At 40.9% G+C, this 144,179-nt stretch overlaps 3 protein-coding genes across 4 annotated transcripts; 2 read left to right on the top strand and 1 right to left on the bottom strand.

Annotated features, from left to right (window-relative positions):
* Positions 1-50,829: 50,829 nt before the first annotated feature.
* On the top strand, positions 50,830-64,340 carry PCNX4 (pecanex 4). The gene is made up of 10 exons (XM_054286781.1): positions 50,830-52,370; positions 54,002-54,181; positions 54,270-54,784; positions 55,587-55,687; positions 55,836-55,958; positions 57,290-57,653; positions 60,992-61,095; positions 61,518-62,554; positions 63,053-63,239; positions 64,043-64,340. Exons 1-10 carry the CDS (start codon positions 51,619-51,621, stop codon positions 64,292-64,294), a joined length of 3,615 nt encoding a protein of 1,204 aa, XP_054142756.1. The 5' UTR covers positions 50,830-51,618; the 3' UTR covers positions 64,295-64,340.
* Positions 64,341-66,961: 2,621 nt separating this feature from the next.
* Positions 66,962-86,592, bottom strand: DHRS7 (dehydrogenase/reductase 7). Its single transcript, XM_054286786.1, has 7 exons — positions 86,409-86,592; positions 80,930-81,082; positions 75,011-75,117; positions 74,475-74,714; positions 69,318-69,440; positions 67,678-67,893; positions 66,962-67,156 (listed from the first exon to the last, which is right to left on the bottom strand). Exons 1-7 carry the CDS (start codon positions 86,542-86,544, stop codon positions 67,121-67,123), a joined length of 1,011 nt encoding a protein of 336 aa, XP_054142761.1. The 5' UTR covers positions 86,545-86,592; the 3' UTR covers positions 66,962-67,120.
* Positions 86,593-106,257: 19,665 nt separating this feature from the next.
* Positions 106,258-141,061, top strand: PPM1A (protein phosphatase, Mg2+/Mn2+ dependent 1A). Of its 2 annotated transcripts, none has more exons than XM_054286967.1 (6): positions 106,258-106,471; positions 120,364-121,215; positions 122,946-123,063; positions 128,028-128,136; positions 130,805-130,862; positions 133,199-141,061. In XM_054286967.1, the coding sequence occupies exons 2-6, from the start codon at positions 120,382-120,384 to the stop codon at positions 133,226-133,228; spliced, it is 1,149 nt and encodes a 382-aa protein (XP_054142942.1). In that variant the 5' UTR covers positions 106,258-106,471; positions 120,364-120,381; the 3' UTR covers positions 133,229-141,061. The 2 variants fall into 2 exon arrangements, with proteins under 2 accessions (XP_054142942.1, XP_054142941.1); XM_054286966.1 differs by having other exon boundaries at positions 133,127-133,210.
* The last annotated feature ends 3,118 nt before the right edge of the window (positions 141,062-144,179 follow it).

The raw sequence follows: 144,179 nt of genomic DNA, 5'->3' as shown, positions 1-144,179 counted from the left end.
AGACACCAATTAGTTGTGTGACTGTCACTGCAGTGGCTTAGGACTGGTCAGTTTTCAACGAAATTTTAAAAAAAAAAGTAAGGAAGTCTTAAAGGTGATGAAGTATTTATGACACAAATCCAAAGGATACCTGGCCTCACAGGTTCCAGTCCTTATGAAATTATTTGTATTTTGAATTTCACTGGTTTTAAATATTAGCCAGCTACAAATGTCAGATATCACAGTCCAATCACTCTTTTTTTGTTCCTGCCAAAGTATATTTTTTTCATTAATAAATCAATAAACCCAGAATCATGATATAGATAAAATACTTGTTTTTATTAATATGCACTACATCTATATTAGAATATTCATTTGCCAGACCAAGATGCAGCCTGCCTGTTATTGCACTGACATCATGTTGTGTTATCCTATCTGCACTCTCAAGCTGGAATTACAACCATTAACTGGCTTTTCTCCCTCACAAAGGTAAAGTGATAATTGCAAAATCTTTCCTTGGCCACAGCTCTCCAGCTTGTGCAATGAATCAAACCCATCAAGCCAAATACCCAGGAGCTGATTCAGTATTCAGGCCATGGAAATGCCAAGAAAGCGATGTATCTACTTCTGGCAATGGTGGGTATTTGTAGGCTCTCATCAGCATAAAGTTAAGGTTAAATTAACATTTGTATTCTAAACTCATCTTTGACTCTGGGCTGTGTCAGGGTTTTCATTCCTCAGAACACAATCTCTGGCCTGGAGAGAACTGAACAATTGACATAATGACATGAAGCCACATATTTCATAAAATCCAAAGGACAGGCTGATAGTTTAGGTTGTGTCCTATTTTCAGATACATTCCTTTAAAAATAATTTTTCTTTGAAATTTTTGTGCTGAAGTGCATTTTTTCCAAGACAATAACAAGCAAGAAGATTCCTCCTTGAATGTTCTCCGAAAGGTTTGTGCCTGTTTAGCTGACAGAGTGGATGTGAGAGGGGCCACGCTGCTCTTTAGCCATGGGTTAAAAAAAGCAGCTTCACACCTTCACCCTTAAAAACCCACAGTCTTTGAGCAAATAACAGTGAGAAATAGAGTTATAATTAACCAGATTCAATCACTGTCATATTTATCCTCTGATACATTCTGCTTTACCTTATTTTTTGCAAGAAAACAGAGTTCAAGTCAGAAATAATTTTAAATAATTTTAATATCTGCTCTGATACACCCTCCAAATTTTTAATTGCTAACAGGGAGCAGCATCTCTCTCTCTCTCTGAAGGAACTGGGATTGTTGCTGGGTTCTCAGAAGGGGGGAAATTAAAGCTTGAAATTGGAAGGTGATCACACCAGAGTATGTGTTGAAATCCAAAATGCAGGGAACTCTCAGAACTTTGGTTCTGTTCAGCCAAAGTTTAGAATTAAACACAGGATTTGATCTGAGGCCTTGCAAGAGGCTTCCAAACTTAGGTGCTAGAAATGAGAATGTGGATTTGTAGTTTAAAGCAGAGACACCTTAAGTTAAAAAGTGGAAAGTTTAGAGTTTTAGAATTTAAGATATAGAAAAAATAAAAGCAGTTACAAAGGTAAACAAGGAGTTTAGAATGCAGCACTGTAGGTTTGTGTGCCATAACATGATTGGCTCAAGAAAGCTCACACTGTAGCATGAGTCCTTAAGACAAAATATTTAAGGATTAAGTCAAAAATAAAAATATCCTTGTTTGCAGTGTTTTATTGGTCAATAAATCCTTAAAAGGTCTCATAACTAGAAGTCTTGTGACCTTCTAAACCATGCAGTGGAGATGTGAGCCAAACTCACCCTTCCTGTCTGTGTAAAAGATAAGAAAAACAAATTGCATCATCTAAAAAACTCAGAGGTCCCATCTCTAACTCATTCAGAATTCCTTCTCAAATCCTCCCAAGTATGGAGCAGTTTTGGACAGAGGAGGAAGGGAAGCACTGCAGGAGAGTTGTCCTTGCTGTCAGGATCTCAGCCAGACTTTGCCAGGCTGAGATCTTCATGCTGGAGTCTGACAGATGTTTATTCTGCACAGGGCATCAGCCAAGTTAAACTCCTTTATTGTTGCAGTGTTGTGGGTCCCCAGGACAAGGTGAGAGATGAGAAATGACTGCAAGTTCTCAGAAGGCTGATATATTATATTATATTATATTATATTATATTATATTATATTATATTATATTATATTATATTATATTATATTATATTACTATACTAAAGGAAGAGAAAGGAGACATCAGAAGGCTAGAAAAGAATGATGATAAAAACCTGTGACAGACACAGAGAGTCTGACACAACTGGCTGTGATTGGTCATTAATTAAAAACAATTCACATGGAACCAATCAAAGATGCACCTGTTGGTGAGCAACCTCCAGACCCCCTTCCCAAGCAATCAGATAATTATTATTTACATTTCTTTTCTGGGGTTTCTCAGCTTCTCAGGAAAAAAATCGTGGCAAAGGGATTTTTCATAAAATATCACAGTGACGCTTTATCAGCCTGTGTGAGTGAGTCTGTATGGCAAAGAACTCCAATGGTGGAAAGGAATTAAACTGATGGATCTTCACCGAAAAACATACCTTTAACTCAACATTCTGAAATTATCAGATTTAGTTTAAAAATCTCAATATATTTACCCTGTTTTGCCCATTTTGGAAATGTGGGCTCCCTTGGGATAGGGGAATTGGCACTGCAGCCACAGACATTGTGAGAGGTTTGTGTTTGACCAAGAGCTGGTCCTGCAGAGCACACTGCTGGATTTTAGCGTCTTACTCTGGTACACTTTGAATATGAGAAATGAAACCCAGTTTCTAGAAGATCAGTATTATAGAAAGATGATTTCCTGACTTCATTTCTATTCATTTCCTAATCAAACTCCTCTCATCTTACACTGAGCATTACATTTATAATTCAATTAAAAAGCAGAAAGTTTGCAGATTTCAAATGCCTTTAATTTTATATAGCTCAAAAAACAGCATCTGTTTCCTATGTTCAGTATAATTGTGGAAGAAGAAAAGAAAAACACAGAAAGATTCATTCTGTCTCATGATGTGTAATCTGATTATGGTGTTTTGAACATGGAACTGCCAGTAAAGGTCAGGCCTCAGACTGCTGAAATGAAAAAAGCCCACAATATTTACAGTGTTTAAGGCCAATATTTAGTCAGGTACAAGTGAGATATTTTTGTCAAATTTTCAGTTCTGTGAATGCATTATATAACTGTTACTTTGTCATTCAGCTTGGCCCATGACCCAAACCAAACACAAAAGTTAAAAATTAACATTTGGGCTTGATTCTGATGCTACTTATATTTATTTAACATAACTAGAACTGGTATTTCTCTGCCTTTCAGTTATTATGCAATGTGAATTATGATTATTGGGCTGAATCCTAATTGCATTTCTTATTGTGTAAAGGGTAAAAAAATTCAAAGAAAAATATTTTAAAAGGAATGTATCTGAAAATAGGACACCTATTTTCACCTAAACTATCAGCCTGTCCTTTGGATTTTATGAAATACATGACTTCACGTCATTACGTCAGTTGTTCAGGAAAATATTTTCCTTTTTGTTAAATCTGACATCACCAGAATGCAGCCTGAGGAGAAAAAAAAACCAAGACATTTTGGAGGCAATGTTCAGGAAGAGGAGAAGGAGGTGAATAACAATTATTTTCCTGTTTTACCAAGATGCCACCTTTCTAGTGATTCTGTGTTTGCAGTGAGATAACAGGAATTCTCCTCTCTCTTTTCCTTTTCCTAAGGATCTGTTGCCTGTCTCTGCTTGGCTCCACTCTTCCCTTGCTGCTCTCTCATAATGGAAGAGTTGCCAGTTCCTTCCCGTCAGCAGCATCTGCTCCCTTCTCTCTGACTCCCCATCTTACCCAGGTCACTTTTATTTCAAGGAGAAGTTAGAGAAAAAATAGTCTTCAAATACCTGAAGAAGAGCCACCACAGCCTTTGTTGACTTTTCACCATTTCATTCAGTATATATTTCTATTTTTATAGTCTTTTTGTGGTTTAGCAGTAGGACAATATTTTATTAGCACTCCATCAGTTGAACTTTTCTCATTTTAAAGGCAGCAAGGGAGCATTAGAGAATTTGGCCGCATGTCTGGCAAAATTGTGATTTCTGATCTACTATTGGCCTGGGTTCTGAGTTTGAGTAGGAGCAGCCTGGGCACACTGTGGGACATCTCTAGACTTAAAAACACTCCTAAAGCTTCTCTTCAGCTATCTTGAATTTACTTCCTTAAATAATATGTATGATCTGGTGAGAAATTAAGCTCTAATTCCTTCATAGGGAACATTTAGGAGTAGAAATATTCTTGCTTTGTGAGGTGAGCCCTCAGGACAGGACTGGGCCAGGATGCACATGGGAAACAGAACCTGGATCATGAATTTGGGATATCAGCAGTTTGCCAAAAGCTCTGGTGCCTGTTTATATGGCCTCCAATTTGAATTACAGCATCAATGTGATATCAGTTTATCACCCATCTGACCTTGATGATGGTCATTTCATTGCAACAAATAAATAAATGCTCTTGGAGCACCCTGGGTCTCCCTCAACTCTAGACTCAGAGAAGTGTATTTCAGGATTAAATGTGTCTGATTGCTTTAACCAAATATTTTAATGTGAATCATAACCTTGTGATCACTTTTGAGGGCAACAGAGGCTTTAACAAAATACACTACCTCAACCTGAGCTGAACCTGTGACCGTACTCACAGGGGTCTGAGGATGAGGGAAGAGACGAGGATCTGACTCCATGTTTCAGAAGGCTGATTTATTATTTTATGATATATATTACATTAAAGCTATACTAAAAGAATAGAAGAAAGGATTTCATCAGAAGGCCAGCTAAGAATAGAATAGGAAAGAATGATAAAGGCTTGTGTCTTGGACAGAGTCCGAGCCAGCTGACTGTGATTGGCCATTAATTAGAAACAACCACATGAGACCAATCACAGATCCACCTGTTGCATTCCACAGCAGCAGATAACCATTGTTTACATTTTGCTCCTGAAGCCTTCCAGCTTCTCAGGAGGAAAAATCCTAAGTAAAGGATTTTCCATAAAAGATGTCTATGACACTGGACCCAGCTAAAAAGGCCCAGGGAAGACACAAACATTTAACAAAAACACAATACTAACATAGCCATAACACACAACCCATGGCACAAGGTGGGCAGCAGCGCCTGGAATTCCTGGGGAAGCATTTTAACATTTGTAAAGGTTTAAATCTGCTCCTCCACCTTGTTATTTCTGAGGCTCTGCTGGAATCACAGCAAAGCTCTGGCTCTTGTCACCAATGAGGTGACATTACACCAAACAGAAAGGAAATGCAAGTCTATTTCTTGTATTTAAGTTATATTAGAAATTTTAACATATTTTATTTCCAAGCCAGCCACATTTTCAACTGAGTGTCACTGGGAAGTTAAAGGCTCTCACTGTAAGTTTTGGTTTAGTTATGGCATTTTGTTCTCACAGGGCCTTCACTGCTTTTTGCAGTCCCAGCCTAACCAAGTGAGTAAAACACAGCATTTCTGCACAGAGACATCTCTGAGACATAATTCCTTTCTTCTTTTTTTTTCCCCTTAGGATTTAACCATACTGGTGGCCTGTGCCAGATATCAAAACCAAACCCTGGTGTTAACTCTGCTGCCTCGGCTGCCCTGAAGAAGGGGTGGGAGCAGAGGAATTCCCAGCCCTGGGAAGAGACATTGCCAGCCCTGGGGAGGTGTGTGCACACTGGGAGCCCCTGTTCTGCCTGGATGTGCCTGCAGCAGCCCAGCTGTGCTGGCCCCAGCTGCCCAAGCAGCTTCTGGAACAAATCTTTCTCTCTGTGCTTTATCCCCCTTGAATGAGTACATTTTAGCATTATTTAAAGGGTTCTGTCAGAATTGGCGGATTTAAACATTAAAAATTTGAGGCACTGAGACACTCTTTAAAAAGTTGAGGTTTTTTTAATGATCACTTAAATTTTATATTTTATACTACTCAGAGTCAGGCCAACTACTTGAACAGAATTACTGAAATAACTTGAACAACAAGCCAACAGAGGGAACAGAACTCCATTGGGGCACCTAGGAAACATCCAAAAAGATGCTGCCTTGTCTATTTGTCCTGTCAATTAAGTTCCAATTAATCTCTTCAACACACGCTAAGATATAAACAAAATAATAAGAGCTACCAGTTCCAGTCTCTGGTTCTTTATTGCTATTCCTTAAGTATTTATCATAATAAACTTCTAATTTTGCTGTGTTTATCACCACCTCTTTGTGTCAACAACTCTTGAATATTATAGAACACTAAACAGAAAGGAAATGCAAATCTGTTTCTTGTATTAATTTATATTAAACCTCATAACTGACCAGGGGACTGGAACTTGATGATCTTTAATGTCCCTTCCAACCCAAAACATTTTATGATTCTCTGTTTGCTTTTGGCTTATTTGGTTGTTAAAATATGCCTATGTTTCACTCACAAAGACATTTTTGCTCATGATGTGAGAAGTGTGTATTTCATGTATTATATGTTAAATATAACATGGGCAGTCCAACATATCCTGTATATATAACTCAGGTTTGCCGTGATGCTTTGAGGTTTCAGTGCCACATGTAAATCTTTTAAATATTTCTCATGTGTCCTATGATGCTTGCTTTGGTATTATTTTTAGGTCATAAATGAAATTCCTAGATTATAAAAACAAATACTAATACATCTTTTATATTAGTGTGCTGTGCAAGATGAGTCTGTTCTGAGTTAGCCCCTGTGATTCCAGGGCAGTTTATCACCATCAATGTCACAGAAAATGGGGACAAACAAAACTGGCTCAAAGGTTCCTTGTCCCATGTGATTTGAGCAAACAACACAAGCATGGATGGCACCGTGGCTCTGTTGGAATCAGAGCAAAGCTCAGGCTCTTGTCACCACAGAGATGACATTGCACCAAACAGAAAGGAAATGCAAGTCTATTTCTTGTATATAAGTTATATCAGAAATTTTAAACTATTTTATCTCCAAGCCAGCCACATTTTCAGTCAGTGGGAAGTTAAAGGCTCTCAGTGACCTGAATCAAGTCCTGATTTCTGATTAAGAAGTCACAGAAGCATCACAAAATATTGCAGGATCAAAGATGAACAAGGCTTAATGTTCTGTTTTGTTGCAACATATACCAGGTGCTGTTGAAAAGGAAATCTTCAGGAAAAGTTCTGCACCTGTTTTCACAATGCAAATTTCCTTTTCTGGGTTTTGTGAATGTAGAAGCTGTGTCCTTGCCTCTGGCAGTAGGTCAGAAATTAATTATTAAACACTGATCCTGCAAAGATCTTGGCTGGTATCAAATTCTTTATTCTAGCATGACCATGAACAGTCATGTTCAAATTCTGCTGAGTCCAGAATGCAAGAGTAACTATGTTTGACAACTAGAAACAATGGAGTGGAAAATCAGAGAATCATAAAATATTTTGGGTTGGAAGGAACTCTAAAGATCATCTTGTTTCAACCCTTGCCAACGGCAGGGACACCTTCAATCAGATCAGGTTGCTCCAAACTCCATCCAACCTGGCCTGGAACAATTCCAGGGATGGGGCAGCCACAGCTTCTCTGGGCAATCTGTGCCAGGACCTCACCAACCTCACAGTCAAGGGTTTTTTCCTAATTTCTAATCTAAACCTACTATCTTTCTGTTTAAAGACATTTATCCTCAATATTATTATCACTTTATATTGCTTATAACCTTCTACAAGTTCCCAAGCTTAACACCATTTGTAAAAAATGAACTGAAAGTTCTGCAACTGATTCATCAACATCCCTAATTGAGAAATGCCTGCTTTAAAAATATTAGCATGTTTAGATTCTTTTTGGTTGCAAATGAAATACAAAATGTTTTCTCTAACTCATGCAAATTATAAGGATCTCACCATCGTTCTTCCCAAAGGTGTAGAGAAACATTCACTTGAGCTATCTTTCCCTTCTGTATTCTGACTATTTTTAAATCCTTGGACAGGCTCAATCCTACAGCATTGCTTGAATTTCCTTAGGTCCTGACTGTGATCTCTATGAGCCATCAAATTTTCATTGGCATTTTTAGCTTCCTTTCTCAGCAATCTGTGTTTCTAACAACTGTCTAATTCTCACTGCTATCACTTTTCCTATTTTTCATTCACTTCTGCTATAGTGGAATAAAAGAGCCATGGCCTGACCCAGCAGGGCTCATAAATATTTGCTTTTATCCGTAAACTTGAGAGGGTGAAGATGTTTTTAAAGTAAATGAGTGTGTATTGATGAAGTATTTAGTGTTTCTGCATCTTTAAACATCTCCTAAACAGCCTTCACATTTTTTAGGTCAAGTTTCTGTGTCACTCGGGTGACATTTTGCTAGTGCCTGCTTGTATCACATGAAAAATTGCCTTTTTAGAGCATCAAGGCTGCACAATGGATGTGCTTCTGAGACACACTTGCTTGTTCTTTTAAAGCCAAGATCAAGTGCTTAATTTACTTGCTTCATTTAAGGATTCCAGGAATTCTGAATGCTCTGGAAGTATTTCAAAGGAGAGTGTCAGTGAAGCCTCAAGAATACTGAGCAATTTTTTAAAGAGAAAGGACACTGGTGGCAAAGGTAATGACAGAACCAGAGTGACTCAGGAAATTGCAGTCAGGTCCTTTGCATTCTCCCCCTGTTCTGTAGAAATTTGCCTTGAGAATTATTCATTAGAACATTCAGCAGCTGTGCTCAGTTTATTTATTCTGCCAGTTCTGAACCCAACCTTTTTCTGATGTCACAGAAGTATAATGTTGAAGCATTAATCCTCCTAGCAAACTCTATAAACATAAATTCTCTGCTACATATTTAGCAACACAGTTTTCTAATGCTGACCTTTCAAATTTACCCTGCCCTCAAATTTAGAGGCTTAGGAATATTTCATGTCTAAAGCCAAATGAGCTTTGCCATGTGCATGTTGAACCCTCCACACTAATCCATTTCTTGTGATCAGGGAGGATTAAAATTTCAGAGTTCTGCTGAATGCCATTATGAAAAGCAGATTGCAAGGAGAGAGCCAGTACACCTAATTTCAAACCAGCAAGCATTGAGAATAACCCTCTGAACATCATCTCTTACCTTGAAAGACCACTTAAAATTATAAACTAATTAAGTAGTTGGTGATGAGCAGCAGGACTATGGGAAACTGGTTTGCTTTGGGAGGGAACCTGGTGTTTGGGTTACCCAGTGCTTTATCAGGTGTGAATTCTCAGGGTTCTTCAGATCAATCACAACAGGTCTCTGCTGGATCCTCCAGCGCCAGGCATTGTATTTGAGCCAATATTTGAGCCAGGCATTGTATTTGAGCCAATATTGCAGCTGTTCCTTCGCATGGACCATAGGTTTATAACGCTCATTCAACTGCTCATTTTCACAGAATTTGTAGGAATGCAAGAAATGCTGGTCTGACAAATTGGCCCAAAACTCATCCATAGGTTCAAAAATTAGCAGTAAGGCCAGCAGATGGATACACAGATAGCATAATCCCATTAGCTTGTTTCCTCAGGAAAGTGACCTAGCAAAAAGCCACAAGACTCAGTGGAGGAAGATCCAAGGTCATCCTAACCTGTTCTGATCCATCAGCTGAAATCATGTTAATCTGCCCAGTATGAAAGGTTAAAAGCTGCTCTGTCAGTTCAATTTGTTATTAGAACATAGAATTGCTAGAGGAAAACACATTTCTGCTGATAACTGTAGCATTTCATTCCGTGTGCATTAGGGAATTCGTGTTTGGAAAAATTGCCAGGAAAATTAATGCTTTAGCATATGTCATGTATGGTTTGTGACATCAGAGAGAAGGGACTCATAAAGGGTACAATAAGTACTTAGGAAAAGAAAATAATACAGCCAAAAATGTTCTTTGGTGATTAAAAAGCAACCTAATACTGATTATCAAAGGGATTGTGTTACAGACTACCTAGATACAATAATTGATGATTTGGGCCCTGACAATATAATCTGAAATTTTTTGATTGAGACTCTGTGATCTTTTCTGTGTTGAACAATGATTGCTAACACACCATGGTAGATGGGAAGTGGGGAGCCCCCAGTCATACACAGTGATTATAGTCAGGGTCCCTGACTGCCTTACCTTTACAGAAAGCTTCCTTCCAGGTGTCCAAAGTCAGATCCTGTCTAGGAAACACATTTCACAACCAGGACAGCAAAATACATGTTTGGTATCAACATTTGTATTTTTTCTGCTCACGTTTGTCTTTTTTTGCTTAATTCAGAACTGTGGAGGTTGTGTTTGCAGATCAGTTTGGAAATGTCTGCAGTGTGAATTTATAGAACAACAATTTCATGTCTTTCATGTTTAATCTTCCTCCCTAATGCCAAGGGGGATTCATAACACAGTCTTGTCTATTTTTTTTTAATAATACCAATGATAAACTAATTTCCTTTGATTGAAAACAGTCTTTAATCTCCTTTATTATCCTGTTGTTTGTGGGTCTTGTAACAACAGCAATCACTCATCACCAAGCTGATTGCAACGACTCTTTCCCTTTTACAGTTCTGTTGCAGCAATCTGATCCAAGATCAGTGAATTGCACCAAACTTTCCTAAACTGACCAATCATCCCCCTAAAGATCAGATTCCCAAATCAGGAGAGTGTAACTGGCAGCTTTGCTAATGTGTTAGCAGAGGAACATTCTGTTTGATTAACTGTGTTTCCTTTTTACATGGATTATGGCTGAGCTACAGTCAGATTGAATCAATACTGGCTGGACAAAAGCTCCCAAATCAGGTAACAAAGAGGGAGCAGCTGTGCTCAGAGGTGCCCTTGTGACTATGGACAGCAAGGATGTGCCAAAAGAAGCAAGTGCCATCAGCTTTTAAAATATACTTTTATCTCTCCTGTACTCCATGGAGGAGGAAGGAGGTGCCTCCAGTGCCAGCAGCTTTGGATCTCCCTTTTTTACCTCTTCTGAGCTTGAAGAAATCCAGTGGATTGCTGGTTTTGTTTCTTTATTTTTCACACACATGGCATGTGGGGCATCACCTTGCTGTCTTTTCTTAGCTAAGTTCTTTGTGAACAGATTGTTAGGCCACTTCTTCATCCAACCAACTGTACCAGGCTGCCATCACCCGAATTCTGGATCCTTCTTTGCATAGAGGGCCAGGCATACATTCATTTTTCACCTTTCTGCAAAGGATTTCATTCTGAGCAAAGGAACCACCTGTCCCTCTGCTGCGTTGATCTGGAAGATTTTGTCCACATGTATCCAATCAGTTTGATCACTGATATTTTGTTTTCCTTCCTAAATTTGTAACACATCACACAACAAAATTTTAGAAATATATGTTGGGATGGTGAGAAATATATTGAGATAGTAATTCAGTCCCTTGAGCCCAACCTGTGAAAACTCAGCTGTCTTACACTGTGTGACGTTCTGATGGCAGTCACAACTCCTTGTTAGAATCAATGAGTCCAGTCAGTTCAGATTACTGCACCTTTCATGAGCACAGAGAAGGGTTTTTTTTTAGATTCATCCAAAGCTCTTCTGCAGCACTGTGTGCAGTCTGAGCAGTCCTTCATCCTGCCATTAACCCTCCTTCCCTCTGCTCATTCCATAAGTGAAATTCTTTTCGTCATCCTCCGAAGGAGTCGGCCGTACTCCCTTCGTCTTCTTTCTCCCATCAATGTTGGATCTGCCTGTGTCCTAAAAAGCATTTTCAAATCACCTTTCAGCTTGCATTTCTCATCTGGGCACTTTTTCAGGGCTGAAATTTCCGGGAGCTGTCAGGATTCATTGGCTCATTTCTGCACACACAAGGCAACATCCACCGCCCAGTTCAGCTTCATCGGCTCAGACAAACCTCGCAAAGTCACCACGCAGAATTCCCTCCATACATTGCTCAGTTTTATAGAAGTAAGAGAGGCAGAGCTTCAGAGAACCCCACAGAACCCAGCTGTTCTCTGCATCCTTCTCAGGACTTCATCCAGCTCCTCTTGCCTTCATTCTTTTAATATGTTCAGCAGCTGGAGGGTGGGAAAAACATGAATTTGTTTTCAGATTTTCTGGGGAAAAGGGACACGGACAGAAGCACCCATGGATATGGGCTGTCTGGCCATTCAATCACAAATTTCTGTGCTCATTTTGTGAGTCTGTTTCCTCATGGGAGATGAACATTTCTCACACAGACTGGTCTTGAAATAATTGTTCAGTAACTGTGGGAAGACCCCTCTTGTTGATGAAAAATATTTTTTTCACTCTAAGACCTTCCAGCTTCCTCTCCTTTCTTTTCTTAAATAATGAGAAAATGTACCTTTCTTAAATATGCCTGAAACCTGGCTGATGTTCCCAAATTTAGTGTAAGTCAACATAAATATTCCATGATTTTTCAGAATGTGACTTGCTCAGAGTCACTGATTAAAACAGCTTTTAGCTCAGTAGCTGCTATTTAAAAACATTTAAGTCAATACTGAAATGGAAATTATTTCATTATTACTGTATGACATATATAAAATTGACATTTTTTCCCCACAAAGGCAGCACAAAAATATTTAGTAAACACCTACACCTCATTTCAGATTTATTGATGCTTCTGCCATCTTCTGTTAGTAATAGCACAGTAATATTGTCCAGATTACTTCTAGTATAGATACACACTCAAATTGTTTCCTCCTTTCCCCTTTTCTACGTTTGTTCTTTCCAGCTTTTTCTTTTTATAAAGTTTTTACTTCTTACTATCTATTTATTTATTTTTCCATTTATTCTATCTGCTTTCAATTTCCCACTATGTGGATACTCTCCTCTTAATGACTGTTTCTTCTTTTCTTTCAAGTATGAGGTATTCTAGGGACAAAAAATGTGTTAAACACTCCCCAGATCCTCCTGGCACTTTCTCCAGAAATTGAATTAGCCCTTTATTTTGCAGCCTTGTTGAGATAGGCCTGTGTAGTAAAGTATGCATAGTACATATTCACACACCTTAACACTAATGAATATTGCCTATCAATGTACATTTTGGATATTGTTTTGTGTGTGATGTGTGAATGTCACCATCTCATGCCCTCTACCTGCTCTGCAATCACCAATATTTAGCAGTTTTGTGGAAATTGGGGTTACCCAGCCCATTGTTGCATTAGCTGGGTCATAAGGAAGAAGCAAAGGTAAAATGAGAACTCTTGTTTGTTTCTCTTTCTTATTAACCCATTAGCTCATGTGGCCTAATTACAGGTCAGACAGTACATAAAGGAAGCTTTCACAAGCAGGTGAGTGGAACACTGCATGTTGATTTATTTAGCCCTGCTGTCATTCTACTGTTGTGAGAATACACACAGGAGTCACCAAATAGGTCCCTTCCAACCCAAACTATCCTATGATTCTAGAAGTATTTTACTAAATTAAGCAGCAGTTTACAGCTCTTTTCATGTCCCCAGACTTCAATGACCAGAGGGGTGGGTTTATTTATTTGTTTGATTTTCATGGTCCAGATGCAGAAGATTTAACCTATCTTCCACAGACTGGAACTGCATATATGTAACATTTACACCTCCAAGTAATAGCTTTAATTTTTCAGCACATCTTTTATAATATACATATATAATTCCCACAAAATCTGTGCCAGTGATGAATCAAATTGCAGTCATCCATATGTACTCTTCACAATTACACATATAACGAATGCCAATCATAATGATTGACCTGAGCCTTGTTTCTCAGGATGCCCAGGTTTTATTTAGGAAGATATTTTGTTCTAAGTAGAGATGGCAGACAAATGAAATCAAACACATTGTCATCCACTGTCATTGAAGTGGTTCAAAGCAGCACACAAGCAATTCAGAAAGCTCATGAGTGGCTTTTGCTGAGGTAGAACCACTGATCATTGCCTGTGTTTTGACAGCCAGCAAATGTTCAAAAAAGGATGGGAGCTGCCTACCAGCCTCTTGAACAAGTAAAATAAGTGTTATTCAGATACCAAGGACAATATTAATGCAATCTATAATGGGTCCCTAATGCAGTTATCATAGCATTAAAATAGATTTTTCCCCCTTCTAGATAAAATTTCTATAGCAACCTCAAGGTTTGTAAAGTCATAAAAAATAAAAAGTTAATTTCTGAGGTTTCATTTTTGCTCTCTTTTTGTTGTCTCCCTTGTCATTAGAACTATTATAATTATATTATTATAACAATTTTTTTAAAATTTCAATTATTAAAGTGTTCTTACCTCAACTCGTAGATTTTACCTTTTTTCTCTTATTTCTCCTGGGAATGGGGTGAAACAATGAGTGGTGGCAACTTAATTGCTGACTGGGGTTAAACCAAAACACGATGCCATGCAACTACATCCACATGGAACAAGAGAAGGAGCAGAAATACCCACACTTTCACAGGGTATCTGTAGCTAATATTTATTTTAATGAAAGTTTTTCATAACTTTTCATGAAAGTTATGTCTTTTTTTCAGACATAACTTACTGTCTTGCCTCATAATGTTACTGCATAATGCAGTTTAGCAATTTTGCCTGAATGTTTGAAACTGTAATTTCAAGGTGCAATACTCACCCTTAAAACTTCCCTGACCACCTTTTCTCAGTAAGTGGGACTCCAGTTTATCTTCTTGATGATCATCACCTACATAGTTATTTCCAACTTTAATTTGGTAATGTAAGAACATATTGCCTTGTCTTGAAAGATGCTATTTTGTCCCATCTTCTTCCAGAAATAACACAGAAAATAATCTATATTTATTGCTTTGCCACAAGCCTGTTGGTTTGAGCCAGCTTTCATTGTTGCTCCTTCATTACTGTGATTCAGTCCTGCCTTTGCCCATCCTTCTTGTTGAAAGTGAGGTTGTGCCCTACCTCATGAGAATGACCACTGCTACCGGTCATCAACACCCCTTTTTGCCATATTTCAACCTTTTTGGTGACAAGGAGCTGCCTGGACCTTATTGCTCTCCTCCAGACCTTGCCCTGAAATTCTTACTGACTGTGAAGCTCAAAAGAAACTTCCCAACAGTTGGGCATCGGCTGATCACTGCCTGCCACGCTGACCAACTTCATTGCTCGTTATCTTCCTGTGCTCACCCATCCGCCAGTCTGTCTGCATTCACTGGGTGTGCCTCATCTCATTTTACAGTATAGATTCACTACAACAGAGACTTTTAGAGGGATTCACTGCTAGGTTTCCTAAATACAAGAATATCAGCAATGGAGAGGAGGCCAGCCCAGCACGCATCTGCTGAGAACAGAAGGGTTCATTGTCTCTCTAGTCCACCTTATCACTGAGACCCCACTCACTGAAACAGCTCATTGTCCCACAGCAGGCCTGTATTTTTTGTTTCACAGCATGAAACTTCACTGGAGATTTGTTTGATGAGTGGAATTCCTTCCTTCCAGCTCAAAAGCCTGCAGCAGTCATTTTAACATTGGTTTATCCATTGGTTGATCATTACCACTGAGTAATGAGGAGATGTGGAGTCTGTTCCCACTTTGTGTTCTGCAAGCCAATTCTCTCAGTTTGTCTCAGTTTTGTGTTTGTGAAGCACAGAAAGAGTTCTTTTACAGATCTGAAACACAAGTATTGAGGATGATGAGAAGCATCAGTACAATCAGTTTTATTTTCACATCCTCATCAAACTGTTCAACGTTTCCTAAAATGTTTAATGATGAAGCTGATATATCCATACCTGTATTCACAGATGTAAAGCTGAAAGAGGGCAGGTTTAGATGAGAGATAAGGAAGGAATTCTTCCCTGTGAGGGTGCTGAGGCCCTGGCACAGGGTATCCAGAGCAGCTGTGGCTGCCCCATCCCTGGCAGTGCTCCAGGCCAGGCTGGATGGGGCTTGGAGCAACCTGGGACAGTGGAAGATGTCCCTGCCCCTGGCAGGGAGTGAAACAAGATGATCTTTAAGGACCTTTTCAACCCAACCCATTCTTGGATTCCATGGTTCTATAACAAGAAGCTCTACCAGTATACACCTACAGCACAAAGATATTATATTTCCAATTGCCTCCTTAAATTTTTTACTGCTAGGGTGCTGTCCCCAGGCTCAACCACATCTAAACTGTTGCTGAGCTGCAGATGCTTCTTGATGCACTAAATCTCACTCCGTTGCTTCCCACACCTACATCTTCATTGTATAAATTTCCTTGTATAAATTTCTATAATATATAATAATATATAATACATAATGCAATATATTATATATGGTATATAATATATGGTATACAATATATGGTATATAATAAATAATAAATAATAAATAATAAATAATAAATAATAAATTATATAGTATATAGTATATAGTATATAGTATATAGTATATAGTATATGTAATATATTTTATATGTTATATAGTATATAATCTATAATATGTCATTATATCCTTGTATAAATTTCTGGCCATAAATATTTTACTGCATAAATAAAACCCTTTAGCAGGATGATATCTTCTAGCTCCTACCAGAACAAATACTGTGATTTGGCAACACTTCACTGCTTTGCCAAACCTCAGTTTTCACATTGGTAGGAGGTCACTACTGAAACCAGGTAGATTAAAATCCATGCACTCTCAGGCTCTGTCTCAGACCCTCATCTGTCAGAAATGTGCGAGCACAGATCTCTGTCTGGCTGCATCAATATCTCTGTTTGCAGACTCAGGGCCTTCAGGAGTCAGCAAACCCCATTTTCCCACTTGAAGCCACAATGCTTGTACACAGAGTTCAAAGCACTTTTGGATTGAGTCATTTCATGTGTAAATTTTCTGTTTCAAAACTGACCTGTGCTTTTATTCATTGGACATCACTTAAATAAAAACATGGCAGGATGAGTGAGTAAAGCAATAGAAGCATGTTCAGACAATATCTTCAGAGAAGTATCTGGTTTATATTCAGGTTCAGTGAAGATGTTATACCTCATTAGCTACAACAGAACTGAGCCATTTTCTCATTAGATCATCCAAGTGGAACAACACAAAAGATTTTTTGAGTTTGTCAGTTGCATTTTAGTTGTGCTTTTTAAAGTACTTGCTCAAAAGAAAGAATTGAAACCTTATGGTGTTGCTTAAGCTTAAAAAATGCTTTTGATCTTAAGCTTCAAAAGAGATTTTTCCCAGCAGAGTAGGCTGGCACTTTATTTAGTACCAGGTTAGGTAGACACCAGAACACCCTGTACATAATATTTTCTTTTTTCATGCTATTGATTAAATCTCTTTTAATGCTGTCACTGCCAAATTTGAGATGATTTACAGTTCTTTACCCACAAGAAGTTGATCTTTACTGTTTATATTACTGCAAAACCAAAAAGACTTTTCTATCCTAAAGACTATGATACAGAATCTTTAATATTTGAGGGGGAGTTTTTTTCTTTTCTTATGAATCATTTTTCAGTTGCAAACTCACCAGGGGATTCTGGATTTCCTGGAATGCCAGCAAACTTTACAAGACATAATCCTCTCAGAACAACAAATGGGAGCCTGAATGAAAACATTTACCATTTATTTGGCTCTGATCTTAAACTTGGCCATGAACATGAAGAGAGTCTCCTCAATAATTCAAATGAAAACAAACATAAATAAATAGGATTACAGATTCCGGAATACTTAACACAGTTACACTCTTTCAGGTTACACTTCTTTATTACACTCTCCCATCCCTGGAAGTTTTCCAGGCCATGTTGGACAGGGCTTGGAGCAACCTGGGATAGTGGAAGGTGTCCCAACCATAGCAGAGGGTTAGAATGAGATAATCTTTAAGATCCTTTCCAACCCAAACCATTCAGTGTTTCTGTGATATTCTGGATATTTAACACAGTTATACTCCTTCATGCTACATATTACATGGTCATATAGAGCATTTTTAAGAAGTTCAATTTTCTCTTTCCTGGGTATTTTGCAAAACTGTAACTTTTACACAACCTTCCCTGAGCTGGAAAATGTGTTTTCTGGAAAAATATGTATCTTTCTCAGTTCTTCACCCTTGGATGGACCTTCAGATAGAAGAATTAGCCTTTCAATGCTTTTGAAAGCTTAGTGTTTTTCTTGTTTTCTTTTTTCCTTTTCCTTTTAATTTATTAACCAATTTCAGACTGTAAATTATTTTTACTATCCTAGGAACTGTAAAGAAATTATGAAAGCGTTGTTCTTTGACGTGAGGAAAATTGAGAAGAAAATAAGAATGCACGCTGAACTTGGTGACTGGCAGCCGGGGAGGCCACGCAGGGATAATATCCACGTGCATTTTGTGTTGCAGATAAGCCTAAGAACCCAGGAATTACAACAAATAATCTTTGAAGCATCCATGTGGAAAGAGTTCTTGGGCACGCCAAAGGAGCAGCAAGTAATCTTCTAAACCATTTGGTGCATCACAGTGCTGCAGCTCGAACCAGCCAACTGCTGAGAAAATCCAGGCAGGTGAGGCTCCTACCAGCCCAAATATTCTGCTTTCTTCCCATTTTGGGCTTTTTTGGGATCGGGGGTACAGCCAGAGCACTTCTCTTCAAACATTACTTTCCTTCTGTTGGAGAATTTTGCTCAGAAATGGCTTATAGAGTTTTGTTCAGACATGCCATAATCATATACACCTGATGGAAAAGTAAAAGGCAGCTGTGAGGAGCAAATTCTCAAAGCCTGTTTCTGTAAACAACAAAAGTTCTCAGGCACGTTTATGTAAACAGCAGAAGTTCTCAGGTTGTTTTTTAATAACAAGTAAATATCTTGTCCTTGGATAAGTTTTGGGAAAGCAAAAGTGACAAACATGGAGGCCTTGAGAACCTTTCATATCAGGGTGAGAAAACAAATCTTGGTTTCAATATCCTTCCTCTATTTTCCTTATCTCATTTTCCAGAGCACCAAAACCATATTTACTCTCTTTCTCCTGATAAAACTTGCATCTAAGAATGCATTTAGACAACAATTAAAAATTTTGCAATTAGAACAATGAGTGTACTATAAAATGGAGCCAGCTGTTTAACTGAAATAAGCTGGTATCTCCCAAATCCATGCTTAATCCTTTTCTATCCCTAACTCAAGACTTTGCTTTTTTGTTTTCTGTTGCATGAAATCTAGTTTTGCTTAGCAATTAAAAATATTAAGTATGGAAGCAGAAATGCATGGATAGGGCTGTTACTGCGGTTAAATACTTATAGTTAAATATTTTATAGTTAAGATAGCTAAGTTAATATTATAGATATTATGTTAAAGAATATTACAAACAAAAATTATGATACAAACAGCAGTATTTTGCTATTACTGACTGTTAGAGGCTGGAACCAGCACATGATTGAATTTTACACCAAGATTTCTCATCATATCAAATGTTTCTTCACAACAGGGATGAGAACAAACTGGGAATTTGGACTTTTACATTTCCATCTTGATTATTAGTATTTATTACCTAGAAAGATTTCATCAAAATCAAGTGGGTAAGGCAGTGAGGTGATTCCTTCTGCAATCATTCTGCAAAGTTGCATTTCATGTAAGAGTAGTCCCAAACAAACATTTTTCGTAGGTATATTTCATGTACTATTATATTTATACATCACATAGAGGCTGTGATTTTTCTTTGCTAGACATTTTTAAATTGTATGTCATGTTTGCCAATGAAAAAGTGATAGTTAAGGTCTTGTTCTCAATGCTTCTCCACTACCAGCTGGTGTTTACATAAGCTCAGTGGTGATGGTGTGGTATTTTCTGGGGTCCCCTGTGGCAGGAAGGAATGAATCTGACTCCATGTTCTTAGAAGGCGAATTTATTATTTTATGATATTGTATTATATTAAAGAATGCTATACTAAAACTATATTGAATAATAGAGAATGGATACTTACAGAAGGCTGAGATAATAATGAAAAACTCATGACTCCTTCCAGAGTCCCAACACAGCCTGGCCATGACTGGTTATAAAGTTAAAATAATTCACATGAAACCAATCAAAGAATGGCCAGTTGGCAAACAATGTCCAAACCACATTCCAAAGCAGCAAAACACAGAGGAAGCAATCAGATAATTGTTGTTTTCATTTTTCTCTGAGCTTTCCCAGCTTCCCAGGAGAAGAAATCCTGGTGAAGGGATTTTTCAGAAAATATGACAATGATGGGAGCAGTTTCCACAGGAACGTGACTGACACCACCAAACCTCTGGAGGGGAAACACTTTAAATAAACCTCATTTAAACAAAGAGGGCCATGCTGACTCAGATGTGGCAGGTGAGAAGGCAGTGGCCAGAGGAAGTGACATTAATCAGCACGGCTGATTTATACAGAGCTCAACTGCCCCTGACCCCAGCTGGCTCCTCCACAGACAGGATCCTGTCACAGGTACTTCTCTCAGCTATTTATTTCTAGGCTTTTCTGGCCTAAAGCAGCATCTGTTAATTTTTCTCCATGTTTTAATTTATCCTCATACATTTTTTTTAAAAATCCAACACATGGAGACCACATATTTTGAAGCCTGTACATGAGCTGCTGCAGCAAGCATCCTCCGTCAGTAGTTTTGTTTGCATTTCCTCACATGCCACATCATCTGCTCTTGTATCTTTTCTCATTTCTCTTCTTTTCCCATATCTCTCAGCCTGTTGTAACTTTACAACTCCATGCTTAGTGTCTGGGGGTTTCCAATTTAACAGTGTTTTTATTAAATCCAACATGCTAAAATTAGAAGAACAACGCAAAGGCACCTGGACAGTAAAAAAAAGCCAAAAAAATGTTTGCCTTTCACTAAGCAACACAAGTCACATCATCTCAGACCAGACAAAGTGAAGGTTTAGGGCAATTGAGACCTTTTTTTTTTTCAAATCTTTAAAAAAATGGCATCGCTTTAGGGAAAAATAAAGCCATTCTGGTATCTTGACAGCCTAAATCTTACTTACTGTGATTAGATTGCTTAGAAATGTTATCTTCCCTAAATTTATTAATTTACATTATATTTGTAGCATCTTTTACATTTATTACTGATATTTACTTATTCATTTCTATTTACAATTGACTTTATTAAAAGGGAGAAATCTTGCACACAACCCTTAAATAAAAATGAAACAAAAATGCTGTTAGTCATCACAGTTCATTGTTTCTGCTTACTGGATCTGTTTTTAATCAGCATTTATTTTTTAAACTTCAAGGAAGATTCACTGATGCATCAAAGCAGGAAAACGAAAGTAATCATTTGAACTAATTTTTTTGTTGCATTCCAGCCCCAAAAACCATCTGAACTCATGCATTTCTCCCTTAGTCTTTGGTGCAGTTTACTGAATTTGTGTCCTCAGCTTGTGTGTTGCCTAAATAATCATAACACTTGTGCATGATTTTTAATTACAACTTAAATTTACTGCAAGATAATTAATGCAGGTGAATTATATGTATTATATATATATATATATATATATATATATATATATATATATAAAATATATTATATACATAGAATATGTATATTCCATGTATATTATACATACTTAGACTATATTCCATGTATAATATATATATTTATATATATAAACTTTCCCTTAAAAGTTTAAAGTGTTTTCCTTTGCTGTGATCAAAAGAAACAAACCACACAGGAAGGCAAAGCTCTTAAAAGACAGAATTTCACCTCACTGTTCCTCAAAAAGTAACAAATGCTTGAATTTTACCTTTCTATTGGAGAGATGATAATGAGCTCTTTAATATACAAACGCATGCGCTGTTTAATGTACAAAAGAAGGAATTTGCTTATTTAGTATAACAATTTTCTTTTAAAACTGGGGTCCCCACTACAGTCCCCAGCTTAAAAGGGAGCATCACATTTTTCTGCTTTTCTGAATATTAAGAATTTCCAGGCTTCATTTTGTTCTGTTTTAAATATTTGAGTTGTAAATTATATTTCAGTAGAGGGGAAATTCTAACCAAAAAAAAGAGGAATTTAAAAAGGATAATTTGGACTCAAATGGGATTTTATCCTTTGGTGGCATCAGGCAGGAGGTTTGCACTGAGTTACTCCATGTGCCCCAGTACAGCGCTGGTTTCATGTGTCACAACTAGAACAGGCTGAAAACTTTCTGATTAACCAGAGAAATCAACAATCTGGAGCTAAAAGATGCAAGAGGATGCTCAGGAACCACTAATGGCACATTTCTATACTCTTTATTCCTGTTTTAGGGAAGCAAATTCAGTATTTCATCTTGTTTGCAAATAATCTTTCTAAAACAAACAAAGTTCTAAAGATGCTTCAGAGGGATGTACTGAGGTGGATGGTGAAACCCTGGCTTGTCTGTATTGGCAGCAGAACTCCAAGTAAATTAACAAATTCCTGCTTTCATCCATGAACAGAACATATTAAAGTCATTGTCATGGGGGTACATGATAGGACTCACTGTGATGTTACTAATATATTAAAGAGGTATTGTTGTAATTATTATTTCACTAAATTAATAGATATTTTTAAAAACAAAGTCTCTGTGGTGCAATGTGGATTTTGTTTCTAGCCTCCCCACCTAAATCAAACCTAAGTGTCAAAAGAACTGCAAAAAATGAGAGAAATTCTGGGGAAAAAAAATTATTCTGAGCATTGTTCCACAGCCTTAAGTGGTGTTACCAAAGGGAGAGTTTGGGCATTTGTACTTTCATTTTAATACAGTGATCATGAATGCATAATGAATATGAAATATCAATTATGTAAAGAAATTATTTAATTCAGTGAAGCAACCATTTACACATATGCAGAATACCTGTGGGACTCAGAGATGCTGTTGGTTTGTTCTCTTTTCAGTCACCCTGGTAGAAATCGGCAATAAAATCTAATAATTTAGTTTACAATAAGTCTGATTTAATATTATTTCTTCAGATTTGCACTGGAAAAAAAATGGAGGGCAGAATCTGATCTCTCCCATTTTACTGCATAGTGAGTTGGTCTATTTTCCAAGAGCTTCATTATCTAACTTAATTGCCCTTCTTTTTTCCTGACCTGGTTATGATACAATGAATTTTCATGCAAAGGTGAGGAAGGAAATAAAACATCAGTCCACATCAGCTCAAGGTTTTATGCTGGTACATTCACTGTGCAACACTTTGTTTTGTTGTTAAGAAACGGTTTAATAAAAAAAATTTGCTACTTTGTTAAAATAAATGGCTTATTTTATCTGTAGAGCCTTTCTCACATATCTGTATGTGTGAGGTGATGTCAAGGATAACAATGAAACAACATCTGAATGTAATTATGGACTTTATTATTCCATCTATTTTTAAAAAATACATTTCACTTTTCATATTTTATTTTTTAAAGTACAGTGTTTTGGGGTAGAGTGTGTAGTGTTTTATAGGGGTTTAAAATACTTACTGGTGTACAGAACTGTAAACATGTACCCGCTGATTTCTAATAAAATTGCAAGTAGTTTAAAAGCAAATGTGGATAACTTAGTATGAAATTAAAATTCTTAGAAGACATTAGAGAACTATAATATAATACCTTACTTCTAGATTTGATAAATCTTTCATAGCATTCACTTTGCATATCAGATCTAATTCAATTATTTAATTGAATTTTAAGGGTTTTTTAAATCTAATAATTTGAGTTCCTAAGCTCAATTCAGAACCCAACATCCCATTTCTAACGAGTGCATTATTTATTCTTCACAATTAACATCATGTACTCAATTTATCAGTATCATTCCTTTTTTCTCCGAGGTGATTTGAAGGACAGGTTGGTATTAATTACACTTTTAAGTATCTATAGAATGTAGATGCTCCCGAGTTCTTTGTCTGTGTGTGGTTTGCAGGGCAGCCACGAGGTGTCTTTGTTGTACCACTGAATTTCCACTGATCAGGGATACCAGCACAGCCCTGGGGGACGAGGGCTGACCCACCTCAGCCGGGTTGGGGCAGATTTGTAACAGGATAAATCGAGTATTTAAATCCCATTCTTTACATTTTGGGTTGGTTTGGGTCCAGAACACTTGAATCACGCTGGTAACTGCCTGGCTGCCACCTGGCAGCAGATTCCAGGTGTTCCTCTGAGCCAGAAGGGTGGGAACACAGTTTGTACCCCCAAAGGGAGCCTGGAGGAGTGAGGTGCACAAATGTAGCTGAAGTAAGCAGAGAAACGGCACAAAACAATAGGAGACAGTCCCTTATGAGTGAGCTGGTTGTAAAAGTACTGTGTGGATTAAAAAGAGTAGAATTCCTCATTAATCATTAATTAATTAATCATTATGCATTCACAATCACTGTATTAAAATGAAAGTACAAATGCCCAAACTCTCCCTTTGGTAACACCACTTAAGTCTGTGGAACAATAGAATAATTTTTTTCCCCCAGAATTTGATGCCTGTAGCTTTGTGTTACTGATCTGTGCACAAGGGCAGTTCCAGCCCCACAGGGGTAAAACTGGATTTTAAGGCAAGACTTAACAATTGGCCTCAAGTGGGGTAAGGAGAGAGGAAAGGGCTGAGTGAGCTCAGTTCTCTGAGCAGCATTTTGCTCTTGTGCTCTCTGTGTAATTCTGAACCCTACAGAAAGACCCTTGTATCATCCTGAGTAGAATTATCCTAAAACAGCCAAAATTTCCCAAGGTCTTGGATTTTCACTGTCCTGCTGCCTCCTCCTGAGAGGGAGAGGACTGCCTGTTGCAGGGGAAGAGCTTCCATCTCCTTGGGCTGCAAAAGCACAGTGTGGTAAACACAGAATCAGAAAGATTCCTGTACTCCCTGCTTCTTTTTGATTCTCTGAATTTATCTATGCTTTCATTCTCTTGAACTTATCTATTGTGCATAACACTCTTTCAATTTTCCACCTCTGCCTATAGCCAGGGCTCCTCTAAGTGCAGAATTTTATAATGGAAACCTATTTTGCTTTTGGAGGCTAACTACACTCCATTAGAACACACTTTCTGTCTCTCTTGGTGTAGCAAAAAATTTCCTTTTTGAAAAACAGTGTCATTAAATAGAGTTAAATGCTGAAGTACCATAAATCTACAGGGCACTTGCATTACAAAGCTTTTAAAAGATATGTTTTTATGTCAAAAACACACAGTTACAGCACTTCATCTTGTATGTGTGTCCCAGGAAATATAGAACATGTGAGAACTTTCTTAGTACTTGGCTGTTGTCTCCCAAATGAAGTTGAAAGATTGAAAGGAGGGACATGGTGGGCTGGACAGAGCTGGGTTAACGGCTGGACTCAATGGTCTTAAAGGTCTTTTTAGCCTAAATGGTTGTATGGTTTTGTGTTGCAATAACTTTTGGTTGCTTTTGGTTCACACAAAGAAGAGCAGTGCAGCAAAAGGGGCTGCAGCAGGACACAGACAGAAATCTTGAGGCTGCGGTGCTGTCACAGACATCTTTTATGGAAAATCCTTTCCTTAGGATTTTTTCTCCTGAGAAGCTGAGAGAGGCCTCAGGAATAAAATGTGAACATTGATTATCTGTGGCTGTGGAATGCAACAGGTGCATCTGTGATTGGTCTCATGTGGTTGTTTCTAATTAATGGCCAATCACAGTCAGCTGGCTCAGACTCTGTCTGAGACACAAGCCTTTGTTATCATTCCTTCTTTCCTATTGTTAGCCAGCCTTCTGATGAAATCCTTTCTTCTGTTCCTTTATTATAGTTTTAATGTAATATATATAATAAAATAATAAATCAGCCTTCTGAAACATGGAGTCAGATCCTTGTCTCTTCCCTCATCCTCAGACCCCTGTGAACACCGTCACAGTGGTGCTGTTTCTGTGTTTCTGCCTTATCAAACACTGGCTTGCTGGTATAAAATCCAACAATTTTATAAGATTCTGTAATTGATGTTGGAGCACACAGGATGATGGATGTGTTCTCACCACCACAGGGTTTGTCTGTTCAGCACAGGCAGTTCCACCACCACTTTTGCAGAGTGCAGACATCAGTGGGGTACCACCACCACCACTGCCAAACCTGACTGTGCAGACGCAGACATAAGTGGCCAAACAGCCACAAACAGTTCAGCAGGAAAACCACCATGAGCTGACTGACAAGACAAAGGATAAACCTGCAAGTAAAACCCCAGACAAGGATTTAAAGGCTTGCCACAGAGGCACGATCAGTCCTTTGGCTGGATGCACCCAGGACTGTCTGCCTTTACTCACCAATCTCCTCTGTGGGAAGAATCTCTGAAAGAAGCAGGACTGAGTTTGGCCCTGTGAAGTGAAATGGGGATAACACAAAGTTTTGATCCAATATTTGCATTGAAACTAATGTTTTACCTGATAAAGGCAGAAATGTCCCTGGTTTTTTTTTTGTGACTCCTGATTAAAGGAGCAGTGAAGCCTCTCTTTAGTACAGACACACTGGCATCCAGGCTCTCTGCACAGATCTGTAAGACACAGAGAGTTTAGAGCCTGCAGAGCACAGACAGATCTGCTAGAGAGGCTTCACTTCTCTGTCCCCTGGGTTCTGCAGTCTGCGTCTATTCCCACTTTATTTAATTTTGTATAGAGCTGATTGTCAAAAAAAAAGCAAACAAAACTTTGCCTCCCCCTGTCTGTGCATGCATTTCAAGAGCCCTGCTACTGCACCATTTCAATAGCTTTTGCCCACAAAGTGTCAGCTTTTCATCTACCATTTAATTCTCCTAAATGGATGTTACTCCTCTCCCCATTATGAATCTCTATCGCTTCCATGAAACATTATTTGCATAAAAGGAACTGAATAATTGATGGAGGATGTGAGCAAGAGCCAGCAGACAGCTTGGGAGGGGTTTGTGGTAATCCCAGTGAGTCCAACACATAGCTCCTGGCTCGTTTAATGGGATGGAAGCTGACAGGGTTTCCTTGTAGCTCTGCAGCAGAACTCAGGGCTGCTGCATGAACTCCTTGTACTCAGCTACTTTGCTTGTTGATCTCACTGCTCTGCTCCTCCATTAAGGGGAGAATTCATAAAGCACAGGATACAGCCTGCAGTTTGTGCTCACATACACCTTCAAACACATCCACAGCTGAGGCCTGGCAGGCTGATTCCATTGCCTTCAGAAAATAAAAAGGATCAAAAGTCTTAAATTCATCATATTATTACTGGCAAAGTCTGGGAACAGCTGTCATTTACAACTTTGGTGATGAACTAAAAACTGAGTTTGATTTTAAGGCTCAAAAGATATAGGGTTTTTCCATACTGAGATTATTTTTTTAAGTCCATTAAAACTGTAAAACTCACTCTGTGCAGACTTTTTGCTCCTATTCTGCAATGTAAGTCTCATACTGGAATTCTTCTGCATTTTAGATGTCTCCACTTAGTGAGATGACTGTCAGAATGAATATCTACAATTCTGAAAAAGAGAAAATGCCATAGAAGCCATATATCTTGTAAATAAAATATGTTTGGCAGCTGTCTGGAAAAAAAAAATCTAAAAATAAACCAAAATCTAATGATTTTTCTTTTAGAGCTTTCCACATTTCTATAAAGTACACATTTTTTAATGATAAGCAGCAGTATTAGCAGAGCCTGCAAACAGCTGGAACGATTAGTATTTTGTTTGGTGAGGAGCTGCCTCAGCTGCTCTGACAAGCAAGCTGCCATTTTCAATGTAATCACTTTTGATTCTAAAGCACTTGCTTTGCTTTTAACTTTGTGCAAATCCCTCTTGATATTTCTCTTTTTAAAGCAGATGTCCATATGTCCATAAAAGTTTCCTTGACAATTCAGCGCGCTGCTCAGAATGACTTCCCTGATTCTTGGTGGGGGATTTGTGAAATGAGGCTGCTTTGTTCATTAAGGATATGTGTACATAATGTAAAACATACTTAATATCCTCAACTTCTGCACAGATGTTTTTGTTCTGAAAGGCACTCAAAGATTCACTGCTCTAATTAAACTTTTTTCCTCGTTTGTAAAGAAATTTATTAATAACTCTTCCAATTCCTGGTAAAATTGTTATTCCATGGTTCAAATGTTAAAGAGTTTTCAGTATTCTCTGAAGAGAAATACTTGAGAGTAAAAAATATCTTTTTGTAAAGGAAAACAATGAAAATAACTGATCCAGATACTTCTGTTCATTCTGATATTTTCTGTTCTCAGAACTGTGCCTGATGGTTTTTTGAGGAAAAGCTTTCTGCAACAACAAGCTACTGCATGGCACATTTTGTTAAACTCTTGGTATTTTATTCCTGAAAATGTTTTACACAGACTTTTTAAATTCTCATAAAAATAACCAGCAACCAAATACATATCAGTAGCATTTTTAAATTTCAGTTCTTATTCCTTCCCACCAATTTGGCTGAAAACAGGTATTTGCAAACACTGGTAGCCTAATTTCTTGTGGCCTTTCATTTTTTATGAAGTGTTTTCAAAAGACTTCAATCAACCTTAATGGTGCGTTTTTAGTTAAGGAAACAGAATGGAGAGAAGTCAATTTAAGCTCCCCGATGAACAAGTGTGTACAGAAAAAAAAAAAGCCATAAATGGGTTTAGAAAACAGAGCCAGTACAAGCAAAATGCAGTGAGCAGAGCGCTCAGGGAAGCCAAGATATAATGGAAAGAGTAAAATACTGCAGAGCTTTTTAAACTATATACAATTGGAACAATGGGCTGGACCCAGACATCCATGTTAAACTGTTAGGAGATAGGTGAAAAGCAAGCTGCAATTCTGTAACCAGGGCTAGAGGATATGAGAATGGAAGGGCTTAAAGCTGAAGCAAATGAATGTGGGGCAGTTTAGCAGCATAGAAATCGAGTCAAAATTGGCATATTTCACTGTTTAATGTACCATGTGAAGACTCATCTCCTGGCTTTCTGAATTAAAGGACTATTAGTACCAAGCTCCTTAATGAAGCTGCTTTTATGCCACCTGTGAAATAATAATACCTTTATTTGCACACCTACTTTTTACCAAAATACTGTAAAAGCACAGGGTAATTAAGTAGTGCAGCCTGTGTGAGAGTACAGTATAGACCTACAAAACACATAAAACAGGAATACACCTGGGAAACTATCACCCAGCGATCGTTTAATCGTCTCTCATTATTTAAACATGGCGTTAATAATGCATGGAACACATTTTTCCAAAGCATCACATCCTCCCTGGTAAAAGGGTAACTGCATCAATATTAACAACCCAAAGACTTAAAATAATTCAAAGCAGAGCCAGGCACTCTCCTGGCTGCGCGGGCCCCGGCGCTGCTTTCAAACAAACTCCTGTCCACGGTTGCGGCGATTATCGCCGCTTGTATCAGTTTATACGCGGCTTTTATGCCTGCTCACAGCTGAGTGCAGTTGTTTTTTCAGTGTCTGGCTCACGGTACGATTCAATCCATTTGGGTGGCTTAATGCAAAGATTTCGTAATGTACACAGGGATGAGCAGCGCTAAGGCAACGAACATCGTGCTCATTATTCTTTTAACGGGAATGTCAACAAGAAGAGGAATTAGAGAGGAAATCGTTGTAACTCCAAAAGAACATCTGACTAACCACTACAGATGACATGTTTTTTCCCTTTTTATCCTCTTCATGATCCATAAAGCAGGATTTTTCCAAAACAATTAATTTGGTTGCCAAACCCTTCTTAATTCTAAGGAGATTTAAAACTCATCTACTTGGAGTCTGTCTCATGGAGTTAGACCCACAACCGGATTACAAGCTATTCCATCATATGGCTGGTGTTAGCCCAGTTGCTGCTATGTGGTACATAATTGGACTGCTGGACTGTTTAAAAAAAAAGGGAAAGAAATATAAACCTCCAAGTCTTCTTTACACTAAGCCCACTGGCACATGACTTTTATTATTTGTGTTACTTTCTCCTCAAAATAAAAGCTCAGCAGCCTGAGAGAAAGAGTTTCTAAAAACTTCTTCTAAGTAACCTTGATATCCTTGATATACAGATTTCACAAGAAACACTAATGCTCTTTAAACAAGCCAATCAACAGCACTGGGCATCCCAATTCTACAGCAAAACAGAGGTTTAAGTGGTAAAAGGTTCTTCTTTGTGTCTAGTGTTGGAGAGCATATGGCAAATTTCCACTTAACAACAGTCTCTTGGTTTGCAACACAAACTAATTCCCGTGTTAATTCTTTTAATTATTAAGTGTGTATGTGTTTGTGTGGACACAAGTCTGCATGTTGTTTTGTTTCTCTAAAGAGAATCAGTGACCTTTAAAAAAATGAGGTGGACTTAAATCCTGATTCACTCCTTTGTGACATTGTCTTAGAGCTGGGGTCATGGTGGCAGCTTTGTCCTCTCTGCTGGTGGTGCACAATGGTCTGTGCTTGCTCTTTGCAGCCAAGATAAGGCCAACAATTAGATAATGTCTCTGCTGATAGCTGTGGGCTTGGGCCTCTGGTCACCCAAACATCCTGAGTATAACACAACCACCACCCAAGCCTTTGTGCATGTTACCTTTATGGGGGAGCTGCAGTGGCCAGGGAATATCAGGGAATATGGAAGAATGAACTGAGATGGCACGAGAAGTGCTGGCCCAAAGAGAGGAACCCAGCAGTAATTTAGTGATCTTACTTCATAATAGGTTTCTAATTTACCAAACCTAAACCAATTCCAAAAAGCTTTTGCCTTCCATCAACCTCTTCACTCATTCTGTCCCCTTCTAATTCTATGACTGAACACGATATTGACTGCAGTGGATGCATCATCTTTTTCTTTTCTATTTTTTTTTTTTTTGTGTTGGCCTTTTATGTCTGTTATTCTCAGGATTAAGCATAAACTGAGTTCACAAGAGTAACACAAACAAGTGCAACCTGGAATGACCTGATTGCCCAATATGCATTATGCTAGCACAGAGGCATGAGGCAACCCAGGAATTTGAAGTAAATAAGGACTCAATTACAGAAAATGGAGAACAGTTGTTCTGTTGTCAAACAGAACAACTGCTTGACATACTGTTTGGATTGATTATTCAAAAACATATTATGGTGCAGTCCAGATAAAGTATCTGCCTAGGAAAACTCTTCACCTTTTGCAAACAGAAGGGATGAAATATTCTAAGACAGAGACATGCTGATGCATGTGAGGACCATCCATTCACATCCCAATAAAGCAGCCTAATTTTTAGTCACATTTCAATTATTCAATTAAACTGTTTAAAGTTTGTTGTCCAAGGACATAGGCTGCTTAAAACTAAATATACAGATGAACTCCTCTAAACTATTTTATTTTGAAAAAAGAAATGCACTGGTATCTGATTTTCACCTTTGGATTTCAGTTTGTAATAAAAATTCAAGTTGTCTTTTGTCTATCCTTGTCCCAGGAAAGGAGTTGTCCCACTGGGCTTCTATCCTAACTCTTGGTCCTCTTGGGAGAGGAAGGCTGAAGTGTGAGTTTATGATTAATTCCAGCCTCTGAATCCAGGGTGAGATTTCTCCTCCCCATTTCCAATGTGCAGCTCTGACACTCCCTCCACTGCTCTGCCTGGAAGTGTGTGGAATCTCTTTTGCCCTGTCACAGAAAAACACAGGGAAATTCTATTCTCATTTCTCATCCTCACTCTCTCCAGGGCTCAGAGGGAATGCCCCTTTTCACATCCTTCTCTCTGTGCAGCTCAGGCCATATTCACCAGCATTAAATAACAACACCCCTCCCTATCTCCGGCTCGTTCAGCATGTAACATCACCCAGAACCAAACAAACTGCAGCATTTCCTAAAACATGAATTGTTTTTAAAAAATTCAGGCTGGCCAGCTGTTTGGAGTCTCCCAGCTAGGAATGCTGCTGCCTTCAGAACCCCCACTTGATGCTCCAGCACAGTCTCTGCTGCTCACCACTGTGTCCATCTGTCTGCGTGGCGCGTCGCCAGCTCTTAAGTTGGCCCCATCTTTACCCAGGGTACCAAAGCAGCACGGATCTGGACTGACAGCATCAGTAACTGCAAGTGTCACTTCTTCTGCTCCAAGTCCCTCTGCAGTGACAGCACTGCCTTCCTTGCTAGACTGCTATCTCAGGTTGGTATCTCGCTCCCGTTGGCCTTTCGGCTCTATTTCAGAAAATGACAGAGGGACATTGATGCAGAGCCATAGAGATAATAGTGAACAGAAAACAATAAATACTGAATGTTCATATACATCATTTTTAGGTACATAAATGTGTTTCTTACACTTAGGAGTTACATCTTTGAGGTACATGAATGTGTAACAAAAGGTAATTGTTGTACAGTTTGAAAACTCATTCACAAAAATCCCCTTGATCTTCTTGTGACAAAAACTCGCCCTAAATGTAGTTTTGCTAAAGCTGGATTAAAACAAGCAGGTTCGGACCCAAGTTTGCAAACATCATTTGAAGAGTACTGTGCTCCAAGGAAGTCCCACCAAAATAAATTAAATTCTGCTAGATATATTATCCATGCAGTTCTGGGGACTGGGATAAAGTTCTGAGTGCAGAGAATGTGGGTTTGCAATATTTTTCTTTCTTTTACATAGTTCCATATGCAAATGATCAGGCTGGAGGTTCTTTCTGACCCCACCCTGTGAAAATCTTCCTCTTGGGGCCATTACAATTAATAATTACTTCTAAAATCCCTGGTTTAGAAGCAGGCTATTTCCTTCATAAATTCCTCTTAATTTCAGTGGGCATATTTGCTCTACAACCATCACTAGGCAACAAAGCATTGCTTTTTTCTTTTCTGAGATATGAGTAGTTTATGTTCTGGACTGAGGACAGCAAGAGCCAGATTGTCACTGTAACCATAATTTATCTCTCAGACAATTTTTATAGAGTGAAACATAAAAGTTTGAATCTTTAATTTGGAAATAATTGATTTACATTCTTGTTTTCAATGATGACCTCATTTATGCAGAGTTGATTGTATCTGAGTGGAGGGATCTTGGGCTAACTTTCTATTAATTAGCATTATAAATGAACATTTCCATTTAAAGCTGTCCTAGTTTTTCTCACAGGTGATGAGAAGGAAGCACAGCCTGGAGCTCCAGGTGAAACTGAGTCGTTTCCGTGAGCAGCAAAATCAAAGACTTCAGTCTGCTGGCTCAGCCCTGGTGAAAGAGCAAAGAGTTCTGCTGAATGGAACAATTAAGTCAAACCCTTTGCTAACTTTGATGTAATGCTCAGTTTCCATCTCGTTCACCCCATCACATGGGGGTGCATTTTCACACACAGATCTGATGGCTTTGGCAGTTTAGCACCACTGTAACAGGACTGATAGATTACTGAGATGTGTGTGATGCCACGTGTCTGCACCACACAGGGCTGAAAAAATCTCCCTGTGCTGAAGAAACTCCCAGGCTGTGGAAATATCTGACATTTTGTCTTTGTCTCAGTGGCCACGTGGTACTGGAGCAACCTCTGTGTGTAAATCACCTTTTTGTACACTGTTTTTTAAATCTTGTTGTCATTACTGTTCGTTTCTTATCCCACGGCTGTTTGTTGTCAGCAAATTAGCTCAGAGCCTCTGCCTTTGTCCCTTTGTCATCAGAGGGAAACAGGGGAAGAGGAGCAGCTTATTTGAGTTTAAGCTAAAATCTTTGAAAGAAAAAAGTGCAAAGGAAACAGGAAGATGAGATTGACACAGATACTTCCATGGGAAAATTGCTCTAAGGCAAAGCTTGCATCACTTCTATGGATGCACCACAGCTCCTCCATGTCACAGCTTCCATGGCAGTGAGCAGAGGTGTCAGGGCTGGTTAAGGGAAGGTTTCTTGGGCACCACAAGGGCACTCAGAGGGATGTAAGGTCTCCTCCTGCTTCCCTCTGCCCTCCAACCTGTGCTGAAGCAGCAGCAGTGGCTGGACCAGCGCTGGCTCCCCCTGAGGAGCCAGGGATGAGGGCAGGGCTCATTCCTGGGCACCATCACTTATTGTGGCAAACCCAAACAGCTGTAACAGGATCATTGTACTCCCATCTGTAGTGGGGAGAAGGCTGCAAAAGTGGGACCACTTCAACACAGGAGGAAATTTCTGAATCATGTACAGGAAGACTTCTCATGCCTAACAAAAAGTTCTTTAAAAAGTACTCCTAGTGGGTTGTGCTTTCTGTATAGGGACAGGGTTATAATTAGACATGGATAACTATTTTCCAATTTCCCTATTTTAATTAATTCCATTTTTATGAAGGTTTTTTGAGCTTGTTTGTATGTTCTGTTGTATTGTTAACATGGGGTCTAACTGAGATTCTTCATCAGATTAAGCTTTAAGAGAAAACACGTGCACAGCATAGAGCATTTTCTCTGCTGTTTCTGCAGAGAACCAACACAAAATCTGCAGCAGCACAGAGCCATCCTCAGCTACCCTTGTACTCACTCTGGCATTCAGCCTCTGTCAGCCTTCTTCAGGGCAGTAATAACATTATAATGGGGCTGGGAGACAAAACTGTCAAATTCTTTCCAAGACAATCTTCCAGGCTCATCAGCATAGACAATCACTCCTTTTACTTCTGGAGTAATAGGAAGATTTTACGCAATATCTTTTGATTTGAGTTGGACTTGAAAAATGACATAGCTGGGGGCCTTATTTGAAAATGCAATGAGACTGAAATGTAAAGTGCAATTTCCCATGCAGTCTGCAGGGAGAATGAGGCACTTGTCCCAGCTCTCTTAATTGTCTCTGATTGCTGTTTGTGTAGCACAGTCACTTCCTCGTCTTCGAAATCACCTTCAAGGGCTCCAACATTTTTCACTTCACTGTTTTAAATCAAGAAGGGCTAAACACCCACCCATTCAACCATTATGGCTGTTTTATGTTATTTATGTGGTTTATGCTATTAAGCTTTAAAATTTTGTTTATTTAATGGGCCTTAACAAGTGCTTAAGTAACAGGTTTGAGGACACATCAGTGGGCCTTGGCACATGTTGATTAAGGTGTGCTTAACCTGACAGTTAATATTTTGTACCATTTTCCCAGCAGCCGTGACTGTTATGGAAGAAGTGCTAATTTTACAAAAATGGTTAGAGCTTGATTATTATGTTGGTTCTTTATTCACAAGGCTTCATTATTTTGTTGGCTCTGCTCTGTGAGAGATGAAGTAGTGCTATTATTTCTACTCCCAGCTCCTTTCAGTCTTTTGCAATCATTTAGGCACACGTGGGACATTACTCAGATAAGCAATTCTGTTTGCCTTCAGTGAGAGTGGGCAGCAAAAAGCAGTCCATAAAATGAGCTGCTCAGCTTCAGGAGTGACCATAGGATTTTCTGGCATGTACCTGGGGAGGCAAACAAGAAACTGGAAAAATCATGGTCATATATCCCATTAAATCTTTTTTTTGTCTACATAAAGTGTTTTCATTCACAAGGGACGTTCTATCAGCTGGAAGCCTCCAAAGCCTCTCTCATTTTTTGGGAAGCCCAAAGGAGCCTGGTTATGGTTGGGAAGGAGAGAAAGGTTAGATATTTGAACTAAGTGGAAACCAGAGAGGCCACTTTGTCCTCTAAAACTAGAAAATCTGTTTCTGTCTGTGGCTAGAATATTAGAAGCTGGCACTCCCAACTTATCCAACACAGCAGAAGTCCAACTTAGCTTTTTACATCAAATTATTCATGAAAGTCAGCAGGAGGTGGAGATAAACTATTCATTCTGTGCATATCTATGTGAAAGGAGCTCTCAGGAGAGATCCTCAAGATCCTGCCAAGAAAACAAGTGAAAACATTTTAAGAATGGGAGGGAACATTCATAATTGAAATCACCAACAGCGTAATTTGATTTGTTAATTCTACCAGAACAAAGATGCCACCTTTCCTTAGATGAGGGGGTGGCACAGAGCAGAGCAGAGAGTATGAGGGCAGGAGGGAATGTGATTGTCACCCCAACATATCCTGCCAGCCTGATTTTAAACACCATGGGACCAGTGTGACCCTGATGCTCCAGACATCTGTCCTGACCAGAGCACCCAGGCACACCTGACACCTCCCTCCTTCATTTCTGCCCTGTTCTCAAGTTAATTCAATAATGTCATCTGGAGATGCCCCTAAACCAACACCTCCTGCCACCTGACACTCACTCACAGGGTTTCCAAAACCATGGACTGAGTGGCCTCTGATTCCCTAACAGCACACTGAAAGGCAGGACTGCAGACAGAAAACAGCTCCTTTTTTTCCTTCTTTGCTGAAGAAATAAAAAGGGGAAATAATTATTTAATGTTTTATTTGTCCATGACTTTTTGTTGTTGCTATTTCAATTACCACAGCAATTCTGTCCAGTCCTGGGTCTGAATGTGCTGCTCATGGTTCCTGCTGATGACAACAGGGGGAGAAACCACAGATGGACAGAACCCAACAGACCAAAGAGAAGGAAATAACAAAACAAGCCAGGTTAGGATGTGTTTGGGGGGATTCAGATCACCTGAACTTTCACCTTAGAGAAAATAAAATTCCATTAACATTAAAGACAGTGCCAGTTTTAGACCACTTTTAGACCACTTAAGGTAAGGTTTTCTTTACCCACTAAAAGAAAGTAAATGCCACATAAAATGTGAATTGTCTTCAAAGCCCTTAGTCTACCAAAAGGGAAAGGAAATAAATGATGTTTTAAAAATGAAAGCTTTTGATTTAACTGCAGTATTTAAAATGAAGAGTATTAATTGTTTTTCATTCTTGATCTTTAATAAGATGTTAAGAGGTTTCTTAGTGGCATTTGTGGCAATGGGAATAAGTCAAATTGGCAGAAACCCCAAACCACATTTAGCTGTTCCCTACTGTAACATTGAACAAAGGTTTTATTAACATCTTACCCCTTGTTGGGCCCAAAAGTCCCTTTTCAACACAACCACAGCCTTGAGTCTTGAATTTGCTGCTCTGTGGAGAGGATTTATGCCTTCAGATCTAGCATGTTGTTCAGCATCTGTTTACATTCATCCCCATCAAAAGTTACCTATGAGTAGCAGAGATGGTTACAAAAAGATTATTTTTAATAAATCAGCACCATAATGTGCTCATCTCTCAAACTAAATGTCCTTGCCACAAACATTCAGCATCAACTCTGTCCCAGTCCAAACCAAAACTGATTAATTTCAAGACCCAATGTACTGCCAGCCCTTGCTCCTTGATGAATTTAAGATGAAGCATCCTTGGAAGGACAATCTGCTGTCACCTGGAGAGAGATATTTCAAGACCATGCATCTAATAGTCACAATTAAAGAGAAACCAACAGTTTGCAGTCCTTCACAGTGAGGTGGTGATGGCATCCAAGGCATTTAGCTTCCTCCAGCCTGGAGAGACCAGCATCTCACTCACACACCTCCCTCACAAGCACAGCCCCTTTGTTTGACTTGAGCCCTAAGGTCAGCCTTCCCCCTGTGTCAAATTTCCTAATCCACTTTAATATCCAAACACCTCAGCATTTCCTGATGCATTTTGTGCTTTGCCTCAAGGGCACAAGAGCACGTTGTGGGAAATGCATTCCCTTCCTTCATGGAAACAGCCTTTAACCTTGTATCATCTGTGGTTCATGCACCTTTGTGGCCTCAGGGCATTGCAAAGAAGAATTCCCTGTGCTCTTCGTGTCCTTTCACGTGCCGGGTCTCATGGAAAAGATGGAAACAAAGAGATTAGTGCGCTTTTATAAATGGGAATAACAAACCCCACTGATTTGGCATGAATTTCTAGCACCTTTAATTTGTTTTTTCACAGCAAACAGCAATTTCTCAGCTTCTTCACCAGCATCTGTGTTTCCAGTTCGTGTTGCAGCTGCAGCTGCAGAAAAGGGAATAAAAGGGGCTGCTCTCCTACCTCAAGAGGGCACCACGAGACAGCTGAAAAAAGGCACGGAAGCAAACAAGCTTTACCTCAGGCACCAAATATTCCTGTCATGAGGATGTTCAATTACAGTAATTAGCAATAATCACATAAGCAACAGGAGCTTCCTTTACCTCCCTTCACCCCTTGGAAGAATGGAGTCTGCTTCATTAAAGCCTCTGCTTCCTGTCTAATCCCAGGGACCCGTTCAGGGGTGTTTCCGTCGCAGACCGGGGGACCTGGATTCACCAGAGCTGCTGCCAACATGCCAGGACAATGTGTGAACTGCAGAAGGAAAAAAACATATTGTGGTGACTCATCTGACTCTGAAATGGAAGTTTTAAAAGGAGGGGAAAGTGTGAAGCATTAACAGGGACTATTAAACATTGTGTGACTGTGGCTACGCTTTCTGAAATGACTCTGACCTACTTATAAGAGATGAGCTGTGTCCATGAAGCAGGATTTGGGGTTTTATTATTAATAATTATGTTTTTCCTCCTACTACCTGGTATCCAACCAGCTTAGCTGGACAGGACCCGGTTTGCAGGGGCAAAGCTGAAGTTAGCAGATCTACAGAACGTCACAAGCAATCACATTTGTTTGAAGAAAACATTTTTTTACTATTTTTGTAGGGAGATGCAGTATGAGTAAATGAAGGTGGTATAGAATGTAATCTTATCCCCTAAAGAGTTGCAGCTGAACCAATTGCTAAAGATTAGGAGCAGGCCTGATGATAACAGGCCACACCTGCAGCCAATAAGGACAAGTGGTATAAAAGAGTGGATTGGTGGGAACAGGAGTCACATGGCTGCTGCATGGGCCAGGAACAGTCAGTGCTTAGAGGAGATGCCTGTGAGAAACTTTGAGGAGGCACAAAGCTCTGGTGGTATGGAATCGTTGCACTATAATTATAATAGAACTCTTGATAAATACGACAACATATTTTAGCCTTTTGGATGCATCTCAGTCCAGTATCTTAAACTCAAGGCCATTTTTCCACCCTTCAAATGAAGCATTCTGAAGGGAAGGCATGGGGAACTGCACTAGCAGGGAATGCAGGGAGCAAGGCAGCCCCGGGCAAAGCACTGGGCTCCATCCTGCCATGCAAGGAACAGAGCTGAGGGGTTAAAATGTGCTGCCTTGATTGTCAGGAACCCAAAGAGATTCATATGACCATGTCATGAAGACTCTCTGCCCTGAACTTCTCCAACAATCAAGTTAGGAGTGAGCAGATTAATTGTAAATATCATAAATTAATTTTAGCAACATTTCTACTTATTTTCTCTACTTCACTCCCTTTATAATGCTTTTCTAGTCCCACACCTTTTTGACAAATCTAACTTTTCATACTATTGATAAATTTTCAGGATAAAACCTGAAAGAAAATGAAGACATTTCAAACCAGAGAAGTAAAATAAAAAATCTAAACTATGTTAATGTTAAAAATTAGTCAGTAAGTTTGGGTAAAGAAAGGTAGACAGAGGGTTCTGAATGTGCTTAAATTTCTCAGTGTGGATGAAGGAACAGGCCTGGATTTTTCTGATCTCCAAATGCTTGGAAACACACCAAAATAAAGGCAGCACAAAAGCATCTTCCTTCCTGACTTTCCATAAACCAGGATTGTTCTCTCAATGTCTTCAGTGCATTGTCTGAGCCATCCAATAGAGACAGGAAAATCTGGATTCAAGGTAAAGCAGAAAGTAACAGATTTCACAGATATGTGTAAATCCATGTCATGAATCAATGATTGTCCCATGTGAATGTCAAACGAAAGCTGAAAAACAGGAATTCTCAAACAGCTCTATTAGGCTTTAGGTCCTTCTACCCCAAAATAGCATGCAACATTATAAAGGACAAGAACAAATTGGACGTATTCAGGACATTTAGCAATTCCAGTCAGTGACATTTCACAACCAGCATTTTTCTGTATCCTCTGTACCCAGGAAACCAGATGGACACTCTACATTCTCACCATTGGTAAGCTGAGGGTAAAGACAATGAGATCTTGCTGTTGGAAAGAGCAACCATGCAGAAAAAACCAACATACCATGGAAACTATGGATTTCAGTCACATAAACACACAGAAAATAAGTGGTTCATTTGTAACTAAGAGGATTCCATTAACACATATTTATTTTGGGGCAGGATTGCCATCATTAAAGCATAAATGCTACAAATGCAACATTTTGGGACTCAAATTACAGCACAGAGAATTAAATAACTGCGGTTTCTTGTTTCAGTACAGGTTTACACAGGTAATCTTTGTATGGATTGCCTTTGCCCTCTTTTCAGAGTTCTGACAGCCTCCAGAGCCCAGGATGATGAGGTCTTATAAGTGTGAGGGCCGTGAAGTAAAAGATGATGTGTGGGTTTTGTGGGAACCTCAGATACTTCCACCTCCATCTCTCTATCCCAAGCATTTATTTATAAACACTTCCAAATGGCAAATGGCAATATCATCAAAGTCAACTCAAAGAATTGCAAAGTCACAGAACCACAGACTAGTTTTGGTTGGAAGAGGCCTCTGGAAATCATCAAGTCCAACCCCTCTGCTGAGGCAGAGCCACCTGAAGCAGATGACACAGGAATGCATCCAAGTGGGTTTGGAATGTCTCCAGGGAGGGAGAATCCATTATCTTCCTGGGCAGCTTGTTCCAGTGCTCTGCCACCCTCAGTATAAAGTTCTTCCTCTCATTGAAATGAACCTTTTTGTGTTTTAATTTATGGCCACTGCTCCTCATCCTGTCACTGGGCATCACCAAAAAGAATCTGGTACCATCCTCGTGGCATCCACCTTGGAGATATTTGTACACATTGATGAGATCCTCTCTTTGTCTTCTCCTCCCTGGACTAAGCAGGCCCAGCTCCTTCATCTCTCCCCATAAGAGGGATGCTCCAGACTCCTGATCATCTTTGTGACCTCCACTGGACTCTCTCCAGTAGCTCCTTGTCCTGAATCCAGATATTAATAGCCCCAAGTACCAGAGCAGGATGAGCTTGGCAAAGAGCTTTGGAGGAAAGGCTCTGGGGGTCCTGGTGGACAGCAAGCTGACCATGAGCCAGCAAGGTGACCACTCAGCAGAGAGGCCAGCAGCCTCCTGGGGCTGCATTTGGGAAAGTACCTGCAGCAGGTCAAGGGAAGTGATCCTTCTCTCTTAGGCACTAGGGGGGGTCACATCTGCAGTGCTGGGTCCAGTCCTGGGCTTTCCAGCACAAAAGAGATGTGGACATAGTGGGATGAGCCCAGCAAAGGGCCAGGATGATGATGAAGGGACTGAGGAATCTGTTATATAAGGAGAAACTGAAGGAGCAATTCAGTCTGGAGAAGGTCAGAGAATTATATCAACGTATATAAATTCATGATGTGAAGGAATAAGAAGACAGAGACCAACTCTTCTCTGTGGTACCCAGTGAGCAGACAAGAGGCAATGCAATGGACATGCAGTGCAATAGAGGAAACTCCATTTAAATATGAGAAGTTTATACTGGGAAGGAAATCAAACACTGGGAAAGGTTGCCTAGAGTTGTTTTGGTGTCTCCATTCTTGGAGATACTGAAAATCTGAGAGGACACAGCCCTGAGAAACCTGCTGTAAGCAGACTCTGCTCTGAGCAGGGCTTGACCAGACAACCTCCAAAGGTCCCTTCCAACCTCAACACTTCTGTGATTCTGTGACTGCCGAGCCAGTTTTCTTTCCAAGTTACTGATGTGTTTGGAAACAGGAAGAGCCACAAGCTGTATCAACAAACTTTTGTGACTGGAAAAGCTGAATTAATTGCTAGAATCACACCAGTCAGCTGGAGAGGACACGAGTTTCTGTTCGATGGGCTGCCAATGTAAACATTATTGTTGCAGAATCTGAGCTCTAGCCGAGGGCTGGGTGCCAGATTTCTTGATGTGCCTCGAGAACATCGACTTTGTTAGCCACAGTAGCAGCAGTCTGATAAGAGCTGCATGTGATAACAGTGGGAAGGGCTGGCTGAAACAAGGACTGAGCCTGTGCCACTGGATCTGCTGCAGCAAAAGGGGTACAGATGCCTTGGCCCAGCCAGAAAATCACCCTGTGGCAAACAAGTGCCAGATATAGGAGAGAACCATGGAGATGGTTCCAGAGCAGCCAACCTGGCCTTCTCATACTCTGGGGGAAGCTATCAGCAACCCTCAGATCCCCCTGTTCATTTTTATCTGCCACCCAGCCCCTGGAGGAGAAGCATTTCAGGAACATTCATTTCAGCAGAAATACTGTGCTATTCCATGGCTGCAGGTGGAGTGGGAGGAATGGGCAGGCACCAGAGCAGGAAAAGGTAAGGGATAAGCAAAACTGAACACTGTGAAGGGGTGGGCTGGCAGCTGAGCCTCTTGGTGCAACCATCCAAGCCTCTACATGGATGGAAAACAGGAGTGGAGAAAAAATGGTCCCTCCCTTCCAATTTCAGGTTAAATGATGAGCTGTTTGATTGTGATAAGGGAGATTTTGTTTCCAGCTTCGCCTGTTTGGCAGAGGGCTCTTTTAAGCTCCAGTTCCTGAAATATATTTAAGCTTTCACCTTTTTTTCAGGATTAACAATTTCAGAAGAAGCAATGTAAACGTAATTCCTAAAGACACAAACTAAGAAGCAACACTCCTCACATCTCAAAATCCTTCAGCCTAGTTTTTAAGTCCATCATGTAAGTTAGGGAAGAAGGTCTACCTAATTATTTCATCTGCAAAGACAGACGAAAATACTATTTTAATGTACATCAAGTGTATTCCACAGACCATTTTTAGATCTAATAGTGTGGTCTGCTGCATCAATCATCATATGGTTGTAGGTTTCATAGATTCAATTTCATTGCTTGCCTGCCTCCTTGTATACAGATGACATGAAATGAAACAAACTGGAGCTAGATGCTATGGAATTATTTATTTTGAAAAATGATTGCATGTTTTTAATCATGTTTGGCATGGTTAATTAAGTAGACCTGCTCAGGAAAAAAATTAATCTTTAGGCTGGCTTTATTTTTCATGTTGTAAAATACCATGTCTCTACATGTTGAACTATCATTTATTCCCAACAACACTGGTGTTTGTGTAGCACACTCAATAAACATCCAACAAAGGACGTCCTCTGCATTTTGTTACTGCTCAAGCAATTTTCACTTCAAACCATGTTATTTTTTACTCTTTGCTCTCTTGTCCAGTTCTGCACATCAGATGTATATAATTGCCATCCTCCAAACTGCATACACAGCCAGTTTATTTCTCACATCCAAAACAGAAGCACAAGAATAAAGGCTGACTAAGACAAGTATAATTGCTGTTCATAGAACAATCCTCTGAGATCCAAAACTAGAAAAGTTTGTGAGCATGTATTTAATTTAAAACATGCTTGTATTTCCATTGCCTTTGAGAGAATCTGTTTTATGTTAAGGCTTCTACAGAAATTCTCACACTTGAATTACATACAAGCTAAAGAACTTCACTAGACAAAGATCTGAGCACCTCACAAACTGAGCAGATTTATTTCAGTAAATGAACCTTCTTTGTCTTTCAGAAACTAAATTCCTTCATTGTCTTTGCACTGCAATAGATTCCCACTTCAGATCTAAAATGGAGAATAGAAATATGACATACATATTAAGTGAAATTTCAGATATGAGAGTTTCTAATCCGCAAAAAAGCTTCACTGGAAGTTGTTCATTCTTAGCAAATTACCTGTGACAAGTCAGAATTTCCCTGATCAGCCTCTCAAATACTCAGTGTCTGTTCAGAGGAGTATCTAAAAACTCATCCTGCCCAGTCCTTGACGAGGAACAAGAATTCAATTCAAATTGAAAAGAGGCAGTGCTGGGAGAGGTTCTGACATTCAGAAAGGGTAGCAGGATAAAAGAGAGAAAAATGACAGACTCAGTCTGTACCATTACTAAAATTAGATCACTTCTTTTGTTCTCCTGAACCTTCTGCTCTATTTGCCAGGAATCATATTAGCAACAGAAACTGTGAGAATCTGTCTAACCTTATTAGAGAAGCTGGACACAAAGAAATTATGAAAATCTCCCCTAAATGTACTTGCACATAAAAAGAGAAAAAGGAGAGTTTCAGAATTCTTTAAGATCAGATCAGAACCCATGTCAGAAAAACTGGACATCAAAATAACAGAGATTAATTAACAGTATTGCAGTGTGCTGCACATCAGCACAGATCAGAACTTTACCATTTCTGTCTTTTTATATTTTTTTTATTTATTTATATAGGTTTTACTACTTGGGACAGACCCAGACAGGCTCTTCATAATAGCAACCAGTTTACCCAAAATTCTTCTCTACTGTCCAAGATACAGTTCAATATTGCCACCCAAAAGAGCTGTGAAGGTCCAGCTTTGCTCCTGGGGAGGATTTGGATGGTTGGCTGGGAATCCTTCTCCATGTGGAACCTAATAGTTTATAATGCTGTAGGGGTAAGAGATGGTTCTGGTGCATACCAAGGAATCATGGCTGAACTTCTCAATATTGTGGGAATTTCACAGGAGAGTCTTCACAATCAGACCTTCCCTGCCTGGGCTGCTGTTCTGAAGACACAATTAGAAACAACAGGTAATGAGTAATTAATACTTTAAAAGGAAATGTGATTGAGTGATGGGATCAGGCTCCTTCTCTAGTCTGATTTCACTAGAATAGCTGCTGGTGGCTCTTCCACAGCCCTGTCCACAGCTTTGTGGCTAGGACATCTTTCAGGAGTGGCACAGTGAGCCAAGAAGGTCCTTGGCCTCCTTCCTCTTGGGGTGGGATAGTTGCGCCCCTCAACAAGGCAGTTCCTGACACCACTTTTTTTGTGGTGTCAAAAAAAACAGACCACTGCTTTTTTTCCTCCTTAAGAAGGTACCAGCCCCACCAGGGACATCCGAGTTCTGAGTGAATCAAGGCACTTTTTGCACCAGCTCAGACCTGCTTCTGGAGAGATGTTTCCTAATGACCACTGCAGCAGCTCTCCCCTTAACGAGCATCCAACTCCCTCCAGAGACACCTCCTTCATTCTCAATATCCCACAGAGCCCAAATGTTGTTGCACTGAGATCTCTGAATTTTCTTGCTCAGGAATATTTTTTTAAGTCTTTGAGAAATTGGATGCTGGACAGTGGTGACCTGAGCCAAATTTTATCAAGCAGCAAGTGTGTATATGATAATTTTTAATTGGGTGAAGTGGTCAAGGACACAGGACACACTACTTTGTTGATGATTCAAACATTCCTACTCCTCTGGAAGCTACAAAGTGTCCTAGAGCTCCAGCTGTAAGAGCTTGTGTGTCCCTGGAGCGGAGAGTGTCCCACATGATTGTCGCCATTATATTTTGTGAAAAATTTTCTTTGCCCAGGATTTTTCTCCTGAGAAGCTGAGGACCCTCAGAAAAGAAATGTAAACAATAATTATCTGATTGCTTTGGAAGGTGGTCTGGAGGTTGCTTACCAACAGGTGCATCTTTGATTGGTTCCATGTGAATTGTGTTGACTTAATGACCAATCCCAGTCCAGCTGTGTCGGGACTCTGGTCAGTCACGGGTTTTTATTATTTTTTCCTTTCTAGCCTTTTGATGTATCCCTTCTCTTTCTTTAGTATGGTGTTACTATAGAATAGAATAGAACAATAAATATATATTATTTATTATTATATTCTTATTATAGAAGAATATGGAGTCAGATTCATCTCTTCCCTCGTCCTGGGACCCTCACAACCACCACACATGATCTGTCTCTGTTTATATCCACACACTGGGGTATAAATGACAACTGTGAAGGCTGCATGGCCACAGGACTCTTGCACCCTGTCAAACTAAAGATGCAGAATATCCCATAGTCAATCCTGGGCTGTCACTTACGATTCCAGTAGTACAAAAATTTGCTGTTTGTAATTCTCTCTCTGTCCCTTTCTCCTTGGATCAGTGACAGATTCTCAAAATACAGCAATTGAAAGAGACTTCCAAGAGAAGTGAGTCTTTCCCAAAACATACAATATTTAACTAGATTGCTTCCATAATCAAGATGTTTTCAACATGAAATGCAAAGAGGAGAAAAAAAAGGAAAACCTACCATGATAAACAACAAAAAGAATTCAGGTCAAAGCTGCTGATTTTAAGATTGTCCTACACAAATTAAACAGAAATCTGCAAATTCAGTATTTTAGCCTTCATCTTTAGAATATAGTTCTTATAAAATCCAAATCACTTTATACACAAAGTTAAATTGATGAGAAACACTCTCATGTTTTAATATTGTAAAAAACAGCTAGGTAGGAATACTGAAATGACTTGAAGCATATGCTCAGCTGCCATGCAGGAAGGGCACCTGAAAGGGAGCTGCTACTTCACTTACTAAAACTTATTACACGGATGTTACCCTGAAACTCTTAATGGTTGCCCAAAAATGTCAACAAAAGCCTTTCCCTTTGGGAAAACATGGGTATCTTCCACACGTAGGAATGGGGAACCTTTTCCTCAAGTTTATTTTAAAGGGATAAAGTCACCCAGAAAGGAGTGAGCTCCTCTGCCAGCCTATGGCCACGCTGTCAAATGGCATTACTGCCAAGGGAGCCACAGGAAAGAAGTCATGGATAACACACATAGAGCATACACAGACCTCCAGAAACCTACACAGATACAGGATGGGTCCCCTGCAGGATGCAGGACAGATTGAGTAAAACAAGGAGTCAGATTTTACTCTGATATCCTCCCTTTGGGAATGCCAGCCTGCAGATTGCAATAAAACAACAATTAACTTTGGGCATCTGGAAAAAGTTCCATAATCTAATCTGATAGTAAACTTATTTTTTCCTCTAGCAGTAAATGTCTTTAAAAAAAAAAATCCTGCAACCTTTCTTTCTTAATAATCAATAACTGCAAGAAAGCATCTGTTTTCCCTACCCTTATAGCAGCACACAAAGATGCATTTCCAAACAGAAAACACTTTTTTGGTTTATCTCTGAAGAGAAGAAAGCTCAGTAAGAAAAATATTTGTACCTGTACTACTACAAACAAAGTCAACATTAAAAATATGGAAATGTTCATATTCAGGGAGTTAGGACTGACAAACTTTTCACAAACTGAATAGGCAAGCCAAAAACCAAGTTCAAAATCTGGAAATAGTTTATGTGTATCATAATTTTAAGAGGATCAGGAGTCCTGTTAAATTCAGTGAGATAGTTCATGTTTCCATCTATATATTGTGTGATATCCAGAAAAAGACAGCTGGAGGTCAGCAGAATTTACCTTGAACAGTTTATTCTGTTGGCAAGTTCTATCTTATTTTATATGAACAAGAAAATTCTTACAACTCTTAAGAGAAATAAATTACTATGCTGCCTTTGCCAGTAGTCAGTTTGCACTGACTGAAATTCTGATTTATTCTTTTTGAGCAAGAGTGAAAATATAGGAAATGATTCCTCAGAGTTTTGAAGGAGCTTTATGTGAGTTTTGAAACACAAGCAGCAGAGCTTGCAAAGAAATAAATCCAGTGTCTGCTTCCCTCACTCCACTGCTGTTATTTAGGATTTAAAATTCCAGAAGAGAATTGTCATCTTTACAAAGTTGTAACTGAATTGGGAAACTGGGACAAGATGAAACTTGACAACCAAACAGTAAATACCTGCTACCAACCTTTAGGGAATTGCAAAGAAATGGTATTTACCTTGGAATACCTATGCGATATAAATAATTTTAATAGGATTGCAACAGATGCATTTGAAAGAGGGGATGAAAAAAATATTAGATCAAGGATAGTGAAAAAAACATTTTTTTTAATTGATTGTGCAAGAGGATGGAATTATCTGTGCTACTGAAGTACATGTAAAGGAAATTCAATAAAGACAAATGATCATTGTCCTCTGGTGATATTTCCAAGGTTTTACACTGGATTCCCCAGTCCAACTGCCTTTTTATTATCTCTGAAGAATAAAGATTAACAGACCTACAAAAATGTTATGATGCTTCTGATGAGAACTGCTCCCAGTCAATCCATTGTCTAAAATTCCAAGCACATGCTTGTGTGTTAAATTACATATTCAGATTTAAATGGATATAACTGTTCCTAACTATCTACATGGTGATTGTTCTAACAGGGATTAAGGTAGATGTGTGCCCTGGTGTTAATACACTGAATTATACATTTTAGTATTATTAGATATTAATTATATTATGCGTGCTGACTCTGTTAAATATTCTCGGTGTTTAGCGGGTGTAATTTGAAGGGGTACTGCAGCATTTGGATTTATATTTCAGTTTGCCACTGAATGCTGGAAGAAAACAGAATTAATTTGGTTCTGAGGCTAAAACCAGTGTTCATATCTTGAATTAGTTAATACATAAATGCCATTAATATTCAAGATTTAGGGAACTTTTGGGAGTATTCTTATGATGTCAGAATGCGGGGGAACCTCCTTGCCCTCTTTTTAACTCCCTGACAGGAGGGTGAAGGCAGGCGGGGATCGGGATCTGCTTCCAAGGAACAAGGGGCAGGATGAGAGGACATAGTCTGAAGATGTACCAGGGGAGGCAAACTGGACATTAGAGGAATTTTTTCCAGGAAGAAAGATCAGACATTGGAATGGGCCGGCCAGGGAAGCGGCGGAGCCACGGCCGGGCTCTTAGAGACTGGCCGGGCACTCAGTGCAGTGGTCTGGCCATGGACTGGGCTCGATGATGCCAGAGGTCTTTTCCACCCGGATCCATTCTGGGATGCTGCGGGCCCTGCCCGCCGAGAGGGAGCGGGAGCACCGCAGCCCCTCAGCGCTCCGGTACCGACCCCGCCGGGAGCAGTACCGGGAGCGGGGACGGGGCTGGCCGGAGCCATTTCCCGCAAGCAGCGCGTCCCCACCGCCTCCCTCAGGCGGGCAAAATGGCGGCGGCCGCTGAGGGGCGGGAAAAAGGGGCGGGCAGAGAACGGCAGCGCTCCGCCATCCTCCTCTTCCTCTATCTCCCAGCGCCGGCTCGGCCCCGTGCCCTGCAGCCCCCTGCCCGCTCCGAGCCCGGGCCACAGGTAGGTGCCATCCCCGCCGTGGGTTTGCCCCCCGGCCCTTCCCCTCCGCAGACCGCAGAGGTGTTTTTTGTACTCGCTGGGTGTTGGGTGTTTTTATTCAGAGCCTGCAGAGGAGGTGAGGGGAGCTGGGTGGGTGGGGAAGCGTGGTGGCCCCGGTGGGAGCCCCTCTGGTCAGGGGCAGCGGTGCCGCGGGGGGAAGAGGCCAGCGACCCTTCCCGAAGGTGATCCCGGGATGCGCATCCCATAACTGATGGGATGTGCGGTCCTAAATGCTGTGGGGAATGGAGTCAGCATCCTCCTGGCTGGAAGCTGGCCTGCAGCACACTGGGATCTTCAGCCATGGATGTTTCCCCGGGGAATCCTTAACCCGATGTGTAGGAGCATCTGGATTTTGTGGGATGCCACAGCCGCCCCTCCACCTCCTACCTCCCTTATCATCTCCAGCTTGGCTAGCAGGTGCTTTGTAACCCCTACCCTTAAACACCTGTAAGACCACTGAGATAAGGATTTTTAAGCCCTATGTGTTTCAGCTGCTTAGGTGGCAGACAGCTGTACACATACTCTGTAATCTGCTAAAAATAAAAGCAGACCAAACTCAGCTGATCCACCATCAGCCCACGTGGAGGATGGTGTTCATTTAGACAAAAATTCGTGCCCTCCTGTGAATTCCTGCCTGAATTTGTGGCAAGGCTTGTTTTTTTTTCTCTTTTGTAGTAACGAGGTTATTGCAGGGGAAACTTGTGAAGTGTTAAAGCCCTTTTATGGTGTTAAAGACCTTTTTCCATCCTTGCTGTGATAGCACCCAAGTGGCACAGATCCCCCCGGTGATGATGGACTGTTGTGTTAGGGCTTGTTTGGGTATCCAGGCAAGTTGTCAAAGTGGGGCCGGGCCTGTATGTCAGGAATGTGCGTTGAAGCCAGGTCCTGTAAACACTCACCAATGTGTGCAGCCTTGTTGCTAGGGCTTTGCACAGGAGTAAGACAGGGATGAGCCCCTCTTTGAAGTCCTGATGTGCTACCTGAGTAGCTGGAAGCCAGGAGAACAGCAGACGGAAGAGTTTCCATAGTTAGCAAGCTTCAGTAAATAAATTCACCTCTTTTTATGGCTCGTTTTGGAGCAGAGCCAAGTGGAACTATATTGTTTATGTGCGTAGATTCTTGTGTCTCACACAAAGATGCCTATTGTTTACACAGAAACTGTAAGGGGAATGTTTTGTTAACATTTGGTTAGCAATATAAACTGACAAACACAAATGCAGACTGGAACTTGGAACAAAAATAGCCCTTCTCAGAGCAGAAAAACACAGCTGCCCAAAAACTGTTTTTCAAGGAAAACTCTGCACCTATTGGTTCTATATTTTCTTTTGCAACTCAGCTTCTGTCATTTCCATGCCTGTAAATCTTCTACTGCATGTAACTATACCAGCAACTTAAGCTCCATGCCCATTTTTCTAAAGAAGATTGATTCAATTGTGATATTTTATAATTACATTTGAAATTTGATTTTAGTTGGGTGTGTCACTATTACATTCTCAAATTCCTGAGCTGACTGGGATAAATTCCCCTGTCCATTGTCAACATGTGTCTTTTCCATTAGTTCCAGTAGGACTGACTGCTGCCTTCTTACATATGAGAAACTTTCAGTGGCTTAAAGTAGTTGGACCAAAAAAACTATGTTTTTGCTATTTTATTGAAAAAAAAACCAAAAAATCCACAGCCTACATGAAGAGTGGTTACAGAGCCTGTGGGGTCCTGCTTTCCATGATGGAGTGTATTGACTTAGTGGATGTGGAATGTAAATTTTCAGTCATGATAATGCATAAAATCTCATTTTCACTGTTTCCAGCTTCATTCCCCAATGATCAGCATCTACCAACATTCAAGTGACTGATACTGTTTAAGTAAATGGGGTGAATTGTTCTCAGAAGGGTTCAGAAATGTTTGGTATTGTAGCAAAAAGGGATCACAGTAGTTTGAGGACTCTGTGGCAGCCAAATGTTTAATTTTTAATGTCTCACCAGTGATGGCAATGGGTATTCATCAGATTGTACAGCTCCAGGGGAAAAAAGTCAGAATTTCTGTCCTTGCACATCTCCTAATGCACACAATGTCTTTTATAGAGTTATTATTAATGACAATGGGACTGCTTGTTTGTGTGCTGTTTTTTTCACCCTATTTCTTAGCTTGAGTATTTCTGCCTGTCACTCATAAATTCTTGCTTTCATGATTAGTAGCACTGAATTATATTTGAATATCACAGTTACCACCTTACATTCATTGTTCCTACATTGCCTGATCCCCTCTGAATGAGCGTTCAAACCTATTTTGTTTGATGGGTCACTGTAAATGTCTTACAGGTATCTTTTTTTCCTTTCTTTCAGCTTTTTCCATTGGCACCATGAAGAATATATCCTAATTCTGCTACAACTCACAAATATTGTGTTTGATTTTTTTTTTTTAATTTGTAAGTTTTAGAAAGCAGAAAGTGAACTGCTTATTTTAGTTAACACTGAGATCATATCCTGCAGCAGGGCTGTGTAGGGAGGATGATAACAATGCTGGTGTGGAAAACAATTTGTAACACTTTGACTTATTTATGTAGAAAAAGCTTTATTGCATAAAGTTTTCATTTTCTTTTTTTGCTCTCTGTGCCTGAGTCCCTGCATTGTGTGGCTGTTCACTGAAAACACAGACTCAGTGCACAGAGATCCTTAACAGGATTTGGAATTGGAGGTCTGTGCCAAAGTGTGATTGCAATCAGATTGAGTGGGAAGAGTGTCGGTTTTAGGAAGGTATTCTGATGGGGAGATGGGTTGGTTTTGTCACCTCCCAAGAACAGATTATATATTTTTATTTGCAACCTTCAGATGGAAGAGTGTGTTCACATTTTAAAACAGATGTTTGCTTATTGTATTCTGAGAAATTCTAACAACAACATGTCAGAATTCCACTGTAGCTTGGTAAATAAAAGAAGACACAAGAATTCCCTGGGTTCTGAGTTCCACAATCAGTAATGTGTCCATGTTTTCCTTCCTGTTCTCCTGCAGGAAAGATGATCCCCAGCCAGCCCTGCTGAGCCACAGGATGGGGCCAGATGTCCCCCTGCTCAATGACTACAAGCAGGAGTTCTTCCTGAAGCGCTTCCCTCAGACCCTGCTGGGAGGCCCCAGGTTCAAGTTAGGCTACTGTGCCCCTCCCTACATCTATGTGAACCAGATCATCCTTTTCCTGACCCCATGGCTCTGGGGAGGAGTGGGGACACTCCTGTACCAGCTGGGGGTGATGCAGGACTTGTGCACAGCAGCCCTGTCAGGAGGGCTCATGTTTGTTACTGCCCTTGCTCTTCAGATGACAAACCTCTATGCAAAGCAGAAAACGGTGACAGTAGAAAGAATGCAAATTCCAAGTACCCTGACAGATGAAGACGAGTTTGAATTTTCCAGCTGTGTAGGTTCAGAGACAGTAAAATTTATTATTCCTGGCAAGAAGTACATAATCAACACTGTATTCCATTCCCTTCTGGCAGGGGTATTGTGTGGGCTGGGAGCTTGGTATTTGCTGCCAAACAGAATAACCTTGTTATACAGCAACATTGGAGGAACTGTTGTGATCTTTGTGTTTGGATGGGTGACCATATGCATAGGAGAGTATTCATTAATCATAAACACAGCCACTGAAACAGCCACTTTCCAAGCACTGGATACTTATGAAATCACTGCTCTGATGAGACCTTTCTACATTTTTGTCTTTATTGCAGTGGATCTTGCACACAGGTAAATGTAATAATGCATTTAGCCACTTGAAGTGATGGTTATTCTGTGTATTTTTGATGGGAAAGGTTAAATTATTCTTCCGAGGAAAATTTTATTTTTAGATTCTAATCAACTGTAGTAACTTCAAAGGAAGAAAATTGATGCATATATGATAAAAATTGAGGTTCTATGCTGTGTATAAAAGGCTCTTAAATTTCCATAGCATCCCATGTAAACTAGGAAGAGCAGTTTGTAAGAGATAGGTTAAAACCATCTTGTACCATGTCATTTTTCATATTTTTGTATTGGAGCATTTGCAAATATATCCTTTTAAAGGATGTGTTTTGAAAACACATGTTCCTGACCTGGAATCATAAATCTAAACACTGCAAGCTTCAGGATTACTGGATTTATGTCCAGATTTCATCCTGGAATACTTTCTAATTTCAGCTCTGTAAAGTGATAGCAGAGGCTTTTATACAACAAGCAAAAAAAAAACCCCAGAACCTCTGAATTTGGTTTTAATGAATGGATAAGCAAATGGGAATATTGCTGTGGCTTTGTGATACAGATTTGGAACTTGGATTTTTAAATAGTTTTCCAATAGAAAAGAGCTGTGTCAGTCTACAAATTAGGAGAGTCACATTTCTGTTTTTCAGATGAGTGTCTTAGCTGAAGTATTTGTAGAATCAGGATCCTAAAACAAGATGCTTTTAGATTTATTTTCTGCATTCTTTCTCCCTGTCAGGTGATATTTATAGCACTTTGTCACATGTACATATTTTATGGTTACTTCAGATACATTAAACAAAGCATGTTTGAATTTGCTGGTTTTGCACTGGGAGATGTCCTTGTTAATGATTTACCCTAATTGCCACCTCAGGTGAAGTATGAGAATTATACATGTGGTCTTGGACTCCAAATTTTTCTATGCAATTTCCTGAGGAGAAGTTTAAGACATTGTCAAAATTCCTGATAAAATTTCTCTGAGGCTTGCTTACGTATTAAAATGGAGAGGGAAACCAAATATCTTGGCAGTCTACCACCTTTAGTTGGTAAACTACATCTAGGTTAGAATTTATGCAAATTTCTAATGCTGATCTTTGTGTTTTTGCAAGAAGATTTTGACATTTTTATGTAGAAATATATTCCCTCTTTAGGAATATACAATATTATCTGTAGGTGTACAGGCAACATGCCAGTTCTTCTAGTGTTAAAGCTTAGATCTTAGGCCTTGAAATTGCATAAAATTTTACTTTTGTGTCTCTGAAAAAATACTTTATAATTTTTTGTTAAACAGTTGAGGCCTTGGAGCCTGTGGACTTTTCCTTTTTGCACAAGTATTTTTTCAGTGTATTATCACAGCAGTAACAAAATAATTGGGATAATTGCATCACTGTATTCATCTGAAGGCTTCAAAGCTTTTAAATGAAAATTTAGTCTGTGTTCTGGTGTTCTAATTAATGTTTTACTGTCCTAAGCTTAAGTAAATGTCTTTATTTTTCCTTTTAAAAGATACTCATTAGGTTTTATAGGTTGAATGTGTAAGGTTTTTACTTTGGGATTTGCTGTAGTAATTAAACAGGAAGTCTTCCCACACTGAAGTTATTTTTCCTCTCACAGAATTCAAATCTATTCCTTCTTTTATCCAGGTTTGCTGTCAACACACCCATTCTAGAGCAGACAAACCAGATTTTGCACATCCTGTTTCTTTTTCTGCCATTCTTGTGGGCCATGGGAATTCTGCCCCCTCTTGATGCACTTTTTCTCTGGGGAATGGAACAACTCTTGGAGTTTGGACTAGGAGGTTCACCTATGTCAAGTAACACCAAGTAAATGTTTCTACAATTGTAAAATATATCAGTGTTGTTTATAACCTTTTTCTTTTCAAGCAAATCTTCTTTATTTTCTCCTTCACAGGTTGTTAGTAATGTTTCTCATTTCTGCTGGAACAGCAATAGCATCGTATTTCATTCCCAGCCCCCTCGGTGTGATCCTCTTCATGACTGGATTTGGGTTCATGCTGAGTCTTAACCTAAGTGAGATTGGGTTTGCCTTCAAACACACCATGATCAGCCATTTAGCCTCCAGCAAAGCTAAAAATGCTCACAGGGCTCTTAGAATACAATTTGGGTGGAGGAAATTAATTTTCTATGTGACTGTGTTGGCATTTGCTCTCACAGAAGCAGGCCTGCTGCATCAATTTGCAGGCTCCTCATCATCTTCCCAAGGCAGACCCCAGGCCATAGCAAGTTACATTCTGATCCTGTTACTTGTAATGATGTGGATTCTTAGAGAGATTCAGAGAGTGTACTTGTTTGGAGTCTTCAGAAACCCCTTTTACCCAAAGGATGTCAGGACTGTGGCTGTGTTCATGGAGAAGCAAAGAAGGCTAATGAAAGTTGGTGTTGTCAGGAGGATTTTACTAACACTAGGTAGGAATGCACCACTGTCTGTTGTTTGTTAGATGATGCTTGTAGGGAGATTGAAACTCTAGAATTGCTCTATGTGCAAGATTCTGGGAATGAACCAAGGGAAACCAAGTGGCTGGAAATACTGTTGATGTCTTGTTAAATTGTGCATTGAGGTCAAAGTTACTGGTCCAGCGTATTTGAAAGTGATTAAATTTGGAAGTGATTTGATTTATTTCTTTTATAGGGGTGAACCTAAAAAATTGATCCTTTTAAAAGCCTAGCTGAGAAAGCAGGGCCTTTTAAAGGATTTTAGTTACAACTGCAGTACCAACTTTTAAAAATATGTACTTGGAAACAAAATGCTTTGAAAGTCTTCAAGCTGACCAAATATTTGGTTCTTAGAGCTTGCTGGTAAAGGGGAGAGCCTCCATTCTGGTAGGTTGGAGACAAATGCATCTACTTTGAGGGAATAAAAATGGATTTAAATTATTTAACTTCATAAAGAACCATTACTTTGGGGAAATACATTGATGACTGCTATTCCATGTTTGTTTTTACTTATTTGAGTATTCTCTTGAAGAAACAAATAAAGGAACTAATAGCAAGCACGAATTAAGCATCCATGTAAATGTTTGTTGTCCTGGGCCATTAGTGCAAATAAATTGTTTGATAACGTGGGAGTGTAACACAAAGAGGAGTTTGTGATGATGAAGGGAAGGTTTCTCTTTTTTGCTGGGATTTCCATCCTGAAATAAGACTGCTTACCTCTGTTTGCTTTTCTTACATTTTTGGAAGGTCAGTGATGCTTTTGTTTCAATTGCAGTGTCTCCGTTTGCTATGATAGCATTCCTGTCACTTGACCATTCCCTACAAAACCTGCATTCCTTGTCTGTTTCCATTGGATTCACAAGGATGTTCAGAATGGTAATTTGAATTTTAAACATGTTAGCCTTAGAAATGCTCTTCTACATGACTTGAGAACCAAGGTGACCTGGAAGAAATATCCCAGGTCATGAAAGCAGAGATAAATAGATATGTTTTTTAATGTATTTCTAACATATCTCTATTCTAGGTCTGGCAAAATACAGAAAATGCCTTACTAGACATGGTGGTTGTGTCAGCAGCACAAATGTTGGTGGTTAATCCAGACCTCTGGTGGAACAGGAGCCTTGATACAGGAATCAAACTCTTGCTGGTAATTGTAGGAGCGTCGGGGGTTGGGAGGAGAGAAGAGATCTGTGAAGCCAGGTTGAGGAACTTGTGGGTTATTGCAAAGGGCCTGGGTGGTTTATTGCAAAGGTTCTGGGTGCAGGGGCACTGCTTGGAACTGCCAGCTGCAGCTCAGAGCAGGCCTGAGAGAAGAGAGGGGGAGAGGATGAGAGGGTGAGAGAGTAAGGGAGTAAAAAAGGTAAGAGAATATAAAGGGTAAGGGAGTGAGGTTCCCGCTACAATATCATAAATCTTCTTCTGTGTTGAATATTCTAATTCTCACTAACCAGTCTAGTACAATATACAAATCCTATAGCATTTACATACAGCCTATAAGAATCATTACATTACCAAACTGTGTTAAATTTTAAACCCTAAAAACTCCTCTTTGGGCCCCTTCTGCCAAGCTAGTAGGGTCTGCTCTGACCCTTGGGCCTGCCTGCAAGCAGAGGGTGTTGTTCCATCAAAAGGGGATCACCTTCAGCTGGCCACACCATTGTTTTCCAGTTGTTCAGTAACTGAGGTATCTCTAAGCTTGCTTTCATTTCAATCTCACTTATAGTTTCTATATTATCAAAATCTTTTGCCTGACAATCATATTTATAAGGCTTTCCTGTTTCTTCTTCCCCAACAGGTAATGGTCATATTGTAAAATTAAGCAGATAATTGTTTTCTGAAGTATCTATTTCTGTTGGAGAATTACAACAGGGGCCAGAACACAGCAGACAGAAGCTAAAATCTGTACTAAGATATATTCTCACACCAAGGAATGATAGCCATGCTTCATTTTCTTAAAATTACTGTAGCTATCCTACAGTATGCAGCTATGCTATGGCTACATACTCTATGTAGTAGAGTGTGCTGCAGGCTACAAACCCTGTTCTTCCTGCCTGTGTGCCCCAGGTCGTTCTCCTGCGGGATCGGCTGCTGCAGTTCCTGTCCAAGCTGCACTTTGCCATGGCCATCCTCCTGTACTAAGATATATTCTTACACCAAGGAATGATAGCCATGCTTCATTTTTATAAAATTACTGTAGCTGTGCTACAATATGCAGCTATGCTGTGGCTACATACTCTATGTTGTATGCTACAGGCTACAAACCCTGTTCTTCCTGCCCATGTGCTGTAGATCGGCCTCCTGCGGGATCGGCTGCTGCAGTTCCTGTCCAAGCTGCACTTTGCCATCACCATCCTCCTGTGCTAAGATATATTCTCACACCAAGCAATGATAGCCATGCTTTATTTTCTTTAAGTTACTGTATCTGTGCTGAGTGTGCTGTAGGCTACAAACCCTGTTCTTCCTGCCCGTGTGCTGCAGGTCGGCCTCCTGCGGGATCGGCTGCTGCAGTTCCTGTCCAAGCTGCACTTTGCCATGGCCATCCTGCTGACCTCGTGGACGGAGAAGAAGCAGCGCCGCAGGTCCAGCGCCGCCCTGATCGCGCTCAACGTCGCCTTCTTCCCCGTGCTGCTGGCCCTGGTGGCCGTGTCAGCGCTGCTCTCCTCGCCCCTGCTGCCGCTCTTCACCCTGCCCGTGTTCCTGGTGGGCTTCCCGCGGCCGCTGCGGAGCTGGCCGGGCCCCGCGGGCGGCACCGCCTGCGTCTGCCCCGACACCGTCTACTACCGGCAGCTGGTGCCCGGCCTGGCCGCGGCGCTGCAGTCTGCGCTGGCGGCCGGCGGCCTGGGTGCGTACGGGGAGCGCTCTGGCATGATGCAGATAAATAGTGCAGGAAATGTGGTTTGCCAGCCAAAACCTTGGGGTTGGATCCCTCCCAATGCCCCAAAACCCTTGGGATCGGATCTGTCCTAACACCCTAAAACCCTTGGGATCAGATCCCTCCCAATGCCTTAAACCCCTTGGGATCGGATCCCTCCCAATGCCCTAAACCCTTGGGATCAGATCCCTCCCAGGGCCCCAAACCCTTGGGATCAGATCCTTCCTAATGCCCCAAAAGGCTTGGGATCAGATCCTTCCCAATGCCCCAAAACCCCTGGGATCAGATCCCTGCCAATGCCCCAAAACTGTTTGGATCGGATCCCTCCCAATGCCTTAAACCCCTTGGGATCAGATCCCTCCCAAGGCCCCAAACCCTTGGGATCAGATCCTTCTCAATGCCCCAAAACCCCCTGGGATCAGGCCCCTCCCAAGGCCCCAAAACTGTTTGGATCAAATCCCTCCCAAGGCCCCAAAACCCTTGGAATCAGATTCCTCCCAAGGCCCTAAAACCTTTGGGATCATATCCCTCCCAAGGCCTTAAAACCCTTGAGATCAGATCCCTCCCAAGGCCCTAAAACCCTTGGAATCAGATCCCTCCAAATGCCCCAAACCCCTTGGGATCAGGTCCTTTCCAATGCCCTAAAACCCTTGGGGATCAGATCCCTCCCAACTCCCCAAAACCCTTGGGACCAGATCCATCCTAATGCCCAATACCCTTGGGATCAGATCCCTCCCAAGTCCCCAAACCCCTTGGGATTGGATCCCTCTGAAGGGACGAGAATCTGTGGTTGAACACCAAGTTTCACAGCTGGGTTAAATCTGATATTCAGAGATTGCTCAGGATGAAGTGGTTACTTTTATCCTTCCTGTACAACCAACAGTAGGACAAAGGGTTAGAATAGAACAGCTACAAGTTGCAGCAGGGGAGGTTCTGGTTGGATTTTGGGAAAAAATTCTTCCCTAGACAAATGGTTAAGCACTGAAACAGGCTGTCCAGGGAGGTGGTGGTGTCCCCATCCCTGGGAGCATCCAAGAAAGGAGGAGATGTAGCAGTTTGTGAAATGGTTTCATGGACATGGTGCTATTCAGTCAAAGGCTGGGCTTGATGATCTGGGAGATCTTTTCCAGCTAATGATTCTACAATGTCTGCTTGTTACAATCCTATAAAAAAAGAAATCTTTGGTTACCATTAAGGAGAGACTAAATGGGGGTGAAACAGTATCAATCCTAATCTTTCTGAATAAAAAGGATGGAATGCATTGATCCCACCTAACTGGAGGCAGCAAATTGGGTTCTTCAGCCAGACAGCATAGAGAAGGATGTGTGTCAGACTGCTGTCTGCAGGTCTGTCTGTCTCTGCATCCATCCCATTACTCAGCATCCAGAAGGTGACTTTGCTAATTTGGCTGTGTTAATTGGTTATGGTGAAATACCTGATGTAGCCTAAGCAGCAGTAAACAGCTGAGAACAAACCCATTGATAAGATTTAATATCTTACCTTGTGCCGGCAGTTGGGGTGGGATTGTAGCAGCATTTGTGGGTTTACAGCCTGGTAAAGGCCTTGTGATAGGATTTTCACAGAATTTGTGGGTTTACAGCCTGGTAAAGGCATTGTGATGTATTTTCACAGAATTTGTGGGTTTACAGCCTGGTAAAGGCATTGTGATGGGATTTTCACAGAATTACAGAAACAGAGGTGAAGAAATGCCCAGTCTTTTTCCCAGCTGGAGACAGAGTAGCTGTTTTAAAATTGCAAGGTCATTTTCTTGAGAAACAGCCTTTGTGTAACCTAAATAATCAAAAGATTGTAGCCCTCAGACAAGAGGCAAATATTTACATAAGCCTCTTAGAAAATGGCTTATGGCTGGAAAAAGTGGCCTAATATTTGAAGGCAGTGGAAGTTAACCTTAATCAGGTTTTTCTGAAGAAAATATCCAGGTGCTTTACTAGGAAATATGTGCTGCACTTGCATCACTGGTCAGAGAGAGATACTCAGTAAAACCAAAAAGTCTTTTTTCTCTAAAGAATTCTTCAGTTTGTCTACTGCATTAATCCATTATGTTTTCTATTTACAATAGATAAATTTATTATAATAATATATCGCTATCTGTCATATATATATATATGTTATCTATCTTTTATGTCTATCCATATTTTATATATATACATATTTTAATAGGGGTTTTTTCCCCCATTGCCATCATGACTGTGGTGGCATGTATGCCTTAGAATAAATAATTTAAAACACAAGTCTTGAGGGGTAAAAAGTCTCTTCTTTAATGGGAAAATCTGTGAATGAATGTCTTGAAGCAAGAAAAACTCTGGTGTTCTCAGATGAGTTCAAAAGGAAGTGATGCCACTTTGTGTGTCACTAATTTAAACCCAGAGTTTTTTCTGTGTAAAGGAGTTTTAGTAGCTTTAACTGCTAGCAAGAAAGGAATTAAAGTCTTTGCAAAATGTTAGCAAGAAAATGCACTTCATTAGCTCAGTGGGATAGAAAAGGTTACTTAAATTTTAACTACTGCTTAATGGTTGGTTTCACTGATTTCACCTTACAACACTTTAAAACTAAAATGTTCTGCAAGTGAGTGGTCACCAGACATGAGTGACAGCAGAAGCAGGTCATAAACTGGCAGCAAATGTCATGCTTAAGAATAAAACCATTGTGTTATGGGATTGACATTCAGCTATGGTTCAAATACAGAATAACCACCAGTTCTTAGGAAATTTGGCATTGCACTTTCTGTGACATAGGTAAAAAAAGAAAAAGTTTGGGTTGGTTTTTTTTTTTGAGTACTAATTTGCTGTTCTTCAGGACCTGATTTTCAAATTCCAGTTCAATTATATTTTTATTTCTCTGATTACAAATAAACTTCTTACTCCACAGCAGATTGGGCCATTAGGAAACTCCTGTGCTATAGAATGATTCTGTAATGTATTCTCAGTAAGGAGGACTTCAGGTCTCCAGAGAACACTCCAGTGGGAACTCTGTGGTTGGAAATGCAGCCAAAAATGATCTTTAATCATGAAAGTCATCTCTGCAAAGGGAATTGAGGGTGGAGTTGTTTAACCCTGGTCTGGTGTGAATAATGTAGTCCTGCAGTTGTGTGAGGTTTTCCAACTTTCCACAGCTTTTTCAAAGCTGCAATTTCAGCCAGTTTTTCCAAGATTTTAAGGTGCTAGTTATTTCTGATGTGCTAGTTATTTCTGCTGATGCAGAAATATTTTGTGTTTGCTGTTGAATCCTTTCCTTGGCATGTAGAAAAGGTAATATGCAGTTTTTGTTTGGTTTCTTTTCTTGCTCAGGTCTCTCTCTGCCTGGGTCTCATTACTTGTGCCGCTTCCAGGACAGGCTGATGTGGATTTTGGTGCTGGAAAAAGGCTTCACGTACTGTGGGGTGAACATTAAGGTAATTGCATGCTGAGCACTGAGATGTTGATGTTTGGAAATCATGCAAACATTTTGCTGTGTAACATTTCAGCAGTGTAACTGATTTACATTTAAATTTCTAAGATGAGTGTTGTACTAATTAGCCTTGCAATTTACATGAGTAGCAGATGTGAAATTTTTTTGTCATTCAGCTTGTGACAGAATATCTTTAATAAGCTGGCTAATAAGATTTGCATCAGGCAAAGATTTATTTAAGACATTGATCTGTGCCTAATATTGCAGAGAGTGCTTTGTTATTGCTGTTATCTCTGGATAGATTTGTAGATTCAGTTGTGGAAATACTGACAATCATTTTATTCAGAATAGTTCTGTTGCAGGCAAAATGCTGGCATTTAAAGTTATGTCCTGGTGAAGACTAACAGGTTTTCATGTGTGCTTTAGGGGCTAGAACTGCAGGAAACATCCTGCCATGCTGCTGAAGCTCACAGAGTGGATGAAATTTTTGAAATGGCCTTTGAACGTCAGGAGCACACAAGGATTCTGTCTCCCAATCCCCATTTTGGGCACATCCTGACTCCCTGTACTGTGGTTCCTGTGAGGCTCTATTCTGATGCCAGGAATGTGTTATCTGGAGTAATTGATTCCCATGAGAATTTAAAGCACCTGAAAGATGATTTTGTGAAAGTGCTTGTGTGGATGCTTGTCCAGTATTGTTATAAAAAATCCAAGACGTGGGAAAGCCCAGGCAGTGCCAACAAGAACAAACAAGAATCATTTCCAGAAAATCAGCACAGTGGAGCAGTGAAAGGATGCGGAGCTCTGAGGGAAGAAGACAGCTTTAGTGTTGATACAGTGGAGGACTGGACTGATGATAGTGACATTTTTGATTTTGAACCCAGTGGCAGAACAAGAGACAGAAAAGATGCTGGGCACTTGGGACTGACACCCAAAGTGCACCTGTCTATTCCAGGGTCCATAGAAACACAGAGCCAAGATTTCCTACAAGAAATGTCTCCAGAAGATAAATTAAACAGGACTGTGGTGCTTGGGCTGCCTGCTGTGGACAAAGGGAAGCAGCCAGAAGTTTTACCTCGTGTAGAATTCAGTTGCTCTTACTCAGAGCTGCTGAGCATCCCTGAAGAATGGAGAACAGCACCAGTGCCTTCTTCCAAAGTCAGTGAAATGAGGCAGAGGTTTCCTGAGGAATGGTACCACTTTGTTCTGAGCCAGCTGGACTTTTTTCATCTGCAAGAGAAGCCTTCCAGTTTGCTCACAGAGCTGGTGGAAGATAAAGCTCTGAAGGAGCTGTACATCCTGGGGGTGCTGTCGTGCTGCTTTGGGCTGTTTGGGCTGGATAACGCCGTGCCTGCCCCTCGCCACGTCTTCAGGGCATACACTGGTGGCATCCCCTGGTCTGCTGGCTTGGACTGGCTCACAGGCAAACCAGAGCTCTTCCAGCTGGCATTAAAAGCATTCAGGTAAAAGAAAACTATTCCGTGAGATTAGAAATTTATATAGAGAAGTGTCATTTCATTAATGCTTTGTTAAACCCATATAGTTTTAATTTATTTGTCGGTTTTCCCTATATAAATACAGCCCGTGACTCCGGGCAGGGAAGCCTGTGGTATGGAGGTTCTTCTTTCTTCTCCACAGCAGCTGCCTCCAGTCTGCTGTGTTAACTGGGAAAAACAACCTGTTTTCACTGACCCCAGCTCTCAACAGATGTGCTGGATTTGGATATTTGGCAGTAACCATTATCAGGCACTGGGGATGTGTTGGAGGTGAATGAGGTGTTTAAGCTGATGTGTTTTACATGTGGGTGAGCTAAAAGCACAACCAGACTGACTGGCAGGGACTCACCTGGCAAGCAGTGACTGTGGCAGAGTTGGTGGAGCCTCTCCACCCTCTGTGGCCTGAAGAGCTTTCTCCCTCCTGCCTTTGCCACACAAGTGACTGTGATATTCTGCACCTTTCAGATACACCTTTAAACTTATGCTGGACAAAGCCAGCCTGGGCCCAGTGGAGAACTTCAGAGAGCTGGTGAATTACCTGGAGGGGTACGAAAGCGATTGGTACATTGGGCTGGTGTCAGACCTGGAGTGGCAGCAGGCAGTTCTGCAGGAAAAGCCATACCTGTTCTCTCTGGGGCATGACCCAAGCATGGTAAGGAGAACAGTTACTCAGTCAAAGTTTGGGTTTATTTTTCACTGTTCTTTCTTTTTTTCCCTCATCATTGTGTTCTAAAACATGAAGGCTCTGCAACATGGTTTGTACTAAAGAGGAACTGGCACTGCTGTTGTTGAAAAGCCCACTGCACTGTTCTTCAGATGCAGCAATATTTCCTGATTATATTCCAGTGGAGGCATTGAACTGAGGGGACTGGTTTATACTTTGCTGTGTTTAAAGTGTTCATAGAGTGCAGCCCTGTTACTGTCATGTCTTTTTGAAAAATCCTTTTGCCCAGGATTTTCTCCTAGGAAGCTGAGAGGCCTCAGAGAAAAATGAAAACAATAATTATCTCAGTTTGCTTTTCCTAAAGCAATTTCTAAACCACATTCTAAAGCAGCAGTGTTTTGCTGCTTTAGAATGCGGTTTAGAAATTGTTTATCCAACAGATGGTTGTTTGATTGGTTTCATGTGAATTGTTTTTACTTGACCAATCACCATCAGGCTGTGTTGGACTCTGAGGAGTCAATCATGAGTTTTTAGTTAGGATACTTACAGAAGGCTTAACAAGATACTTTCTCTATTCTTTAGTATAGTTTAACATTCTTTTATTATTTTATGATTTTATATTATATGAATTAACCTTCTAAAAACATAGAGTCAAATTCAGTTCCTCCTTCATCCTGAAAACCCCAAAAACACCACACAGCCCCAAAGCTTCACTCAGAGCTCTGTAACCAAAACGCTCTCGTCTCTTCTCCGCCAATGTCTTGGACATCCTGATCTGTTTGTTCTTGCAGGGAATTTACACAGGGCGAGTCCTCACTCTGCAGGAGCTGCTGGTCCAGGTGGGAAAGCTCAATGCAGAAGCTGTGAGGGGCCAGTGGGCCAACCTGTCCTGGGAGCTGCTCTACGCCACCAACGACGACGAGGAGCGCTACAGCATCCAGGCGCACCCGGCGCTGCTGCGCAACCTGACCGTGCAGGCGGCCGACCCGCCCCTGGGCTACCCCGTCTACTCCTCTCAGCTCCTGCAGCTGCCCCTCTTCTAGGCTGGGCTTTCTCAGTGCTGGATCTTGCTGCTTTGTCTTTTTCCTCTGTGTGGGGCAGTCGAGTGCCCACGCTGCCCTGTGTGCTGCAGATCAGGTGTTACTCGCAGGGTGGCGGTGCCAGGGCAGGGCGTGTCCTTGGCACAGAGGTGGTGCTTGCCAGAGCCTGCAGCAAGGTGGGGGCTGGTTTCTTGCTGCTGGAATACAAGACACCCTTGTGGCTGGTGAGCCACATGCTGCAATTCTCCACCTTAAAGAAAAGCAGCATAATTCTTATCATTACCATAATTCTGCTCATTAACTATTTTTGGTGCATTCTGATTTATTTTTCCTTTTTATTTCCCGTGGACAGGTGACCTGCACTGCCAGTCAGGTTATGGCCTCTTGTAGTGTTGTCAACCCCAGAGTTGGCAACCAAAGTGTACATAGGACTATTTATATGAATTTTTTTATTCTGGCCATTTTATATTGGACTGAGTTCAGTTCTAGCATTTGTTATATAACTCTCACTGATCTTCCTTATGTGCAGTAAGTTATCAGCCATACTTTAACTAAGGGACAATTTTTACCAAACTACTTGTTTTGGTAGAAAGAACTTTATATAAACCAGTGTGTGCTCTGACACATTGATAGCCTGTGTGACTTTACTGATGAAAGAAGTAAATGTATATAATTAGATAATTAGGGGACAGAGGAAATTTTAAGATCAAATGCTGTGATTTCATCTCCTTCTTCCAGTATCCATATATATGATATATATATCTGTATACATATATATATATGTATATATATATATATATATATGTTGTTACTTTCAACCTCTCTCCACCTCCCCTAACCAGTCTTCCTCTTCTAACCTCTCACAAATGCAGTGAGAGCTTCATGATGGGGGGTGGAAATCCAGCCAGAAGTATTTATTTTTTTAACCTCACTACAGGCTGGAGCAGACCTGGACAGCTGGTTTGTAGCATTACAGGTCACCTTGAAAACAGGTCCAGGTCCAGTTTCCAGTGGCTCATTTATCCTGTTCACTACCACCAGTCTTAGCACATAACTGTGTTTCCTCAGCAGTACAGTGGTTACACTGTAGGCAGATGCTGAGCAGGGAGTAGGTAATTGTATTTCCTAGTACAGAATCAATTTAAATCAGAAACTGAAGCAGTACTGGTTTGGAACACCCAGCCTTGTCTGGGTCCAAGCACATTTATTACTTTTACTCCTCACCTTTAAAACCTTTTGACTCATATGAAATTTGCCACAGAACCTTGTCTTGGGCTGCTGGCTGTTCCTTTAGATAGTGGCCAGAAATGGTTTTTAAAAGCTATGCAATGGTGTGGTGGGTTTCTAAATCAGGTTGGTGCCACACTGGGCCCTGAGCTGTCTGGAAATACAGAGCCATGGATGTGATGTGGAGGGGGCTTACAGAGAGCCCCCATTTCAGCTCCCTCTCCCAAGGAGGCAAATGTTTACTCTGATTTAAAACTTCCAAGGCAAGGAGTGTCATGAGCTCCTCAAGCAGTTCCAGTTCTTTGCTGCTCTTGCAGCAGCTGGAAAGTTGGAGCTATTTCCTAAATCTAATTTACCCTCCCTTGTCCCATTGTAAATTTCTTACTACTTGTCTTCCATATGGTCACAGAAAATTTAATTATCTTTTTTTGCAGCAGTCCTCACTCAAAGATGGCTGTAATTTCTGCCTTTGTCTTTTGTAAAGTGAATAAACCAGTTGAGTAAGAGCTGAAGAGAGCTGTGATCCTTTTCCCTTCCTTTCTCTGGGCTGTGTCCATCTGGTCCCCAGCCTTGAGGAGAGCTGCTGCTAACTGGGCCCAGTGTTCCAGCAGAGATCCTGACTGGCACCAGATGGAGCAGCACAATGAGCAATGGGCAGAGTTCCTGCTGGAGCACAGCAATGTGGAGCTGGGCTGTGCTGCCCTGCCACATCCTGTCCCCTGCTGTCACTGCTCACAGAGCCCCTGGCACAGCCCTGAGGCACAGTACCTGTCTGCATCCTGCTTTTGGCATAAAGAGGAGATAAAGCTTTTGTTCTGTCTCAGATCTGTGCAGCTGAGTGCCCCTGTTCAGCTGGTTTGTTTGCTTTGGAGCATTTCTTTGATTTATCTGGAATTCAGGAACTGGAGCACCTTCAGCTCTGGCCTTGTCTGTGCTCACAGGCTGCTGCAGGGATTACTGATGGCATCCTGCTCTCAGCAGGACCCATTGTTATCCCTTGTGACCCTGTTTTCTAACCAGGGGTGTGCAGAGCTTTATTTAGTTCTTCCAACACCTCCTTGCTTTAGATTGTGATGTTGATCACACACAGGGCAGTGTAAGGGCAGCAGAGCTGAGAAAGGGGCAGAGGGTAAGTCCTGATGTGTCAGAAATGAAAGGATTTAGCCTTGAACACACATTTTGCTCAAGGAACACATCCCAAGCACAGACCAGACACCCTTACTCTCCACACCACACCCTTCTCCTTGTGGGGTTTTGTTAATCAACATGAATTAAGAATGAAAGTGAGGGAAGCAGGATGCTGGGGTCTGTCATTTTAGGCTGCTCACCAGGTATTTGGCTGTGTTAGAGCAGCAGCTCAGCCTCTCGTGTGTTTCATTCCTTGTAAGCTTAAAAATCCAGCCTGTGGGAGTTTGACATGAAACAGGTGTGTTTAGAAAGATTTTTATTTAGTCAAGTATGTCATCAGCTTGGTAGATCTGTCGAGTTACAGGATGACAGAGACATAACAAAACCCAAAAAAAGCTGTTGTTTGCAGTCATGCAACATGAAAGGTTTCTCAGCCTTAGCCCAAGTACAGCAGGATTTCTTACACACTCGTCCTCACTTCCTCTTCCTTGAGTAAGAGGCATCAGCATCCTGGGGGGAGAGGACATGAAATCAGTATTTCCCCACCCTGTGTTAAAAACAACACAGTGAGTGAAAGACTTCCTTTGAAACAGCTTGTGACCAGGGGCAGTTAGAGTGTGAAAGCACAAAGTTTTAAGCTGCATGTGCCACCCTTACTTTTGCATTTCCTGTACTTGATTATTTACTTGAGGTGCTTTTGTGGAGCTGCACTTCAGCTCTCCCTGTGTCCCAAAGCTCCCTGGGTGAGACACAGGCTCAGTCACACTTTCCCTGCTCTCAGAAGAGCTCCTCCAGTGGGCCTACAGCCTATTCTTACTGTCATATATGCATTTAATTTACATCATATGGGGTCAATAAATGTACACACCATGGATAACTGCAACAATTTCCATCCCAAAACTCCTAAGCAGTGATCCTGCCCTGCACATCAGGGCTCTAAGTGCGACTGAGGAGCAACACAATCCCAACAAACATTGCCACAGCAGAGTGCAACAAGCAAGAGGGGGCAGAGGGGCGCTGTGCACACTCACAATTCCACTCTTGAAGTTCTGGATCCTCCTCTTGCCCATCCTGTTCATGAGCCACCAGGCCCAGGTGGGGGCGTACTGCCACAGGTAGCACACGGCCAGGTAGGGGTGGTCGCTGATCCACGCCTCCTTCACGTCGTTGGCCACGCTCACCAGGGTGAGCCGGGCACAGCGATCCGTGGGCATCTTGTGGGACTGGTCCCCGCTGTTCTCGATGGACTGGGGGGGCACAGAGCAGGGAGGGGTTACAACTGCAGCCCTGGGAGTGACAGGGAGGGAAAGGGGCACGCTCCATGCCACAGGCATATTCCTCCTTGTTTCCCCACAAGAACTCACCCAGAGAATGGGGCAGGAGAACCCATCCCTCACTATCCTCTGGTTTCTGTGTGGGAACACTTTCCACCTTCCTTTGGCTCAAATTTTAACCCTTTTAATTAATGCCTCTCTTGATGGGTCAAAGTTTTTTAAAAAATGGATCTCCAAGCTCTATTCTGCTTCAGCAGGGCTTCCACTTGATGGGGATTGTTGAACAAATTCCCCCATCTGCAGCTCTGACGAATGGGAACTCCCCAGGTCCCGGCTGTGCCTGGCCGCACTATAAGCTGTGCCCATACTACACTACAAGTTACTCAAGTACCCAAGTGAGTAGGTGAAGTCACATTCCCCATAAACCTAAATATTTCTGCCAGTTCTCTCCATCTCAACCTAGAGAGAAGCAGCCAGCTGCTTTGGAGCAGGGACATCAGCCTGTTTTGTCACTGTATTATTTAGTGAACACAAACCACAGCCCTGTGAACTTGTGCACATTTCACTCAGCATTAACAGGCCACTGCAATCTGTCCTTCTGTTTCACAGGGCAGAAGCAGTTCTGGTCGAGATTTGCTCCTCCTCCCTGGTCTTCTGCCACAGTGAAATCTGAGGAATGTGTTTTGCAACTTTCACCATTGTTCAAAAAGTACACTTTTTCTTTCACGCAAGTCAGAAGTTTTGCAACACAAAAATCATTCCAGAACTTGATTCAAAAATGAGAGATCCCCTCCTCCTCTCTGGTGGGTCATCCTGAGCTTCAAATCAATTGAATTTAGGGCAGATTGCAGTCTGATGTATCACAGTAGCAATTTTTGCCAGCTGCTTTGTCAGACAGCCTTCACTAAAAGCCATTGTGCTGTTGGAAGGTTTGTGCTTTTCCTCCTGGAACAATCCCTAACAGGAAAGGAATGCCACAGCTCATGTCAGCTGAGCCAGGGCTGTGCCAGCAGCAGCAGCGTCACCCAGCAGGGCACAGCGTGACCAGGGCAAACAAAACCCCACCTGTGCAAGGACAGCACTCCCCAGCAGAGCTGTGGCCAGAAAATCCTGGCTTTCCCCCCAAAACTGCAGCACATGGGCTGTGCAGCACGTTTTACTACACTTGGGTTGTTTGTGTTGGAAGAGAGAAGGAATAGCAATTATTAAACTTAATTTTCAGTTGATACCACCAAGAATTACAAGATATACACAGTTCTGCACCACTCAGAGCATTTCTTGGTAAGAAGATGAGGTTAGTGTTTGCAGGGAGGATAAAACCAGACAAAGATACCCCACAAAGGATCACTGGCCCCACAGCAGAAGTTGGGTTTGTCACAGCAGAACTGAGCCCTTACCTTTGCAAGATTCTCAGTAAAGACATTTTGGATGATCTGGGACTGCACAGGCCCTGGGCAGATTTGGATAATGCTTATCTCAGGGTAGTCAGTCAGCTCAGTCCTCAGAGAATTAAAGAATCCCTAGAAGACAAAAATACAGTGAAATCTTCCTTTCCCATGCTTTCTGCAAGGTTTAGCTGATGACATCTTTTCACACAAATTTATACTTTAAAGATAACAAGATTCCACTACAAGCAATTCCTTCTATTTTCTTTGACTTTTCACACTCAATGGCTAATTGAGCATTTTATCAGCAGTTACAGACATTGATCTAAAAACCAGGGAAGAATCCATCCCCATCTGACCACATACCCAGTAATTTCTCTACACTACAGCCAGTTCTGCTGTCCCTGTACTGAGGACAAGCCTTAATGTTTGGCAGTGGAAATGCCACCAATCCTAAGTATTGCAATATTATGGAAATCACCTTTTGCAGGTCAGTTGCTGTTTGTGGTGACAATAAAGAGTTTACACAGTTTCTATGAAGAAAGTGACACTGGCTTATGTAAGAAAAGGAAGAAAATTTTCAGCACAGCAAAATCAAAAAGGCACCCTGACACTTCAAGGGGTGAATTTGCAGCACTGAATTTGCTACAGAGTTTGAAATTGGCAGTCACATAGATACAAATCTTATTTCAGCTCAGGAATATGCTACCAGTGTATCCAAGTTAAACCAAAATTACAAAAATTGTGAGTACTTCTTTTCTTTAAGCTATGAGAGTACAAGGTTTTCTGAATCTCTGTAGCAATGCACATTTAGACAGCAACTATTATGGGAAACATGGCCAGTTCAGAGGGGTGCATTGCACCAAAGCTGTGGTCAAGCACTCTGGAGGATGATTGAGCCAACACCCCATCATGTCTTATCTTTGGCCTGGCTGCCAGCAGCCCCCTGTATCTATTCCAACACATAATTCTGTGTCACAGCAGAGACACAGAGTGAGCACAGGCTGATAAACTTCTTCCACTGTAGTAAAATTTTATCACTTTACTCCCATCCAGCTTGGGAGGAGGGCTGGCTGCCCCAGAGCTCTTCCCTGAGCAGCAACAGAGGCTAAAACCAGTGAGATTTGGGCCTGTGGTGACACTGAACCAGCTGGGACAAGCCACCAAAGCTCAGCAAGGAGCAGCACACTCTGGCCAACAGCAGGGGCTCCAGTTTCCCAGGGCTGGTGGCTAATTCCAATTTATGGATTCCATACAGGCTTTGCAGTTCAGTTCCCTAAAAACATTGAGCAGGAATCTGAAGTTGTGAGTACCCACAGGCTCCAGATCTGGGGCTGGATCTTCACAGCATGTCAGCAAAGCCTCAAGTGGATTAAATCCTAATATGGAAACTGATGTGCCCAGAAATCTGCTCCTGCACAGATGGGAATCAGCTCCTGGACACTCAGCAGTTTTGGTTTAAAATTCCAGGCCCTCCCCTGGCTCCCCCACCCTCGTGTGCACAAGCAGGGCTGTGTTTTATCCAGCACTCCAGGCTAATCCCTACATCCCAACCTGCACTTTCCCCATCCCCTTCCTTCCCTGAGGGACCCTGAGCCTTCCAGAAAATCCCCAAACCCCCAGGTGGTGCAGTGCTGTCACACAGGTGGGGACTCAGGGCAGCTGAGGATAAAATCACACCTAAAAAGGCACATACACAAAATCACACCAAAAAAGGCACATACACAAAATCACACCCAAAAAGGCACATTAAATCACACCTAAAAAGGCACATACACAAAATCACACCAAAAAAGGCACACAGACTTGCCCAGCACTCCCTGCCCATTGGGGGTGAGGTGCAGAACTGGCTCCCATTTTTCCTGAAGGGAACACACTCAAGATTCCCTTCCAGGAGTCAGGGAGGTGGAAAAACATTTGTCTGGGAATGCTGTGATGGAAGAGAAGCCAGAGCACGGCTCAGCCACTTTTGACAAAGCTCCTCCACCTGCTCAGATGCTGGGAGGCTCCTGGGATCCAAGCTGTACCTAAAACTGGGCACCTGAGCAGCCACACAGGGGCACACAGCAGCAGCAGGCAGCTCCAGGGCACTGACAAAGCCAGGCTGATTCCTTTGAACATGAAAAAAAAGCAGCCAACAAGTAGTAAACATGAAATGCAAGTAGCCAGAGATGCCAGTGAGCTCCTGGTCCTGCTCTGCAGCTGTCCCTCATCCTTCCCTCGTGCTGCAGCTCCAAGGTTTTGCACCAGACAAGTGGCACAGCCTTCAGCAGCAGCACAGGAGGGCCAGGACACTCACCCACCCTAAATCCTGGCTGAGGGACACTGCCAGGGGCCTCCTGAAAACCAGAATCTCACATAGACTCAGTCCCCTCTGGGGACATGTTTTCTAATCCCAGCACTTATCCTTGATACTCAAAGATAGCTGGTATGAAATTCCTCTGCTTCCCCCCAGAAGAGAAGCTTTACATTCCTCAGCCATAAAAAATAAGGGCTTCCTCTTATTGAAATTCAGGCAGGAACAGACCCAGATTTGGGAGCAGTAAAGGAACTCCAGTGCAAGAGGAAGAACCTGAGTGTTTCCACCAAGCCCTGACTGAAGGAATTCCACTAAAAAGAGTGAACAGAGACAAGAGCTGCTGCTGCCCAGTCCCTGTGCTTGTTAGACAAGTTCCTGATGAAGGAACATTTTGAAGGCCTCCATTCCTGATCCATGCCACCAAGCAGATGAATTACAGCTGGGGGAATGGCACATGAGCTCCATGAGCATCATCCCTCCAGGAGGGAAACTGCAGCAGGCACATGCAGCCTCCTGTGGGCCTGACTCATGCTCTTACAGCACTGAAATAAAGAGTAATTTCACAGTAGAACATTGTTATGAAGAATTCCAGTTGGCATGAATCAAAGCATGATTGTTTCAAGGACAGATTCTAATTCCAGGCAGAATTCCTTCCTTCCTTCCTTCCTCCTACAACTGCCATTTAAAGGATTTTTTTAAACCCCAAAAAACACCCAAACAAAAAAAACCAACAAGAAAAAAAAACCAAGAAAAAAAACCAAGAAAAAAAACCAAGAAAAAGCAAGGAAAAAAACAACAAGGAAAAAAATCACAACAAAAAAAAAACCCAACAAGAAAAAAAAAAAAACAACAAGAAAAAAAAAAAAAAAACAACAACAAACCAAAACCAAACAAAACCAAGTAAAAGGAAGGACTTTTTGAAAAATAGCTGTAATTAAGTTTGCAGCATTAAGTGTATCAGTTGTGATAGACTTCAAGGCATGAATTAAAAAAAATAAATACCAAAACAAGCCAAAAATCACAACAGACAAATCCATGTCATATGGGCTCACATATTTAATAACTGGTGGCCAAGACACAGCCTTCAAGAAGATCCTGGAATACAGGACAGGTGGATCCATGCTGGAACACCTAAACAGGAAAAGCACCACTTTTTGCTTTGGCTTATTTTCCCCCTCCCTTTTTCTAGTCTCTATTTCTTTTTGGTCACCATCAGAAAAGGGCTACAGGGCTAAGGAGGGTTTCCACTCCTACAGAATTCCTTTATCTGAAATGCCCTGGTGAAATTTGTTATTTCAAAAAAGTTTTTTCTTATTTTTGGGGGCTTCAAAATTCCTTTGCCCTCATCTAGCTGTAACTCCAGACTGATCAAAGACTCTCAGGCAGAGTATTTCCCAAACCAATGCTGCAAGTCCTGTTTCAACACCTGCAATTAGTCTTTCTAGACTTACTGGGAAAGAAATAAGGAAGGAGGTTTGGAGTCTGGCCTAGTTATTGAGCAGAGGTAGAAGCTAATCAAGATAGAAGCAGTTCAGTCAGCTTATTTTAATTAATTTTAGTAAACTATCCCTTTAAAGCTTTGTCTGTGCTCTCAATCTTAACATGAGATTGAGAATCCTGAGTATTTTCAAAGCAACATGTGAATTCCTTGTGCTCTGCAATTAATTAGCCATGCTTAGCCCAGCTACACCACACCCAAAGATAATTCAACTGAAAGAACATTTAATAAATAAAGGAGCATGAAGGGAAGTCAGGCTTCTGCTCATTGCATTCTTCTAATTTTAATCTACCAGGCTTAACCCTGAAGCTGCCCTGTAATGGGCAATTCCAGCATTGCCACTCCAGTGAAAAGCAGAAGATCTCTCCCCATCACTAACTGAAAAAAAATTTTTAGCAGAGATCTGTCACCATATTCTACATCTTATATTTTCAAGAGGCTTTGCAGTGTCAGCCACTTGTTACATTTTTGTTGTTGTTGGTCAAATTGTCAAAAAGATATTGATCCCTTGGCTTAAGCAGTTGTTTGTTCTGTTCACATGCTGAAATGCAGCAGGGAGTAAGAAGATGCCAGTTTTTAAACCACCACTGAGCACAGCTGAAGTTTGTTTTACTGACATCAAAATGTACATTAGCAGGAGGCCAAAGAGTGGTGAAAGACAAATATACCCAGACAAATTTACTAGTTAAGCAAGAGATTCCTCAGTGATACAGGCAGAAACTTTTCTGAGCTCCTCTTTTATGTTTTTCTACCCCAGTGACACTGCTTTCAAAAACTTTTTCCAGGCAGTGTTGAGTGCTAAGTGTCAGGCAGAAGGTAACTTCCTATGGCACTGGGAGCTGCCAGTTCTTTACACCACAGAAAGACACAACTCTTGGGAAGAGTCATTCAGCTGCTCCCAGATGGATCAGGAGCTCTCATTTCTCTGAGCAGTCTGCCTTACCACTCACTGTTCTCATTTCACTGTCCTAAAAATCTCCTCAAGTTGTAAAACTCTCACCAGTGACTCTCCCTAAAAGAATTGAGAACTTTAGGGCTCTCTATGGAACAGAATAATGCTCTCCTAGAGGTATTTCCTCATCTGAAGGCCAGAGGCTGAGGTTCTGTGTTTCATACTCCAATTTAACCATGTAGTGGTTAGAACCAACTAAGCTGCCACTTGCATTCTAGTCAGGAAAAAAATCTACAGTGGGAGCTATTTCACATTTCAGAGCAAATTAATTCTAAAGGACTTCCAATACCTGAGGATGTTGCACATGCTGTGTGAAATTTCAGGTGAGACTTGTGTTTTCTGCACAGAACAAAGCCCTGTGCTGCAGCAGTGGCACTGATCCTCTTAATTAACTTGATTAACTTCCAGCCTGTAACTCACCTGCAGAGCGTGCTTGCTGGCACAGTAGCCAGTGGCAAGAGGAGCTCCCATGATGCCCATCACACTGCTGACAGTGACAATCTTCCCCTTCTTCCTCTGGATCATGTGGTTCAGGACATACTTTGTCAGGGAGATGGTGCCCAGGTAGTTGAGCTCAATGATGGCATTGTAGACATCCAGGTTGGTGTCCACGAACAAGGAGCGCTGCGAGCGCCCACCATTGTTCACCAGAACATCAATCTCCAGAGAGATGAAAAGATAAATTAATACAAACACAATTTCCTTTAATATTTGTGCTTCCTCAGGCAATTCAGTTCAGTTTAGCCCTTGGGAAGGACCAGTGATTATTTGTTTGTTGATGAAAACCAGAAGCAAGCAACAGAAGGGATAAAAGTGCAGGTACATTTTGGCAAGTTTAATATTGAAGCTGAAGGAAGGCGTAGACACTTCTGAATTTGTCATACAGAGAAATATGAGCATAAATGCAGGTCTAAGAGACAAAGAAATAAAAGTTTAACCCCAGAAGGACACCTTACCTTGCCAAAGTGCTTGAGCACACTGTTGGTTGCAGCCTCATGAGAGGATCTGTCAGTCAGGTCGAGACGCAGAACGAGGATGTCATTGTCACTCAGGCTGCTAATCTCTAAAAAACAACCATAAGGGAATGGGAGCTGATAAGATTCCCAAAGTCAGAACTGTGGGAAACATAACATGCTTTTAAACACCACATTTTCACAAAGAAAACATCAAGAAGCCATAACATCAAGTTGGAAATAAAATGCTTGCTTTGTTTCCATTTTGACCCCCCCACAGAATCTATTTTTAATCTGTTCCTACCAAGTGTGTTTCTCACTATGTTTTTGTATGTGAAAAGCCTGACTTTATAAACAGGCTTTGCAGCACAATACAGAAGTTTCACTTCTCCAAATGAATCGCAATAGTTAGGAGTAAAATCCAGCTGAAACTTTTCACTGAGGGATTCAGAATCACATTGGGAGCCCTGACACTTTGCTTGGATGTCAACAGGTCAAGCATGTTTATTCCTGGCAACAGGACTTGTACAATTCACACCCAAAACACAACATACAGCTGAGCAGCTATGAGGCAAAGTCTATAGAAGCTGAATTTTGGGGATTTTTTGGGAGGAGGTAAAAGACTTTTGTTTAACTGACAGCTTTTAACATATCCATGCCCTGAAATAAAAGTCAGCTGCCATCAAGTTCCAGCCTTTTTGTCCCGTTTTCCCCCACTGTCTCTTCAGAACAACTGACCTTTTCCATAGAAGGCATTTCTTGAGCAGTGATTTGCTACCCTGGGGTTTTGGGGCAGATGACTCACAAAAACAAAATCTTCACCATTTCAAGCTTTTTTTAAACTACATCTAACATGAATTTTTACATGATTTCTATCAGTTTGTCAGGGCTATTTTTTCCCTGAATGGGTTCCTAGCCACATCTAGGTGTGGTTGCTCCCCTCTCCAGAGAGCCCCAGGCTTTGACTTTTTAATTACCACTGCTTGCAAATATAGAGCAAGTTGAACTTTGTCTTAACAGTGATATAGAAATAAAGAGGTTAATTAAACCCACGAGTTGCCTCTGTTCAAAGGTCATTAGTATTTAAGCCACTGGTTAAATAAATAAATAATAAACCAAACTGTCTGGTTTAATGCTGGCAGTGTTTCCATCTATTGCTCCCTCCAGCTGCTCCATGTGCATTTTCTCCTCCATTTCTTCCAGAAATACAGCAGTAAAATGTAGTTTAAGCTGCCCTCAGGGGCACACCTCTGCCTGTGCTGATTTGCACAGCTGGTACCTGTTGGGATGTGGATGTTTCTGCCATGGGTTAACAAGACCACAGGGCCAGCCCAGCCTGAAATCTACACAGGGGAGAATGGAAAGAGCAGAGCAAGAGGCACAGGCTGCTGGTAAGGAAAGAAGTGCTCTTTTATAAGATGTAAGAAACATCTGACATCAGGAAACTTTAAACCAGAAGCTTTGTACAGGATTTCCACATTCAAACTGTGCATCTCCAGCAGCTCCTTAGCTCTTTTCTAGGGTGAGGGATCCTTACTTCAGGCACTCCTCAGAGACAGCTTTTACAAAAACCATTCCTGTTACCCTTTTCTGAACCCCTTCTCCCATTCACTGTCCCATTATTTTCTGGCTGATGACCAGCACTGTGCCTGGTGCAGAGGGCACATAGATGTCCCAATTTCTGCACTGCCAGAATGGAGTTCCTCATTGCTTTTACCTAAAAACCCTAATATTCCACTGCTCCTCTTGCCTGCTACCAAAGTGAGGTTTTTAAGGGAACAATTATGATATCCAGAAAAAACACTTGGTCCCAAGTGGGAGACCTTAGTTTGAAGTTCATTGCTTGGATTTCAGATTAACAACTCTTTTCAATACATGGTAATCCCAGGTAGCAGTTTCTCATAACATGATAAACACCATAGCTCAGAGAAGTGTTTGCCAGCTCTCCTGCATTTCCTCTTCTTTCTTTTCTTTCCCCCTTGTATAAATGCCCTTCAACAGAGGTTGAGCTCTCAGCAGAGGCTGATCAATGTGACCTCCTGGGGTCCATTTCAACCTCAATTACTGTATAATTCTTGAACTTATAGGTTGTCTGTCACTCATTTGGCCTATCCATAATTAAAATCATATTTGACCTTTGCCAAACAGAGAAGCATCTCCTCCTACTTTTCTTTTTAGGGTTTTTGAGAGAAAACAGCCTCCAACATTTCCAAGAAAAGAAAGAGAAAGAGTGGTTGGGGGAAATAGAGAAGCCTCTTGCAGGAGCTGAGTTATACAAGTTGTTTTCTCTCCCTCCTGTCCAAGTGCAGTGAAGTGTTGAATTGGCATATGCATGACTCAACAGGGATTACCTCTCTCCCTCTCCTTTTAAGCAGTGTAGAATGCACAAACCTGTGCCACAGGGTGGTGTCACTAAGCTTTGAACAAGATCTATGTGCTTGTTTCTGACACAGCTCAGCTGCTGCAGTGTTCAGCAGGCGTGTTGCAGCACATGAGCGCCAGTTATGCCCCATAAATCAGCCAAACTCACACTGGTGCTGCACATTGCTGCTCAGGCTCCATCCCCCCCACTCAAACCTCACAGGACAGTCCTGCACTCAGCTGCCAGGAGAAAACATGCACGTGGAAGCAGGCACAGGCCAGCCAGGAAGCACATGGACAAGCATGCAGAGATGGAATCGGGGAGATCAGCACCCAGGTGGAGCTGAAAGTGAAATTTCCACTGGAGCTGAGGAATGTGAAAGGCAGCAAAGGCTTCTCAGGTGCAGCAGCAACAAAAGGGAGGCCAAAGACAGGGTGAGCTCACTGCTGGACAGGGATGGTGAGGGAGAAATGATGAAATGCACAGAAAAACCTGAGGTACTCAATGCCTTCTTTGCCCCAGTCTTCTCTGGCAAGATCTCCTCTCAGGTCTCCCACACTCCTGAGGCTAGGAAAGAAACACTACCAGAGTCAGACAAATCAGGGACAAAATGCACCTACAAGCAGGGCAAAATATGCATCTGTGATTTACAAGAGCTGACCAATGTCACTCCTTTTTGGAATTTTCTTCTCCCCAGGGACAGCAAGAAAACTAATGTCACAAAGCCTAACCTCAGTCTTTGGAAAAATGACAAAATGGCAATTCCTCCTGAAAGCAATTTCCAAGGAAGTGGAGGACAAGAAGGTGTGTGGAAAAGCCACCATGGATTTAGCATGGCCATATACTGCCTGACCAACTCAATTGCTTTTTGTGATCAGCTGTGCCATCCCTCCATGATCAATATATCTGAGTATCTTCATTAATTACCCAGATGATGGGGGAAAAAACACAGATTTTCATAAAATTTTGATTTAACATCAAGTTCAGAGGAGCAGTCCTGCTGCAGGGCTGGACTGCCATGCAGAGGCACCTTAACAACTTCTAAAGACAGTCTGACAAACCTCATAAAGCTCAATAAATTAAATGCAGATTTTCACACCTAGGACAGGACACAGAAGCTGGCTGTAGAAAACATGAACTATCATAGAATAGTTTAGGCTGGAAGGGACCCTAAATGCCACCTCATTCTAAACCCCTGCCATGGAGGGACACCTTCCACTAGACCAGGTTGCTCAAAGACTCATCCAGCCTGGCCTTGGATGCTTCCAGGGATGGCACAGCCACAGCCACTCTGGGTAACCTGTCCCAGGGCCTCACCAACCTCAAAAGCAAAAATTTCTACCAAATATCTAATCCAAACCTGGTTTCTGCCAGTTTAAAGCCACTCCCCCCTTGTCCTGTCACTTCCTGCCCTGGTTATGTTCCTGGGTCACTGAAGAGTTTCCAATATTCCTACAAATCAGACCTTCAGTTAAAGCAAAGTTCACAAGCAAACATTTCCAAAGCACAGGGCTACATAAGAATTCCAAGGATGTGTGTGGCACAGCTCAGACATTCAGAGGGACAGTGGAAGTTGGCAGAGGCAGAAATCTGTCACTATAGGACACGAAATAACATGATGAACACACAGCTCACCCAAGGTGAAAAGAGCACTTTTAATTTCTGACTCCAACATTTATAGATTTCCAAAAGTGAGAGTGGATTGGAGGGTGACAGTGCCACCTCTCCAATGACACTGGACAAAGCAACAGTCCATCAAATTTCTCTTCCTCCATAAAAGAATGCAAAACAATAAGTTATTTAACAAAAAAAAAAAAGTTATTTAACAAAACAATAAGTTTTTTACATACAGTGTGTGAGAAAGTTCGTTACAAGAATGTAAACATCAGAAGGCTTAGAAAAACTTAAAAAAATCAAGGAGACAGAAATCATCTCAGATAAATCAATGCTCTTGGCCCACATGACTTGAAATAATATTTCTGAATACTCCTTAGCACATCCCACAGGTATTCCCTGAAAGTGCCCATCCAGGATTGCAGCTGCTGCCAGCCTGTCTCGTGTCATCAATTTTGCAATCACAACAAACAGCCACGGACGCAAATGGTGTTGCAGATTTCTGCTGACCATTGCATCACACAGCACTGGCATTTTGTCACAATTGCCACTTCACCACACTGTCATCACATGTCCCCTGCCTCTTTTTAAATATCAGACTCTCTAGGTGACTGCTTTTTGGAGCCCTCAGAAAACAAACCAGGATAAAAGGAGTTGTGCATTTTTGAAAGTTCCTTGAAAGCTTTTCTGAGAAGGCTGCTGCAACTTTCAGCTTTCTAGACATGTCTAGGTGCTAATCCAAGAAAAACATCTGATTATTCTCTAGCACACATTCCAAGTAGACTGTGGACATTCTGTCAACATTGCTAAGACTGAACTCTTGGTGTGATAACACATTCCACGTAAAATACTCCTTCCTGAGCTATGGAGGATAAATAGTCTGAAAAAATGCATCATGTTAATCATGTTCAAACCCTCTATCTATCAGTGGGAATTAACTGCCTATTCCTCTTGCTGCCAAGCCAGAAAACAGGAGGGAAAAAGAGAAACAGGAGGAGTGAAGCCAGACCACTGAGTCATCAGGCATATGAAAGCTAAGTGGAAGATAACTGGAATAGTTAAAAATTTTGCTCCACTTTTTTTTTTTCTCTTGATTACAGAAGATCCTCCTTCTTCCACATTTTTAGAACAACTTTTTCTGAACATTTTTATTAGTCTTTTCCAAAGAGCAAAGTCAGTTTTCTCTCTGCCTGTAACATGAACAAACCTGAAGAAAGAATATGTCTTAGCAGCAAGCAGCTAGGTGGTTTGGTTCTTTACAGGATGATACCCCTGGGATTGTTTCCTCCATTCCCCACAGTGTTCCATTTCTTAATCTAGTATCTTATAAGAGTGTCACAGACATGTTTTATGGAAAATCCTTTCCTTAGGAGTTTTCCTGCTGAAAAGCTGAGAGGCATCAGGAACAAAATGTAAACATTGATTGTCTGCTGCTGTGGAATGCAACAGGTGCATCTGTGATTGGTCTCATGTGGTTGTTTCTAATTAATGGCCAATCACAGTCAGCTGGCTTGGACAGAGAGTCTGAGCCACAAAGCTTTGTTATCATTCTTTGCTATTCTATTCTCAGCCAGCCTTCTGAGGAAATCCTTTCTTCTACTCTTTTAGTATAGTTTTAATGTAATATATATGACAAAATAATAAATCAAGCCTTCTGAAACATGGAGTCAAATCCTCATCTCTTCCCTCAACCTGAGACACCTGTGAAGATGAACAAGAGCACTTGCTGCTGATAATGAGATTTTTAGGTAACAGTGGCTTATGTAGGAAGTTGAAATGCATATCTATACAAAGGCTTCTCACTCTACAAAAAGAAGGTACCAGCTCTGTATAAAGTTGAATTTCCTCATAAAATTTATTCTGGTGATATGTGGGTTAGTGCTCCCGTGGCAATTCCAGCCCAGCCAGGGTGGAACTGCTGGCATGGAGTGCCAAGCTGTACTTACGAAGGCATTTCTTTTTCACTCTCTGCAGCTCATCCTCCCTCCTGGCAGAGATGGCAAGCAAGGCTCCCAGCTTTGCCAGCTGGTAAGACAGCTCTTCTCCGATGCCACTCGAGGCTCCTGTCACCCAGACAACCTTGCCACGCAGTTCATGTTCTAGCAAAAGAACCAAGACAGCAGTTCACACATTGCCAATGCCAGGATAAGCAGCTCACTCACTGCAGGGGTGGAATCTGGTGCTGTTTTAAGAAATATGCTCATTTTGGATGGTATTACAAAATCCTGACTTCTTCTAGTCACATGCAGTTGTGAAATTGTTCATAGTTGTTCTGTTGCCATCTGAACTTTGTTCCAAGGCTGATCTGAATAAACATGGGTTATTTACCTGAGGGAAGGAATCTGATTGCATTTCTGCAGCCCATCCACACATAACAGGTCCACTAACCTCATCAAAAACAGTTTCGGAGGAAAAGGGGAGAGAAAATTCTTGGAATTGACAAGAAACAGTTACTGTACTGCAAATACAAACAAAAGCCTAAGCAAGTCATTCCAAATAATGTTTCATCCCAAAAAATGTTCCAGAGTAATTGCTGACTGAGTAAAATTCTCTGAACAGAAGGGCAGCTAATCACAAAAAATGGGTTTCTATCCTCTTTGTTTAGGATCTGAGGCAGGTTAGCTCCTGCACACATACACAGAGTTCCCAAGGTGTCAATTCACATGTGGATTCCCCAGCTCCTGCCCTGACATGCTTTTTTAACCTGCAGTAAAATTAAGAGCATCCTGCTCTGTTTACAGCTCTGCTGATAATGCCTGTTCCCACTTGTCCACAACCATCCCCACTCCATGGTACACCTGGGCACTGGGAAAAGCTTTTACTTTCCAAGCACATATCCAAAATCATCCAATTCCACAGATGGCTGAAGAACCACTCAGTTAATTCCAGACCTTGATTTAAGGATGAAAGATCACAAATGTCAGAGCACTTTCCAGAAAGAATCGTTGCCTGACCTGTGTCTGTGTTCCTCAAGACCAGCCACAGTGAATATCAGTCTTGGGGAAAATCTGACTCACTCAGAGCCTGCTGATAGGAGCTCTTCCCTCTGTTTCTCAAGTTTGTGCATTCCAACATCTAGCCAACCAAGAAAGACTTCAAGGCATAATTCAAACATCAGAGCCAAATGCCGTTCCTGAGACTTAAAGCCAGTTCCAGTCTGAAAAGGCTCAGAGTAGCTTTTTTCAGCTCACTGAAATTTAACCACTAATTTAATTTAGAAAAAAATACTCTCTTTCCACTGTGGCTGAGATTGCTTTTACTTCCTGCACTCTCCAGTAATCAGTTCCTGGTTTGCTCTATACCAGACTGTGTTTCAAATTTCTACTTTTGAGATCCTAATATCCTACAAAGAGACCAGCACCAAAACCCTTCAGACAAAAGCAGTGAGCACTCAAGACTGACTGTCAGAGCTCAGCTTGACTTTGTGGGGCTGGCAGTAAGTATTATTTGTCTTTTCTTAAGCTGACTGCATTTCAGCCAAAAAAAATCCCTCCTAAACCCATGCTTTTGTGGCTTGGGGTTGTTTGGAGTTTCTTGTTTCTAAAAACACTAACAACAGCAACAGGAGTCACTTCCCAAGGGAGAGATGTATTCTAAGGTTATGAACTAGGGATGTGGAAAGAGATTCTGTTGGAGTTGCAGAAATATCCACTGTGTTCATCATTAGAACAAATGGCTGCTGTCTGTAAAGCTTATTCACACCCTTTCCCTACAGCTTTATTCTAACGTATTCCCAATTTATTGAATTAAACACAAACTTGTGAGTTTGCCTCTCCTACAACATTTTTTTTCCTGAAAACCCAGGCAGACAAACACTACACAAACAAAACAACACAAATGTAACTTCAAAACAACACATGAATGTAATTTCAGCCCTGCTTACCACACTCAGGAATTCCTCTTGCTACTAAAAACAAATGGGCTTCCTCCTCCTACCACTTAGTTTTCCCTGTTCCCAACCTGTCTTGGGCAGCTTCTCAGCAGTTATTCAGGATCTTGTTCTGTGAACAGAATAAGTAACTGAGATAAGGAGAGTTTTCCCACCAATTCCCCAGAGCTGCTGAGAGTTAACACAATGGGAAACCTCAAATGCTGGTGGTGCAGAACAAGCACCAAACCATCAACTTTGCTCCAGAATAAACGTCCTGTTGTTGCTGGAATTAAGTTTAAAAATTAACCATGCCAAATTAAAAAATAAAAGTAGATTATGCCATTCCTAACCATTAACTACTGTGCTACAAGGCATAACAAATGAGAGGCTGAACTCACTAGCACTAAAAGGAACCCAAAAATTGCTTTGTAGTTCTGCTTTGAGTTTTTTCCAACATTTCATAGTTCTTATAGCACAAGGTGGCCATGTCATTACTTTCAGGAAAATGATTAGAAGTGGGGAAGTTTAAAACAGAACATCTACCCCAGAGCCCTAAAGAATCACACCATTATTCCTAAATTTAAGAGCAGGGCTTTCATACATGGAAGGTTCCCCCTTAACTTGATAATATTAAGCTGCCTGTGAAAAGCACTGGGTTTAGGGTGACTTCTGTGCATCCAGAAAAGCACAACACAGAAGGAAAGGCATCCAGCACCCAAAAATCCTTCTGTCCTGACCACACACATATTCAGAGGATGGGAAGCAATCCAGCACCTGCCAATGAATACATCCAAAAGTCAAATTTCCCTATAGAATTGAATCACTGGATTGGAATCAGTCTTACCTATATTAAGGCCTTTCTTTGTAATTTTAATTTGTAGCACAAGAAGCACAGGAGATCATTTCTGCTAAATACTTCCATCTCCAAGAACTTCAACACCCATAATAATATGATTGGAGTGATAACACAAAATAATGACTGCAAGAGTGATGGTTCTAACAACACATTTAATTAAAAATTAAGGGGTCCACTCATTATTTACCTAGGCATCCTACATTACATGCACAATATGGGGAGAAGTTATTTAATGAAACATCTTTCCTGTGATTATCTCTTCTGTTTTCCTGCCTGCTTTGTTAAATTGTACCATTTCAGTTAAATATTTTACTTAATAACAAGCACAGAGGCTGGGGGGAAAGAGGAGGTGGCCAAAACACAGCTGACCTCTTATGTTGATGAATTTTTGCCTGATTCTTTTGTGTATTACATGTCTAAACAACCCCATCATAAAACTACACTACACTGGTCTTTGCATGTGAATTTTTAGACTACTTAAAGGGTATCTAGGCCTTCAATAATTCTGAAGGTTACATTCAAATAACACTTTGTCTGCCCAAGAGAGCTCCTATATCTTGATGCATATTGCACATAGATCCCTCAGGACAAAACTTCAATTCTGTTTGTATTAGTCAAGATTTATCTCACTTCTCTGCCCTGATTCTTTCCATGCTCTTTACAAAGTCCACACACTGAGATTTTTTGTAGTTTTCTTACAGCAAGGGAATGTTCTGATGGAGTTGATAAAAACTTTAGGCTGAGCACCTAAACAGCTATGAGAGATTGTTCACACTGGTTTAAATGCAGTATTTTTTAAAGCTGTACTACTTGTGCTAGTCCATCTAATGGAGAACAGAAAACACTTGTAGGAAACTTCTGCTGAGAGCAGGAGACAAGGATGTCTCAAGTTTGTCCTACTCTTCTCTCCAGCTGTTCCTCACACCAAACTTCACCTGCACCACCATCCCCTAAGGAATCACAGACCCAAGCTCAAACCTTCACTCCACCACTCCTGGTCCATTTTCATTCCATGCAGTCCCTTCTCCCTTTATCTCAACCCTACAGCCCATTTCAATTCCCACATGGGATCTCTTACAGTGCCTCTCATCCCACCTTCTGTCCCCAATCTCCACTTCCACCTAAAGCAGCCATAACCAGCAGTCCACAGCAGCCACAAATCACTCCAGCAGGCTAAACTAAGGGGGGATAATCACAAATTTGTGCCTCTTCAGATCAAAAGCCTCTATTAAGCAAACAAAACCTATGATTTCTAGATTTTTGATTTCTAGGTTTCTAGGTCCAGAAATAGGGAGAATGGCAGTCAGAATAGAAAGTTCAACAGGAGCAAGAACTGCAAGTGCCTGTCTGACAATGTCTCATTGACCTTTTGTCCCACAGGTGACCATGGCAGCACCTTTGAAAGATGCAGGGACTGTCCCCACCAGCATCGCCTGCCGGGGCTGCTCCCTGGAGCCGATCAGAGCACAATGCACGGAACAGGAAACCCTGTCAGCCCCAGCACTAACAATACTCATGTTTGCTTCACTGCCGACCGCCCTGTGAATACAATATCAGCTTGGAGATCGCAGAACAGGCTGGAGCAGCAGCCAAACAGGCTCCAAAGCCACTCGTCCCGGCCACAGGAGCCAGGCATCCCTGTCCCTTCCTGAGCCTTCCTCCCGCACCGTCCCTGTGCTCAGCTGCCCCCTGGGGCCCTGCCAGGACCGGGACCTGCCCAGAAACTGCACAAAACAAACAGCTCTGGCCCAAAGGAACCAGAAACTGCACAAAACAAACAGCTCTGGCCCAAAGGAACCAGAAGCTGCAAAACAAACAGTTCTGGCCCAAAGGAACCAGAAGCTGCAAAACAAACAGCTCTGGCCCAAAGGAACCAGAAACTGCAAAACAAACAGTTCTGGCCCAAAAGAACCAGAAGCTGTAAAACAAACAGTTCTGGCCCAAAGGAACCAGGCCTCAGCCCCGACCCATGGGAGCTCCTGAAATGACTTTTTGGGAGCCGCTCCCCAAAGTGGCTTTTTGGGAGCAGCTTTGCCCACACGAGGGGCACCACGCACCTTTGTTTTGTGGAGATAAACAAAACTCCAAAACTTCTGTGAAATTTGCAAAGCTGGTATGTTTATTACAGCGCTGGACTCACGTGGGAATCGTTTCTTTAAAATGACATGCGTACTTCTGGGAACTTCAGGTCTTTTTTTATCTTCTTCTCAAATACATACGCATACAATTTTCACAATAGGTTCATACATATTTATTTTTACGAATTTTGCGCGATATTTGTCGCTAGTTTTTCTTTATCAGAAAGAATTCTTAGGTAGGGTTGACGGGCTCTCACAGCAGTTTCTGTGTCTCTCTCTATCACTCTGTCTCCCCTCTCCTTATCTCTGTTTTTCACTGAAGCAGCTTCTCTGAGCTCAGGCTTTTTGCAGCCAGACCACACAGCAAGCTACATATTTAACTCAAAGATATACATTCTACCTAAAGTAAAATGGATTTCTACCTTAAAAAACTTCTACTCTGCCTCATTTTATCCAGGTGAACGGCAGGTAAAGTACACTTTTGGGTTATGTTTATGGCATGTTTATGTTTATGGACACCCCACGGGGCAGCCGATGCCACCAGCACCGCTGCGCTCCCCGCCACCCCCTTTACCGAGCGCGCCCCTCTCCCCTCACGGTGCCCTGGTGGGTGACATTACCTGGCTTCTTCCCCCACCTCTCGGCCCAGAGCAGCGTGAGGTCCCCGTCGGCCCTCAGCCATCGCACCAGCTGCACCAGCAGCGCCAGGAGAGCCCCTCCGGCCAGCGCCAGACACAGCGCGCACCCCCAGGCCATGGCCACGGCACCGCGGCCCACCCTCACGGCGCCCCTTTATCGGGAGCCGCCCCGCTGCCCGCAGCCAGCGCCGGCCTCCTCCCCGCCTCCCTCCCTTCCACCCCCGTTCCTCCCTCCCTTCCCCGGCCGCTCCCAGCCGGGCCCCGCGGCCGCCGAGGCTGCGGCGATAAGCGCGGGGTCTGTGGGGCACAGGCCGAGCGAGCCGCCGGGGGTGAAGGTCGCGTTCTGGGAGCGGAGCGCTTTGTGTCCCCTCCCGGCCGTGCCCCCAGGGCTGCCCGACCTTTCCCCGCTGCCCACCGCACGTCCCGGGCGGCGGGACCGCGTCCAGGGCTTGGCTTCGGTGTGCGGAGAGCAAACGCTGCTCCCAGAACAAAAAGCAGTGTCCCGTTTTCCTCCTGGCTGTGCCTATGAGACACTGGTGATTCCTTTTCCCTCTGGAGCTCTCCGAGGGCTTCCAGTCCAGCTGCAGTCACCCCCAGCCCCAGGTGTATTTGTTTCGGTTTAGGGTAAATTTTGGAGAGAACTTTTTAAAGTTTTTTTTTTTTTAGGAAATGTGAAAATGCATGTATTTTATGATTGGCTTTTCGCAAATATTAAAATTAATATTAAATATGTTGTGTTAGAAAGTAACGCTGTATTCTCTTAAGTAGTGTGTTAAATACAGGTTATAAAAAATGTTAAAATAGAAACGATGCTATGTAAGATACTTTATTTTAAAGAAAGGACTTACAGCGAGATAGCAGCCGTAGGACACTTGAATCTTTCAGAGAAAAAGAATTTTTTCCCCTCTTATCAGAAGAAACGAACTTCTTCCCACCTCGAAGGCGCTGTCAGGATTCAGAGGAAGAAGCTGACACTGACCAGACAGAATCCTGTGTTTGAATGGAATTTATGCATCATGGATGAGGTGTATGAATATGCAACAGGCTGTTGCTTTTAAGGGTTAATCCTTTGTTAATGTGTGTCCTTTTTCGGCCTTGTGCTGCCCAGAAAAAGGTACCCGGACTGTCTGTAACTCTTTGTCTCTATTGTCTCATATTGTCCTAATTCAAATTGTCCAAATTATTATTACTCTAATTGTATTACTATTTTTATAACCATTTTATTACTATTAAACTTTTAAAGTTTTAAAAAAAAATGATTGGCGTTTTTCACAGGAAAGTAGATTTAATTGGTTTCTTTCCTTAACTGATCTAGGAGAAATTTTTTTTTTTTTTTTAGGAAAGTGGGAAAAAAAACTTGTTTATTAAACAATAACATTTTTGTTGCTCTAAAAGAGATGACAAACTCAGAACGTTTATTTTCTGGGTTGCAGCTCAGCTTACTCAGTTTCTTATCAATCTTTTTGGTGCTGGAAGCACTGTGGCTCAGGCCCGGCCTGGTGGGCTACAGGTGTGAGTTGCTGGTGCTCTTTTGGATGTTCAGTTTAGAGAAGGTTTAAACAGGCCTAAAGAAAAGGAAAAAAACCACCACAGTTTAGGGAACTTCTTTGCCTCAGCTAGCTAAAACTAACTAAAACAAAGGAGAGCTCTGTACTGCTGTCTGTCCATCTACAGACAACGCAGTCCAGGAGCAGGGATGTGGAGGAGTGAGTGCAGTGTCTGAAAACAAACTGCAGCTTCTTCTCTCCCCTTCACTCTCTGGAACAAGGCTTAAAGGTGCAAAACTTATTATTCAGCATCAACAGAACAAGACAATTGGGGATAAAAGCATCATATAACCAACCCAGCACAACAGGTCACAACCTCTCCCAGCCAGGTTCCTGCAGGAATGCTGCCCTTGGACATGCCTCCTGCTTCCCCACCTGGGAATGCAAACCCAGTTCCCACATGTACCCACTCTGGCCAATGTTCCAGACCTTGGGCTCCAAAATTCCTGGTGGTGGATACCCCCAGGTACTAAAAACACCAGGGACTGCAGCACTTCTGGTCATCACGTCACTCATCCACAGTTCTTAATGACAGATTTGTTAAGTCATTTCTTAATGACACATTTGTGGTTATGTGCAGAGGTGAAAAACACTGCTCTTACTGCTCTGATGCACCAAAGTATTTCACAAGAGGAGGTACGCAAAAAGGAGGCTGGAGAGCGACTTTTTACAAGGACATACCGTGATAGGACAAGCAGGAATGACCTTAAACTAAAGGAGGGTAGGTTTGGATTTGGTATTAGGAAGAAATTCTTCCCTGTCAGGGTGGTAAGACCCTGGCACAGGGTGCCCAGAGAAGCTGTGGCTGCCCCATCCCAGTGCTCCAGACCAGCTTGGATGGGGCTTGGAGCAACCTGGGATAGTGGAAACTGTCCCTGCCCATGGCAGCAGGGCTGGAACAAGATGATCTGTGAGGTGTCTTTCAACCCAAACCGTTCTATGATTCTGTGAAAAGGGTAACCCACAGTAATTCCTGGCTCCTCACCAGATATGACACAAATGCATGCAGAGCTCATGTTTGGGATATACATCCTGTTCCCAAAAATCTCACAGGCTCAGGCCCCTGATCTGTCAGCAGATGCAGCACAGGATGGCTCTTCACCACACAGAGCTGCTCAGTCTGTTCCAGCTCCACCAGTGAGCAAAGATTTCATGAATCACCTCCTGAATTAGCATAAAATTTGCATTACAGCTTTTTGAGGCAAAACACAGCCATGGTCTACCTTTGAACCTTTGGGCTCCTACTGATTTTTCAGCAAATCAATCCAAACCTAATACATATGAAAAGGGAAATGTGACAGAAAATAAAAATGCACCATCAACATACTTTGTTTTCTGTAAATAGCCCCAGTCATCAACCATGTCCCAACTAATAACTGTAAATTAAATGGTTGTGGTAGTTCAGAATAGAAACAGGCCTCTGAAGGTTATAAAGGAAGTCACAGAACTATGAATGTTCAGTTACACAGTTACACGTAACAGCTATTCTCTATATTCCTCTGTTTTCTCCTGTTTTACTGAGTTGAGAACTATTTATCTTGTGTTAATGCAATGCACGGTGTAATGGAACCTTTATTGATAGAAAATATAAATAAATAGCAAGTAATTAAACTGTTTTCTGGGTCTCATTTCCTACTTGTGCTAAATGCAGGGGTGCAGGGTGCACACACAATTGTGGAGCTTTGTGCCACAACACACCCAAACAGGCAGTATAAAGCTGGAAAAGGATGTAAACTGCAGCTGCACAGTGCATTCCTAGTGGGGGTTTTCCTAGATATCCCCAAAGACACAGGAATGCAGGAGCTGGGGCTGAGCACAGAAAAGATAAGTAGGAGAAATTCACAAGCATCTTGTGATTGGTTAGTGGTGAGAATTTATTGTGTTAACTCTGTGCTTAAACCCTTCTTTTACAACAAAGCTGAGTAAAATATATTTCTCTTGTTTAAAAGAAAGGTTAAATTGTACACCTGCACAGTCTCCATCAGCTGAGATTTTATGTCCTGCCCTGAGACAGGCATGAAATTCCTGCTTGGTGTCAACCTGAGCTTCAGAAGGAGAGCACTTAGAAAACTTAAAACACCCTTTACAAGGTAATGTCCATTCTTGCTGTTTTACAACTTATAAAAAGTAAGTACACTCATCTCATTAGTATTATCTTAATGAGAGGCAAGTACATCTTAAAGTTACTCAGAGAAGCTGTGGCTGCTCCATCCCTGGAAGTCTCCCATGCTAAGTTGGGAGAATTCTTAAGGAATTGTTGGGAAAATTCATAAGGAATTTTTTATTCAAGTCTATTCTATGATTTCTGAAAGGATCACATAATAATGGAGCCCTTGGATTTGACCAACATCTTCGTTTCCAAAGAAGACCAAAAAAAAATTTCTCCTTATAATGCCTGAACTTAGTTTCCATATGAGAAGCTAATTTTCACTTTCTGCAGAGGCCATCACTGCTAACAGCTTTTAAAAGTCAACCAAAGTGAACCTGCACATCAGCAGCAGGAGTGACAGCTCTGCTGCACTTTGCCCCGTGGCTGATGCAGATGGCACTTTGGAGGTCAGCAAACACATTCTGGTATCTGCACAACGTGCGCAGCTCCAGCTGGGAAGTGCAAGAGCCAATGTAGAGCTGGAGTGCAAGGCCCTGAAAACAAAATCGCAGTCACTGGTGAGGGAGGTCACAGTCTTGCCCCACACCCTCTGTGAGCCCCATTGAGGTTCCCCTGCTGTGTCGGTGGCAGCAGACAACAGGTCAATTAAACTCAGCACATAATATGATAATGAGCCTTATTCTCAAGAGTTACACAAGTTATATTGACACGCTAAGTGTAAATAAAAGCAAGATAAGCTGCCTTCTGTCTCTAAAGCAATATGGCAGAAATATAGATTTGATTGGATTGCTCTTTCTACATTTTTTTTGTCCTTCAGCTGTGCAGTGTTGAGGAGACTTTGTGCAGAAGTAGAACTGAGGGATGGAGAGCTGTCCTGCAGAGAAAGACTTGGGGATACTGATGGGTGAAAAATTGGACATGAGCCAGCAATATGATCTTGCAGCTCACATTTTCCACCTCTACTCTGCACTGGGGAGACTGAAGGTCTGTGTCCTGCTATGGATTTCTGGGACCGCAAAAAAGGTGTGGACCTGTTGGAGGAGGGCCATCAAAATGGTCAGTGGGCTGTGGCAAAAGGCTGAGGGAATTGCAGTTGCTCATCTGGAAGGAGAGAAGGCTCCATGGAGAACTTATTGTGGCCTGTTAATATAGAAATGGACTTCTAAGAAACACCAAGGTTACAAAAGATGTAGTGTGAGGACAAGGGGAAACAGTTTTAAACTGAAAGAGGGCAGGGCAACATTAAATATTAAGAAATTCTTTCTTGTGAGGATGATGAGGTTGCACAGAGGAACTGTGGGTACCCCTGCTTTAGAAGTATTCCAGGCCAGGTTGGACCAGCCTGGTCTGGTGGAAGATGTCCCTGCCCATGGCAGAGGGTTGAAATGAGATGATCATTCAGGCCCATTCCAACCCAAACCATTCTGTGATTCTATAAAATGAGTAAATTTGCACAGATTTATGAGCAAAGCGCTTCCTCTTGGAATGTTCACAAGGTGGGCCTCACATGACTTGCTGCCAGCCCTGCTAATAATACTGTGGCAGCATGGGTGTGAGTATTTTCCACTGTGCTGTGATGCAATTTCTTTGATCCACATTAGAGTGAATAAAGCTCCAGAGCAATTATCTGAGATTATTTCAGTGTCTGTGTCAAACATAGATTTGAAAAATGCTCTTACTTCACTCAATTATTTATGAGAGTACAATAACACTAAAATGAACAGCAGTAAGTAGAGCACCCTCTTCCTCTATTTTCTCTTTTGCCATGAGAAAAACAGAATACTTTATAAGGAGAAAAGCTCTTTGCTTTGTTTAGGAAAACAAAACTTTAGGGAGGATCTGTCATAAAATGAATGCAAGTGAAGTAAGGCCATGTCTCCATCCTCTCTGCTTCAGAATGTGATCTGTGCTGTATGGTTTAGTGTTGCCTGAAGAGGAGACAAACAGACACACATCCAGCCAAAGACAGTCCCATGTAAATGTAACAGAGTGCCAAAAACACTTCTTACATACATCTGTCGGATCTGACAATGGATATGTACCTTCCCTCTATTGATTTTATTTTATACCTTGTTTAACCACAAATTATTATTTCAGGAAGCGTCATCTCCTTTGTAATAGCATTTACTGAAAACCTAAAACTGTATCCTAAGTAAGAATCATCCATTTGAGCCCTTTAAATGTGGCAATCATTGAGACCTGATGTTGATTCAAGGACCAATTCTGCTGGCACTACATCAATGAAAATTTTCCTCTTGCTTACAAACAGCACAAGCTCCTCTGCTCTCTGCATCCAAGTTACCTTCTGGAGTTCAAGTCTCTGAGGTTTTCAGCACTTAAGCCTCTGCATTCCTATCTCCCCTAATTGCCTCTCATTTCAGCTTTTAGCAGCCTGTTGTTCCACCCTCATGTTTTCTAACACATAACCCCTTCTGCCTGCTGCCTTTCTCAGGCAATTTAGAGACTTGAAGAAAATAACTCCCATCTTTTCTTCCTTCAAATCATTCCTCAGTTTTGCTTATGACTTGCATCCATTTCATTTCACTTTGTTCAGTTAAACTTTTGTGTGTGAACTCCCATCAATTTAAAACTTGAAGTCTAATTCTAATTATCATAGAATTATAGAATGGTTTGGGTTGGAAAGGACCTTAAAGATCACCCAGATCCAACTCCTCTGCCATGGGCAGGGACACCTTCCACCATCCCAGGTTGCTGCAAGCCCCATCCAACCTAGTCTGGGAGACTTCCAGGGATGGAGCAGCCACAGCTCCTCTGGGTAATCTGTGCCAGGGCATCTCCACCCTCACAGGGAAGAATTTCTTCCTAAATTCTAATCTAACCTCAGTCAGTTTAAAGCCATTCCCCTTTATCCTGTCACTCCAGGCCCTTGTCCAAAGTTCCTCTCCAGTTCTTTTGGAGCCTCTTTAGGCACTGGAAGGTTCCCTAAGGACTCCCTGAAGCCTTCCCTTCCCCAGGCTGAACAATTAGGACGAGATGAAATGCTGTGTCTTCTATCCATTGGCAAAACAGTAAATACAGCTGTGAGCCACTGTTTCACAGTTCAACACAGCCTGTTCCCAAGCAGTAGATGCTAAACTAGAGACATTGCACTTCCTTTTGCCAGAATGAGCTGCATCTATTCCAGTCAGTCAAACAGGGCCAGGGTGTGGAGTTGTGCACTGGCACATGGTCATCCACATTTTCAATATCTTTCTGAGGTTCCTGGTATGGCTTTGCACACAAGCACTGTCCCCAGGAATGTGGGGCATGTCTGAGGGACATCAGCTACACACACAAGTCAGGTCAGCCCAGCTGATCTCAGTACTAGAAAGCTCAAAGATTGCTTTACGTGCTAGCAAAGACAGAGCAAAGTGATTACACAAGTCTGTGCAGCTATTTAGATAAGTGAAGTGTAACTGTGAGTGAATCATTTCTCCTCCTCTCCCCTCTTTACATCTCACTGTTTGCTCCCTCAGGGAAAAAAAGCAGAAGAATATATAGGAAAATATCTTATAACAACAGAGCATCACAGAAAAATACAAAATAGCAATATAAAGTACACAAGGGTAAGACAATGCTTATTCAGAGAGCCAGGACAAAAACAGGAGCATCTTCAGGCACAGAAGATGATTCCTGGGTGTTGGTCAGTGACTTTTTGTGGCATGCCCTGGCCAGGATTTGCTCAGTATAAGAAGCAAGAGCCATTTGCCACCTTGTACCTGGTGTGACACTTGTGTTTGAAGCAGTAAAACTCTGCAGTGATCCCAGCCACCTGCAGCTGCACTTGGCCCTGCCCTTCTTCCCAATGTCACATCCTTGGCTTCTCAATTTGATTATAAACTGCTTGGCTTTGGGTTTTGCTTGCAAAGTGCTCTGTGAGCATTCACTGACACCTGCATTAACTGTATTTGTTTAAAAGAGACACATTACTTTTAAAGGACAACATTTGCCTCCAGACAAAGAATTCCTGCACATCAAGTCTCCCCCCTGACCCAACAGGATATTTTACTGTGACTGAAGTGATCCAGATGTGTCCTTCACATAAGGGTGAACTCAAGTCAGGTCTGCCTGAGACCTGCACATTCCCTCCAGACCACTCTATTTTGACTTCTCTTCCTGTTTATTGACATTAAAAGCACTTTTACTCAGAGAAATAATAAAAAGAGAAATCCAGAAAAACTTCAGCCGTGTCTGCAGGAGATGGACCATCTATATGAAGATAAAATTTGTTTATTATGAAGGGACAGTGATGGAACCCAGAGTTCTTGAGTCATATTATCCATTTCCTTTTCAAAACATACTTTTTTTAGTTTACATTAGGGGTGTGACTAAATCACCTGTGTTTATTTACATAACTGAAATAGAGAACATGTTCAGGTAAATTGAAGAAAATCCCATTTGATGATAATAGCATTTTGTTTGTGTGACATTACTTATATATAATTCTTTCTGATTATTCAAAAGAAACATTAGAAGAAGTGAAGATAGAAGTTTTCATTCTGTTTTGCTTTAAAGGAACAGCTTTTTTGCTTTCTTGCCACAGACCAAACCATCTTCTCATGGTGAAGAGGCAGACAATATCATTGTTATTTACACTCTGATTTTTAGACCCCTGTTTTGTGTCTACCAGCTTGGGGTGGTTTTTCCAAGGTCACCAAATTTAATGGAAATGTTTGTATTACCCTTCCACATCTGGAATTTTATATATGTATATATCTCTACATATGTGTATATATACAATATTTATTCCATTTAAATCTGCTGTGATGACTCTAGAAGGGTTTTTTCCACGTGGGCTCTCTCAGTGCACTAGAACTGAAAGGATTACTCAAAGACAACAGGGAAAACTTTCTCTCTTGCAACATTAAATATTGTGAGTGAGGGGCAGGAGGAGGAAAAGTATTTCCAAAGGCTGATTCTGCAGCGTTTTACCTCACTGGGCACCTGCAATAATCGGCAGAAAAAAACTCCACCATGGGGTTGGCCAGGGAACATAAGTTGGGAGCCTGCTCTAAATCCTGCGCTGAAAGAATTTTTCTTCCTCCATCTCTTGACACAGAGGTAACTTAAGGAATAGCTTGTGGAGGGAATGTCTTCCAAAAAAAGATATTTTAAGGAATCAGTCCCTTGTTAGCTTTTAGCCAATGATGGAATCACATAATTAAAATTTCTTTCCTAATTGCCAATCTTTTTTTCTTAATAATTAGTACTACTTTTTGGACAGCCTCTTAATAGTGCAGTTTTCCTAAGACAGCTACTGTCCCTTCCTTTTCATAGGTGTATTCTGCTTTGGTTTTAATAGAGAACTAAAATAAAGTGGGACTGTTTGGGGTTTTTTACTCTAATATTGTTCTCAACTCCAGCACTAATCTGGGACGGGATTTGTTCTCTGGCTTAGGCCCCCTCTGCTGGTCTTCCCAAAGCAAAACACAAAATATCAGGGATTTTTCATTACCAACCACTCTTTCTAAGAGAAAATTTCAGATTTCTCTTTCTTAATCTTTTACTAGCAGAGATTAAATCACAAGGAAGATCAGCTTTAGGGCTGTGAACTCAGCATAAGGGCAATTTTTAAAATTAATTCAAGAAAATAATTGCATAATCAAGCATGTGAACCTGTGGAATTTCTCAGGCAAAAAGTCCAAAAGTGAATATGGCCTAAAAAGCTGATCCCAGCCTGATCTGGCTCTTAGCAGCACCCTGTGATTGGCATTTTAATGAAGATATTATGTAAGGAGCTGGAGAAGCATAGGCTGCTGGGGATGGGGTTTTGCTGTGTATCTCAGCTAACAAAATCCAGAGGCCACAGTCCTGCTCAGACAGCACATATTTGAAGGAGATAAACAGGTAAGGAGGTGGCTAAATATTAGCACCCATTCCAGCAACACTGTAAAACAGAGATGTGATTATCTGGATGTCAGAGAAGTTAATAAAGCACAGCGCTTTCTTAACCAGGTGAAGGGCAGGACACACTGGCATTGGAAGAAGGAAGTTTGGTGTACCTGCTGTTCCAGGAGTTCCTTTCTGCTACCCAAAACTAAGAAAAAGAAGCTCCAAGACTGCTCTTACTAATACCAGCACCTAAAAAATGTTTCCTGCATTGCCCAGGATCAGGCAGAAAAGGGTGGGAGCACAAGTGTCAACCCAAAGGTGTTCAGGAGAGCCACTAAAGACAATAATGGTTTATTTTGCATGGGCTTGCAGGATTTTTAATGTTGTTAAAAGTACTTCACATATCACAGCAACAGGCAAGATCCTGGCCACGGGTATTTAAATCAAAGTTCTTTAAGCAGCCTCCTGTTACCTGCCCTGGGTAAGTAAATTCATGAATGTTCTGGATAACGTGCAGTGGAGGCAAAAAAGGTGGAGAGAGACTTGGAGAGCTGTCATTGCTCAGCTGTAAGGGCAGAAGGATAAGGAAAGGTTTTATTACTGCCTTCAATCACAGACTCTTTTCAGAGATACATAATGATAGAGACAACACAAATTATGACAGGAAATTCTTGTGGGAAACAAAAACACGTGTCCAGTCAGTGAGATTTCCATTCTCAAAGATATTTGGGTTGGGTATCAGGAAAAGGTTCCTCACCCAGAGGGTGTTTGGGCACTGAACAGGCTCCCCGGGGCAGTGGGCACAACACCAAGCCTGGCAAAGCTCAAGGAGGGTTTGGACAATGCTCTCAGGCACAGGGTGGGATTGTTGGGTTGTTCTGTGCAGGGTCAGGATCTGGATTCCATGATCCTTCCAACTCAGGATACACCAAGGTTCTATGGCTCAGCTGGACAAAAACCTAAGCAACTCCTCATTGGGCCTGCTTTGAGCCAGGAATTGAACTAGGTGACCTCCAGAAGTCCCTTCCAACCAAAAATATTCCATGATTTTATGGTAAGTGACTACTGGATCATTAATGCAGCTTAACCTGATGGAAGTTACTTTGACAGTTCTAATGAGTGAATTAGAAATTTAAACCCAATCCAGACTCGCTGAAGTCAGTGGGAATCTTCAGCTTAACTTGAAAGGCACTGGATCAACTTCAATGCTTTTAGGATTCATGTTCAAAAATGATACTAAACTTTGGTTTTATGGGTGACACTAGAAATTGCCTTTTTTTTAACTATGAGTTTCTCAATAGGTTGTCTCTGCAGTTAGATAAGAACTGCTCTCTTTTGAGTAGTCACAAATCCTGCCCAGAGGGTCACCAGCAGAGCAGGAGTTTGCTCAATGTTCTGGGGGGTGTAACTCCACTTTTCAGTTTGCACTTGCAGGAAAATTCCCATTTGCCAGGTGTTATTGGTAATGAGCCTCTTGTCTAACGTGAGTTCAGCTCAGTTCAACTGCTGCTTTCATGTTGAGACACTGTCTATAATAATTGAAATTTATGTCATACAATGGCAATCCTGTGACCTCTGTAGAGTGAGCTAATGGTTCCAATCCTGTTTTCAGCAGACTACTGTGAATTAACATGGCCACTGCTTTCCCTTTTTCACCTCATCATTTTTCTTTGTAAGACAAGATTTTTCCCTCTTCCTTCCTTATCTTGTCTCTTACAAGGGATCCTATTATTTATCATCAACATGAAACAGAGGAAAACAACACAAGGGATTAATTACAACACAATAAATGTCAAGTACTAGCCAATTATTTTGATAATTCCTATGAAGGTGAAAAATGAAAAAAAGGCCAATGATTTTGTAAAAACATTGTGAATGCCTTTACACACACGAGGAGAATGGAAACACTGATTTATTTTAATAAATATGGGAGTCATATACTACAAAGAAAGAAAACAAGCAAGGAAACAAACTTGTTTCAAATCCTTAAAAGAAATCACATTCACAATCCCTGGAGAAGTAGCTCTCCTAATCCCTTGGATTAACTGAAATTTCCTGAGAAGGAAGGATACTTTTCTGGTTAGGGTGGAGTCTTGGATTATCTCCAAGTAGCATCCATGTTTTGAGTAATCCTCTGATATGAAGCTGCACCTTAAATGTTCTCCAAAAGAATGCATGCTAATGTGACCTGCAAGACAGATCTTCCTTTCCTGGGTTTAAAATGCACAACAAGCACTTTCTTTTCATAATGGCCCCTGTTGTTTTGCTAATATTTTGTTCTGCACCATCCCCAACAAAACAGAATATCGTCACTGCAGGGTGAGGGTTGTCATAAAATGCTAAAAATCCAAATTGCTGCTTGTTTTGCTTTCCTAAGAAAGCAAACACATGGAACTTGTGATCTCATATCCATTTTTACCATGTCCCTTATGCCAGCAAACATGAAACAATGTCTTTACTTCTTAGTCATACCCCTTCAGCACCTATGTAATGAAACTAAATTTAAACTTTGATTATCCTGTCAAATAAAAAAAAAAAAGCAGTGGGTGGCAAAAATCCAGCTCCAGACCAGGATTATCCTGTAAATCCGAGGCTCTCCAGAGTCCTTGGTACTGTGGAAAACTTATTTTGCAAAATACTGAGTAATGTTAAAATGTTAAATATCTCCCTGCCTTGGTTATTTGACTTGGACATGTTGCTTTTAGCTTAATTTAACTGTTTAATTGACACAGAAAAATTCATCTGCTCAGCTGTGTCCCAGCTAACAGCTTGTTAAAAGAGACAACTGATTAAACACATTTATGTGAATGAACGTAGCAAAGCATAAGTTGTGTGTGATTGTACAAAGAAGATGACTACATATTGAAAGAAAAGGACTGGCAAGACAAAAGGGGAAAAAAGGGAGTTTACAGAATATAAATCTTATCCTTTCATCCAAACTAATCTCCCTCACATCTGGAAATTTCAGTCTTTTTCAAATTTCAGTGTCTCTTGCCTGGATGTTAATAATCATAAACTCCCTAAGAGCATCATAAGACTCTCGATGAGTCAGGATGAAGTATTCTTACGCCTCGCCAGTCTCTCATGTAATTTCGGCTGTGATTGCTAAGCTAATTCTTAGGTTAAACACCCGGCAATTGTGGGCAGGCCCATTACAATTGGCTGGCTAAGAGCAGTTTTTACAACAGGCTAATGACTGGGGGATTGATCCTGCGAGGTCAGTGGCAGCTTTGTCACCGGGCTCCCTGCACGGACCAAGAACAAACAAAACCAGCAACTTCTCTCACATTTTGAAAAGAGAGTCTAATGAACAGAATAGGTGAAAGCCTGGCTTGTTAAAAATAGGTTAGAAAATGTTGTAAAATAGTTGATAGATCGTTAAGCATGTACTGTTAGTTTGGTTATTATATTGTAAAAGGGGTTAAAAGGGAAGTTATAAGAAATACGGTATTCGAAATACTGTAATACACCTAAGGAAAGTGTACTGCGAGCCAGCCTGGACAGAACTGTAATGGGCCAATCAAGCACCTTAAACCTTCATGCAAATGAAGGATACAAAAAGAAACCAATCCAAAGGGACAAAACCAGGATAAAAAGGGGCTTCTGACCCACGGAATCCGTGTTGCTCCATCTGGGACATCGAGGACATCGCTGCTGAGCAGCCCCAGGGCCGGCGCTGCAGCATCCTCGACGGGATCGCTCCTGCTCGGCCGGGGCCCCCTTGCTTTGGGCCTTTCTTTTTCTTATCATAAAAGCTGAAATCACTTTAGTACCAAGAGCTTGCTCTCGTTTTTATCATGGTTGATAAAATATTCTGGGTGCTCTCCACTTCACAGCTTGCCTTGTAGCAAAAGGCTTGTCAAGAGAATCAGACTTTGAGAAATGGAATACCAAGATATTTCTTGGTGCCCAGTGATGAGGATTAAATGAAGTGTACCCTCCATGCTGCAAGGAACTGTGGAAGGTATCCCTGCTGGAGTCCTGATGTGTTCTAATCTGCCCCAGCCTTTTAAATACTTCAAATCAACTTATGCTGTCTCCTAATGTGGCTTTAAGCTGATTGATGGTTTCTGTGCTGGAGAAGCACAGATGGTCCCAAGGAGCCCATGTGCATTGTACTGCTGAGAAACTGGTGGAGAGCTCAGGGACAGGGGCCAAAATGCATTGGCATAGCCAGGCAGGCCATGCCAGCACTTCTGCAGACATCAAACACGGTTATTTTGTCCCTTTCTCCATAACAAGTTCAGGACACAGAGGCTTTCTAGCAAGGCTTTTCCATTTCACCTACCAAGGCAGCACAGATTCTAAAGGGAGGGAAAAAAACCCCCATTGTTTAAATGTTTCTCTTCTTTCCCCTCATTTTTCATTTTCTTTAAAACTCCTGTAGACTATATTGACATTCTTTTTTAATTTCCCTATGTCACAGGAAAAGCAAATTTTCCTAGCCACTGGGTCTTTGGTGACATTTTGCTACAGATAGAAGGAACCATGTGAAATGCCGATGCTTTGCAGATAACTCTGAAAACCCTGATAAACTGCATTTCTCTTTATGAACTGCCTGGATTTTTGTCATCTTTGGGCTTTTGAAGAAATTGGGAGATGCCATGCTTTTCCCATATTTCATATACAAAAAAGAGAAAAATGGAGGGATGGCCCTTCCCCAATATTTCAGAATATTAATAATATTTCTATATACTAATTTACATTAATGGTAAATATATTACCTTTATTCTCCTTTTCATCTTTTATTGATTTATAATATACATTTTATATGCTTGTATTTTATATGCTTTATTTTGTATTACGTTTATATTTCTTATGTTTTATGTTTTATTGTGTTTATTTTTACAAGCTCTGTATTTTTATTATGCTACTATATTAAATATATTTTATATTAATTTTCAGCATAAAAGGATTTTGCCTCTGTTGATATATTGGTCTTTACTGTACTTTGCTTTTGCTGATTTTCTTGAATTATAGGTTACTTCCATCAGCAAATTCTCCCTGGAAAAATAAAACTCATGACTGAGCATCATTTGCTTTCTCTTACAGCTAAAATAAGAAAACCACACTGTGATGCCCTAATGATTTTGTACCTAATTTTGTAGTTTGAAAATTACCAGCATTTGATTTTTAAATGAGATCATAACTGTTGTTTTTTAAAGTAATCAGAGCATGGATCTGGTCGCAGAGGCAACAAAGTATGGCAGGTTGGGAAGCACTTTTCAAAAGTCCAGCAGAAAGGGAATTAAAGCAAAAGTGCTGCATTTCAGGAATGCAGAATGTTTGTATGTCCTGACCAAAATCTTTGTGACATCCTTCAGATAAATTCAGGTTGAATGCAGGATCCACCCTAGGTGTGTGCTTTTGATGATTTAAACATCATGTGATTATTAATCATCACCACAGTGCCAGCATTTTATGGAGTTCCCAAAGGCACAGCTGCCTGAGCACATCCCTACAGGTGCCATCACACCAGGGTGCTGCAGGAATAGCACCAGGGAGATGGGAAGCCTGCAGGGTAATCATCCATGTGGCTTTGGGATCCCAAAAATAGGTGCAGCCCCGTGGAGAAGGGATGGGGCAGGCAATCAGTACTCTTTCAGGTCCCACATATCATTAATATGGAGATTTCTGTAGATAACCTTTAAGCATCTCTAAGGTCTAAGGTAATGAATTAATTTTAGCTACCTAAAAATTAAGGATCTAGTCTAAGTAGTCATCTCAGCTTCTTCTGAACTCACAGAAACTACAGAAGAGAAAAAAGTCACCTTCAAAGACTCACCCAACCTGCTCCAGGCACTGGCAAAAGCATGACAGTAATGATCACCTGTCTCCTTCCACCAAACCAAGGCAACCTGGACAACAGCTTGATTATACATCTAATATTTAGATGAGTATTACCAGGTGATACAAATCCTTCTCCAAACAAAACCCCACAGTTTACCATCTTTTTAGGCTGCAGAGTAACTTGAAATCCATTATTTCCCACCTACATGAGATATTCATGGCAGACCATAAAAAAGAGGAGGAACAGGGACAGTAAGGGGAGCTGAAATGAAGGTTTCAGATGAGAGAAGTTCAGTTTTTTTCTCTGAGAAATCAAGAAATCTGAATGGTGCAATACAACAGTACACAGTTACAACAGTGATTCTCCACCTCTACTCTGCCCTAGTGAGGCCACATGTGGAGACCTCAAATTCATGCAAAATAAACCATTACTGTCTTTTGTGACTGTCCTGAGCATCTTTGGGTTGACACCTGTGCTACCACCCTTTTCTGCCTGATCTTGGGCAATGCAGGAAACATTTTTAGATGCTGGTATTAGGTAGAGCAGTCTTGGAGCTTCTTTTTCTTAGCTTTGGGTAGCAGAAAGGAACTCCTGGAATATTCAGTTCTGGTCTCCTCAGTTCAAGAAAGACAAAGAGCTACTGGAGAGGGTCCAGCAGAGGCCACAAAGATGATCAAGAGTCTGGAGCACCCCTCTAATGAGGAGAGATGAGGGAGCTGGGCTTGTTTAGTTCAGAAGAGACCGGGAGGGCATCTCATCAGTGCATACAAATATCTCAGAGGTGGATGCCATGAGGATGGCACCAGATTCTTTTTGGTGGTGCTCAGAGACAGGATGAGGAGAAAAGACCATGAACTAAAACACAGCAAGGCTCACCACCACATGAGGAAGAACTTCTCACATTGACAGTGGCAGAGCAACTACCAAGGAACCAGCTGCCCAGGAAGGTTGTGCAGTCTCCCTCTCTGGAGACATTCCAGCCCACCTGGATGTGCTCCTGTGTCACTGCTCCAGGTGACCCTGCCTTGGCAGGGGGTTGGACTGGATCTCCAGAGGTTCCTTCCAACCTGGCTCTTCTGTGATCCTGTCATATTGGTATTAAAAGTCCCTTATTTGAAGCAAACACAGACAAAACTGTGATACTCCATGATATACCTTACAGCGAAAGAAGTTCAATCCCTGGTATTAAACCAGGAAGGGTTAAAAGGGCTGTTGGGCAATGCAGCATGCAGAGGTTACAGCAGGCTCCCACAGAACACGGCCCCTGTGGTGGAAGCTGATTCCAAAGTGCAGCTCCATTGCCATGTGAGCCCAGCAGCCACTTGTGGCCCCATTTTCTCTTTTATGGGAAATGATGTCATTGGGAGCAGCCTCATCAGGCCAAGTGTGGAATTTTCTAAATTGAGTTTTAATGAATAGACAGGACAAAGTCATCCTCCTGCCTGCAATAACTGAGTGTGCATTGGTGACAAAAAGCTGCTTATTTAGATACACAGGGGTTTATATATTTTGTTTTTTAGAAATGCTCTTGGCAACTACCATCCATCCAAAGACTTTTAAAAAGCTGTAACAGGAAACAGAATTAAAACTGTCCAAAATAACATTTTCTAAAAATAGGCTGGGCAGCAGCATATAATTTTAAATATAGCTATAATGCTAAAAGAATTTTCTTGTTCCAAACAGTGAAATATGATCCTTCTCAATAACTCATAAATGATTTATGATACAGAGTTGAGTTTCACAATGGTTCTTGTTACTCTCTTGCTAATGAGTGTGGTGACTACAGGTCCCAACCATCTGTATCACAACTTGGTGTACAGCTAAAGAGAAAATAAACAGTTGTACTCTGGGATATGCAATCTTATCAACTACAAATACATTTTGTAGAGGGATATTATATACACATCTGTTTTATCCTAATTAAAAGTGATGCTTGAATTTCTTGTAAATATTTATTACCATTGTCAGTGCAACAGGCCAAGCAAATCTAGGGAGCTAAACAAAAATGATGCTTTAAGAAAATAGTAATTTAACTCAGTCCAATTTCCCCTGAAAAATGTATAAATAGCAAATGATAGCAGAAAACTCTCTGCTGTCATTACATTCTTGCAGCTTAAAATGAGGGCATCGCCAAAAAGATACAGGGCCATGTTTTCATTCAGTTTTATTTAAAACAAAAAAGCACTCAAAACACGGATGTAGGTAACATGGAATCTAAATGAAATCCATGATTGTATATCATTTGAAGTGCTAGGAGAGCCTTATTAAAGTGGAAAAGAGGGGTGAAAAATTAAATTTATTTTTAAATGGGAGAGGGAAAGAAATGTGTCACATGCATGCAGGAGCAATTCTCTGTAATCTTGGGAAGGGAAGGATTAGGACTTGCATTTAAATGTCCCTAAAGGTCTGTTTCCATCAACAAATTTCACTGCATTTAACTATAAAGGCCTGAAATTTCTAAACTAAAGGCCCTTAATAGTTGCCAGAACTTTGAGCAGGACTGAGCAGTGCTCAGTATCGTGATAAGGATCACGATTAGGCTGAATACAGGGAGATTGGGTCCAAACATTCCATCCAGCCACAGACAGCAATGGGAAATGGAGATTCTGCAATTGTACCAAAACATGGTCAGTTCCTCTGTCACAGGAAAGCCATAGAGCAATGAGGTTTGGTTGTATTTTTCACAGCTCTTCTATCACTCTTGAGAGGGTTTTGCTGTAAACTGCCCTGAATCACCGATGAACTGCACTAATGGCTGTCAACAGTGGGAACCAAACCTGCAATTGGAGGCCTCTCCAAACGTTCAGTTTAGGGAATGCTTTGATTTTGAAAGGACCTTAAAGACCATCCAGTTCCAACTCTTGCCATGGGCAGGGACACCTTCCACTACACCAGTTTGCTTCAAACCCCGTCCAGTCTGGTCTGGGACACTTCCAGGGATGGGGGAGCCACAGCTTCTATGGGCAACATCTGCCAGAGCCTCACCACCCTCACAGTAAAGAATTTCCTCATAATTTCCAATCCAAAACTACCCTCAGTTTAAAGCCATTAACATATGTCTGTTTGCTGCCATTACTGTTCAAGACGGAAACTATCTAGACAACCTTGCCAAGCACCCACTTCACCTTTCCCAGCGCTCAGCATCTCTCCCTCTGTATTCAATTCCTTCTTCACATCCTCAGAGCTACAGTGCATTCCTGATCCTCCCCTCGAAGCACTCCTGGCACCCACTCCCCCTCAGAAATCCCCAGCCACAAGGTTTAACCCTGGCTTGCTGGAACCAGCCATTCCTCCCAGAATCACCCCCTCCCATCGCAGCCTCCTCGGGCGTCCTCCTCCCCTCCTTGAGACAAAAGAGAGATTTGTCTAAAAGCTTCTCCTCTCAATGTGCTCCCCGCAGCTGATGGGGGAGTCGCTCCGTGAACACACTGCCATGTCTTTTGTCCACAGGCCAGCCTTCATCAAAGGGGGCTGAAACCCGTGGGATTATTAAACCCATTATGCGTTCATTACTGGTAATCCGCTGCTGATTCTGCCAGCGGTTGTGCTTCCAACGGGAAATCCTGCGGGGCTCCGGCTCAGGCGAGCGTGAGTCCCTCAGGAGCAGGGGACAGAGTGACAGGCTGTGCCAGGCTGGACCTCAGGAGGGATTTCTTCACATAAAGGGTGATTGGATATTGGATCGGCCTGCACAGGGAGGTGATGGAATCGATAGGGAACGGCTGGACACGGCACTCAGTGCCATGGTCTGGTTGACACGGTGGTGTTGGACTCGATGATCCCAGAGATCTTTTCCAACCTACATGATTCTGTGATTAGGGGAGACGAGGCTGATCCCGCCAGCGCCTCGGGACCCACTGCGCGCTCCATCGTCCTCAGGTGGGCTGAGCTGCCGCCGCCACCGCACCGGGACCGGGATGCGGATTGGAATCGGAGCAGGACCGGGATGGGGATGTGGATTGGGATGCGGATCGCGATTTGGATCGGGATGAAGATCGCGATTCGGATCGGGATGGGGGACACCCGCCCCGGCTCTCGCGCCACCCTCTCCCCCTCTGGGGCAGGGGCGGGGCCGATGACGTCACCGCCCCGCGCGGCGCGGCGCGGGACCCGGGGCGGAGGGTGATGTAATACCCGTAACGGCCCTGCTCCGTCCGACATCCGGGTACCCTGCCGGGGTGCTGCTTTTTTTTTTTTCCGCCTTATTTTTAATTTTTTTTTACTCTCTATTTTTTAAAATAGAAAAAGCTCAATTTGTCGCTTTTGGGGTGTTTTAATTATTTGATTTTTTAAATTTTTTTTTTAAACGTGGGGAGGGGAGGCGGCGAGGAGGGAAAGAGCGCGGGGGCGCGCGCGCGCGCTCCCGCCTCCCCTCCCCTGCGGCGTGCGCGCCTGCGCAGAGGGGCGGCGGCGGCGGCAGCGCAGTGCGAGTGTGTTCGTGTGTCCGCCCGTCCGTCCGTCCGTCCGCGGCCGGCGCTCCGCGCAGCGCTGCGCGGGTGGGCGCGGAGCAGCTCCGGCGGGGGACGGGGACGGGGGGGGGGGGCCGGCGGCGGCGGCGGCGGCGGAGGGGGCGAGATGAGCGCTGGGCTCCCCCTGGGCACAGAGCCGCCCTGTGAATGAGCTGAGGCGAGGCCGCCAGCCGGGTGCCCCCCTCCTTCTCCTCCTCCTCCTCCTCCTTGTCCCCCCCTCCTTCCCCTTCTCCCCCGCGCACCGCCGGGAGCGCGGCCCTGCCCGCACAGCCGGCGCCGACGCCGCGGCCGGGGGGGTAAGTGGCGCTGCGCAGTGCGGGACCGGGGCGGGGTGAGGGGGCGGCGGGGCCGGGGCGCTGCGGGGCCCCGGGGCCTGTAAACAACCGGGGGCGGCGGAGCGCGGAGAGCGCGGGAGCTCGGCGCCATCCCCGGCGGCACAGCTGGGAGCGGGTCGGGCGGCCGCAGGGAGGGAGGGAAGGAGGGAGATGGATGGGGAAGGGGACGGGGGGAGCGATCCCGCTGGGATGCCGCTGCCGGGAGCCCCCTGCATTGCAGGCGCCCGCTGAGGGTGGGGGTGTCCCGGGAGCCCCCCGGGCACGGCGGGAGGAGGGTGAGCAGCGAGCGGGGTCTGGGCCTGGCTCAGGTAGGAGCAGCAGCTTTCCCTTTCTCCCTGCCCCCTCCTTTCCTCGCCCAGAGTTCATTTAATAAAGGCTATAAACAGCCTCCTCTCCCATCGCCGCCCTGACGCTCGGGGCACGGCACTGACTGGGGGGGGGGGGGGGGGGAAGATAAAAAAAAAAGAAAAAACAACACCACGCATCTATTTATAAAGCACCCCACCCTGGCGAGGGTCGGAGCATCAAGCGCTCCCCAAATAGTGACATTGTGAGGCAGCGGGCGGCTTTCCCTCGCCAACGCCTTTCGGGCGTTTAAAGTTTGTGAGAGGTTTCGGTGCCTTTGAAAACAATGTCGTGAGCAAAGGTTGCGCTGACGGTCTGTGATCTGTCACGGCGTGCGTGGTAAAAGGCCGTGGAGGAAAATGCTGGCCTCGCTGAGAAAGTTGTGCGGCGATGTGCTGGGGAATTGGGCTTGCATGTGAAATGCCAGAGGTTCGGAGCATAGGTCTAACCTTTTTGTTACATTAGATTGCGTTCTGGTAGCTGTGATACAACAGCTAGAGGTTGGCAGTTTCAGGAGAATTGATTTTGTAGACATCTGTTCGATACGTATTTGTATTTATTTGGTACGATTAAAATATTTCTTAGTGTTGCCATGTGGATGGCAAAATTTTGAGGGTACAGAACTAATGTTTAAGTTTACAGTAGCACTTGGGAAAAACTAAATTTTCTGGAGCTGTATCTTTTGTCAGATGGAACAGTGCTTGCACTGGGGTGGCATCTGTGGTAACCTTGAAGTTTAAGGTCGTTAAGGTATTTCATCCAAAGGAAGTTTTTATTTTTATTTTGTTAAGCAGAAGGCAATTTTAGATCATGAGAGCAGTAGCTGGAAGGAAGGTAGGTGGTATGTTTTCCTTAGATTGTGATATTTAGCATCAGAGTAAGCAGAATCAATTTATGAAGTAGACGTTCTAACTCTTGTGATTCTAGGGAATGAATTTCCAAATATGAGCCCTTGTGGCACTTTCCTGAGCTGTTTCAGTGATTAGGTGGCTGAAACAGGTTTTGTGAGGTACTGGTGGAATTAAGGCTGGATTTAACTCAGGACCCTGAGTGAGTTGCCAAATTACCAAGAATTTGGTCAATTCTTTTGCAATTTCTAGCCACATTTCTTCTCTGATAGCTTCCCATCTGTTGCTGTTCATAGTTTCTTCTGTGAATAACAGCAGAGAAAACGTGGGCCAGGGAAGTTTTGCCTATCCAGTCACAGCAGTGTTCAGAGGGAAGGTGTTAAAGGACAACAGCTTGGATTGGTGCACCAGCATTAGCTGCTCCTAAAGTTTTCACTCCCTAAAGTTTCTGTATCTCCCTTTTGTATATGAGACTGGGCTAAAAGACTTGCTGATGCATCATGCCAATTATTAATGTTTTTCTCACAGAGATCTTAGTTAAAATCCTCGGATGAACACGGAGAGAGTTTGTCTGTCTGTCCTCGGCCATGTATTCTCATATACAAGCAAGGCCTAGCTCTGGTTTTCAGGTCTAGTCCTCTGCCTGGTGGTTGTCAGGTAAATCTCTCCCCTGGAGGTACAGTAGAAACCTATTCCTGTTTTCCAAGTATTTCCTTAACTGTCTCTAGGTTTGCTTGGGATACTTTTGTTGAAACAGAGGAGAGATGGAAATGCCAAATGAGTGGCAAAGCTTGCAGGTCCAAACAAGCAGAACTCACTCAGGGCAATTTGAATTAAAGCAGAATACTAAAAGTTGGGTTTGTTGGGGTTTTTTTTCTATAAAATCAAGCTCATTGCTTCTTATCTGGAGTGCAGCTTATCCAGTGGAGTTGAGTCATTCTTGCTGAGGTAGCATTTTGAGAACTGTCGTTAAAATGCTTAGATATTTAACTCTGGCACAGCGTAATTTGCAAACTTATGTAACTGGTATGTTTTTGAATGCAGCTGTCAATAAGAGATCTCGTTGCATTTTTTTTTAGTGGAAGTAGGGAATCTAAAGCAGCTGCTTTTACAAGATGACCTAAATATAAATAATTCAAGAATAGCATATTTCTTACTAAAATGTTGACATTGCTACTGGCTTAATTTTTTTGTGTTCAGGTCAATTCTGAAGTACAAAATATTACGTAATTGGCTAAGCAGAACATCATTGCAACTAAGTGATGGAATGATGCAGGTTGTGCTAATAAATAAACAAGTTTTAAAATGGGAAGTACTGTAAAATAACTGTTTTCATTTTTCCTCTGCAACCCAGAGACATTTTAAGGACTTGAATAGTAGTAATGTTTGAATTCAAGGCAGTAGTGGTTTATCATAGTTAAACCTGAGCCAAACTGCATTTATTCTTACTATGTCATGTGGACCTTTGTCATTTTTGCTCCTCTTTTCTCATAAATCATACTTGACTTTCAGTTTTTATTTTAAAAAAAATTGATGTATCATCTGTTTCATTCTAAATGACGTAACTTGTAGTCTCATTTGTTCTTTTGGAAATGAATCTCTTTTTGGCTAATACTTGATTGCTGAGCTCTTACTGATCTCTGTAATTTTAATCAGATGATCCAAATTGCAGTTTAGAATACTAGGATAAGAAATAAACTTCTGTAACATTTACACATTCTTAACTACAATCCTCTTCATTGAATGAATGGCAAATGCAAAGTATCAAGTCTGTGTATACAATATGTAATCCCTGAAAAAATGACAGTGTTCTTAGGATATTTAGAAGATCCAGGGAACGTGCATAAATGTACATTTTATGTGCATTCCATTCACCAGTGCTAAAAAATATTTTTAAGGGAGGATTCATATATTTGAGCCATGATGTGGTGCAGATCACAGTGGAGATAACATTTCCTACTTGGAGCTTCTTTGTGTTGCTGTCTGTCTGTGAAGGAACAATTTAGCATTGAATAAGATTTAATGTTTCTAGAGTAAATCACTTGACTCTTAAGACTGGGAGGAATGTTTGGGCCAAGGGAATTGTAATCAGGGTGATACCATGGGAGTGAGTGGGCTGAGTTTTGTTCCTGGGTAGAGTCAGTAACCACTGGGTGTTACTGGTGTTAAGCCACTGCTGCAAGGTCTGCTTTTCTATATTTGTGTGCTAAACTCTGGTCTGTGTTAAACCACAGACTGAGTTACAGATTTCTGTCAAGTTGCTATCTTTTTTCATATTTATTTTGTTTGTGTTTAAACACAAATACCAGTACAATTCACTAATGGATATTTCAGCTGCCTGTTGGAGCCTACAGAACAGAGTGTGTTTATAAATACATGAAACCATTGCTCAGATTTTTTTAACAGCTCTTCTCGAAAGGTGTTTATATGTGACTAAAACAACAGAATAAAAACTTCTTGCACTGACAAACAGTTGCAATGAAGTACACTTCTACTGTTTAAGTGTAAACTTTATAGCAGTACATATCTATATGTATCAGAAGAGCTTCTAAGAGTGCCAGGAAGGAAAAAGCAAAACTGGCTACACGTGTTTCAATATTGAAACGTAGAGAAATGCAGTTTACAGAGAGAGCAAAAAGTAAAAAGTACATTAGCCTCTTCATTGCTAACAGGTTAGTTCTCAAAAGTAAGAATGTTTTAGTAGATAAAAAGGTCTCTGAAGACTTCTAAGATAATAATTTACAAACCAAACAAACTCAGGTGTAACATGGCTTGTATTTTGATAGCTGCAGTTTAAATAAAGCAAAGCCCTTCAGTGTGCTTGTGGTGATGTGCCACGTGCAGCTGAATTATGTGGGACTGCTCAGATTTGTGATGTTGCTCTCACATTCAGTGCCTTGCTGGATTGTGACCTAGAGAATGAAATGTGCTCTCATATTTGGATCCCAGGTGTAACTTGAAGGGTTTTCTGTATCTATGTGTGCAATTCCTTTTTACTGCCAACTCTCCGTGTCATCTGAAATTCAAATGGCAGCCTGTATTCTTCTTGACCATATATCAGAGCTATTTGTCCATGAAGTTCTATGGTATTTTTTCCTTAGAAATGGTCTAAAATGCAGTAGCCATGAGAAATGTGTAAACTGTGCCTGAGCTCTTTGTGTTTGAGGTTGAGTTTAAGGAATTCTCCAGCTGTTGAGTAAAACCCAGGCTGTGGAAAGGAGTGCAGAATGTGGAAAAACGTGGGCGGTAAAGCAGCTAACATTAAATTGTAGGGAAATTTAATGAAGAAAGAATCAGTTGCTGTCAGTAAATAATTTTCTAGTTCCCTCAGTCAATTACAGTAAGTATTTGGACAGACCCTTGTTAAAAATCAACTGCTGCTACTCTCTGTACAAAACCATTCTGAGGCTGCAGAGCAGGGCCCTGTAAGCTTAGGAAATACTGGCATTAGCTCTGCTTTGGTTTTTGAAGGAGAGGTGAATCCAACATTGTCCTCATTAAGTGACCAGAATGTTTAGAGCTGTCATGAGCTCTGGTTTGGAGGGAGAGGAGCAGCTTTAGTGCCTTGTTTATCACGGTAGTGATAGAAGTGAGCTTGGCAATCAGTGTGCCCTCAGGAAAGCCTTCTGTCCTGAAAGCTTCTGTCTGCACAAAAAGCTAAGGACAAGGGTTGTTTTTTTCATTGGTTTCTTTTTATGTAGTCTTGGGTGAAAAATCTGTTTTATTGCAGCAGTCATCATCTGTCCTTGTTCTTTTAATGAGATAGGAATGCTGGGGACGTGAGGGCAAAATAGCTTTGTAAATAAAAGCTCTGTGTGTGTACAAATGAGCAAACTCCAGCTTTTCCTAAGCTTTGAGGATTTAACTTCCAGGTCTTAATGTGCTTCTGGCATAGTTTTGATGTCATTTCCTTGCAAGCAAAGCCAGGTTCCAGCTGTAACTTCAGAACATTTCCTATTTTATTGCCATTTTATTCCCGTGTGTAGTCATCAGGTTTCAATCTCTCCTGTGTGCTGCTTTTCCTGTATCCTCACCAGAGCAGTGTTAATGTTGCTGAGATTAGAACCCCACAAATGTTTTTGTGTGAAATGAAGGGTCTGGGAAGTTGTTTGTGCATTATTTCATAATATTGAGTGCTTGATTAAACAGGAAGTTTTGGGGCCCCCGTGCAAACATCTTCTAATTATTGGGCACACACATACTGCTTGTGTTTTCTCCAAATAGTTTATTTTTATTTTACTCCCAAACTCTGTCTGTATAAACTTTATTTTCACTTGGGTTTCATTCAGCCATATTGTTAAAATAAATTGCTTATAAGACAAACTATAAACAATTGGCTGGTGCTTCTTGTTGAAGTTAGGAAGATCTGAAGTTTGAAAGCTTTAAATAATTAGTTTTTAAAAGGAGCAGTGACATTGGTGAGCAACTAGAAACACACAGAGGAGAAATTAAGCAGCAGATAGAGGAATGATTCCATGTGTTCAGTTTTCTTGAACTATTTAGGACTGTACTAAATTGTTAATTTAACTAAATTGTTAAGGTGTTTGTGGTGGGGTTATCAGTGAAACCATACAGCAGAGGGATGGTGGGGTTCTGTAAGAATTTGTACACATTGCCACAGGCAACAAACAATATCAACTGCGAAAAAATGGCAGTTTCCTGAACTGAGAGTGACTGTGTGAGTGTAATTTTTCCCCCATATTTCAGGAATAGTTCAATTAATACAGTTGCTGTTTTACTGATTTTAAAATTGTAATTCGAGCCTCCCTTTGTCTTTGAAGTTTCAGCAAATAATCCCATTGGGAGCTTTTTCCATGGAGCATCTTTTTCCTGGTTTATTTTAACACTTAGCTGAAACACTGACAAAGTGGCAGCAGCTTGACTTCAGGTGCATTAGAACAACCAGAAGAGTTGTGGACAAAACCCACTCAGCTCTAGAGGCTCTTTACCCAAAGTCTTCACTCTTTTGGGTAGGGGCAGAATGGGTTAGGACTCCCCAGTTGTCTTGATTTTTCTGAATAGGTTTAGTTGAACTTGATTAAAAAAAATAAATGCTTTTTGTGTGGTTAGGTTTGGTTTTTTTCCTTTGACACAGAAATGGCAGTGGATTACATGAGCCTTCCTCTAAAAAAAACATTCCTCTGTGAATCTTCAACTTTCTTTTTGTGGCAGGTATTGTTTGCTTGGTAAAACTGACAACGAATGAAGATATTGAGGCTTCAAGCTGTAAATAAGAGATCAAAGAAAAGCAATTTAGAGAAAATAAGGATTTTAGCTATTATTAGAATAATTTTATATGTTCAGATTTGTTAAATTCTTGCACTCTGAGTGGCTTGTACCCAAGTAGGAATTTTCACTTAGGCCCACAACGTTTAGGAGTGGGGAAATGATCTGCAGTGATGAGAAATGACAGTGGCAGAGCACTCGTGGTATTACAAATACTGGAAAAATTGTAATTCAACTTTCATAACTCACTATAGCTCCATTCTTCTGGGTTGTCTCTTTCTGTTTCCTTTTCAGCCATGTTTTCTTTGTGGTGGAACTGCAGCTCTGTTGGAAAGGCTGCCTAGCTCTGTGTGCTCCTTCTGTCATGAGCAGCTTGGTTGGAATCCTTAAATTCACTTGTTTGCCTTGCTCTTTCAAAAAATTTGAATCTTACTGCATCTCATTGATACATAAACTGAAGCAAGGCCTTTCTTTCTCCCAAATTCTGTCTACACAGACTGCAGCTTCCTTGGATCTTCCAGTTCTTTTTTTTCCTGTTGTTTCAGTGGGGCTCTGAATTTTGGCTGGAGCCTGCAGGAATTTCTGCACTGTTAACAAAGCACTTGTCTGAGCTTTTTGTCTAAAATGGGTGACTTTTGTTTATTTTCCAACACTTCTAAGTAAGAAATGTTTGGAAAATGAAGTATAACCAGCAAGGTGCTGAACTCAGCAGCAGCATGGACATGTTTTCTGCTTATGAATGCTTTCAAGCAAGGACTTTGGTGTTTTCTTTCTCATGCTGTTCAGACAGCAGCACATGAATTTATGCAGAGCTACCTCATTGATTTTCATAGTTCTTTTAGTGCCATTTTGGTTGTCTCCATAGTTTTTCTTAGTGATTGGGCTGCTCATACTTTGATGCTGCTGTGGTTTTTTTGTACCTTCTCACTTCTAATTTGTAGTACAGATATTTAGAGAGAAGCAAAAATTCTGTCTGGGCCAAGAAATACTCACTTAATGGTATTCTGAGGGTGCCAGTCGTGTTAGGATCCTGATGAGTGACTGGCACTCATGGATGCTGGTTGTATCTCCTCTCAGAATCAGTGTAGTGAATTTTCATTCCCAGCAGTGCCTTTGGTGATTCTGGAAAGAACTTTCCATAACTGTCCAGATTGCAAAATTAACTCCATAAAGAATTCTTGAAATTACATCACCGTCTTTCAAACTTCTGAAGGAACAATTTGTTAGAGGTGAATTATCTATTTCAATGTCCAGGGCTTCCTTTTGCAGAAATCAGATTACACATGTCTCTGCTGGAAAGAGTTTGAACCTCAGCCAAAATCCACTCATATTGAGAAGCTTCTCATTTAACCTTGGAACAGGTTTAGTTGTCTGCAGGAAAGGTGGGTAGGAGCAGAAAATAATGTTTGAAGAAGAAGCTGAAACATGTTGTTGGAGGGAGGGTGTTAACTTAGAAATGGTTACCTTCAGTGTTGCAGAAGGCTTTAATAATCCTCTCCTAAATCCTACCTGCCCTGCCATACACACCACGTAGCATCAAATATTTTGCTGCTTAGTACAGGGAGGTATTTGGAAAGGCTGTCAGCTCCTAGCAAGGAGAAGGAATTTTAAACAGAAGTTATGTTTTAAAAAAAAACAACTCTCCAAACAATTTAGCTCAGTGAAATGGCAGAGCCTGTACCAGCTATTAAGAGATCAGAGCTCATAGGTGTTTGTATCAGAGGTGCAGTGATTTAGTATTTTCTGCTGTGCTGTGAGGTTGTAACAGCCATCACTGTTGCATATTAATTACTGGGAAAGAGGGAGGGTAAGTTGGGGAAATTGGGAGCAGTTCATACTTTCCTTCATACACACAGAGTTATTAACTTGCTTCCTCTGATGTTTTGGTTTTTGGTTTTTTTTTTTTAGTCTACCACAAGCCATACCTCCTACATCTGTTCTAAACCAAAAGTTCTTAATGTTACTAGAAGTTTTCTTACCCATATGGGTAGTTTATGTTCTTCCTTTTGCAATTGCCTTACTGAAGTAGAACACAGACTTGAGTTGGATCCCCAAGAAACAAATGTTCTGGTGGGGAAATGGTGGGTTAGTCTGTGTTTATTGAAATAGCCCCAGCTCTGTGTTTTATTTCTTTTACTTCTTTTACATAAACAGTTCATGTCTCCTAGCTGCCATATATTCCTGTGTCTGAAAGTACACATTCAGAAACATCAACTGTAATTTTTTGGTGTTTTATTGATGTTTCAAACTGTGAGTGCCAGAACTCAGTCATATAGCCTCCAATAGCTTTTAAATAGTTTTATTGGCAAGGAGCTTTTTCATGACTTCATTCAGCCCATGACTGTGGTGTAATTATGTCTCCTCATCTGCGTGTTCTGTTTTATTTTAGTCATTCTTCCGATCCCTGGGATGTTCTCTGACATGTTGTTTGTTAAAATTAATTGATTTGGGGCATCCAGTGTGTACTGTCAGTTTTTCATTCAGGAGGCTGTAACTTCTGAAAATGTTTCCATGTTTGCAGAATTACATGCTGTCTGCTGCTGCATCCAGGCAGAGGGAACAGTACAGCAGAGCAGGCTGCAGTTGAAGTGAACAAACACCCTTTTTCTAGCCTGTATAATTTGGTGACTTGCTCTGTGTCCTGTAGTTCAAGCAAAGGTTGTAATCTTTCTCTGTGCTCCTTGTTACAGCACACAGGGTGTAATGTCACTGAGAGAATTGTTCCAGGAAATTGGAGTGTGGGGGTATTTCTCAGCTCAGTTAGAACAAGTGCCTGTGACTTCAGTGTGGGTCATGTAAGCAGCTTATCCTAGTGGAAGGAATACAGCTTGGACATTGTTTAAAAAGGATTATTAATTTACATATTATTCAAGTGAAAGTTTCAGATGGGGGTGCTTAGTTTGCTGGGACAAAATGATCAAATCTTTGTCCAAATTCCTTGGAGAAATAAATTTGTATTTCTGTAGGGCTACGTGGAATTGCATTAGCTGTCCTTTGTGAACAATTTAGGGCTTATGTTCATTTGAACCTTCAGGCAAATGAACAAGCAAATAGCAAACCAGTAAAATTTATTTTCCTGTGTAGCAGAAAGCATTGCAGTTGTGCTGCCTGGATAGCACAATTTGAGGAACAAATGAAGGGGCAAAGAGATTTCATGCATTCCAGTGGTGTATCTGTGGTTGTCCCTGGTTCTCCATGGCCTGGGATACTAATTACCCTCCTTTTTCTTTGCCACTCTGTTCTCCAGCTACATCTACTTTCAAGGAGTTTAGTACTGACTCTTTAGCATGCTCCATTCATTATTTCAGTTCTGTTTCTAATGCTGCAGTCCTCTGAATTTTGGCACTCTTGTGTTTTATCCAAGACCTTGTTATTTGTGTTGATTTTTCTAGGTTGTGTACAGTATTCTTACTTTTCTGTCAGCAAACTTCAACTTGAGTTTTCTGTGCACTTGCTGGAGAGACTGTCCTTCAGTTTGACCTCCACAAAATCAGTGCTTCAGAAATTGTGGTTAAAATGCACTTGGAGATGCAGAGATGCACCCCCTGCACATTCATTTCTGTTCACAGGGGTCCATTTTCACATCTAGTTTTGTTCACATGCCTCTCTCTTCTTCAGAGCCAAAATCCAGAAATTTTGACTGCAGAAAGCTCTTCTCTTTTAGGACCTAAAACTAATGGAAGTCACTGATTTGGAAAGGGTGATCCAAGAATCATCTTAGATTAAAATTGAGGTTTGTTGGCTGTGCAGTTGTAGCACCAGATGATGTGTGAGAGCCACCATTTATGAAGAAAATGTTGCACCTCTGATCTTTTTACAATGCACCACCCTTAAAACACCGTTCAGAATGCTCCTGCTTTAAGGAAAAAAAAAGGTGGTGTATTTTGCCTCTAAACTTCATGATTAAAGTGCCTTTTCTCTTACTTTGCCTTTAATAGGAAGAATGTCTGTTTCCTTCAGTACATGTGTGCATCATTCAAGCCTTCCAAAAGTTGAGGCTTCCAGGGTAGAGGACTGGTTCTGTTTCCTGCTATGAGGCTGCAGTTTTCTGGCATGATTGTAGAAATGTGTGACTGGATTAAGAGAGTAAAATTCTTTGGAGGATAAAGATCATAAAATGAGGGTTCCTCATAAGAACCATGAGTAAAGACATGAAGAGAGGCTGAGTTAAGCCATGTTCAGGATCTGTTTTATGTATTGCATGCAGTCTGTTCTGTGTTTTTACATAACAAAGTCATGCTGGAACTTGGGCACTTGCACTGCTATAGGTTAATCAGATTTGCATACAGAGTTATGTGCTTAACCAAAGGTGTCATTCCAGCTCAGTCACTGGAGTGCACAAAGCACCTCCTCAAAGAATGACAAATGTGCTCATAATTTAGGTGGACACCGGTGTGTGAAAGATGTTTCTGTATATTTGAACTCAAAAACAGCTCTAAAAGGTATTTTAGTAGGTAGGAGGCATGGCTTTCTTATGTCAGCATTTCTCTGTGTGTGTCCTTCCCTTCTTGTAAAACTAAAATTCTTTTTGTTCATAGCTAAGACTCTTGAAATTCTTCAGGTTTTAACTGCACATTGAGGACATGGGGGGAGAAGTAGCAGGTAGTCTCCAATTCATCACAATTCACAGATGGTTCCGTTTTAACTGACTGAATGTTTTCTGAATGAGAATTGGAATTCTGAGAAAAAACCTAAAGATCTGGCACATTGATCCTATCCACAAGCAAACAATGCTTTTTCTGCAGATACAGTGAGGATTTTCAAAACCTGGCCTATTCTCGTGCAGGTTTAGACTGCTACTCTGGTAAAGGTCTGGTTGGCTGGAATATGACAGGGAAGACAACTGCAGTCTGTTATTGCAGTTTTCAGAGGGGGATCACTTCCTGCTGTGGGCAGCTTCTGAAGGAGTTGTTCCATGGCCAAAATGTGGTTTTCCTTTTGCCCAGCTGTATTCTCATCCATGGTGGGCAGCTCTCACCCCTGAAGAATTCTTGATCAACATCTCACCTACAAAGTTTAGCTTCAAAGACCACCAGCTTTTAGGGTTCATTCTGGGAGGGGATAAGACAATTTGGTATTTAAACGAACAGTGATTTGTTAATGTAGAAGGTGTGCTGGCAGTTCTGTAGTTGCTAGAACTTCACAGACTGTCTGTAAGTATTTCTAATTTACATGATAAACTACTGAGCAGGACAAACAGTTTACAAAGCACAGCTCTGAATGTTGTGTGCATACTGAGGTGAGAGATTAGAAGAAAAATGGCCCTTTTTAGTCCATATTTCAACAGTGTTTGTGGTCAGTGTAACTGTACCCTGCTCTTAATGTGTTCCTGTTTTATTTTAAATAAAGCAATAATGTCAAATACTTCACAGAATTATATTGGCCAGGGCAGTGTCTGCTTTTTGAGCTCTAAATTAAGGTGAAAAAGTTCAATATCTGCATTCTGTTTAATGATCTCCTCAACGAAGAGAACATTCAGTGTTAAACTCTGCTCCTATCATAAAATGAATAAAAACTGTGATTCAGCAAAATAATTGCCCACAGGATTTATAGCAGCATTCTGTAATTATTTTGATCACTCTGACTTCACTAGAGTTGCATGTGAAGATAAAAAAGTCTTAAGTCGTATTTTTTTCCTAGCAACTGCAGTAATGTGAACCTCCTGCATGTGCTTGGGACACGACACACGGTGCACACTCTGTTTTGTTGGTTAGTTACAGCTTGCTTGGCCATCAATATTTTGTGTTCACTTGAGCAGAGGCAGAACTCCAGAGCAGGGTTTGGGGTGAGGGGAGGCAGAGGTGAATCGCTGCTGCCATCCCCCTACAGCTGAAGTGTGTGTTTTGTTTTTGTTAGCAAAGCATGTGAGCCAAAGAGTGCATAACCAGTCCCCATGCCTCACATTTGAATCACTGTTGTGGTGAGATCAAATATAAACATTTCTTGACTGTTTATTTGAACACAGATGTTTCAGAAAGGTTGACAGTGGCTGGAAGAGACAGTGTGAAGAGCTTTGCTGGATATATGGTGTCGTTAATGGCTGTTGCTATATTGCAGTAAAAGCATGCGATAAAAACGTGATGTTGTCATTTAAAAAAATGGTCAAATATATTCCATGGTCAAGCTAAACATTTCTGAAACCCCTGGTATACTGATTTTTCTGCTAGTGCAGCTGTTAGTTGGGGCCTCAGGTAAAATCTGTTTTTGAGGTTCTTTTCACAGCTAATTTTTGTCCACAGTCTTCAAACAGAAAAGCTCGTAGTTTTGTTCCATTACTTTGTATTGTATAACAGTGATTTTCAGGCTCTTTGATGCTTCCCAAGGCATAATTTACAAGTATGTAAAATGTGTGACCTATTTTGTATGATTTTTTTTAATAATGAATGCACAAATAAAGCAATGTGGATTAGAAGGGTGGGTTGGATGGTTAGGGTGTGAAAACCATGAAGATAAACCAGTCAGTTTACACTGCCTCCAAATATCACTTATTCTCTTAAGCATGAATATTTGCTGCATCACATCCCAGTGAGGAGAGGGTGTGCAGTCTATGGGTCTGGCTTGAATCTTGATTCACACAAGAATATACAATAGATGTGATTTTATTTCCACCCAGATTTCCTCAGATTTGTCAGGGGCAGTTGTCTTTCAGTGAAGCATGAATACATGAGGGTTTTAAGTAAATCTGCAGCACAGACATCTGAGAAGCTGCTGCGTAATTTAACCGAAAATCTAAGGATGAGCTTTCACAAGATGGCTGAGCCAAACTAATGGCTTGCTGCTGCCTAAAGGGACAGCTGCTCTGTTCCTTCGCAGTCCTGCTGCTAGTTTATCCAGTGCTGTTTTTTCCTTTATGCAGACTCTGGCATCCTCTTGGTCATTCTTATCATTTATCTGTTTAAAAAAAGCCAAATAACAACCGAACCCAAAAACCCCTGAAATCCCCATCTTAAAAAAAAAAAAAACCTAATCATTTTGCTTTCATTTTCCCATCACTACCAGAAAAGCAGTGTTAGCAGGAATTTGTGGCCAGCAGGTAGGGATCTAGGGAATGCCAGTGTCCTAGAAACATTGAACTCTTTCATGGCTCAGTAGTTGCAGGGAACAGCCATTCAGATGTGTGCCAGTTAACAAGTCCTCTTTGAAACTGGTTTCATACATAGTTCTATTAGAGGCTTTTGTCAGAGCCATGAATGACAGTGAACATGAATTTTTCAAGTAAAACAGCTGAAAATACAAAAATATGAAAAGTACATTCAGCTAGTAGTAGTGTCCTTGTTTAAATTAGATGAAAGCGATGCAAATTTGACTGGAGACACAGAAAATTCAGCTTTACAGCTGTGCACTTCGGGCATCTTACTTGTACCATTATTTAATATCATCCAGCACAATTTTTAAGAAACATCTTAACAATCCTTTTTTTTTTTATCTTTGTAGAACTGAAGGAAGGTCACCATGGGAGCATTTTTAGACAAGCCAAAGATGGAGAAGCATAACGCGCAGGGGCAGGGGAACGGGCTGCGCTACGGCCTGAGCAGCATGCAGGGCTGGCGCGTGGAAATGGAGGACGCGCACACGGCCGTGATCGGTTTGCCAAACGGACTCGATGGATGGTCCTTTTTTGCTGTCTATGATGGGCACGCTGGATCCCAGGTTGCCAAGTACTGCTGTGAGCATTTATTAGATCACATCACGAGCAACCAGGATTTTAAAGGGCCAGATGGGCCACCATCTGTGGAAAGTGTAAAGAGCGGCATCAGAACAGGTTTTCTGCAAATTGACGAACACATGAGAGTCATCTCTGAGAAGAAGCATGGCGCAGACAGAAGTGGGTCAACAGCTGTGGGTGTCATGATTTCTCCCCAACACACGTACTTCATCAACTGTGGAGACTCGAGAGGGTTGCTCTGTCGAAACAGGAAGGTTCACTTCTTCACACAGGATCACAAACCAAGCAACCCTCTGGAGAAGGAGCGTATCCAGAACGCAGGCGGCTCCGTCATGATTCAGCGTGTGAACGGCTCCCTCGCTGTTTCAAGGGCACTTGGGGACTTTGATTACAAATGTGTCCATGGGAAAGGTCCTACAGAACAGCTGGTCTCACCCGAGCCTGAAGTTTATGAAATTGAGAGATCAGAAGAAGATGATCAGTTCATCATCCTGGCGTGCGACGGTATCTGGGATGTTATGGGAAATGAAGAGCTGTGTGACTTTGTAAGATCCAGACTTGAAGTCACTGATGACCTTGAGAAAGTTTGCAATGAGATAGTTGACACCTGCTTGTACAAGGTAGCCAGACTCGAGAGAAGGAGTTTACTGTGCTTTCCCTATTAGAAGTTTATGAGCAAGCTAATAATAACTTTGCTTCCAGTCTATAAATATTCAATGGTTTATGGTAACATGACTTTGACAGTGATGACCATGTATCCTACAAAAGTGGTGATAGAGGGGGAATGAACACACAACAGAAACAATGTTTTTCTGGGTGGTTTTGGTTAATTAAGAGATTATAATCATGTACAGATACACTGTGATCAGTGGAAAACTATAAAGTAATGGGAATTTATGGGCAAGCTAAAGAAAATAACTGCCCTTTTCTGTTTCATAATGTACTTAACAAAACCTCAACTCTTAAGACTCAATCAGCCTAGAGAGTGTATTTCCCCTTCTTAATCTTCTCCTGCTTTCTTGGGCACATAGTATTAACATTACTGTCATATTTACATCCAGATAAATGCAGAATCAGTGAACCTTGACTTCATGTTTTGAAGACTTGGCTTCCTAAGTTAGTTTTTTCTTTTGGTTTAATTACTGTATTTCTTACTCCCTGTGGTGTGATACAGCTCTGAAACCAGCTCTAGTAGATGGAGACTATTTGGTTTAACAAATCTATGTAACTTTGTCTGCATTAACTTCTACTTTGTGTTAATGAGTTGCAGTGTGATGCAGTTACTGAGTTTCATAGCTTGATACTTATTTTGCAAAGGCAAACTGGCAGTCAGAGAAAAAAAGCCAACTTTTTTCTAGAGAAACAAGACAACATCCCTGCTCTTCCCACATGGCTAACAGGATCATTGTTTCCCATATGAAAAATTGGAATTGCTTTCCAACACCTTGGCAGATTGATAATGGTTATATTTTTGGTTACTATTTCTCTTTGGTGATCCTAAAGGCAAGTACCAGGAAGGAAACAGTGGCTTGTGGATGCTGTAAGCTTTGCAGGAGCCAACTGTCAGCACCTCCCCATGCCCATATACTGATTTGTTTGCACACTGGCTTGTTCTTGATCTTGCTGACATCACTGGAGTTAATTAATGTTAAAAGTTAAGCCTGTGGATGCATATTTGTAGGCCAAAGCAAAGGAGTATTGTAAGTAAACCAAACACTTACTTTGCATAAGCAGAATGTGTTTGTATTTTTAAATATTCAAGTATTTGGGGTCCTTTATTTGAAGTTTTAAATGTAAATATTTTTTTGCAAAGATCTGAGTACCTTACAGCTGGTTTTCTAACAAATTCTGTCACTTGCAAATTTTCATGTTTTAAATGAAAAGATGAAGGAAAAACCTAATAGCTGTGATTTTTAGTGGAAGCACTGTCTGAATTTAGCACCTTCCTGATGAGTGCTTTTGAGCAGTGATGGTTTTGTTCACCCATACAGCTGTTTTCCCAAAATGATTGGATGGCACTTAAAACAAGATGGAACACAACTTTGTAATTATGCATCACTCATTACTAATGTCAGTTTTTAGATGACAGTGGGGTGTCTGTAATTGCCTCCCTGTAGTCTTCAAACCATAAAAGTGGAAAAAACAGTGACTGAAGAGTTGTACCAAAGGAATGGGCCTGGAATTCTCTAAGGGGTACAGGGAGATGAATTCTAATAATAATATTAATCCATAATAGTGAAAGCTGGATTCTGATACCATATGATTTGTGAATTTCTGTGTTTAAGATGCTTTGATGTGTGTTTAGCCTGGTGTGTATACATTTCTCAAATCATTTTTTCTTTTCCACCAGGGAAGTCGAGACAACATGAGTGTGATATTGATCTGTTTTCCGAATGCACCAAAGGTATCACCAGAGGCGGTGAAAAGAGAGGCAGAGTTGGACAAGTACCTGGAAAGCAGAGTAGAAGGTGGATCATTTAAAAAAAAATAAGTAACTTTGTTTCTAAACAGACCCCTGGCCCCCTTCCCCTTCCAACAATTAAACCCTTAACACATACAGGCTTTTTAATAGACCTTCAAGTGCCATTGGCCATCCTGTGTACCTCTGAAAAAGGCACTCTGAATATCCTGAAAAAGTTCTGCCATGAAAGTGCAGCAGCCTGTAGCCCTGAAAATTATTCAGGATGGCAGAGAATTCATTTATGCCCAGTGTTCTTCCTGAGTCTGTTGACAGCACTAACTTCAGACCAGTGAATCCTGGTTCCTGTCACATGGAGTTAAAGAAAATAATCAGAATATCTTACAAAGTGTCTGTGAAGATGATAATTTGAGTGCCATTTATAGTTAAGTACAAATCAGTTAGCTGTAATATTTTATTATCCAATAATAGTAGGGTTGCAACTCAATTACTATAATTTTTAAGCACCTGCTTACATATTTACTTATTTGAAAGTATGTCAGAAATTTGTCAAAGCTAATCTTTAAGCATTTGTGACAAACAAAAGCTGAGAACTCATCTTGATAGTAACTTTAAAATTTTTCTTAAACTTTAAATCAAAACTGTGAGTCTGGGGCTTTTTGGATCACATAAAAATGATATTTGAAATCAAGTAGATTCAAATAATTTCTGATTAAAACTGCATTTATAGTGCCTTTTGATATTTAAAACCAACTACATCTTGGAGTTTGTTTCTGAAATCTAAGACATGCTGTATGCATTATTTGCATAGGTTAAGTCTATTTTTGAAGTGGACTCCTGTATGTTACAAGTCTAGTTATGTGTGTGTATCCTTCCAAGAACCCTTAATAGCACACAGGGCACGAGAGGCAGAGTTCTCCACAGCTGTGCTAGCAGTGGTCAGTAAGTTAGAGGAGTACATTATGCACTTTTTCCTCCTTAACTTGCATGATGGTAACACATTGCAGCTCCAGAAATTTCACAGAGAACTTGCCTGCATGGGAATTTTGGGCTCAGACAAATCCATGTGCAGTTTTTACAGCACTTACAACCTGTGTAGGTGCTCCTGCAGAAAGTACCACGTTTTTCCAAGGTCTCACTTGCCAGCTCTCAGCAAACTGCATCTGTTCTGCCCCTGAACAAGTGCCCAGGCAGACATTTGTGTGTTTAATGCCCACACTTGCCTGAGAGGAGAGGAGAGGAGGGGTTGGTGCACAGTCAGTGCTGGTGTGGATGTCCCTGGCAGCGTGGCAGGAATGTCCCCGTGCAGTCCCACTGCGGGAGGGAGGTGCCAGCAGAGCAGGGAGCAGGTTTGCACCAGGAGGAGCTCACAGTGTGTGCCCACCCACAGATCTGCTGAGGAACAAGTGTGCTGTACATTCACACATTGATTCACAGCCTGCTAACTCTCCTGATCTGGGCAAGTGCTGCCTTCTTATCTTAGGTATTGTGGCTGAGCTCAGACAAACCCGTGACCTAGAATATGAAAATGTGATGAAGCCAAGGCTGCATCTTGAGCTGGCCTCATCCTACCCCAGGAATGTTACAGTGAGGAAAGCTGGCATTTTTGTACAGCTGCTTCATTTGGTAAAGGAACAGCCTAAACACTGGCCCTGCATGTGGTTATGGTACATACCAGGAACTTGGCTGCTGGTACTTTGCATTTATACAAATAGGAAATTTGCAGGAATGATCAAAGTGTGATAATTGCATAGAGGCAGAAGGATTCTGTATGTAGTTATAAAGCACTTTAATACTAATTTAATGGGATGATGTCTGAACAACTTGAGGAAATATATTGTACTTCCTCTCAAGGGTCTTTGCTTAAATTTTAGAGTTATCCTCAATCTTTTGTCTGTTGTTGCACAAAAAGATTATTTAAATGAATGAGTATTTAGTAAACACTACTCAACCCAGCAGTGATTTGTATCAGCTGTTTGCAGAATTTGGCCTTTTAGGACTTATGCATGAGGAAAGTTGAAAGGCCTGAACCAAGGCAGAATTTCAAGAATAGGAGTTGATAACTTTGTTATATTTAATATGTAATTAATTAATTAATGTGCCATTGCATTGTTTCTGAAGTAAGTGGATAATGCCTTATTGACTAGTAAGGTAGGACTGCTGCAGCATCTGAAACTTTATACACTACAGTGAATAATCTTGCTCTTATCTTAGGATACTATAAGAGTGGCAGTGCTTAACTTTAAAAGCCTGATTTTTGGCTGAAGGAACTAAAAAATATAAAGAATACTTTTAGAATGATCTTACTAATCTGTAATATCAATTTAAATTTAAAATTCATTAAGATGGAAATTTGGTTAAAATGCATATTACATATTTTTATGCACTTCAGTACTCAGTGAAGTCCAACAGGTGATGAGAGTCGATCCTTTCTAATGTGCATTTTTTTCTGGTTGTATTTTTATCCCCTTGGCCCAGAATTTACCTTTATACTGTTAAGAACTAGTGCAAATTTTAAGGCTGAATAGGATTTAATAATGATGGTCATCTTGAATAAGGAGAGATGATTCAGATTTTAAAAAATGTAGAAACCTTTCTACTTGCCATGTCACTTAAGACTCTCCTGATGTGTTTGTGGTCCAGATTTGTAGCTGCAACAAATAATGGAAGAAGCAGCAAGTGTGGAGAAGCATCCTTGTGCCATTACTTGCAATAAATCAATGTTACTCCTAAAGTATCATGTGAACTTCATGGTAGAAGTAATCAATCATTCCAAAATGTGTTGCTATTATTTGCACTAATATGTGTTATCAATGTGTTGACTCTAAAAACAAACTTGTCTAAGCTTTTTTTTCTGTTCTCATTTTTTTTTACATAAAACCATTCCGTAATAGATATTCCCTGCAATATTTATACCTATGTAGAGATAAATAATTTGAAGTTAGCTGTTATATGTTCCTTCCCTGATTTTCACATAAACAAAGTTCTGGCTTTTTCTTAAACTTTGTATGGAATTCCCATTTTTGAATCCTTTATTTTAGGGTTGTAAGTACATTTTTCCAGTACTTGATGCCATGGAAATGTGTAGAAGGTTTAAAAGTAAATTAAAGACTGGGGGGAGGGTTAAAGGTGTATTGAAAACAAGATAATTCCAATAAATTAAACACAGCTAGCAGACCGACTCCATTTGTTGTGTCTTCAGTGTTCATTCAGTCTGTATCTATAGTTTTATCAAAATATAAATGTATTCATTTAGTGGAGACTGTATGTTAAATGTACTGCAGTTACAGGTTGTGAAACTGTGTAGTATAGGTCAACTATAAATTCCTTATTTTTGTACAGCAGAACTTTAGAACTAGCACAATGTAGCATATTCTAGATGTTCAAAATTGCACAATAAAGGAACTTGGCAAACCAAATCTGAGATCTTGGCTTCTTATTCAGATTTAAGATTTCATAGATTATTTCTTTGCTAAATGTAAGATGGTAAAATGAACTTTGGCTGTAGATTTTGAGGAAATGGCAAGTTTTTGAGGTGTCTCTGGTGTGCAGTGTCATGTATTTAAAATTTAAGTTTTGAAGGAAACAGCTTAAAGCTTTGTGCTGCAGAGTTTGATGCTGGTTGAGGACTAGGCAGTGTTTCCACTATACCTTGCAAATAATTTACGCAGCCTGACTGCAAAACAGAGCTGATGGTTTTTGTAAACACACACAGCCCTGAAAAACCATTGCACACACAAAAAGTAATTCACAATTGTTTTTTAGGTTTTGTTTTGTTTTGACTGAAAAGGACTGGATACATGTTGGTTTTAAAAGGTTTCAATGTACCTTATCTCACAAATTATAAAATGGAAACTTGGTGTGTTCTTCTGGAATTTAGGGCAAAATCTGAATGCTTGAGTATTTTTCCAAAGTGGTACTGATGAATTCCAACTGCTTTCAAACTGTGTAAATGCTTTTTTAGCTGAAGAACAGTGTGCATGTACATACATGCATGTATAGATGTGCACATATGTACACATTGTTGTATGCATGTTGCAGCATTCACTTGGAGATGAAAAGCACCAGGTCTTAATAATTCACATGTTTTGCAACTTCTGAGAGCTCATGTTTACAGAGAAATGAATGAGATGCATTTTAAAAAATGTTCTTTAAATTTCATAAAATGCCTGTTTAAGGAATGACTCTTCATACTTCTTCTGGTATGATCTTGAATGTCTTGAATTCAAATAAAACTGTGTGCTTTTGACTTGAGGAGAAAAGTGAAAAAAGCAAACACAAAAAAAAAAACTTAAAAAAGCCTAAACCAACCAGGCTTAAGAGTAAAATTGAAGAATTATGTCTTGACAAATGTGGCTGTGGCTACAATACAGATTCTCTTCACCCAGAAGCTGGAGTGGATCAGCTTTAAGTTTCTGCCCTGAATTTAAATATCTCCTGAGTTGAGGATGAAACTGTCAATTAGATGTGATGTCCCTGGCTTTTAATTTATGTGTAATAGTCCTTAAAATTTGCATGTTGCTGTAATGCAGTGAGGTACAAGTATTGGTTAGTACACATACAGCCATGGGAATTACTTCTGACATGTCTAACCTTTTATTTCTTGGAAATACTATGTTTTCTTTGATGGCAATAATATTTTATCTTGTGTTGCAGTGATAAAGCTGATGTTAATATCTGCCCCATGCCTTGGGAAGATATTACATCCTCTGTCTAATGTATAGCAGGAAAGCCATTAAAGATTTTTTTCCCTACTGTTACTAGGTAGCTGTGTATTTCTAAAACCAAGTCAGCATGTGAACAGCAGTAAATCTGTGTCAAATCTGTTACAGATTTTTACTTATGGAACCAAAGTTAACAATTACCATGTTGAGTACGGTCTGTCGCTTTAATTTAATTTTTTTTTAATTTTATTTTTAATGTTAAGCTGCCTTTTTTTATAAAACTGAGTGTTTCAATCTTTTGAAGTTAAATTTGGACTGCACTTACAAAAAAAGTACTTCTGATTCCCAGAGATCATAAAGAAGCAGGGTGAAGGAGTGCCAGACTTAGTCCACGTGATGCGTACGTTAGCAACTGAGAGCATCCCAAACCTCCCACCGGGAGGGGAGTTGGCAAGCAAGTGAGTTCACATCAGTGTACATGTGGGGTTGGATTTCAATCACTTTGGGACTGCAAGGCCACTCTTAAAAAAGTTGGGGGGCAGGGAGGGAGGAAGGGCACAGGACAAAAGGTGGTGATCTGTTCTCCAGTTTTTATTACTCAGTTGTTCTGGATGAAAAGGACAAGCCTGAGAGTGGAGTTGACTGTGAATCATTGCAAAAATTAAATGTCAAACTGTAGTTTTTGGGAAGGAATGAGGGGTTTTTAAGGGTGGCCTGAGTGTCTGGTTTTTGTAATTAACTGGGGTTTCTGGGGGGATGTTACATTTGAACATGTGAAAATAATGCCCTGACTTTAATGACTTGGGTTGAAGTGTTCTACACTTCAACAAGAAGTGATATGCATAAAATGTTTTGCTTGGCAGCTTTCTTTTCTTGTCTGTAGCCATGTTGTAATTGCTTAAAAATTTGCTTTTGTTCCTCTCTGCTTGTGACAAATCTGAAAGCAAGATAGAAATCTATCGAAAAAGAAAAGTGGGAAGTTAAATTTGTAACTTTATGTAGCTGACTTTGTCCCTGAAGGGTTCAGTGGTGATGCTCTGTGGTTTCTCAAATATTCAGTCTTTAAGGAAGCAATGTGCTCAGCTTGTTTGCACCCCAAACCAAGAGCCTTTTGATTCAAAAGATTCTTCATGAGCCTGTGCTGTGTTAAAAAGGATTGGGCACATGTGATACAGAGTATTTTTGACCTTTCAGAGTATGATTTTGTATTGTTACACCAAAACATCAGGACTTTAGGCATATAATTAAATAAATTATAAATTGAAAAACTGAATAAATTATGAAGGGATAAATTGATTAAATTATAAAGTGATAACTGTAAAGATGGCTTCTAGAAAACAATATTGTTCCTATAGGAGCTGTTTGACTAGGAGAAGAAGAGATGGCAATTTAAAGTATAATGGGATCTATTTAGGATGGGCTGCTGTACTGTTGAAGTCTGAGTGAGTCAGTTACTCATGAAATGCAGCATACAAATTGATTTTTCTTCATCTCCTTTGGCTGGAAGTGGCATCATGGCTGTGAAGAAATGCTGAAGTGATGTGACTTCAGCAGGATTTTGTATCTCAGTGATGCTAGCTTGAATAGGGACTTAGAGAAATATTGATTTAATTGGATGTTTATGTAACTTAAAGCACTGTTGCCAATTTGGAAGGAGAATAATGCTTTCCAAGAAACCTGCCTGTATTTAGAATCAAAGATACCTATTTCTTGAAAGATACAGGAAACTTTCCAGTCCATATGTGCAATGTACCTTGTGTGTAATTGCTTGATTTTACTGCTTTGAATCCAACCTCTTCTTTCATGGCCTGTAACCATTCACTATGATGTTTATACATGGTAGTTCCTGACTCTTCTGTGTTGCAGGATGATTACAAAGCTTGTCATCTGCTTTTTTTCTTCTCTTGCACTCCTTTGTGATTGCTCTGCATGCATTCATCAGCAGTTTAAAGGTTGCTCTTTGAATTTTGCTTTGCACCACAATCTGCTACTTCATCTTACTTAGTTCTGCAGAAAGGGATCCAGAAGAAAGTTGCATTTAAAGTCCAATATGTAATTTCTGGTTTTTACTCCCCTCTTTCCTTCCTGTTCTCCCTTCAAAGTTTTTTCATTATATACTTCTAAAGGCATAGGCAGCTTCTTCCTTCAGCCTCACATTCACTTGTGTTTTGTTTTTTGGGGTTTTTTTATTGCCTGTTTTCAAGGGGTTTTTAAACTCTCAGTTTTTCACCCTATGTTAAAAGAAATAAATAAAAATCATGTTGCTCATTTGCATGTTGATGGCAAATGTATTCATATTTTATCAATCTTTTCCTTACTGATTTTCTATCACTATTAGAAAAGTCAAGAATCCCAAAGATGAAAGTTAATTTCAAGCTATCTTAAATATGCTAAGCAGGGGCCTTTTTAAAAGGAGGTAACTGTAAAAATGCTTGAACAAATTTTTTTATATTTTTTTACCAGACAAAATTTGTCTCAGTCTGCAGATAGAATACACACAAACCTGCAAATTTGATTTTTTTGTTGTTGCTTTTGTTATTGTTGTTGTTGTTGGTTTTTTTGATACAAAATTACAGGAGAGTATTGGCCATGTCATTGTAGAAGAGTATTGTTCTAGATCTATTTTTTTCATGTTTGCACATGGAAAGTACATTTTAGGGCATAACACAAACAAAAATGTACCTCAGAATGTAATTTTTGCGTGTCCAGAAAATAACACAACACTGTTCCCCTATGGAAGTAATACATAATACATGCCATAATACATGGGGCACTGCTGCAGTGGGTTTTGGCACAAATGACCAGGACATTCAGTGTCCACTGAGGTTTCTGCTGCCCTTTTTCAAAGTGAAGAGCTGACTGTCAGGTTGTGCCCTTCTCCTGCTGAACTCCAAAGGATATTCAGCCTTGTTTGTCTTAAGCCTAAAGGTTTTAAAGGATTTTTTGGAAAATCCTTTTTTTTTTTTTTGAAGGTTTTAAAGTGCTAACTTGGACTAAAAATGGTTCTGTGAATTTGGAATCTTCTAAAGTTTGCATTTAAATTAAAAATGGGAATTTGACTTGGGGAAAAAAAATAAAAATACAAAAAATTAAAATCTTGTGGGTTTTTTGTTTTCTTTGCTCTAGACGGAGTGTGATTGAAGCTGTGTATAACAGACTGAACCCCTACAGGAATGATGATGCTGTAAGTATCTTCTCTCTTACATTCTCTTTCTCCCCACCCCAATTATTTGAGCTGTTTTGTAAAGAAAGATATTGCAAATTCCTGTTACAGACTCTTTTCCCCCAAGAAAGGAATAACACTGTTGTGCTTTTTGGACTGTGTTTTGTAGTTGTTTTCTGCTGCCTTCTGCTGATCATCATCTCAAAACTCCAGTAGGGTTGATTCATTTGTCCTCTGGAATTTCATTATTTCTGCCCTGCTTGGGTTTCCAAGTGTTGCCAAATGGTGGAAAGAGTCATGGGGAACCTTTTCCCCCTTCTTTATAGGACACATTTTTTCCTAAATATCAAGAAAAAAAATGCTATATCTAAAGGTTAAATGGATGTGTTAAGAATACATTAGTTTACCAAATGGACTGTGTAAACACTTTTATTCTTAAGCACAGAGCATCTTAGAGCAAGCAAACACTTTGGGTTCTTACATGTCAGTGCTGAGAGAGACATAAATCCACCGTCAGGATGGGGGGAAGAAAAACCAAACAGTGAACATGAGCATGATTCCTGTGGCAGCTTAATCACCAGAAACAACATTCTGTCACTGAAAATGCAATATCTCATGGAGCAGTTAAACTGATCCTTTAACTATCAGCAGAAATTTCTTCCATGCTTGGATGTGACAGAAGTGAAATGTAGCCAGACATGAAGATTGTGCGTTGGCCTTACAACTGTGCACTAGTTTCATTTGGCAGCCCTCATTCTATTTTTAGCATTAAAATTCCTAAATAGGGGCTGAAAGAGGATGCTTTACCTTCAAAATACATTCTGTAGTATGTTGCTGTTCTACAAGTGTACAGTACACAAACTTTGTGATCATGTTGGCAACTGGGATACAGAAATTTGCATATGGAATAGTTGGCAAGCAGCTCCTGCATTTTTACTCATGCTGCTTTTATTCTTCATTCTTGAAACAACCATTTTGCTCTTTCATATAATTGCTCTCCTTTGCTACTTCTGGTCTTGAAGGGAAAGCTGGAGGTGGTACTTTTGCAAAGGGCAATTTCAGTTTGTGTTTTTTAACTACACCTCCGTGCCAACTGTTCCTCTCTGGTTTGCAATGGATTCTGTGTGCAAGATTGAATGAAGGGTGCAGAACTACAGTGCTAAGAAATTCTCATGTGTGGCATTGCTAGAGACTTAATTAGCCTCTCTCCCCTCCAAGGCGTCACTAAGGCAGTGCTTTTGGAGAAAAGTAATATTTCTACCTCCTGCAGCCTCAGTACTGATGGGGAGGTGTAGCTGTGGAAGCACCAGGATGAGCTGTTGTAAAAGCCCATCCTGCCCCTTAATTGCTTCGGGAAAAGGAGTAGATGATGCTGGAACCACCAAAGGTGGTGCACAAGAGCAGTTTGCTCTGATTCCTGTGCTGCTGATTGAGCTCTGTTACTTCAGCTGCAGGGCTGTGGCCCCACTTGCTCTTGGTTAACCTGTGAGCCCACCTGATGAGGTGGAGAAAGCTGAATACAGAGCAAGGGAAAAGGAAACAGGCCTGACACAAAGGCAAATGCTTTAAAAAACACTTGGTAAAATTAAATACTAATTAAACCAGGAATTGGTTAAACATTTGTCAGGCTTGTGGTCGTTGTACAAAATCTGCTGTTGCCTGTGGACCTTAATGGAATGAATTTTTTGGGACACTCAGGTATTGGATAGGTTGAAATACCAAGTGGTGTGACCACACAAATATGATTGGGAGCACAGCATGCTTCTGCTTTCAGTATTTTTATTTTTGTTACATACATTTCTTTTTTTCCCCTTGCAGTTTTATTACCATCCAAAATTACGATTTCCTTCGGTTGCCTAAACTACACTTCTGTAACCTTAAATTAAAAGTGTTAAAATAGCTCTGAGTTACAACAGGGTGTCAGTTGATGTCTGTGTCCTCCCATGCAACGAGGGAGGGCTGAGAAGACAAAAGATGATAATGGTGATAGCACATGACATGAGCACATCCTGCTCTTTTCTCACACCTGTGAGCTGAGAGATTCCATTTTGTATCACTTCTAACTGCTCAGGAAATAGCTACAAAGGCTCTGGAAATGCTTTTGAGTAACATGCCCAGGATCTTGTTTTCAGGATTGATAAAACACTCAGTCATATTTTGAAATTTCTTGATTCTGATGTTTTGTTAATTAAGAATATGTGGGGATTAGATGCTTTTTAAAAGCTGTTTCTGAAAGGGGAGAGAAAAGAGACTCCTGAAATGATTTAAGTCTTTACCCTTTTCAGTCTGGATTATCCAGAAACGGCCGCAAGAATGGGCACTCCAGACTTTAAAGGGTTCCTTCTTTTTTCTTTAAGGATTCTGCCTCAACTGATGATATGTGGTAAAACTGCTCATCTAGCTGTGGAGTTCACCTTTCATCCTGCAAATGAAAGTGCAGCCCAACCTCAGTGACCCTTCTTAACATCCATCCTCAACCTTAATTAAAGAAGGGAATATGATGTGTTGGTGAGAGTGACTACAGCAGTACAACATCTAGCCCAGGAACTGATCTTTTTTTGTAAAACAGACTTCTGTAAACGTGATTTCAAACCATAAATTCATGTTGTAAATCAGACTCCAGCAATTTATGTTGTATGATTTTGTTTTTGTAAAGTGCAATTGTCTTTGTACAAATGCTCATATTTAATTATGAACCGCTTTAAATCACTATAAAGGTTAGAAGAAATGTTTTGGCTTGTGTGATGCAACAATATATATCCCTTTTTAAAAATCATGTTGTGGTTTTGGATTGCAAGGAGCAGCAGCCTAGCCAGCTAGGTGCTCAAGAGGTGCACAAAACTGTTAAAGATAACTTTTTTGGTTGATATGAAAGCTGAACTCATGGGCAACCTACCAGAAATTACAGTGTGTGAATTTCACTTGGCAATGGAAAAGTAACTTGGGAGTAGTACACATTCTTCAACAAACATACAGCATTTTCTTGGATGCACTCCTGCTCTCACGTTGAGTTGAAGGGATTTGTGATTTTGAGTTCAGTGGGAGTTAAATCATGCCCTGTTAACAGTATCCTGTTCATACATGTACCAGTCTTGAATTAGAACACCTTGGTTCTTTGCACCTCTTTTTCATTAACCCTTACCTGAAACTACTAATCACTGAGCACGAAGACAACTTTCTACATAAAGTAGGAGTCTGCAGCATTTTTACAATCCTGATTGGCTGGGTCTGCTGCTGTTCCAAGAAAAATACTCTTGAATTCCATTTTATCAATAAAGCTTGATTTAACAAACGAGACATTTACCCATAAATGTGTAATTCCTTCTTTTCCTGCCTTTTAAAATGTCAGTGCCATTGTAAATGATATTTTACTTGTGGAAGAATATTTTTCTTAATTGGTAGCCCATTTTTAAAATGGGAAGAATTTTGATTCTTGCCCAAGACATAGCCATATGCTAGAGGATTATGTGGGATTAATCTGTTACCCTATTTTTTACAAATGTGGGTTTTTTCAGGCTTTTTGGTGTTGTTTTTTTTTTCCCCCCTCCCTACTGAAGATGTGCATTGGTTTGAATTTGCCTACTGTTTGATAAAAATACATTTGTCAAAGCCTGACAATCTTTAACATTTTATGGTGTGTGTTTTTAATTGACCCACTTACTTAGAATGAGAGACTAGTGGTTAAACAGTACTTGTGATTTGAGGTATAGCATGTTGACAATATTTAACTGTTTGTTGTTTAAAATTCTAATTTAAAATTTTATAAGATAATAAACTAATTTGATTTAAGCTTAGCTTTCTCCCATTGAGCATACGAAAATTAAGTTTTCAAGTCAGTCGTGTTTGCAAAACTGCTGTTTTGTGCACCTTGTATTGTCTTTTTGGTTGAGAATATTGTATTTAATATGTAGTTTACTCATTTAGTAGGCAGATTCCTCAAAAGGAAAATCAGTAAAACAAGTAGATTGTAACATTTACTGCAGTTAAACAGAATCAGAACTTGGTGTATAATTACTTTTTGATAGGAAAATGTAGTGCAATGCATTTTGCTATATTTGTCTTTCCCTAACTTTGACATATACATATTTGTATATATAGCCTTAAAACTAATGCAGAGTTAGGGAACACTGAACAGTGAAAAAGTAACTTATAGTGTCTTGGAACTAAGTATAGTATATACCAGCAAACTTTTCTTTTATCCCTCTTGTCTATGTGGGGTGCTTAAACGTAACTTCATTGTATTCAGTTTGTAATCTGTTCAAGCATGAATGAAGAAAACATAAGCACTATTTGTATTTATAAATTTATAGCAATTTTTGCTTAAAGAACCAGTTCCTTACCTACCTATGAATAAATGCTTAAAATGTCTAATTTTGTTGTAGAGTGCAAAACTATAAATGATGTTAAGTTATAGCTTCACAGGCACCTAATTAACGAGCATATTTAATAATACATGGCGTATTAGTGCGAAAAGCTCAACTTAATTTAGGACTAGGCAGATAAAGTTCTGTCCTTTTTTTTTTTTCATAGAGACTAAAGTTTAGTTTTGGAAACTGCAAAACCTTGAACTGGACTGTGGAACCTTTGAGTTTTAAACTTTAAAAATCGGAAGCAAAACTGTGGTGTGAAAAGCCATACTTCAAACCATAATCACTTAAACTGTCTCAGTGACAAAGGAGATTTTTTGAAGCCTCTTCTGACGAGGTCTCCTGAAGGTTAGAAAGAAAATAATTCTGCTGTTGCTACAGGTGATGTGAGTAGGTTTGAGGGTAGCAGCAGAAAGGCTGTTTCAGGCCTTTCTCTCTCTCGCCTACGTTCAGCGTTTTGATGAGCTCAGAGCACTGAACTGTGATGTATGCATAAACACTGCCATTTTAGATACAGACTTTGACTACAGAATAAACCAGTTAAGTATATAAAGCATCCTAGAAAAGAGGCAAGCTGTACTTTTTTCACTGCTCTGAAAAGAAAAAAGGCACTTTTGCACCTTTGTGCATCTCCTTCTTGCACCAGAAACTTTTTTTTTTAAATGCTAAAAACATTAGCACCTCAGGGGCAAGGCAGCAATTTTTATTTTGAAATATTGTGTGCTATTTATTTCCCTCTTGGAAAAAGATTCATGTGTGACAAAAATGAAAATTGTGTGATGTTAACAGATGTATTTTTAAATACATGTTCAAATAGGATGGTCCCGATTTGCTTGTTTTTAAAAGGAAATGACATTTGTAAAGCTACTTTGCTTCGTATGCCATGCAAGTTTGTTTTCCTTCTACATTTGACAGCTTCACTGGCTACAGTTTCTGTGAGTTTTGTTATAGTCAGATTAAATGTTTGGCTGATCGTTCTGGGAGAATACCTGTAACTGCTTTATAGACAACTGTTCCAAATAATTCTCACTAATTCAGCATTGAAAATATGTTCAAGACAGAAGCTTCTAAAATGTTATACCAATGTTGGATGAATTAAATGCAGTGACATTAAGTAGGATCCTAGGTTTGCAAGGCTTTGTAAATCCTTTGTATCCTTAGAGGCCCCGGTACTCTGCTGGGGCAGGAACAGAGCCTGAGCCTTTCAGCTGGGCTTGCTCTCAGCTGGCCCAGGAGCAGCAGCACCAGCGCCCTGAGGCACAGCCATCACTCGGTTAAACTGTGAGCTGGAGTCAGGATTGGAGGGAGGAATCTCATCAGCCTGTGGTTGAAGTGCTGTGAGCTGTGACAGGCGTAGGTTGTGTCAGAGGTGCCTGGTGAATGCTGAGCAGCAGATGAGTCATGGGAGCATTACCTTGAGAGTTCCTGCAGGTGCCAAAGCTGATCTTTTCAACATTTACTTGTAGCAAACTGACTTCAACGTCCATTACATTATTTATTGCAAAGCTGGTGCTGTCACTATATAGGTTCATGTCTGAGCCATTTTGCTCAGTTCAGGAGTTGGAAGCTTAAGATGATTTAACAAAGTTAGGGATCAGTTTTTTCTTCAGTTGATTCCCTGATAAGAATCCTGCCTTAATTTTATACACTGGGATAGGAGACACTTCCTACTGCATTCCATTTTTAGTAGTTTATGGTCTAAGGATGTGGTTCCATGATCTTAGGCCAAGACTAAACCATTGCTCCTAGTTTGCCCCTACTGCCTTTTTTTGTGCCAGTGCTTGTCCTTATGTGGGTGTGCAGTTAGGAGAAAGAAAGAAGCTGTCCTCTTGAGCTGGGTGAATTGATAATCCAGCTGTGAGGTGCTGGTGCTAGGGAAAAATGGAGAGTGGGGAGACAGGACTGAGAGCAAAGGAATGCTTGCCCCACCCCTCCTGCCACAGTTTGGGAAACCACACCCAGATAAATGATGGCCTGTGTAGGGAGCATCTGGCATTTGCAGATCTTTCCTCACTTAAGACAATTTTTTTTTTTCACAAACATTTCTTTTCTTTAAACTGGAACCATCAAACTTTGGTCTAAATGTCTTGTGTGTGAGTTCTGTGCTGACAGCCTTCCTCTGTGTTCACATTCTCTGGAAGTTTGGAGCTCTGTCCTGTGGGAGACAGCATGGCTGCCACAATTAGGTTAATGATATGGTTGTTACAGCTTTCCTTAGTTCAATGTACATCAGGATTTCATCATGGCAAGATGTTCACCTCCATCTCTGCCTGCACCTTCTGGAACTGCTTTTGTGCACAGAAAACTTGGTGTGTTTCAGTTCCTTGGTATTTAAACTTGGCCATGTCTGAAAGAGGCTAACTTTGAGGAAAGCCAGTGCCCTTTTCCTCATCCTTTGGCAAATACAGTATTTGATACAAACCTGATGTACCTTGCACAGGTTCAGAGACAGCAAAGCTGTAGAGCTACAGGGCTGTACCTGACATTGTTGTGTAGAAGATGAATTGTCACTTGGTGCCAAGCTTTACCAGCTGTGAAAATGATGTCTCCTAGATAATGTGTGGCTCCTTGTTACTGCAGCTACCTGTGTCTGAGCTGATCATAGCTGAGCCTTTATGGGCCAGTTCAGGCTGTAAACTCTCCATCTGGCTGGAGAGGTTTTTCACTCTCTAAGTGGTGAAAAGAGGCTCCAGACATGAATTTCCAGGATGCTGTAGCACAAAAAAAATGAATGTGATTCCTGCTATAAGCTGTAAGCAAGGAGCAGAATTTAAAAGTATCACTCTGTGGCTAAATAATTTTGACTGAACTGTCTGAAATACTGATCAGAGACTCTAATCTTTTGTGAGCTTTTTCTGTGGAGTGCTTGCACAGTCTGCAGCTTTCTGCAGACCCAGGTGTGCACATCTAAAGCACTCTGTGGCCTTATTTTGCTTAATAACATTGCTTTACAAATGAGGTAGCAGCCACCTGGGCTGTGGCACGTGTTCTCAGGAGGTCAGGAAGCTGTAGGAAAACTTGAAGCTTCTCTTTAGCATCATGGACCACTAAAGGCATTCTAGTAGAAAAAATATAGACATGTTAAAAGTTGAGTTTACATTGTCTCCCATTGTTAATTTGTTTCTAGAAAAATGACAAGTGTTTCCACCATTTGCTTAATATGTGAAAAAAAATGTCTGGAGCTTTAATCTCCTGATTGTGTCAGAGTTGCTGACTTGTAGTTACTTAGGCTTTGTGCATATTCCTCATTTTCTCTGTGTTTTGTTTGGTGTTCCTTTTGAGTAGCAGTAATACAGATTTTTCTTTTCCCCATCTCTTGTACACATTCTTCTAAAGTCTTTGCTTCCAGGCCTAAGGGAACAGGAGTGATATTGATGTTTTAGGAAAGTGTTTTGGAAGAGGCTTGCTTTAAATGCAATGACCACAGAACCCCCCAACCTTTGCACCACAAAAGTTGGGAAAGTGGGCTTAACTTAAAAAATGCCTTTTATAAACCAAGAAAATCTGGAAGTGTCAAAACTTGGGTAGAAGTGGGGTGACATGTCAGGTTTATAGAGTGGTTTATGCATAATCAGTTTTTTAGATATAACTTGGACTGATTCCTGCCCAAGTACTTTTAAAAGTATCACTAGGCACCTGCTTTTTTATTTTTAGTTTTTTAATCCAAAATAAGAAGAATCAAACCAATGATCCTCACTACTGTGTGACCAGCCGTGTATCTGAGGGGTGGGTGCTGTGTCAGGCACCATTTTCCTTCAGGAGCACAACATCAGCACTTCTCATCTTGCTCAGTAACATTGAGGCAAAGCTGAAATTCCTTTTTTTTTCCTTGAAGTGTTGACTCTGAAGAGCTTTGTAGGAGTGTGGGGCTTTTCCAGGTGGACAGGACTCCCCATGTGTGTTGTGAGGAGGCCTCTGGAGTTGAAGGAGCTGCCATTGTTATTTATTTTGAGAAATACCTTTAGGAATAATGAGAAAACAAACTGCAGGTCCTCAAACAATCAATATTTTTATTCTATTGATGTCTGTAGAGCAAGGTCCAGAGTTTCAATTCAGCTGTTACTGAATTCCAGCCAGTCTGAGCAGTGCAAATACTGGGTACTCAATTTCATTTTCACTGTTGGAATTTCAGGCTGGATCACAATATTTCTGTTCACACTGCAGGGGAAAATTAGAGTCAGATAGGCTTGGGAAAATCAGGCACAAACTTAACTTTATATCCTGCTGGCATTGGTGGAGCTTTTGCTCACAACAAACAAATTCTGCACGTGTTGTTGGAGCCTTAACTATCCCACTTCTCTTGGAATGAAAAACAAATGTAATCTTTATTCAGTTTAGGTATTGAAAAAGCTTTTCAAAGCCAAAGGGAAGACAGTGGTAATGTTAAAGCAAAATGTTTGGTTAATCTGAGATAATTCCTTAATTCTTTAAATGTCTAAGAATTGTTTTGCTTTTAAAACCTCAGAAGAGCACAGTTTAAGAGGTTTGATCTTTGATGCAGTGCTTTTAGCTGCAGATCAGTGAAATCCAAAATGATGTATCCAGGATGGAAAGATAATGAGACCTTGAAAATGTAGGAATAAATGTGCTGAATTTACATAGAATTACATCCATGTCCAGTGATGGACTCCTGAAAGGTTGGATGATCTTTAAAGCTCTTCCAACCCAGACCATTCTATGGACCATTCTATGAAAGGATCTTTGATAGTATTTATAGGGGAACTTTTTATTCTTGCTGAGTGATGCCAGACTGAGAATTTGGAATTTCCAGCCCCTTAAATTGGAAACTGGGCATTGCTCACCAGAGTCCCCAGTGCTGGGATGCTGTCACCCCACATTCCATGGGTTAATGCCCTGCAGCCCATGGGAGTTGGGGTTTCCCAGCCTGGTTTTGCTGATGACCTTGGGCACCAAGAGTTAAATTGTGTTTATTAACCACATCTAACTCTTTGGTGCCAGGAATCCACTTTTTGGAGTAAGTGCTGAATTATGCAAATGTTCTTGGCAAATGGTGCTGGGTATTTCACTGCTTAGAAAACTCAATTACTTGTGACCAAGAGTTGGTAGGAGACAAAAGCTGAGGTTCTCCCGGCCAGGGAGTGCTGCTTATCTGAAAAGTGTGAGCTTTGGCTTCTAGGACCAGCTGTTTGATAAATCTTTATAAGCAGAGATTTTGGGTTCTAGCATCTGTCTTGTTCCTAAGACCACGTACAAACATGCTGAATTAGAGAGTTTTCACCTGTCTTCTCACAGAATTGACTCCACACCATAAGAGTCTCGTTTGTAGTGACATGCTGTGCCTGTCTTTTTAGAAAATCCATGACCTCTTTATATCTATTTTGTGGAAAGTGTAACTTTTTTCATTGATGACCTGTATAAATGTGTGTTACGAATGGAGAGATTTAAGCTTGAAAAGCATGTTTGCAGATTACACAGCTTCATTATGGAATTTATAAATTTAACAGAGTAATATACAAGAGCATAACTATTTTCCTTAAGTAGAATGTATAACAATATATAATAAATTATTCTCCACGTAGTTCACCCACTATTTACAGTTTTACACAATTCAAACTGTGTGTTTACAGAAAGTTCAATAAATGTATATTTTGTACTATGTACAGATTCCTGGTCCCAAAGAAAATGTGTGAACTTAGTTTCTAACTTAACTTTTGAGATTGTACTCTTTTTTTCTTTTTTTTTTTTCCTTTTTTTCTCTTTTTTTTGGTTTGGAATCAGTTGAACAAACTGCGTTACGCCTGTCGACGGTGGAGGCTTGCATTGGAGTAAACGGGAATTGGAAATATTTCTAATCTACAAAAGTGATTCCACTAAATAAAACAGGCAATTACATCGTGTGTGTGTATTTGAGTGCTGCACAAACCATCTTCACATCTCTTTTATTGTCCCTGATTTACAAACTTTCCAGGCCTCCTTCAGTTTTCTGGCTCAAGGGAGTTCGATTAAAAGGAAATACTGAGGGCTTATTGTGATCACTTTTTAGTTACAATTATTAAACTCCCTCCTTTTTGCTGTTTTTTCCCCTTTCATGTTGAAATTCCAAGATAAAGCTGCATGTGCTTGGCTCCAGCCCCAGCATTCCCCAGAGGCTGCCTGGTCTGGGGCTTCCAAGAGAACTAGAGATGGATTAGGATGCCCAGCTTCTGGAATACTTCATCACACATGAGCAAAATACATTTGTATCTTTTGCCCTGATTCAGATTCAGTACTGTAAAATAAAAGCTAGACCTTTGTATTATAATTTTAAGAATTTAAGGATGCTAAAGGCTAAAATAAATATGGTTTTAGCCTTTATGATTTGAAGGAAAAATGAGCCTGGATGTAACCAGCTCACATTTGTCATCTGTGGAATTCTTTATAGACAGAGCTGGAAGGATTCTGACATGGATTAAATGAATTAAACCTGGGGAGGGGGCAGGAGGGGATTCTGCTGTCACCTGAGGCCTGGAGCAAACTTGTCTGTTAAAGGAACTTAAAGATTCAGCCCCATCCCTTTAAGGATTAAAACTCAGAACCACTGAATTGTCTAGCAAAAGAAAAGAGTATTTTCTGTGGATTAAAAAAATGGAATTGTTATGATAAGATTGACTGTTACCCTTGGTTCACATTAATGGAGCAGACATGGGAGACAAAATATATCCCTGTGTCTTCCAGCTCAGAGTGTATAAAAGGACTGGTTTATCCTATCTAACTGAAAATATGCATTTTAATGTATTTTTCCTCAAAGCCAAAGAATAATATACCTCTGAATAGCATTGTTGGTTTGTTTAAATGGGGTTTTTTAATCCTGACATCTAATAATAAATTTGAATTCCATCCAAGCTCTTTAGATAGAAGTATTAGGCCAACTGCAGATGTTCATTGTGGCTGAATTTCATGAGGCTGCATTTATGTGAGCTAATTTAAAAAGAGGTAGAACCCTGAAGCCTGGTTAAGTCATTTCACTCATTTCAGTTTTAGTCTTCAGCAATTTTTAAGAATATAGGAGATTATTCTAACAACTTCTGAATGAACAGAGGTGAATTTGACAAAAAATAGAAAGAAGATCTTAAATTTACTGAAGGTTTGACTCGATCAGAGTCTTCTCCAACCCTCATGATTCTGTGATAGAAATAACTAAGACAATTTTCCCTGCAAATACGCATACCCAGGGGAGGCTCTGGGACATGTTCTTGGGTGACCATGGTGCTTGGCTCTCATTTGTGAGCTTGCAGGACTGGATATAATATCTATAATATAATATATAACATATGTAATAATATATATAATATATAAAATATATATTATATATATAATATAATGAAAATTCCTATACTGATGAAGTTAATTTGTACATACCAATTTTAGTGCAAACTTTCTTGTGTTTTTACTGTAAGTGGGAGAGCTTAAAATTATCTGTAGCCTTTCAAAGTCCTACTTAGCCCCAGCTATGGGAGAAATTTATTCTCTTTTCCCAATTAGCAGCTTTTTCTGGGGTACATGCTCTACTTTAAGAAAATGCTTACTACAGGTTTTTAATCCTATTAAACAGGACTGAAAACTTTGTGACCTACAACTTAGACTTGTCTGGAATGAAGGGTTTGCTGAACAGACATTTGAAACAGGGAGTTTATTTGAACAGTAGAGCAGATATGAAGAAAATACAGTTAAGTCTGTGTTTTCTTGTCTTTACCTCTGCTCCTCAGCAGTAGAAGTGTTTGTGACACTGTCCAGTGTCCTGCTTTTATAGGTTATATAAGTCTTTATAGGTTTCACCTTGCTGGAGCTGCACCATGGCTCTTCCCTGTTACTCTGAACAGAGACCAGAGTTTGTTCTAGCCCGTGAGCACTAAGTGGAACTCAATGAGAACACTCACCTTCCTCTGAAATTTGACTTCTGTCCCATACTATAAGAGCAAAACAATTCAGGGTATATTACAGGCATGCAATAAAACATTTTTTAAAAAGGCTTTTAAGGAAACAAAACATTTTCTGGTCTGTTTTGAAAACAGCCTGTGGAGTTTCTGGGCCAAGAGGAATAGGATTATTTGAACAAGCCTATCCTCCAAGTCTTTTGAGCTGTGGGGTTGTTTTTTTCCTGCACTTCCCTCTTGCCCAAATTACCTTTTCCAAAATGCCAGAAGCCTTTTGAGGTATTATTTTAGAAGCGTAATTTATTCTTCTGGTGATCATCCTTGTCAGAGCTACAGGAGGAGTCTTTACCTGAAGAATATGAAGTGGCACCGTCAGATTAAATCAGTCTTAATCCTGAGAATGTTTTAGCTCATGTTGTAAGTATCTGGAAGTTGCACTTCAGAGTGGTTTCTGGATCTTTGTATTTGCAGTTGTTATAAAGTTGTTTTTTTATTTGGGGGATTTTAATGCTTACCTACAGTTTTAGCAGACTACATAGAACTGGAATAGGAAAGTAAGTGAAGTCACTCCTCCAGCTGGTTGTTGTTAACTCCCAGTAAAGAACTGGAGACTGGTCAGATGTCAGCAATCAGTTTCAGGGAGAAAATAAAAGCAAAGCAGAAGGCTGATTTAGAAGGCTATTAGTGATAGTAATATCAATGAAATGTGCAGCATGAAGTAAAATAATGTAAATATTTAATTGCAGAAATATATTAACTTAATGCTTCTACACTCTTAAAGCTCATGAGAATTTCAGTATGAAAAATTTATTGATCTGTAAGGAAATATTGATAGGTGCCAACTCTATGGGCCCTGTTTCAGATATTAGGCTGAGGGTCTCAGTTTGCCTGCACCCAAAAACCTCAGCCTGGGCATGAGTTCAGTGCCAGAATAAACCTGCCCCAGGCCACAGCCCAGATTTTATTGTCAAATAGCCAATACTGAGCTTTCATATTAGCATTTGATAAGGGGTGTACTCTCCTTATCACCTGGTTTCTAGATAGACTGTGGCCTTTACCCTGATTTTTATATTCCCTTTACCCAGGGATCAGCTGGG

This window comes from Melozone crissalis, unplaced genomic scaffold (genome assembly GCF_028551555.1).
Source record: "Melozone crissalis strain CALT ecotype California unplaced genomic scaffold, PUWL_Pcris_2 ptg000056l_1, whole genome shotgun sequence".
Taxonomy (NCBI): Eukaryota; Metazoa; Chordata; class Aves; order Passeriformes; family Passerellidae; genus Melozone; species Melozone crissalis.
Note: the sequence above shows the minus strand (reverse complement) of the source record. Positions and strands in the feature narration are given on the sequence as shown.

What these genes read in the sequence shown, in the direction of transcription:
- PCNX4 (XM_054286781.1), top strand. Translation starts at nt 51,619, where the DNA reads ATGTTTTCCTTCCTGTTCTCCTGCAGGAAAGATGATCCCCAGCCAGCC. An exon ending in GCAGTGGATCTTGCACACAG is followed by an intron (nt 52,371 to 54,001) that starts GTAAATGTAATA and finishes TCTTTTATCCAG; the next exon opens with GTTTGCTGTCAACACACCCA. An exon ending in TGGGGCATGACCCAAGCATG is followed by an intron (nt 63,240 to 64,042) that starts GTAAGGAGAACA and finishes TTGTTCTTGCAG; the next exon opens with GGAATTTACACAGGGCGAGT.
- DHRS7 (XM_054286786.1), bottom strand. Translation starts at nt 86,544, where the DNA reads ATGGCCTGGGGGTGCGCGCTGTGTCTGGCGCTGGCCGGAGGGGCTCTC. An exon ending in GAGGTGGGGGAAGAAGCCAG is followed by an intron (nt 81,083 to 86,408) that starts GTAATGTCACCC and finishes TTCTTTTGCTAG; the next exon opens with AACATGAACTGCGTGGCAAG. An exon ending in TTACTGAGAATCTTGCAAAG is followed by an intron (nt 67,894 to 69,317) that starts GTAAGGGCTCAG and finishes GTGCCCCCCCAG; the next exon opens with TCCATCGAGAACAGCGGGGA.
- PPM1A (XM_054286966.1), top strand. Translation starts at nt 120,382, where the DNA reads ATGGGAGCATTTTTAGACAAGCCAAAGATGGAGAAGCATAACGCGCAG. An exon ending in CCTGGAAAGCAGAGTAGAAG is followed by an intron (nt 123,064 to 128,027) that starts GTGGATCATTTA and finishes TCTGATTCCCAG; the next exon opens with AGATCATAAAGAAGCAGGGT. An exon ending in GGAGGGGAGTTGGCAAGCAA is followed by an intron (nt 128,137 to 130,804) that starts GTGAGTTCACAT and finishes TCTTTGCTCTAG; the next exon opens with ACGGAGTGTGATTGAAGCTG.